Raw genomic sequence first — 125,967 nt, forward strand, 5'->3', positions numbered from 1 at the left:
CCTTTTGAAATATAATAAGGCCCAGTTAAGTTTATTTTCTTATCATCCTGGCATTTAACTCGTTATCTACCTGCGAAATCGGGAGCCATATCCAAAACCGCGATGCCATGGCCCACTTTCTGGAGCCCCTCTAGTCCTTTGGACATGAAGAGCAAAGCGGATGTCAGAGGGAGATTGCAACCGGATGGAACAATACACAATACGCAAACGGATGGAAGAATGCCACCTAATGCGAAAAACATGTGAATCATTGGAGATAAAATAATTACAAGAAGGTCATACCGAGAGTGTTGAATATTTTCCTCGTTTTGGTGGCTGTCAGCAAGCGACGTTTCAAAATAGAATCGACCACAATTCCAGAGATAATTGCGAAAGTGATATCCAATAACGATGGCACGGTAGAAAGAAAACCATTCTATGTCGTGAAATGAATGAATTATAATTAATTAAAATATTAAATAAATAACTAGTCAGTACCGTGATGATATCGAAACCCAATATATTGCCCACGAACGTTGGTATCTCAATCGATAGCATGACACTAGTGAAACCGTACAGGAGAGACGTCACCAAAACAGCCCAATACGGAACGGATTTCCATATCTTGGACCAAGGCACTGTGTTTATCTTAAGAACATTAATAATAAATTTACCATGATGAAATACGGATTTCTGACTTTACTATACTTTACTTTATTTTGCTTTTCTTTGCCCTGTACCTCGATAATGTAGTTCAATTCCTTCGTAGAAATCCAACGACTTTCATTCGGATACTCCGAGAAGACCACAATCCACATAATGAACCACACTACGCCGCTTAAACCTTATTGCAAACAAGTTCATATGAATAGTGTAAATCACGTAATTTTAAGCTCTCACCGGGAATGTAAAAGGAGGATGGCCATCCACCGAAGATAGTCGAGGTGCAAAGAACTCCAGAGAGCACTGTCCCGAGAACTGAGCCCAGAGGTATTCCGCTGTGAAGTATGGTGAACTGAAGTGAGCGCTCAGATTTCGGAAACCATTTTATCGTTATTATGGCGATGGAAACATACGCTAATCCCTGAAAATCAAACAGTCTAAAATAATACTCTCGGAATATTTGTGGTAATGAAATACTTCGAAGAACCCTTGCAGTACGCGCACCGCCACGAGAGCTTTGTAGCTCCAGCGAGCCGCCACGGGCGTCAATAACGACAGAACTGACGTCAATGCTACTCCAGCTCCGAGAGATATTTTGCAGCCCACAGAGTCAGTGAGACGCCCTGCAATGAGATTACCCGGAATGTAACCGTAGTAAAAGGAACCCAAAACGATTCCTTGTGTGTATTCGTCCCAATCGAATTCGCCATTCTGCAAGGAAAATACGCTTTTCAATTTGGTCAAATATAGACGTGACATGTAGCTCGGATAATCTCACCGCAAAATCATAGAAATCAGTTTCATTCCCCGTACTGGTAGCTTCTTTGCACGTGCCAATGACTTTCAAATTTTGGGCATGGTGATTCTTGGTCATGGACAGAATCGAAACACTGAGATTCGATCTTTGCATTAAAACCGTGACCAAACCTAGAGAGCCTAAAAGGCTCATGACATATCGTAAATACATGTTTGTCTGAAAAATTGCAAGACCTTCTGCCGACTGTGGCGTGTACAGAGCCGAAATGTATTTTGCAATAAGTTCAGTAGTAATAGTACAGGGACTTTGTCCGTACCACTGCGGCTACATAGCAGGTTGAAATATTCAAGTCCCACGTATTCAAGTAGTACGAAAACACCTGTTAGGTAAAAGAGTTACATACAGGATGTTTGAAATTGATTGATACAAGCACTTTTCGGAAAAACTATGTATTGCAGAAATACGAAATTTTCAGGGGGTTTTCTATGACTAGTAATCGTTTCAACTTTAATTTTCACGAAACTCGGGGCATTTTTCATGGGTTTGAAAAAATTCTTTTTCACCGGTAGGTGAAAGAGTAGACTCGAAAAGGTAGAATAAACTTGGTTTGTTCGAAATCCACCTTTTTTACTGAAATATGAGGTCATTAAAAAACGAAAGCGTCGTCACCTTCATCGAAATCCCTGACAGTCAGCCACAGATGGTGTTTTTAATTCTTTGTCACCTCAATTTTAATACTTTTAAAAAATCATAATATAATTTCGATAAGAAGTTGGGAAACATTGCTCGGGTTTTTGCGAGCTGCGATTGATTACAGGAGCCGCCCGACAGAAGTGGATCGATAAGATGTTCCAGCGGGCGCACTCTCTTTGGACTTACCCCTGCTCAGAAGAGATACCCGCTACGGAACTGGGATGGAGCCAGTAGCGGCTCCAGGAATTTTGGGGTGGTAGGCCAACCATTTGGAGCCCCCCCCCCCCCCCCCCCCACAATTTTTTCAAATCCGTCCACGTGGATTATTTAATTTATTTTAAGCAAGTGGTGCAATTTGTGGGTAAAATGGGTACGCGACGAACAAATTACAGGATTTTCGGATATTAAATAATTTGGAGGCCCATATATTAAATTTTGGAGGCCCCTTAAGACGACATTTGGAGGCCCATATATTAAATTTTGGAGGCCCCTTAAGACGACATTTGGAGGCCCCTACCAAAATTCCAAGTAGGCCCAGGCCTACCCCGGCCTGTTGCTGGCGCCGCTACTGATGGAGCTGAGGAGAGTCAATTCTTGGTGACGATTCATTGCTGGTCATTTAATCCGAAAAGAATAGCGAACATTATGATATCGAAAATTAGGCTGGAATTGCCGAATCTTCCGAGTTTGTAAAATTTGGTAGATGATTCATAATCGCGTACTTTTCAGTTTGAATAAATTTCCAAAATAGTTGAGCGGAGCGAGCGTAGCTCCCTTAGCAACGACTGCTATGGGGAAAAATGCTGGTCCTGTGATTGTCCGAAGCCGTCAAAATAACCTATGCGAAGCGCGCGTAAAAGGCGAGAGAGTATAAACCGCCCGAAGCCTGGTGCCCGGTGAACACCCGGTGAACCTGGAAGCGCGCGCAAAAGGGGACCGCGTGTATAAAGGGAGAGAGTAGGGAGAGAGAGAAGCCAGATAGCGCGCGTATAGAGGGAACCTGGCAGCGCAGCGCGCGTAAAAGGCGAGAGAGTAGAAACCGTCCGAAGCCTGGGTCTAATAGTATCGCTAGATAGCATGTGTGTAAGGCGACTTTCGATAGAGAACCTGGCAGTGCACGTAAAGTGTGTGTAAGAGGGGAGGGGATTGAAAGGCTTTTTTATGCATTGCGGGAGAGAGGGAGATGAGATGAATGAAAGGCGGTTTTTTAAGCATTTTTTATTTAATTCGGTCCAAAATGAAATTCATGGTTTCCACAACTTCAATTTCAATGACTCTACTGCCTAATTTGCCCAGACATTAAAGTAACTGGAATGAAATTGGCCATTTCGTGGAATTCATCGTCGCTGTCGAACGCTGGGTCCTCCATAAGGTTTCTCCTTTGGAAATAATGAATTATTTGTAGATCGTTACATTTGTAAATAAGTTATTTAATTATTTATTTTAGTTAGTTCTTCATATATTTTAATTAGGTATTTAATTAGTTCTTCATATATTTTAATTAGGTATTTAATTAGTTCTTCATATATTTTAATTAGGTATTTAATTAGTTCTTTATATATTTTAATTAGGTATTTAATTAGTTCTTTATATATTTTAATTAGGTATTTAATTAGTTCTTTATATATTTTAATTAGGTATTTAATTAGTTCTTTATATATTTTAATTAGGTATTTAATTAGTTCTTTATATATTTTAATTAGGTATTTAATTAGTTCTTTATATATTTTAATTAGGTATTTAATTAGTTCTTTATATATTTTAATTAGGTATTTAATTAGTTCTTTATATATTTTAATTAGGTATTTAATTAGTTCTTTATATATTTTAATTAGGTATTTAATTAGTTCTTTATATATTTTAATTAGGTATTTAATTAGTTCTTTATATATTTTAATTAGGTATTTAATTAGTTCTTTATATATTTTAATTAGGTATTTAATTAGTTCTTTATATATTTTAATTAGGTATTTAATTAGTTCTTTATATATTTTAATTAGGTATTTAATTAGTTCTTTATATATTTTAATTAGGTATTTAATTAGTTCTTTATATATTTTAATTAGGTATTTAATTAGTTCTTTATATATTTTAATTAGGTATTTAATTAGTTCTTTATATATTTTAATTAGGTATTTAATTAGTTCTTTATATATTTTAATTAGGTATTTAATTAGTTCTTTATATATTTTAATTAGGTATTTAATTAGTTCTTTATATATTTTAATTAGGTATTTAATTAGTTCTTTATATATTTTAATTAGGTATTTAATTAGTTCTTTATATATTTTAATTAGGTATTTAATTAGTTCTTTATATATTTTAATTAGGTATTTAATTAGTTCTTTATATATTTTAATTAGGTATTTAATTAGTTCTTTATATATTTTAATTAGGTATTTAATTAGTTCTTTATATATTTTAATTAGGTATTTAATTAGTTCTTTATATATTTTAATTAGGTATTTAATTAGTTCTTTATATATTTTAATTAGGTATTTAATTAGTTCTTTATATATTTTAATTAGGTATTTAATTAGTTCTTTATATATTTTAATTAGGTATTTAATTAGTTCTTTATATATTTTAATTAGGTATTTAATTAGTTCTTTATATATTTTAATTATTTATTTAATTAGTTCTTTATATATTTTAATTAGGTATTTAATTAGTTCTTTATATATTTTAATTAGGTATTTAATTAGTTCTTTATATATTTTAATTAGGTATTTAATTAGTTTTTAGGTAATTAACTACTAATTTTTTTGTTAGGGGTTGTTTGTGGCGATTGAGTAGCGAAGGTAGGATTTGTTTTGGCAGCAACGTTTTGGGGCGAGGCACGATTTGTTTTTGCTCCAACGGTTTTAACAGGCGTTGCTCCTACGGTTTTAACAGGCGTTACGTCTCACTCGCTCCGCTCAAGTCTGTGTCAAAAATACCCTTTGGGGTTTTGTGACGTCGTAGTACTCACTTTTTTCACTCGTTCTCTCTCATGGTAATCCGAAAGAAAGCACCACACAATCAACGTTGTTGAAAAACTAAGCGCCATCTTTTTTTACGTAGGTGTATATATATATATATATATCATGTTCCGCGTTAGTTATTATACCGAGGTGACGTGTACTTCCGAGGATCCCCGATGTACTGTATTTCATGGTACTTTTACCATTACGTAAATTCTGTTCAATATATTTGATGGCACTTATACTATTGGCGACATATGATGATACGTGTACTAGTGAATAAGGCTACTTGTATTATCTAAGACGCATGATGGTACTTGTACTGTTCAGGATAAGTGATTGTTGACGACTAGTAAAAAGAACAGACGTTTTTTGAATCGATTATTGTGACGTTCTTGTAAATGTTACGTTTCTAAATTAAATCAAGTGCTTCGATTGCAAGTGTTTCTAACTTAATTGTGCGAGTTTCGAGTGAGGAAGTGCTTTCTTTTATATTTGGTTTCTGTGCCCGCTATTGCAGTGCTGGAAATGGATTATTCACGGACCGAAACGTGTTTTCTTTCAAAGCTTTCGATTCTTCTGAAAAACGGGAGCTGTGCAATAAAAAATAATCTTTACGAAAAAGAACGATATGAGGAAAACTTACGAAATGGTCTTGTAACGTACGAAAGTCTCAAAAACGAACAGGCTAAAATAATACCAAGAGGAAGAGACGTTGAGATGGTGACCCAAATTTTGCAGGTTCGATTCCTGCCCGAGGTACGTGATTTTTCACCCTGAGATATGTCACGCATGCGCAGAGATTTCCTTGATTAAAAATAATTCTGATAAAATAATACTCTTGGAATATTTGTGGTAATGAAATACTTGCAGCACGCGAACCGCCACAAGAGCCTTGCAGCTCCAGCGAGTCGCCACGGGCGTCAATAACGCTAGAGCTGACGTCAATGCCAGCTCCGATGTAAATTTTGCAACATGCAGAGTCGGTGAGACGCCCAGCGATGATGTTGCCCTGTGTTGCGATTACGTAAACATAAAAAAAATAGAAAAACTCTAAAAAGGTTTTAATTTAAAAGAAATAAGCGTTAGTTAAAATTAATGTTTATTATCTTGATAAGATAAGGTCGAACTCAATACTTTTTTAATAAGCCGTATATAAACCCAGTTTCAATTGTAATATTCACTCATATTTTTCCATACAAAATGTTGTATCTTCAACGCAACTCAATGAAAGAGTTAAGAAAATAAATTTCGTTAAAAGTAATTGCCTGTCTAGTCATTTCCAACAGCTATGTCACCAGTCCACTTATGATCCAGCGAAAGACGTGACAAATTGGTGCCGAAACCCGGGAGGAACGTAACCAAGTACAAGTTCAATAGGAAGATTCACGTATTAAGATCCTTCAACGTATCCTTGCGGAGCCACTTAAGAAGAACGCAAAGTCTATTAGCTTGGACGGTGAAGATACAAGAACCAGACCATGGAGCGATTGGTGAAAGCAAGAGCAACTTTAAGGACAAGGACATACGCCATTATGAATAAGATCGATGACGAATGGAGTCAACAAGAACGGAACGAGGACCGACTACGGCAATTATTAAAGCAACTCTCAGAGAATAGGGACCAGTTGAGCTACAAAGACGAGCAACTAGAAACGCTGGTACCTGAAGACCTATTGGGGGAACGAAATCGACGAAGTAGAAAAATACAGAGAAGCGATCATTGAAAGGCAGACCACGCTAGAGAAATTCTTTCAAGACCTGGAAGAAGAGGAAGTATCCCGAAAAGAGAATATCAAGGAGAATTATGACGAAAACCAAGGTAAAATCATGGTCAACCTCCCTCGAGTAACGATACCGCAGTGTAATGGCGACCCTACGCAATGGCGAAGTTTTTGGGATCAGTTTTGCGCAGCTATTCACGGAAAAAATGGCATCGGAAACGTTACCAAGTTCGTCTACTTGAAATCCTATATGGAAGGAAAAGCTCTCAACACGATATCTGGACTTCCGCTTACAGAAGAAAACTACATCGTCGCTGTCGAACTACTGGAGAAACGATACGGACGAAAAGGAGTGGCCATCAGTAGTCATCTGGATAAAATAACCAGATTAGATCCGATCAGAAAATCCACGGACATTTCCGGGTTGAGGTCACTCTATGATACATGTGATGTCAAGGTCAAGTGTCTCGAAGCATTAGGAATTCCTCAAGCAAGTTACGGATATCTTTTTTGCCACATCGTAATTCAGCTTTTCCCTCACGATATGGCGCTGGAGTATTCAAGACAATTGGACGAGGCCGATGATGAATACGATGCAAGCGTTCTGATGGAGTACTTGAGAAAAGAAGTGGAGTGCCGAAAACGAGCTGCAGTGCTTAATAGGCCAATACGAGACCATAGTGACGACGCTAAGAAAGTAAGATTCCATTCAAGAGCTGATGTCGGGACCTCCAGATCGAGCGCATTTCCTATGAGAAGCAAAATACCCACAGCGTCGATCCTGAACGTAGCTGTAGCTGATGCAGATACCTGTTGTTATTGCAATAGCGATCACAAGCCGGAAGACTGCACGAGTGCAACGCTGGAACGGAAGATGGAGTTGCTGACCCATCAAGATAGATGTTTTCTATGTCTTAAACCGAGACATACCGCTCGATGCTGTAAATAAGAAAAAACAGATGTAAGAAATACCAAAGGCGACATCACGTATCAATATGCCGAGACATTCATGGAGAAAAACCAAGAACTTCGGAAAAAGAACTACAATCGTCTGAGAAAAATTGATATCTATGGCGGTGAGCTGTCCGATGCAAGTACTCCTTCAAACAATCGTTGTATATGCAGAAGGGATTAATGGGAAACAGCCGATACGATGTCTCTTGGATAACGGCGCTCAGAGGTCCTTCATAACTAAAGACGTAGTCGAAAGACTTCAATTGCCAATCATTGGAGAAGGTACCATCACCGTTGGAGGTTTCGGAACAGAGAAATCAACAGCATCGACCAGAAGGAAAGTCAAGGTCCTTCTACGGGGCCTGAATGATCCGACAAGTAGTATCGAGATGTCCGTATTCGAGAGCCCGAAGATCCTTGGAGCAGTTATCGGTATGCGAGATAACGATATCAGAGAAACAATGGCGAAGAGAGGTATCCAATTGGCAGACAAGTCCGAAGTAAATGGTCAACCTGTAAGAAGAGAGCTGTCTATGCTAATAGCAGGGGACTACTATTGGAAGATAGTCACCGGCGTGATTCACAGATTGACGGACTCTCTCGTCGCTTTGGAAAGTCGACTAGGATGGGCAGTTCAAGGGCCAACTCTGATGTCTTCGAACGTATTTGCTCAGGGTGTCGTCGTGATGAATTCGATAGTTGAAGAGGAAGAAGAAAAAGACGAGATGAGTCTAAAGGCGTTATGGAAGCTTGAGTCCTTAGGGATCCTGGATGAAGAATCTATATCAAGAACGGATGAAGAGTTAATCCTGAAGCATAATTCTAATATCAAGATTCAAGACGGACGATATAAAGTGAAATTACTATGGAAGGAAGATCAAGTTGAACAACTTGGAAGTAATTTCGCATTGGCCAGTCGACGCATGCAAGGCCTCGTGAAGAAATGTCAGCGAAACCCTACATTATACCAGCGCTATCAAGAAACGTTTGATGACTTCCAACAATAGGGTATCGTAGAGGAAGTCCCTCATGAGCTGATCCAGTCCGAAGAGCCGAAGTACTACATACCGCATTTTCCTGTAATACGAGAAGATAAAGAGACAACGAAGTTCCGTATCGTCTTTGACGCAGCGGCGCACGAAAAGGGATGTCCAACATTGAACTCTCTACTTAACCCTGGGCCGAACTTGAATCCCAACTTACTAGCGTTACTCATCCGTTTCCGAAAAAACAAAATAGCTCTCATGGCAGACATTGAGAAAGCGTTCTTGATGATAACGCTGGCTGTACCAGACCGAGAATTCACGAGATTTATTTGGATCAAGTCCCTACCAAAGGGAAGCGAACCCGTAAAATTCATTCACCTGCGCATGACCAGGGTCTTGTTCGGGGTCTGTTCAAGTCCATTTCACTTGGCCGCAGTATTGAAGTATCACTTCGACCGGTATAAGGACCAGTATCCTGAGACAGTAAAAGAACTCGAAAAAAGTATCTACGTGGACGATCTCATATCAGGAAAGCCGAATATTGAAGAAGCGAAGATCCAAGGACATTCTCTCACGAGCTGGAATGAATTTGAGAAAATGGACATCAAATTCTGAGGAGCTAGTAAAACACTGGAAAGACCAAGGAGTTCAAGAAGAGAAATCTTTGGTCCCGAATTTAGAAAAATCCCCGCTGCCCCTCAAGGTCCTCGGCATCTCCTGGAATTCTCAGGCAGATACTCTGGTCTTTGACGTATCAACTCTCCAAGAATTTCTGAAGACAAGAAAAAATACGAAGAGAAGTGTTTTGCAAGCGGCGGCTCGAGTCTTCGATCCCATTGGTTTCCTGTCTCCATTCTTGGTACGTGTCAAATGTCTCTTTCAAAAGCTATGGCTGGCTGGCTTGGACTGGGATTCTGAACTGCCAAGTTTTCTAACAGAGGAATGGAACTCGATGATTTACGTCATGTCTCGATCCCACGATGGTACTATCAAGATTGTGAAGAAAGAATCATCTCGAAAGAAATCCATCTATTCTGCGACACAAGTAAGCAAGCTTATGGAGCCGTGGCATACCTAAGATACGAGACAGTTACCGGAAAGATTGGAGTCAGTCTGCTTTCATCAAAAACCAGAGTCGCTCCATTAAAAGAATTAAAAATACCTCGTCTGGAGTTGATGGCAGCATTGGTTGGTTCTCGATTACTGAGTTATTTGTTGGGCGTTTTTAACGGCGAGATCACCACTTATTATTGTTGGACCGACTCCACCATCGTCGTTCAATGGATCCAAAGATTGGCTAGAGAGTGGAAACCTTTCGTAGCAAACAGGATTGCCGAAATTCACAAGTTAACAGAGCCGTCGTCTTGGGGTCACTGCGCTGGAAAGACCAATCCCGCGGATCTGCCGTCCCGAGGATGCTCCGTAAACGAACTCATGTCAAACAGAATCTGGTGGAATGGACCTCCGTGGCTTCTACAAGAAAAATGGACGTGGCCGAGAAATTCGAAGTTTTCCAACGATAATCAAGAAGTAGAAGAAGAGAGGCGAACTATTCAAATGCCCGGTCTCGTGCAAGAAAGTGAACCCGTCATGGATCTGCAAAAATACAGCTCAGTAACTCGAGTAACTTCCTGGATTCTTCGTTGGCGAAACAATACAAGGAACTAAAGAAGAACTGGTCCCCTAGCAACAGAAGAAATAGAAAATTCTCGTAAAAAATGGATACGTCAAGTCCAACAAGAGTCATTTCTAGAGGAAGTCGCGTGTTTGCTGAACAGTCAACCGTTATCAAAGAACTCAAAAATCATTGAATTTAATTCTACAAAATGGCATGCTTCGAGTCGGAGGACGTTTGCAGAACTCAAATCTCGAATATCAAGTCAAACCTTCTACCATCAAAACACAGGTTTTCCGAGCTCTTAGTAAAAGAGAGCCATTGCGCCATGATGCACGGAGGTCTAAATGCTACCTTGACGCAACTAAGGGAGAACTACTGGATACTTCAAGGTCGTCAGATGGTGAAGAGGATAATGGGAAGATGTACGGTTTGTCGGCGTTTCAGCGTCAAGGCTGGAGATCAAATTGCCGCCCCCCTGCCTTTCCAAAGAGTCAACGAGGCGCCTCCATTTGCGACAACCGGAATCGACTTCGCCGGTCCTTTAAAAACTGCAAGGCTGGAAGGTTCCAAGAAGGTCTACATCGCTCTCTTTACTTGTGGAGTAACCCGAGCCATTCACTTGGAGTTGGTGTCTGATATGAGCGCCGACAAGTTTATGATGGCTTTCCAAAGATTTGTGGCTCGAAGAGGAATTTGTTCAAACGTATATTCTGATAATGCAAAGTCCTTTAAGAAAACCGGCCGAGATCTTGAAAAACTTTACCGGAATATCGAAGAAAAGCCGTTTCAAAAACATCTGGGCCACAAGGGAATAGCATGGAGATATATCACGGAGTACGCTACCTGGTGGGGCGGTTTTTGGGAACGGCTTGTCCCCATTCGGAATAATGCAATGTCCTTCGAAGAACTAGCAACGAGTCTAACTGAAATTGAGGCAGTCGTCAAGACCGTTAACGTACAACGACACCGACCCAAACGAGCCATTCCCGTTGACTCCCTCACACTTTCTCATTGGTCAACGAGCCACTTCGTTTCCCGATCATTCCTTCAAGAGACCAGACGTCAACGCCAACGAGAGACGGCTGATTCAGCGACTTAAACATCGTCAAGCCGTTCTGAACCATTTCTGGCATCGCTGGCGCAACAACTACCTACTAGAACTTCGCTCGGCCCACACCAGCAAAGCAGTAACCAGCACCGTTCCTTTCAAGGTGAACGATGTCGTACTCTTGGGCGATGAAAAATTACCTCGACAAGTATGGCGTATCGGACGTATTACCGAAGTCTTTCCTGGACGTGATGGAAAGGTTCGAGCGTGCAGTCTAAAGGCCTTTTCACACGAGCCAACTTTTTGATCCAACTAGATGAGTCAACTTGAGTTGAGTCAACTAGTTGGCTCGTGTGAATAAAAGTTCGATGAGTTGATCCACCAAAAATGTGCGCGAGAAAAAAATGGATCACTGATCCATTTTTGCTGACTCAGCATTTTGATTTAAAAAGTTGGCTCGTGTGAAAAGGTCTTTAGGCTACCTGGTGGCGTCACAGCAAAAAGAGCCGATCAACACCTATACAACTTAGAAATCAGCGAAGTGTCATGAACAATCATTGTCCATCGGGCGGAGGATGTTGCGATTACGTAAACATAAAAAAATAGAAAAACTCTAAAAAGGTTTTAATTTAAAAGAAATAAGCGTTAGTTAAAATTAATGTTTATTATCTTGATAAGATAAGGTCGAACTCAATACTTTTTAATAAGCCGTATATAAACCCATTGAATTGGGAATAATACTGCTAGAATTACTATTACGATTTCGGTTGCCATGGTTACGCGGGACCTGTTCTGAGAAGACTGTATGAAATTCATCTTTATAATTAGGCGGTAGCGCCATCTATATTTTGTAAAGTTATATGATTCGCGCAAAAATTCAATTGCAATATAGTTGCCACCACTAGAGACAGATGCCGCCACGGTTGAACGATATAGTTGAAAACGTCTCCATATTGAACGAATTTGGTCCCGCGCCAGCCAGATTTAGTTGTACCTCTATTTATTCCCAACTCAATGTATAAACCCAGTTTCAATTGTAATATTAACTCATATTTTTCCATACAAAATATCGTATCTTCAACGCAACTCAATGAAAGAGTTAAGAAAATAAATTTCGTTAAAAGTAATTGCCTGTCTAGTCATTTCCAACAGCTATGCCACCAGTCCACTTATGATCCAGCGAAAGACGTAACCGTAGTTAAAGGAACCCAAAATGACTCCTTGCGTGTATTCGTCCCATTCTGCAAGGAAAATACGCTTTTCAATTTGGTCAAAGGTAGATGTGACATGTAGTGGATAAACTCACTGCAAAATCATAGAAATCTGTTTCATTCGCTGTACTGGTAGCTTCTTTGCACGTGCCAATGACGTTCAACTTTTGGGATTGCCGATTCTTGGTCATGGACAGAATTGAAACACAGATTCGTTGTTAGCATCATAGCAATAATTAAACGTAGAGAGCCTCATGACGTGTCATAAATATATGTTTCTCTGAGCGATTTTAAGACCTTAGACGGATTATGGCGCATAGTTTGCCAGTACAGTGGTACATGGAAACCTTTACAATAACTTTGTTTGCACCACTGCACCCATGTAACCGATACGTAGGAAAAAATATGCCATAAAACATTTTATGAAAGTACGGAAACATGCTACGCGAGTGGAAAAATATGCTAATGAAGCGAAGGTTCTTGAAAACAAATGATTTATTCGTGATTTTCAAAATCGCGTCATTATCAATTCAACGGACTTGAAAATTTCTGACATTTTAAATTGAATCAATTTCACTTAGTGTCGCTAAAATCCTTGCTTTCGTCCGCCATTCCCCAAGACTGCAATTGCGACGACCCGAAAATGCAAAACACCAGTACACCAGCAATGTTTAAAGCTGCGGCTATGGCGAAAATTATCGCCCACTGATCCATCGTTTGCTACAACGAAACAATGTGCCTTTAATGATTACATTCCAATCTGAACCTGTGCACCAAGTGCGAGTAATTTTGGTTGAAGCAATGATACGATGTTCGTAAATGACATTTAGATCACGCTGTTGATCAGCTCTAGTACACAGAATTATCCTATTACGAGTAATGTAATACTTACATTATTTTCGGTTAAGATCCCGACTACTAAGGGCGCAATTACACCTTGCATACAGAAAATGCAATTGTAGATTCCAGTTAAAGTCCCTTTAAGTATAAACGAAATATAACGGGATAATTTCGATACACAGAAGGCCTCTATTCACACTAACCAACACTTTCGCAAAACGCTGGCTCGGCCAACAAAAGCTTTTGTTCGACAAGTTTTGAAAAACGCCCGGCCGAGTCTTAATTAGCTAGAAATATTTAAATTAATTTTATGATGCATCATTTTAAGTACACAAAACAAATTAATATTAATCTCAGGCACCTTTGTTGGTGTAAATTTACATATTTTGAATGAATTGAGAGTAATTCTCTCATTGGTTAATGCGCGAAATCACGGAAATTTTGCGAGAAACGCGTGAACGAACAAACCAAGTTGCGCAAACATGATGGCTCCTGCGAATAGACCCAGAATCTATAAATATTTCAAATTACAAAAATAACCTACCCGCGAAATCAGGAGACATATCTAAAATAGCCAAACCAGGGCCCACAAACGAAATGCCGTCTAAGCCTTTGCCTAGAAAGAGCATGGCCGTCGTCAGGGGGAGATTACAGCCCGATGGAACTATGCACATTAGAAAAACTGCCGGAAGTATGCTACCTACATTTCAACGTTCGTTAGCAAGGTACGCATTGAACCTATTTAAAAGGCAACAACAGTGTAGTTTGAGCAGATTCTGCCACTTTTGTTGCCGTTTAAGATATCGATAGTCAGACCTACCGAGGGCGTAAAACACTTTCCTCGTTTTGTTGGATGTCAACAAGCTCCGTCTTATTAGAAAATCCGAAACGATTCCAGAGATAATCGTTACGATAGCTTCCAAAATTGAAGGTATGGTGGATAAATACCCATTCTGTTAAATAACTCAAATATAACACACTTCAAATTAGAACATTATATTATTCACAAAATTACAACCAGTTTTTTTTAACCTTACCGTTAATATGTCAAATCCCAATATGTTTCCTACAAACGTCGGTATGTCAACCATCAACATCATGGTACTGAAACCGCTGAAGAACGCGCTGATCAAGATGGCCCAAAAAGGTACTGATTTGAATATTTGAACCCAAGGAACGACGATGTTCTTTGATAAATAAATTACTTTTCAATACCTCAAATTTATAATATTCAATTCTATTAACCGTGCATCTACTAAACTAGATATGCCTTTGGCCAGGGGCGTAGGAACGTTCTAGAAGTTGGAGGGGGCAAAGAGAAACGAAAAAGGGTCTAAAGAATGGTTTTGAATTTTTAATTGAGTGTAGCTACTAGCCTACTCCAAGTGCATGTGTAATTGGTGGGAAAAGACTGAAAATTAAACACAGTTGTGGTTCTAAAAGCTTTATATGCGTTTAAAATGAGCATTTGAGCCTTTTTAAGATTTCAATAGACCAAAAGGTTGGAGGGGGCAATAACATTAGTTGCCCCTCCCAGCAAAATTCTAGGGAGGGGCATTGCCCCCCCTGCCCCCCCCCCCCCCTGGTTCCTACGCCCCTGCCTTTGGCACTAATCTGCAGGACACCATAAATCGTGTAAATTTGGTCTAAATAATTTAATTATTATAATAATAATAATAATAAACCGAATAAAAATGTAGAATTATTAAAATGTTATATATTCCGCGTCATAAACCGCCAAAATCACGCCATATTGCAAAAACCCACCAAAACTGCCACAATATTTTAAAAGCGCGGCAACGGTGCCCGAAAACCGTCCTAACCACCCAAAATTCCAGAACAAATCAACAAGGCAGCCAAAAAGTGCTCACAAAAAAAAACATCCGAAAATCAATTGGTGTTAAAGTAGATACTAAATTTAAGTTATACTCTGGTAGGTTTCTCTTCTCCTTGGCCGCTCAGTATGAAGTCCAATTCATTGGAAGAAATCCATCGATTTTCAGCGGGGAATTCCGAAACGAAGACAATCCAGAAAAATAACCACAAAAATCCGATTAAGCCTTCGGGTTCAGGACGATAATGTTGAAATCGAAGGAATATAAAGAAAATTAATTACATTCCAATTATTATTACGATGATGATCCATTATATTTCAAAGTCTGACCTGGTAGATAGAAAGCTGAAGGCCATCCACCGAATATGTCAGAAGCGCACAGAACTCCCGCTACCAGGGTACCCAAAACGGTGCCGACTGAAAGTCCAGAGTTTATCAGCGAAAACTGAGCAGACCGTTCGGACTTCGGGAACCATCTTGCACTAATAGTAGTCATGGCCGGATAAACTAAGCCCTAAAAAACAAGAAACAATCTGTAAAGGGGACGTGACACAAAAAGGGGTGAAAGTCTCTATTTGTTCCATGCCAAAAACGAGTATAACGATTTCAACCAATTTTGACTAAAAAAACCCATAAAATTTCCGTACTTTTTGGACGAATTAACATTAATAGATAATTGTAGTGTAAGTTCCACCAGTTTTTTTTCCTAATTTAAAATCCGCGGGTTTGAACTATAGATCGCAATCCTAGCGCCATCTATAGTTCAAACCAGGTAATCAGTGTAAGGTCAAAGAAAGCCCAACTACATCTCGGATGAGGTCCTCAAGGCGGTTCACGCGGGATTCGCCGAAGTGGTCGCTGCCACCTGCGTCATTCTTCGACGTGCCATTCGGATCTGAGAACTCGTTTCTGACATTCACTGTGCATTTTACAGCGAGTCAAGTGTGGCTCTGGTTTTGTTACAAAAGAACAAAATAATAAGTTAGGAACAAAAAGTAATTGTACCCATAGGTTAAGAAATGACTGGGCTTAACGTCAACCCCCAATCATATATAGTAGTTAATTTCTGTAATCTTTACTCTGAAGTCTAACTTCGCAATAAATTCTACGTTGCATTCAACCTGGATTCTGTTATTTTTCACTTAACTCCTACAATTCATACAGTACGGTTATCTCGAACATTATAAATTTCGATCATAACGGCGGACGAGTTCCAGTCTCGTTTAATTTATTGGCGCGGGTGTGGCGAATTTTAAGATTACTGTAGATCCCTTCTACCATTTCGGCTCGATTTTGCTTAAATTTCGCCCCAAAACCGAAACGTCGTTATACGAGACCTCCATTTTAAACAAAACATGACGGACAACAGCCGCAATACTGTATTATTGTAGTTTGTTTGTAATTCAGTATATTTAATTTGCACAACGGTCAAAAATACCTTATCGCATCATCTCGGTATTCATAACAATCTGTAATTTCTAATTTTACACTATTTTTTTTTTTAATAAACCAAAGTATAACAATTAAATATTAAATCCGAGGGGCATATTTTGGAATATTTCCATCATATTGGTTTCCTTGGTTAAAAACTAAAATTCAACCTAATCACTCAACAATTTAAGTGTCAAGCGAATGTATGATGGCGGGAGGATTATGTAGGTTTTCGAGATAATCTTTCTAAAATAAAAACCTTAGAATACTGGTGGCGATGACGGCACCTACTTTTTGGCGCGAAACCAAGTCTACTCCTATCGCCTTATGTAAAATTTCGAGGCGTTGGATTTCTCGTGGCCGTTCTTCCTAGCTCAGAAGCTCAAATATGTTTCTAATTAGTGCTATTCTAGAGAGTAGATTTCAACCAATTTTCAAAACATTTTATACTCTCTAAATATTTTAGGTACAGTACATTACTTCAGCAAAACCTTCCAGTACTCTCACGGCGATGAGAGCTTTGTAACTAAAACGAGCGGCAACGGGTGTCAACAAGGTCAACACCGCAGTAGCGGTTACTCCAAATCCGACGATGTTTTTAGAACCGATTCTTTCGGCAATGCGCCCTCCAATTAAGTTCGAGGGAACATAACCGTAGAAAAAACAGCCCAATATTACTCCTTGCGTGTACTCGTCCCAGTCAAATTCGCCTTTCTAACAAAATAAGAAATACTTTGACCACGTTTGGTTCTTGATAAACGTAAATCTTTACTTACGGCAACTTCCCGGAACATGGTGTCGTTGGACGTTCCTTTTACGCAAGTACCTACGTTTGGTGATGACGTATTTTCGGCTTTTGCTTTTTTAGCCATGGATACTATTGAAACGCTGAGATTCGCTCTTAGCATAAAAACAACGGTTAATGCCATACATCCCAAGAAACTAACAAGAAAGCGGAAATGCATAACTTTTAGACCGTAACTGGTGATTTATCTCATTACTCTATGACGATTAAACCGCAACATGTAAAGTGGTACGGTACGGGTGACAAACTACATCGCGCAATGCCACCTGGTAGAAACTCGAATTAGACGTATAGCAACAAAACAAAAGTACGCTCGCTACGGTGAAAAAAAATGTGCGTGTTCGTGTTTTTTATTCCTAAGAATGTACCTGACGCAAGTGATTTTATTCATTGCTTTCAAAATAGTTGATGTTATTTCAGTGGACTTGGAATATTTCAGTGGACTTGGAATATTTCAGTGGACTTAGAATATTTACTCGAAAATTTACTCGTTAATTTATCGGTAAACACTTAGTTTTCGTCAGACACACCCCCTAGGCGGACGAAAAATAAACATTTATTTACGCTCTATTTTAGGCCGTTGGTCGCTCTGTGTAAACTCAATGGTGTAAACGTACACTGATGAGAGTCACAGCCCTTCAATCGGATATTTGAAAGAATTTTTGTGCTTAGATTCTTCCCACTGAAAGGTTTTTTTAAACGTTTGTAATTTCCTAAATTTCGAAATTTCAGAGACAAAAAGTAAAAAATTAAAGGATTTGTACAGCGTGAAAACAGGTTTTTGCCTTAAAATAAACAAAATACCGTCAGATACGAAGCGAGTGTTTAAAATACTCAATTTTATCATTTACACTGTTAGAGATACAGTGTCCATGATTTTATGTTCAGATTCCATAATGAGTCTTTATTTCGACGAAGTTAGTTTTTGAAAACATTTAAATTTTTAAAACGATTTGGCTCAAAGGGAAAATTAGCTGGTGACGAAGATTTCTCGCTGTGGTAACATGTAAGTTAGAAACAGCGCTATGTTGGTTTTCCCCTTCTGTAAACTGCAACCTTGAACCTCTTCGTGGTGGAAGGGAGTAACAGGTGGGGAGGCAACTTCCCACGTTGCCCAATCAAGGCTCTGCTTCTTCCTTAGGCCAAGGTGCGAGTGATCGTGCTAAAGGCTGAGTGGTACCAGGGAAGCGAAAATACGGTATCGTTAACGATCCCCTCGGGGTACCAGGCGACACCCCGTTGTATTTTAGTCTTCCGCTCGGACAGAGGATTAAGGACAGTGATCTTCTACTTTCCTCTTTACTCGTGGGATCTTCATGTATTCCAATAAAAACCATCGGGCAAGGGTCTGTCTTTGAAAGCACCCGGCTCCAGCCAGGGGAAAGGTGTATCTAGATCAGGATACTACCCTCCCTTCAACAAGTTCAGGTCGTGGGTTAGTCTTGGAAGATACCGAGCCCATGTTGCTAGGGTCTGCCTCCAGCAGTACCCAGCATCAGTAGCAAGGGTCTACCAAAGACAACACTCAGACTGAGGAAAGCAAGATGAGCGCTTCCAATACTCGTACTCGCAAGAGGAAGTTGGCAGAAGACTCTGCAAAGGGTAACTCCTCTTCAAACAAGAGATCAAGGGAGTCAGACCACGACTCACCGAGCTCTCAACAACTGGCTGCCAAAAGGTCTAAATCACAGACCTTCAGTGAAGCTGTGGGTTCGATGTGGATGGCCATCACAAAAGATGGTTTTCCCTCGAATTGCTTAACCGAAGAAGAAATGGGAACCATCCAACGTGGAGTTCTGGAGAGGATAGATGGGATACCCTCGGGGAACCCTCTTCCTCGATTCTGGCAATTTCAGCTGAATGGGGGTGCCCTGGTTTACCTGTGCAAAGATCACGTTTGCTGTGGTGCCTGGTTGTGGATGAACTATTGGTGAAGCTAAACAGGGATGGGTGACGTTGCTTCGGCTATGCTGACGATATCGCCATCATCTTCATGGGAAAGTTCCCCAACACTATTAGCGATTTAGTGAGAAGGGCTCTTGCATCAGTGGAAAGCTGGTGCAGGGAAGTTGATCTTACGGTAAATTCTAATAAAACGGTTCTTGTTCCTTTTACTCGTATAAATGGATGCAAAACTCTTTTAATGATATCTCCTTATTTGGGACTATCTTGAGCGAACGCACCGAGGTGAAGTACCTTGGTGTTATTCTAGACAGCAAACTAACGTGGAAGCCTCACCCTGACTCTATAGTTAAGAAGGCTAAGATGTTACTTAGGTGCACCAGAAGTGCAGTTAGCAGGTCATGGGGGCTTAGCCCTAAAGTGGTTTACTGGCTGTACACCATGATCATCAGACCATTGCTCTCTTATGCTGCAGTGGTCTGGTGGCCTAGAGTTCGAATTAAGACTGTGCAGAGTGATCTGATCACCCTACAAAGGCTGGCTTGTGTAAGCATCACAGGAGCTATGAGAACAGCCCCATGTGTTTCTCTAGAAATTCTCCTGAACATTCTTCCTCTTCATCTTTTCATAGAGGAAGCTGCTGCTATGGGAGCCTTTAGGCTCAACCAGAATGGTTGGTGGAGGGCAAATATTTGGGATAATAGGCACACCAAGATTTACTGGTAAATTTCAAGTCAGTTACCTGTCTTCCTAATGGGTTCTGATATTATGGCTACTAAATTACATTTTAGTAAGCCTTTCAATACCTATTTTCCAAGCCGTAAGGAGTGATCTAATCACAAACCCTCGGGGCCAGAGGAGAAATCGTCTGGTTTACCGATGGGTCTAAGACCCACTCTGGCTCATGTTCGGGAATGTATTTTCTTACTAGCAATCTCGGCTTCTTTGAAAGCCTTGGTGTTTATGCTAGTGTTTTTCAGGCGTAAATTGCCACTATCTGCTTCTATGTTGACTTTTGTCTTAAAAAGAAGTTTCATGGCAAGGTTATCCAAATTTATTCGGATAGTCAAGCGGCCCTCAAGGCTATCAACCAGTTTCAGGTCTCTTCAAAACTGGTTTATAGCTGTTTGAATCTCCTCTCGGAGCTAGGCACCAACAATAAAGTTCAGTCAATGAGGTTTATAGCCCTTTACCAATCCAAATCAGACTTACCGAGTGTGTAAAACAATTTTATTTGGTGATAACCGACCCGGGAGCTTCCAAAAGATACGCTAGGTACACAACCGTTCTATGATGTAATAAAACTCTAACATTTACAATCAGCCTAGCTTTACAGTTAAATGTGATATGTATGAATATTGCGCCCCAAATTAGAAAAATGTCCGAAACACTGAGATTCGTTCTTTTCATAAATAACTAATTTGTTATATCGTAACTGGCGATTTCTTCCACATTGTCTGATTTTTAATGACATGCTAGTGCTTTTAAAGGCCATCTGTTTTCGTTTGATTTATTCACCGGAAAAAAGACCTTGGTAAAGCGCGGTTTGAAATTGGCGCTGTTTAGGGCCATATGATAGGTGGCGGGCATTACGGAATAGCAAAGGGACCCGGTTTTTTAGTGACTTTAGACTTTAGTCATAACTTCATAAGTAAATTTAATTCAACATGGCATCTGAAACAAAATCGGATGCTAATCCACCACCAAGTGAGACCCCTAAGAAAAAAAGTTGTTGCCACAAGAAGATCTTTAAAGCTACTGCGGTATAAATTTACCTTTATTTGTTAAATTTGGAAAAACAATTACTAATCAAAATCTTACAGCTACCACTTTATGATGCTCATAAAAAAGAACATCAAAATCAATATGAAGTTGTTAAGAGTGAACCCAGTTTACTAGAATCTTACATTTCTGTTGGAAGGAAGGGAATTGAACAATTTGCGGGCCCTGTTGAAGTATTTCTTTGTCTTTTTAACTCTGTATCAGCTGTTTAAATTGTGTTTTCATAGAATGCTAAGGAACGAGTTATTAATATATACGAAACTGGGGTTGCCCATACTAAATGTAATTATTGTAAAAGCATTAACTGAAAATACTGTAATACTAAATACTAAGTAACCATTTCAGCATCTTACGCTTATATTACTGATGATAAGAGTATGATTCCTAGAGTTGGAGCTATAACTGTGGGTGGTCTGACAGGTCTATTAATTGCAGCCAGAAGTATGTTTAATTATGTTCATTGAAAAGGAATCCTAAAAGTAACTCAATTTTTATTTTCTTCATATTTTTAAGAGGGCTTTATTAAGAAGACATTTTACGGAACAACGGGAGCTTTAATCGTAGCTGCAGTTTGCTATCCCAAAGAAGCCAAAGAAATTTCTTCAAATGTTTACGATAAAATTAGAACTGATGGTTTCAAAGTTGTTAAAGATCAAACTGGTAGGTAATTTTTCCATTTATATAAGTGATTCCCATTTCTATTAAAAATTTCATAATAGGATATGACTTAAATGAAGTATTTAAGTGGGATTTACCTAAAGTTCCAGAAATTCCCGATTTCTCATCCTTATTGGGCAAACTAGGCCAACAAACGGTAATTTTACACTCAAGTAACTTGGGTTTTAAATTAAATATCCTTAATCTTCTTTAAAGAAACCTAAAGTGGATGGCGATCATGGGCAAAGTAACCCTGCTGATAAAGATTTATACACAACCAGGGGAAAATGAAACCCAAATTATAATTGTATAGTATTATATGCTTAGACTTTTGATTAGATAATAAATTGTCTCAAAATTCTGTTTAAAGACTTGCTTTAATCCATATAAATCACAAAATTATAGAAAAAATTGACTAGTTGTTTTTTGTTTCCTCATAATTGTAAGTAATCACGTCACTTTAGTTACAAGATTTGATAAATTAAAGTCTTTAAGTAGAAAGTTCCCATTGTCAAATTTTCTTTCCATTAATGCACGTAAAATCGCATTCATCGCGGAGAATGCATGTATTCCCTATTTTCCATCCCGGAATTTAATTTTTCAAAACACCGTTAATATTTTTAAAACTGTGTTTTAAAAAATACCTTTTTAGAATTAGTAAACGTGTTAAAAAATTGACAATGGGTGCGTAATAGTAAAAAAAACTAATGATAAACTAATACTGGATGATTATAGTTTAATGATAAATTAATACTCTATGATAAAAGTTATAATGAAACGTAGTTGATGTAAACTGAATTATTTGGCTAAGTTCAAATGAAAATGAAATTAATAATCAGCCACCAATTTGATAGTGGACTATGTTGAAACGAAAGTTTTTTGTCGATGATGGGGAGATGATTTAAAGGGCTGTAAAGGTTTCCATTAGAGGGGTTCTCTGTCTCCTACCACGTATTTCTACGGAATTTTGAGGGGTACCTCCTCTATGCATGGGACTATTATAACGGTGAGGTTTATGGTAGAAATCCGATTCGCTGTGAGAATAGCTACGGTTTTCGCCTAACCCTTGCCCTAGTCTATCAAAAGTGGGGCTATCATATCGCCTTTCCGGATAAACTCTATAATTATCCGGAGGTAAATTCCCTCTCAAAGACATGGATCCCCTGTGAGAATTGTTGTCCATGCTACGGCTAGCTATGCGAATAATCCTCGTAGAACCATCAGTAGGCGGTCTGAATGGTACTACATTCTAGGGTAGGGAATGGGATAACGGAACAAACCCTTAAATTAATAGTAATTCCCATACAACGCAAATTTTTATCTGATCCATACACACCTGTTTCCTAGGTTTTCTTTTCATGGCATCTTCATATTCACGTTTCCTTTTTCTATCCTGAACATTCCAAAAGCAAAATAAATGCATTAAACAATGAATAATTATATTTAGTGGAGATTAAAGAACCCTTCCTTACCACAAAGCTGATGATACAGCTAATGGGAATCCACACAATAAGAGAAATACAAATCACAGTTCCGACGATATTGTCGTGAAGGAATTTCACTATAATTGTTTTATTTTTAGATCAAGTATAAAGATGTCACCGATATTAAAGTACACACTATCGCCCCATTGTATTAAATATATTTTAAATGTTAAATTTGAAAAAGATTCTATCATCTTGTTCATTAACTAAACAAATCTAAGAGGATATTTATTGAAAATAAATTTTTCGAGTTATCTGGTTTTAGAAATAAGGTAGCGAAACGCAAATGTTTTTTGGAATTAGATGGCGTCTTTATCAATTAGTACAAAATTAAAATATCACAATACTGTTGTAACAGATGGACTTTTCTCATCCTTAGTTAACAGCAGAGCTAAGCCTGAGGGAAGTGTGGTAACATGCTTTACCCACTTGACAACCTGCCACATCCTATTTTCCTACTTTATCCTAAATTATATTTGATATAACTGTAAATTACGCGGGCTATGAGGCTCCGAAAATTGGCTATAAATCTGACTTGAAAATTAAAATTCTTATTGCAAACAATAACGTAGTTCGGAAATGATCAGTACTAACTAAAAGTATAATTTTCAACCAAGCCGGTCTTAATTTATAAAAAGTATGTAGATTTCAAGTCGATTATCGCCTTATAGCACTAAAATTGGCAAATGATCAACTTATGGGATCTCCAAAATTCTTAACGGGCTACCGAGGGCATGATATTTCCATTCGATTGATATCACTGGCACTCTTAAGTCTAATTTTTGGAGAGTTATGTGGAATACGGCCCAGTACACACAAATCCCTTAGAATTGTGTAATAAACCAATAAAAAGTTCCGGAATGATACTTACTAACGCTATTTATGTTTATGTCCTCGATAATATCCCAGAACCTCTCCACAATATCTTGTACGGTTTTCTTGCATTCACCCTTACAAATTTTAAAATAAAAAAGGTTAAACGTAACAATTATCAATAAATCAAACTTACGAATACCTTTTCACAATAGCCATGAATGCAAGGGGTCCCGTCTCTTAATATTTCCACTGGCTCAATCGGACTGCATGTTGTGTTTGGAGAAGGTCTGCAACATCTTTTACACGCATCCTCCTCTGAATAGTAAAATATTTATTTCTTCACATGAAGTAATGAAGACATAAACAACAACGTACCTTTATCACACATACACGAGAAGAGACCTAAAGTTTCGCAAAATGGTACGCATTCTCCACCTTTGCATTTTCCCCTGTCTAAGCAAGGAGTCTGATCTGCCTGTGGTGGAGAAGGCGGACATTCTGCCATTTCTCCATTACAAAATGCCTCTCTTTTGCAAGTAGTTCTTTGGCCTTCACGACAGATTATTCCGGCACTCACTAACTGGCATCCCTTACAACAGGGTGAATTTCTGTCGCTGCAAATTGCTCCAACACGTAAATGACAAGAAACATTGCAGCAGGGATCGTGATCTTCGCTACCAATTAATCCCGCATCACACTGCTCTCCCTCTTCCACCAGGGAGTTACCGCAGAATGACTCTTCCGGTTCTAAGAGTACGAATAAATTTATATTGAATGTTCTTTAATCACAGGGTGCTTATGAATCTTACTGGAAAAGCAACGACTAGCCTTTGCCAACAAAACAGCTCTAATTGAACGAATACTACATGGGGAAAACCTCTGAAAAGGAAATAAATCAAAGTTATTAAATATTAAACTATCACGACTACTATAAACAGAAAATTTAAAGGTTTTACCTTGTTATTGGGATCATAACCACTAACGGAATAAGTGTACCTAAAAAATAGTGTTATAAGAAGTTCATAAGTACAACCTAGTTCAAATACAGATTACAAATTAAGACCACACCCAGGACAAACACCAAATTGCATACATTAAGTAGGAGCCTCCTCCTCTAGATTCAGGTGAACATTCTTCAATATCAGCATCATGCTCGCTTCCCCAATTATGCCCTGATCAAGTACTGCGTTAATTTATAAAAACTAAAAAATTCAAATATTGAAAAAGAACATGCTTACCAAATTCTGTATAATGGCAAAATACATGTTAAAAATGAGAGTTAAATGACAGAATACAGGTTTAAACTTTCTTAAATATATATATTACCATGAGCGGTAACTAAATCAGCTTCTCTTGTAATAACAGGCTGGCCATAATGGTTTCTCGAAGTGCTCAAGCCACTATTCAGATACAAGGTGTAACCATTTTTTACATATCCTAAAATAGAATGATAATTCAAAATCTCACAAATAGAAAAGGGAAAACAATTAAACGTTAATTTTGAGAGGGTTTAAGTGCAGTGCTAGCAAACTAGAAACCATGCTTATTTCAAAATAAAACAATGATAAGGAAATAAAATTAGGTAAGAACAACTTCAAAGACAATATGTTACAGGGAAATAAAGCGTTTTACATTTCAAAAATGATTAATGCCTAAAATAGGCTGAATAATTAAAATTTGAAACAAATATTTACGATATTAAAACACCTATTCAGCATTTGGGTAAAGAAAAGTACCTGGGCTGCAAATTCCACCCACAGAGTTACGTCTCGGAGAGCCAACGTAAGCCAAACCCAGGATGCCCCCTTCAAATTTTTGGTCAGTAAATAGGTGGGCTAGACAGAACCATCGGTGATTCGTGTTACGAGAAAACACCTGATGTAAAGGGTCAGGAAATAAAAAGAGAGAAACAGAAGTAGAGGAAGCCAATAAGCGTAAGGGCATATTTAGCACAAGATCACAATTTAGGCCTAGTTATTCTTACTATTCTTAAAATGTTTACTACTGATATCATAGTAGAGCCAAAAATTAAAGGTGAAAAACCTTCTTGGGATGTCTTGAAAATAAGGTTGGTTTACTGATGAAAAACCAATTCAGTAGTGTTTCGCAAGTACCAGGCAATAATTTGAGATGTTAAAAATTAAAAACCATACTCCCAAGATTGCTTTTCGCACATAATCAATAGCACCGAAAAACTTTACCCAATCAATTAGCTACAGCAGTCCTCCCCAGGGTAGAGAGGATTTTGGTGATCTCATTGGATCACAACATTGTTATTTGACTAGGTTAAAATTATTAACTATCATAAGCCCTAAGAGGCTACGACAAAGCTGCGAAGCAATACAGCTACTGACAATTATTTTATGTCAGTTAGGGTTTTTGTCAGTAAGGGACTTAATAGGGAATATCCATTACAAAAACAGTACCGACTGCACTGCATATGCCCCCAGGCCTTAGACGGTCTGTGGAGGCAATGTAACCCAATCCTAAAACACTGCTGTCTGACTCAAAACTTTGATGAGTAAACAGGTGACAAAGACAACGATAAGGATTGCAATTTCTTGAGAAGACCTGAAATCAGTGACAGTGATTTTAACTCCTTTAAAAAATGTGAAAAAAATTAAGTAATTTAGCCCAATTTAAGTCGTTGAGTGAGTCAGGAACTTAATCTTCTTAAAATGTAAATATACCATTTCAGAATTTAATTAACGAGTTCTTACTTCCAAAAGATCTCTCACATTCCAAGTAGCTCTGGCCATATTGTAATGAACTTCTCCATTTTCCACAGGTGTTGGTTCATTGTGGACATTTACTTCCTGAATAACAAATCCCATTCCACGAAAACCGCTCTGTTTATCACTTTCTCTCCACTCTGTTTCTAAGAATATTTTGTTAACTCTATCTACCAGGGAAATCTAAATTAATAAGGCAGTCAATATCTTTGAGGCAAAATGGTATAATAATAAAGAAAAGAAAATCATACCAAAAAATTTATAGTGCCTTTGGAATTTCTTCCACCCATATTCTCGTAAAATCTGTAATCCGCCACCAAGAGTAAGGAGCACCTTGTTTGAGTGGGTTCCCATAGATTATAGGACTCAACAGTTTGTCTACTTTGTCTGCTTTTATCCTCTGGTATTGAATCTGTGGTATTCGCATCTTCTTTTACAAACCCGCAAAAACTAGGTCTACAATTAATTAATAAATATTAGTCTCCTTCTAGGGACTGAAGCCAAAATGTTCAATCCTTATACTTTGGATGCTTGGTATTATGACTCCAGGTATTCTTGGCATCGGATCCTCTGTAGACTATCATGCTAGCATTACTATCTTCTGGCAAATGCCTCCAAGAAGGTTCTATGATATAAAGATCTTCGGGAGTTCTTATGGAAGCGGTCAAAACTCCTTCCTCAATGTGAGCGCTAACATCAGAATCTTTTTCCCCAAAAACTCTTCCCTCAAAAAATAACTCCTTGTCAACCCAAACAGGCCGCTTTTGACCAGATGCATCTACTGTGTAAGCTTTAAAATGAGATGACAATAGCCCCTTTGAGGGGTTTAAAATCAAACGAAATTGCCTAAAAAAAAGATTTTACATTGGATAAATAAATTGTATGGAAGGAAATAAGGAATAAGTTTTAATACCTTCCTAAAGCCCGAAATGAAACTTCCTTAATAGTATTGAATCTGTGAGTACTCTGTTGAATTCCTCTTTTAGTTACTGAATGACTAATGTCCTTTGCTTTTAAGGTTTCAAAATATTTAAGTCCAGGAATTATAGATGCTAAAAATATTTTTAAATTATGACATTTTATAGTTTCAATATTACGTTAATAATATTACCTTCAAACGTCAAAATTTGGGCTAAAAAAAATAAAAATAAAAAGGCAAGGCTTAGGCCTTGACCAAAATTATAAGTCTCCATAATTGAATTAAAGCATTTAAAAAGGGTAACTTAACAACTAACTAACTGCGTCATACTTAATTAAAAGTGTGTCTTCTAAAATTAATTCATAAAACTTTCAATACTAATTATTAAAAATATTTTTTTCACAACCGTAACTAACGGTGCTCTGGAAGCGTTCCTCATGACGAAATTCAAGCCTGTTGCCAAGTCAAAATTTCAATCTTCCGCCCAATCAAAACCTAAATGAGCCCAAAAATCCGCCCAAAATAAAAATCGCTTTTTTAAAGTAGCCCAAATTTGAGTCCTAAATTTATCGTATTTTATAGGTAAAAAAAAACCAAAATATCAAAAATTGTTTATTTATTTATTTATTTATTTATTTATTTATTTACAGAAAAATATCTACCAAGCCAGCAAGGCTTTTGTGTAGATTTCAAATACATATGCGTGAAACAGATACAATAGGATAAACTATACAGAAGGTGAGATCATAACGCGCGGTTAAAATGCTCATTTAAAAGTGCACTTTAACTTGAACTGCGCAAGTTATTTACAATAGTTTACGAAATCATTCGTAAATGGTTACATTTAAACGTTTAATGAGTTTTTCGGGTGGTATAAATTCAGATGGTTTTATCTGTAATCTCGATAAACCAAATCTTATGTACAAGATACTTTGTAACAGTTCTAGTCCCATCCTATTTCTATGCTTATTTTTAAGTAAGGTTACTTGGGAGAAAACCCTCTCGACGTGCGCGTTATGGCAAACATAAAATTTTTATTGCCACTTCGGCAATGTCCTTAGAGACATGTTCGCCGGATGCGTCAACGTATTTGTATACATTAATCCAAAACTCAACTGGTTCGTTTTTTTTTCTCCCAAGCCAATTGGTTCATATATCTTAGTTGCGTTTCCAGAGTGGTAACCGATCAAGAATAAAATATATTCGGGATAAATTTTGCACATTCTGCGCCATTTAAAAGGATATTTTCCGGTGAAATGCTTTCTAATTTATTTAGTACCGAAGACGCGTTAGGTAATCTACCTTGGAGCTCAGTAGAAACTGCGTTTAAACAAGTTGGCAAGCCAAAATATACCTCTCCTCGGAAGCATTGTCCCTAGTGGTATTAATTTCTCGAGATGACCCTCTAAGTTATATCTCCCCAATTCAGAGTTATTTACTAATAACGTAATCCCGGTTCAATCCCGCCCGGTATAAAATTTTAATTTGAATTAAAATAATTGAAACGAAACAACCGAGATTAATTTGTTCAGAATATTATAAATTAAGTAGTTACAACAGTGAGTTAGACGAACTAGAACAACGCACAATTGAATTTAACCCTATTTACAGAATAATTTTATCAGTTAAATGTAATACGAAGCAAACTTTAATTAAAGAAATATCTACAGAGGGTATTTGTATTTTTATCGCTTACGATATAACAACACAGAAAACCTTCTTTAAACCACTTCACACGAAAAAATGATAATTAAAGCCAACAACACCGCCCAAAAGCTCAACACAATCAAAATTAAAATACAACTAGCGGTATTAATTTCTCGAGATCACCCTCAAAGTTATATCTCCCCAATTCAGAGTTATTTACTAATAACGTAATCCCGGTTCAATCCCGCCCGGTATAAAATTTTAATTTGAATTAAAATAATTGAGACGAAACAACCGATATTAATTTATTCAGAATATTATAAATTAAGTAGTTACAACAGTGAGTTAGACGTACTAAAACAATGCACAATTGACTTTAACCCTATTTACAGAACAATTTTATCAGTTAAATATAATACGAAGCCAATTTTAATGAAAGAAATATCTACAGAGGGTATTTGTATTTTTCTCGCTTACGAAATACTTGCCGCATAGTTAACGCTCATTTTATTTCAACGTTCGCCCGATCAAGATACCGTAGATATCTGGTAGTGGACGACTCGTAGACTGTCGGAACCATCCTGTTGACGTTGTGACACATACCGCATGAAAAAGACCAAAACCGTCCAATTTCCAATATCATATAATGACTCGCACACCCAGGATATCAATGACTGCATTAGGAATCGTAGATATCCAAATATCCACACCACCAAAAAACTTATTAACAAGAAGCGAAAAACTTACCATTCACAAAGCACAGAAAGCCACTTGACTAAACGTATATCAATAAATGACCGTAGAGGGAATAGTTAGGGTTCTTTATAAATAAACACAAACGAACCCAATTGATGAACTGCATTAAACATCTTAATCAGCCGAGAAAACGTTTAAAATAAATTACGACCGAGTTGAAAACCAGACCAACTCGATATGTTGTTAATAAATGAATTATTAAGCTTGAAAACCAATACGCTAAACTTAATAGATAAGAATATACGACTGAAAAAACTAAATAAATTACAAAAAACTAACGGGTTCTACCCTTTATCTTATCTGCTGACTGCGCTAAAACAAGATTTGACCATTAAACTTTTTGAAAATGCGACGTATACACTTTGAAGGTTCCGTCAAAAATTATCCATTCCCAAACGTAAAGGTTCTCAAAACATTAATACACAAAAAATAAGTAAAAATGTTCCTCCAAAAAATGAACCATTTTGCGGAAGAAGTAAATAATTTTAAAAGAATAAAAGATAAAACAAATATACAACCGCAAAAATAAAACGTCAAATAATAGAAGAAAAAAATCTTTAACTCCATTCATTAAAAAAACCCTAAACAAAAGTACCAAATTGAAATAAAGCAACTTATTATATTAAACAAGATTAAGTCTTTATAATTTTTTCGTAAAAAAACCACATTAGGCCTTCACAATTTCATTCGTAAAAAAATTCAACACTTTGTTAACTATTATGCTTACAATGAGTGTCTTATTTGCAGTATAGCTTGAAGTTATCGTTGGTTCTGTGGTAGAGCGCTCGACTGCCTAACTGAACGGCCCGGGTTCGAAACCTGGGTGACGCATTTGTTTTTAATCAAATGAGAAATCGCTAAATTAGAATTTCTTCGATGCAATAATTTAAATCTTCCACGAAATCTTGCTCTATTTCAATTAAACCAAAATTTCATACTCTATTAAATACGCTTTCGATAAAGCTGAAGGTCTAATTTTCAATGAAACGTAATAAGTGTCGGTGGTTCTGTGGTAGAACGTCCGCCTGTCAAACAGGCGGTCTCGGGTTCGAAACCCGCCCGATGCGATCGCAAATTGATACTAAGACGAATACCGTGAACAATTGGTGGAAACCCTGCCATTGGATGTTGAGAGGCAGCATTACACTCAGCACTCGGTCCGTCCCAACAGTCAATAAGAAAGAGTTGGAGAGATACCACCCGTACATACACACCACAAACTCAACAACCACAAACGTCATAACAATAACACAACATTACCACTTAACATAAACATTACAATAGCGAAATATCCAAACCACTGAATTAAACCTGTCGTGACGGCGAGCGTTGACGAAATAAAACCACCAAACCAACCCCGACTGCAAATTAATCCGTTAACGCTCACCGTCCCACGGTGGTTTTACAAACACGGTTTTTCGACTTTGTTCCCTAATTACTAGCAACTGCGAACGCAGAGATCTCGAGAAACTGCGTACGCAGTGATTACACTTTGCACCGAAAATGCGAACGCGTTCGCAGGCCTGACAGACCCACAGACCCACAGACAGACCCACCCACAGACAGACACGGTCGTTGTATAACCCCTCCTAGGGGACTTTGTCCCCTCGGAGAGGTAAAAAGTGACACATTTGACATTTCTCTTTAATTATTAATTTGGTGTTACTATCTAACTTATTTTCCAGTCTATTACCATCAACTTGCGATTGTGACTGACTTTTCACATTTCAAAAAAAGAGATTCTTTTTAGCCAAACGAACATCGGTCCGATTTTTTAGACAAGAAAAGATAAGAATCGTGATATTTTTACGATTTTTTATCTAAGCGATCTAAACTCTAAAAAAATATATTATTCCATTACTATAATAATATTAGACGATCTCTCTTTTTAGTTTTTGTAAATATGTTTTCCTTTTTTTTAGTATAGATTACTGAATGAAAACAAAGATGAAAACTAGCCCAAAAAACCGCCTCCCGCCCAAGCCCTTTTTTACCGCATCGGACTGTTAAAAGGAGCCCAATTGGGCGTGAAAACCGACCACCTGGCAACTCTTAGCCTGGAGCAAATTGCAGAAAAGAGGGAGTTATTTCACAGCAACTGGATAGGTAATGATTAAAATTGACAAGGGGGATATCCAGTCGCTGGGGTATTTTTTTTTTATTCAAAGAAGGAAGAAATAAATTGAGTCTGAAAAGACCGCGAGCCCGGCGAAGATCTGATTGATCAGGGCGAGATATGTGTAACGGCCACGCCAACGGGGAGATACGTGGGGACAGGGGTGGCCCGGGTGGGGACACCCGTGGCCAAAGACTATATATACGCTTCGCTTACTAGACAGGAGTATCCATACAAAAAACCTGTTAACACTTTCGAAACACGGGAGAAGCCTTTGACCAGCCGTTAGAGGCGCCACTAGTAGCACTCTGAAGCGCTGGGAAAATTTTGACCAGCGTCTGCTATCGTATGCAAGTGGAGCCATTGAACACGCCAGTCTATTTAGCGAAGTGTATATATAGTCTTTGCCCGTGGCGGAAATTTTCCGACCACCCGTTGGGGGATTGGTGGTCGTCCTCACGCGGCCATTGTAATGCGAAATATCAAATTAATAAGAAATATACCATCCCCTTTCCCCCAAAATAATTGCTGGTCGAATATTTTGGTGATTGGGTGATTCGGTTGTTGGTGTTTTACCCCAGGTAAGGGAAGGGCCCGTCCTTTTACCGGGAGATCTTTGTTTTTGTGGGATAGCGAGGAGATCACAGCGCCCCTTTGACCCCTTATTGATATGCCGACGTGTCTAAGACCAGTTGTTTGATAGTCATTTATATTTCTTATACATTATATATATTATAAATTATTTATTGTGTTAAAATATGCTTACATGTATTATACATATTTTTACGTTTATATTTATTCTCAAAATTGAAGAGTTGGAAAATAATACGCGAGATAAATAACGCGAGTTTTTTTAATAACGCGCGCTCGGACGCGAGCTAAAAAAAGAACGGTTCGGTTTTTGATTTGAAAAGGACTCCATTTTATGATCGGAGCAAAATAATTGATATTTCAACTAATTTTGGACGTTAAAGTCGTGTTTTGTTTAACCTTCGAGCGGTAAACGTGTTGACTTCAAGATAAGGACAGGAACAATCTATATTGGCCAATTCGTTATGCCCAACCATCCAGCGGTTACATTCAACATATTGTACGAGATACCATCGCCACCAACATAAATTCTGTGTTCCGCTGTTCCGAAACGTCAACAACGTCGCTCAGATTCTTCCACGGCTCCAACCGGACTCTGCCACTTCGATAAAGTTTCCGCAGTTCAACTGAACATTTCGGGATGAACTTTGTTAAGTAATGGTTGCAACCTAGATTTTACATTTCGTTAATGCCGCGAGCACTGGCCAGTTGCTTAGTTTGATAATATTTCATTTAGTTTAATTATTGTTTAGGTAGTTTTAAGTTAGCTTAAATGTTTGGTTAGGATATTGAGTTTAAATTAAATCAATTAGTGTTTGGCAATCTAACAACTGGCTTGATACGTTTAATAACAAATTTCTCCTAGACACCAATTTAATACTGAGGACCCTCGCTAACCCCACCATATCACGTTACGCGAGTAGTCCTGGGCGTATTCAGTCATTATTATTAATTGTAGACGGGTACCTTAGGGGTTCGCTTAAGTCGATTGTCCCTAGGTTGAGATCTCCAACATTCGACACCCGCGCTACACTATCCACAAACTCTGCCTCCCAGACGCTTGAGATTACAGGAGTACGCCACTACTCCCGGCTCAGTCGCAGGGGTTACGCCATTAGAGGTCGATTTTAAATACACGATGTCTTACCAGGGAGCCTATTCTGTAAATATTCGAAATCGAATTTTCGATCGAAAACTAGATTTCGAACTTCGAGATCTCGACGAATGGTATTCGGTAAAGATTTCGAATAAGCATAAATAAATAAGCAAATTGTCGAAGTCGATCTCGACATTGTATAGGGTATCGAGATCGAATTCCCATTCGATTTTTTACAGAATCACCCCCCAGATGGCACTAACAACAAGTGTAGATAATTATGTTTGAATCAAAAAAATATTAATTTTTCGTGTTCGTTTTATTCCTAAACTTTCCTGACGTGAGAGTTTTTATCCAAAACATCGTTCGTTAGAGTTAGAAGTTTTTGTAACAAATCCTTAATTCCCACCAAAACGTTTAATCAGCGCCATATAGTAGTAGGAATAAAGCATTAAAATCGAGTCTCTAAGGCTTTGTTTTACCCGCTATATACACCAAAAACTTGTAAACCTTCATTTCGACCCCCCCCCCCCCCGGCTTTGTTCTAAATGTTTATTTCCCTGTAAGCAATTTGTGAATCAGCCTATTGCAAAAGCTTGTTCCAAATTCGTTGTTAACTACAATGTTAACTTGCCAATTTCACATGGTACTCGTCAGCGTTTACTGGGTTAAATTTTGTACGCGCCTCTATTTCTGCACTGGGCTTAACTTTAATGGACAGTCGGTAATCGGTGTACAGAGCCGTACCTTTGACTGTACTAATGGGATTACGCGTCATCTTTGAAGTCTCTGCCTTTGGCAGTGCTAATCTAAGCGTAATCCGGTGTACAGACTTTCTAAGAGTGGTTAGCCCCTCGAGGTGGTCTTCCACCAGTTTTAAGGGTAACATTTTTGCACTTTTTCTCGGAGTTAATGTTTTGCTTAAAGGGCAACGTAAGTGGCCATGCAGGGAGGGGGGGGGGGCGATTGATTTGGAACTATGTTTTCTTCTACAAGTAGTAAGTTGGTTTACCAAGGATGATTTTATACCACGCGAAAACATTATTATCCTTGGTGTAACCACGTGGTGCAATTTCGCTCTCATTCGAGAATTATTCATTTCCTTAGCTCACCCATGGCTCACCGAGAACAAACCCAGGATTTTAGGCTTAGCTTAAAATATTTATTATGGAGATTTTCTGCAAATGTAAAGGCAACTGTTTATCTAGCCATAGTCGGTCAGTTTGTTTATGTCGCGAAAATAATAATAAATGTGGACTAAAATATTGTTGCGGTCGTGGGCGAATCATAGGTTGCATGAATTCAAAAATTGGAAAAGCGTTTCTTGATTCTGATGATGAGCCATCAACTAAAATGAGGAAAAGAGAAAATGCCACAAGTAAATAGTGGGGTGGTTGAAGTCCATTTAAAATACGTCATTCGATCACCGTTCTTCGCATTTACAAATATACACTCTGATGACGTTTTTTGAATCGACTCACACCTTCCTTGAAAGTCCCTTAAAGGGAATTGAGCCACCAACACGTTCTTTATGGAAGACCCCATCAATTTCCTTTATTCCCTTCACAATCAGCGATTATCAGCGCCGCAGGTGTGAAAGGCCATGGCCGGCAGCGGACATTATTGGAACCCTCAGAGGGCGACAGAAATACCAGAGGTTATATTTCCTGTTTATTCACTTTATGTTGAAATTGCGTTGGTTTGTGACTATCTTGTAATAAATATAGCAAATATCCAGAAAAACTTTGGCGAGTTTTTTATAGAAAGTAAAATTAAATAAAACTAAAACTTGTATACGTTTCCAAATTTTATTACACTTCATCGCAATAGCCATCGCGATCATGTACATAAAACAAAATTTGTAAATTAAAAAATCAATAAATTAACCTCTCTTCGCGTTTTGGGTATAGTCTAGGCCTTAAATTTGTAATATTTTGATACAAAACCAGATCCTTTAAGACATAACAGCCTCATCAATTCTGTCCTCTTTTTAATTCTGGGCGAATATTTTGTTATTAGCTTTTTGCGTGGTTTTAAATATATTAGGGGGGGGGGGCGGATATTGCGTTCAAGGAGCGGATTGACTATATTGGCTCGGAACCGTAAATGTTAACATGTAAAAATATTCACTAGTATTAACTTCTAGTAAACGTACTTAAAATAATGACTAGTACTTGAAATAGTTTAAGGAATATTCTGAACAATCTAACGTAACAAAAATATCATGGATAGGCCTAACGTTTCAATTAATGAAGACCCCGTGAAACATTTTGTCCTCTCGTCTTTCTCTGCGATATACGTTCACAACAGTTAAAAACTGAGAATATTCAAAATAAATTTAGTTGATTGTTGTAAATTCACAGACTTTTTTCTAAATAATCTTTCACAGAGATTTTTTTTCTAGATAATCTTTCACAGAGATTTTTTTTCTAAATATTTTTTCCACTCACATTTAGAGAGAAAAGGTTCGAAATGAAAGACGAGGACACATTGTGTGCAATTTTGTATTTAAACCTAAAAATTGGTACACTTATAACATTGCGTACCGGTATATAAAATACCACCTTCTCTATTATTATTACTACTATCTCAATAACCATTTCTAATATTCATCACATTTTCTTTTCTATCGTATATCTAAACCGCAAGAACAAATCGAACATTCTATAAAACCAAAGCATTATGTAATAATAATGAAAGGGGCGCTCAAATTCTTACAAGTTGGGCGGACGCAGCCTTACAATCCGATTCCATCCTAGATGCACTACCGCCATCTCTGGGTTCGATGCTGAACGGCAATTAAACAGAGGACAGTTTCTAGATTCCAATAGTTTTGTTAATTATTAGTTCAGCGATGAATTTAGGGATGGCGCCACGTTTTCGGTTGGTGACAGGATGGGGTCGGCTTAATTGGTTATAAGATATATTATCAAAAGTGACACATATAATCCTAGCCTTCGAGTATGATTTTGGGCGTGTCCCTTTATAAAACTAAAATAAAAAAAAAACCTTAAAGTGGATAGGAAAACTTCCATATCTACATCCAAAAATAGCTCAATAATTTAAATAGGCTATATTTACAACCGAAATTGACTAGGAGAGATTGAATAACGAATTTGGATCAATATGAAATAGAAAGGTCCTTGAAAAACCTAAAGCAAGTGGCGCGTCTTATAAAGGAATATATTTCTGACTAAAGGAATACAAGAACCGTCTAATTTTCTTGGGTAGGAGTGGGAACTCTATCTTTGCCCGTCTTTCCGGGGAAGGTGACGCCAAGGTCATCGGTGGACGCGTGCTGCTTGCGCTCGTCTTCGCGCATACTGTCCCATTTTTCCAGGAAATTGGCCACTTCGGTGTGTTTAAAAGTTACGGCTTCGTCTATCGGCGTATGACCCCACCTATTAAATAAATCACCATAAGGACACTCACCTCAATAGAGTGAGATTAAAATTTACCTGTCTTTAGGTTTGTGTTCTACTCCGCAGACCTTGAGCAGAAACTCGACGACCTCTAAATGACCTTCGGACGCGGCTAAGTGAAGGGCGGTTCGGCCGTCATAATCACTTTGACCCATGTCCATCCCGGATAAATAATGCCTGTTTTATTAAAATAATGACCATTAACGTTGTCCAGCGTTCGACGGCCACTCACTAAGAACAACGAACCACCCACCTTCTCATGGCCGTGACGTCACCACTGGCGGCGCTAAAGAGCAAACTTACTATTTTCATCCCTTTGGTCTCGTATTTTTGTCGCCTGGGATCTTTCTTCTGAGCAGTGTGCCTCAGATTGTCGTAATGGTGAAAATTGAAGATTCGAATCAACTCCTGAAGGCGTAAGAGTAATTAAATTAAATTCGCGTTGAAAGTCAAACCAGGATCTTTTTATGAAGAGGTCGGCGTACACCCGAGTATTGTTTCTTCAGATTTAGACCGGGGAAAGATATATCTGTGCCGCTTTGCGCCATCTATAATGATGACACAAAACACACATAAGAAATTATATGAAATAAATTATTTTATGTTACAATTACAAATAAGGATATTGTCTTCTTAAGTTTTCATAATATCGTAATAAATAAACAGAAGTTATATAATATATTAAAATGTTAAGATTCAATATATGGCACAGTCTACTATAACTTTCGCTCTAAAAATAATATTATAACCATTAGCGGTCATTAGATGGCGCGACGGGTTCAAGGGATATTTCCTCCACCACGAACAAACTACGTTTGTTATGACAGGGTTGAAATACGCTATACGGTAGAGATAGAGAAATGCGCTGACCTCTCTATAGAAAGTTCTGGGTCTTATAAGAACGCACCTCGCAAAACTGGACTCCCCTGACCGAGTTACCGTAGGAATCGAGAGGGGGCGACCACAGCGCCAAGCCCATGACATTCGGCACCACTATCATCGTACAACCGGACACCCCAGATTTAGCTGGTAAGCCGACCTGCGGGAGTAGACGCGTAAATGAATGAAGGTCATTCCAAGGTTGAATACATTCTAATCTTGACTCGGATACTTACGTTAAAGGCGAACTGTCCGGAATAGTCGTACATTCCGCAGGAGTGCATGAGTGACAGCACGTCCCGGCCTGCGTGACTATCGATGACCTGTTGACCAGTGGTGGGACAAATGCCGCCGTTGGCCAGAGTGGAAGCGACGACGCTCATGGACTCGCAGTTGACCTCCAAGGAACACATCTTGGCAACGGAAAAAGTGGGTTAGCGCTTTAGATCAATACCAACGTCCTCGGAGCGTCTATAAGCATCAACTTTAATTCTTTTGGTGGACTATACCCCGGGGGAGATTAACGTATTGTCCGAATACGAAGGTGGTCTTTACACGCGCCTTCCCACCTGATAATTCGATCAATGTTAGATAGTAAGTCAATCCGTGTGGATCGAACCACCAGGTAACGAGACCGGAAACCTACTTGAAAGTAGAAGTCCATGACGTCTTTGAGATTGGCCTTCTCCGGGTAGCACTTGTTTTCTTTCATGTAAAAAGCTATGGCGTAGTTTCTATCCGCCGCTTCTCGTTCCGATAGGAATCTATCGTACAACACCATAAGTTAATAACTACATTTAGCATAAGTGTGTCAGTTCCCTATCTTCCGCGTCTTAAATGTTTACTGAGGGTCATTTCTAGAATGACCACCGAGGAGTCCGACATTCGTACAAATACCGTACACAAGAGAAAATCTGGAAATCAACTTGAAAATCCCGAAATCTGGGAGAAATTCAGTTCCCAAATCTCGAAATCAGCCTGAAAAACCAGAAATCAAATCGAAAATTGTGCTATAAAATCTCTCAAAATCAGTTTCTGATTTCTGAAATCACACTTAAATTCAAAATCCCGTACGCAAAATTTTCAAATGTCGGACAGCTCGATGACCACACATTTTTTTGGAACGTAATAATTTGTTTTATTTTAGATATCGTTTATGGTAATGACTCCACACGTGGGCAGGGCCGTAACCAGGGGGGGGGGGGGCGGTCGGGCCGTGCCCACCCTGGACCGTATGGTTGTATGTACAATTTTTTATTTTTTTTTTATTTGTTTCCATTGCGTGCCCACCCTGAAATCAAATCCTGGTTACGGTGCTGCACGTGGGTATCGGTAATTACTGACACACTTATGGAAAATCATCATAAGCTTATACACAAAATGTATATGTGTACTGAAAAGAGAGTCTCCGCCCTTTGCAATTCCATAACTCATCCCTCCTGTATTCGTATTAGGCTAACGGTGGGACACGATTGGGAATTGCGGATGAGGGAGGCATTACCTCTTTCCCAACAGCGAATATTAAATCTTATTTACGTAGCATTATTAAATCCTAGGTATTCTCCGCCTGCCATAGCCTTATAATAGTGTAGAATCTAAAAAAAAAACACACAATAATTCAGCGTCGTAAAGGTTTTGTAAGATTTAAATAGAGGTTAATGTAAATCAAAATACCCAATCGAATTTTTCGGATACCCTCATTTCGGGCTGTAAAAGATTGGAAAATAAAATCAATTGTCTTCTGTTCAAGTATACAAAAATAAATATTTGAATTAACGACCGTAGAGATAAACAAAAACAACAAAATTAATAGGCTTATTTCTTATAGCTAGTCAGTGTGTTTATCAACCGACCCCGTTTTTGTCTCAAGGATTTCTACGGTCGCCAATTCAGTCATGGAGGAAAGTAAGGAGTCGTATTGCCAAATGTACGTGGGATATCGAAAATGGTAGTCGACAACTGGCTTTTCTTACGCGTGATGACGTCAAGCCGACTTATTTTCCTAGCGGACACTCTCACCTCCTTTCTGGGAGACATTTTTGTCAGCTCCCACTTTCGGACTGGTATCCACGCGACGATTTGAAAACGTTTTACAGCATCACTCCTGGGGTTTTCTCCGTGGAGTCAGAAGCCGTACGTATGGCTAATGTCTCGAAAGAAGGATAAACCTACCTCGACTAAGTAAAGTAAAAGCGAGCAGACAACAATGGCGCCGGCGTTGACCATCGGATTATGAGGTTTCTCTGCATAGCGGATTTCATCCCAGACGAGGAAAACACCACGAAAAAAAACGGAATAAATGATTAGAACAGTGGAACTACATTGAAAAGGTCATGTTTCCCCTAATCCTATTTAACACGCTGACACCACGCGTTATAGTTTTCAAGGTATTAAGCTCATTATATATAATCGTTTCTATTGTTCTCTGTCTAAAAATAAAATACAAAACCATTAAAGCGAGCTGGATTAACGATTAGATAAAATTATCGTGGAAAAAAGCATTAAAGTCCCCAAATAAGAATAATTCTATCGCGTTATCGTACGAAATGAAACACCCCAGATTTCTTCATCGTTCTTTCAGATATTTTTCTTTCTTTGCGGATGACATTTACATAACATGATCTTCCCAGATGCGGGAATCGCCCCGGGATTTGGCGAAACTGCTGATACACCTACGCGTTCGTCTTCACCGACACGCGCGCTTGTATGATGGCCCTATGTTATAGGAGAAAACCTTGCAGGGGTAAAAGCTATCGACAGCGCCACTTCAGAAATAAGATGTGCGCGCGGGAAGTGACTTACGCGCCATCTACCAACGGAAAAGATAAGGCTTAATAGGTAATTTCCTTTTCTCGCTCTTCTACAAAACGTAAATAGTGTCTGCATCCCGAAAACTGCCGTGGATGTCACCATGATGAACACGGAAGTGGCGTTATTAAACCACTTCCGTTAATACCAGACTTGAAAATAGCGGGAGTCCTGGGGCCAATGGCTCTTAAAAAAATCAGGGGGTCCTTAAAATAAATCATTTAATAAAAATGTCTATAAAAAAATTTCCGGGAAATATTTTTTTTAGCCGTCTCAGAAACGTTGTTTGCCTACCGTAGTCAAGAGCGAAATCTAGCGTTAAAGTTAACGTTTTAAAGTCAATAAATGTTTGCTTAAGTAACGTAACCAATTTCAATTCTCGTATTTTCCCTCCCTATTTTTAAAATTTTCCCCCATTTCAACAGGGTTGCCACAATATTCTCAGATTCAAATTCCCTGACTATTCCCTGTTTTCCCTGACCATTTTAAGTTATTTTCTCTGACTTTTTAAGGCCAAAATTGGACTGTTTTTAACTTTTACATTTATCAGAAGTTAATAAATTTCATCAACTTATATTTCAGTACAAAAGTTATTTGAACTTTAAAAAACCTTTCAAGGATCTAAATAATAATAACAGAATTTGCCATAGATCAAAAATAAAATTACCTTAAAAAAGTGTCAAGATTAAACTGAATTCCCTAACTTTTTACAAATTCTCTAAATTGCCTGACTTTTTCGGCCCATTTTTAAATTCCCTGACATTTCCCTGGCGTATGGCAACCCTGTTTAAAGAAAAGAGTGATAAACGTAGATCGCTCACTGTTGTAGTCGAGAACGAGCTCGTTGAACATTCTGCCGCTGGGTTCTTGCCCGATAAATTGGTGGACGATGTCCGCTCCCAGTTCGCTCAGCGCGATGGCGTAATTGATCGGTTTTCCCGAAGACTGGATCGTGAAGGGCACCTCTGTGTCGCCAATTGAAAATCTGACAAGGAGAACGCCATCAAGACACCGCGGACGTGGATCGAACGGTGATAGTTACCTTTGGCCATCAACGGTACAAAGACTAATCCCCCAATAGTCGGGGTTGTACTTGGACAACTGAGGAATGTACGAGGCAACCTACGGTACAAAAATTAAATCATTACGAGGGTCTTATTTGCAGAGTCGTACCGATAGAGGGCGCTTCAGGAGGGGCGCCAAAAGGTCCAAAACTATTCCAGCTATACAGGGTGTTTGAAAAGGTTATGCAAAAATTTGAAGGAGTTGTAGGGGGTGAGTTGAGAAGTATGCCTGTTTTACCCCATTTCCCTACGATGAGTGAAAAGAGCGCCAGAGAGCTTCAATGTGTGGCCTACTAGCCCCTAGAAGTAGGCTGCAACAAGCGCAAAACCAAGCAGCTGGGAAACGCGAACATTAAGGTTGGGGTTCGTGTGATAGGTAAAAAAGGACTTTGTAAACAAATCGAGGTAACCAGCGTAAAAAAGTAAACTTAAACAGTATTCAAAGTCGTGAAGGACCACGAGTTATAATCTCTTTCGAACTGCAACAATGGAGTTTACTTCGGAAGAACTGGCGGTAATTCATCTCGTGTATGGACTAGCAGATGGCAATGCCTTGGCTGCACAACGTCTTTACCAGGAAAGGTACCCGAACCGGGATACATACATATTTATTTTCCTTTTGATTTTACAAACCCCTTTTGAAACATAGGGGAAACCTTTTAAATATGGATAATCCCATGCTTGTTGCAGCCTACTTCCAGGGGCTAGTAGGCCACACTTTGAAGCTCTCTGGCACTCTTTTAACTCATCGTAGGAAAATGGGGGGAAAAACAGGCATACTTCTCAACTCACCCCCTACAACTCCTTAAGATTTTTGCAGAACCTTTTGAAATAACCAGTATACGTCGCTTATATTCAAATGTTGCTAAAGGTCATTTAGACGCGTTTAACGTTTCGAATTAATGCGCGCGTAGAATTTAGTTTTTAACGTCCTTAATGACAGAACACTGTCGAAGGATGATTTCATCTGGATTTCGCTGCGAATTTAATCAGTTTATAATTATCAGCAGAACAGAATTAACGACGTAATTTGTAAGGGATAAATGAATATGTATTCCTAATTTATTTTATTAATGACATACATCGCCGGGGGCGCCACAACCACTCGGTACGCCCCTGCTTATTCGTCGGGACATTTAGGAAATGGCGCCTTTGGAAAAGGATTATGCTAACGTACCTTTCCGCCGGAATTGACTTTGCATTTCCAGTACAAGTCTTCGATGTACTTGACAAAGTCTTGGAAATCTGGGATCACGAAATGATGTCGGAATGCTCGACTGATTAGCACGATATTTTCACGTATCACGCTATGAAAAACAAAAGATGCGCGTAGGTATAAGTTAGTATAGAGTAGTAGCATTCCGTAGCTTTGGTCATGGCTGCCATTGTGGGCGTAAATTTTTTATGAATAGGAAAAAGCATGGGTGACGTCGTGTGACGTAGCACTGCCATTACTCTATTACCATCCCATTTGGGGGTCAATAATTTCGTCCCAAAAGTGCGTCAGATAATAATAATAAAAATAACATAAGTAACATTAATACACATAACCGAACCTTTTTTGGACACTGACATTCTCGTCCAGCTGCGACTTGGACTCGCACTCGAACTGAATAGCGTGTTATCGTCCTTAGTACTAGTATATTTCGCTATAGGCATATTTAGACACTAGGGGGCTCTGTGCAGAGAACTACACCTAGATTGCGCAATAGCTCTGAAAATCATATAATTTTTCCTAATTGGCATAATTATTGTTATTATAATACTTATAATAATAATAATAATAATAACAGAAACGTGTGGAGTGACATAAAATTGACGTCACACCCAAAAAATATAAGCGCATCTAGTGATAAAATTACAACACTTAAAAACAAAACGTCAATTCCGGAAGTCAGTGGGATAAAATTACCTTCCCCCTATCTTATGAAGACCGAAGTTCACCAAGTCATGGAAGAAATAACTCAAAGTAAAAATTGAACACGCGGAAGATAGGCAACTGAAGCACTTATTCGAAACTTAATTATTAACTTATGTCCATATCATAAGTCTATAATATTGTTCCATTAGTTTGTCAGTTTGGGGAATATTTTACTGAGAGTTAGTAACGGAATGACGTCATCACAAAAAGAAAATATCCCCCTAGCGAGGCGCTGCTAAAGGCTACGTGTGACGCGTTAGCAAACGGACGCAAAACGGCAACGAATAACTCTCAGTAAAACTTTTGCATGTGAAGGATAAGAAATGTCTCAGTTATGTAACAATATTATACACTTATGCCATAATAATGGAAGCAGTTTAGGGTAATACTTTTTGAACGTTTCCCGATCCAGGTAGAGAGATTCCGGAGAGCCCGAATCCTGCTTGGCCTTGTGCACTATCCGCAAATTATTCATCATTTCTTTCAAGCGAGGGTCGCTCTTTTTCAGTCCAGTCGACGATAAGGCCTACGTAGAAATTAACGCTGACTAAATTATCTACGGACGTTTTGGCCTATTTTTGACCTACTCTAGAAAGACGAGTGTTAAACAAATACGTACTGACAAAAATTTCCCAACAGGTAGAGTTTCTTTTTCCGTCTTGAACATATCAAATAGTACATCTTCGACATTTTTTTCCTTGATTTCGCTGCGTGAAAAGAAATATACAAACGTGAAACGTTCTAGTTTTTGTAACGCGCGCGTCGGGTTACTCGGTACGTCGCGGACCCGGGGTCATAAACCTTTTTCAATTTTGATCACGGTAATTTATTTCATTATTATAAGCGGATTTAATGCCTCTCTGTACGGTAAGATGAAAAGAAAACCCTTTTTTACAAAAAAAAATAGCTTGGGCGATATTATAGAACTTAAACACGTGGCCTCGAGTATTTTAAAAATAGCTCCGAGTGTATCAAATTTTCTAATTATCATAGTGGCTACACGCTAACATTTTTTTTAAAGTGTAGAAGAGAGGTTTCAAATAGAAAAGAGATTATAGACATCGCTTAGAAGCGGGACTGCGGGCTAAGGCGTTTTCGCGCTATTTTTTCTACAGGGATAACCTTCCTATTTGGATTACAGACGCGCCGGATGGAGGTTATACCAACGTAATTAGCTCGATGGCGCTAGACTGCCTGGGACCAAACCAATTTTTTGGTTATGGAGAAGTAGAAAAAACGCAACGTCTTTTCATCTCTCTATTTCTAACCCCGAGGGTTTGAATCGTCAACGTACCAGATATAAAAATAAAGATTGAAATTTAGTGGAAGGGGTTTGGTGTACCCCGTAAACCCACCTGATTCCCGCGGCTGCCGAATCAGTGAGTTTTTCTTTCGCACGGATGAACTCTTCGGCCGGCATAAAAACTTGTTTAGCGTGAGAGTTGGTGGCAAGAGCGACGGAGATGTGGAAAGCCCGTTTAGAACTCCAAGAAAACGCGTTGTTAGCGGCGTAGACGTTTTCGGGCGTACGCCGCGAAAATAAAGAAGGTTCAATTCGTCGGTACGCATTCCCGTCTACGACCGCTCTATTATTTCTCCCGACACTGAAATTGCGACTTTCGGTTCTAGCCGCTTCTTCCACGACCCTTTTCGATAGGAATTTTCGGGTACATTTGACTAGGTTTTTGGGCGTACGTCCGACGAAACGATTCGTACCGCCGGTAAACATTTAATCGCGAAAATAACGTTACTTTCGGCCCTTTTTCTCAAATATTAAACGGATTCAATAGGGCTGCGTAGCGGCCTTATCACGATTTGTACTCGCCTGCGTTATTCGCGATCGGTTTTTCTCGGGCCAAGGCTTAAATATCTGCCGATTTCGCCGGCGTTGCCAAGAAGGGAAAACTGGGGCCTCCGATTTGATTTTGCGTCTATTTTTGTAACCAAAACGTCGCGCGCTGCTGGTGGATGGAGTTGGAAGAGAATATACCTATAGCAACGCGAAAGAGAAAGCTTAATTTTCACTAAAGGCGGTAAACGGGGCGTAGCTTTCGATCTCACTCCGTCGTGAATAAGCGATGACTAGACTAGAATCTGATAGTAAGTAGTACAACGGCGATGTTAAGTTTGCTATCGGGGAATTTAGTACGGCAGAAAACGCGGCTGTTCCCGTTGAAAACGCTACTTCCGATTAAGGGTTAAAATAATATATCAGTCTCGTAGGCACAAACGCACGCGATAAATTAAATAACAGATCTAACCTAACGGCGCGTAGCGGCGTAGACACACTAACGCGCGCTCAGTATATAGATTGAGAAATGGCGCGCGAAAGGTTCGTTAGTAACGACATCTACATTTTCTTATCAACGTTGAAACAATACATTTAAATTTTGAATTATCTGATAAATGTGACTTTGAATTTAGTTAAATTTATATATCAGTCGAATGCTGCTTAAAATTACCTCCTTTTACTTTAGTTTATTTTTGGTCACCTCAGTGGCGCCAAAATGACAAATCTTTTTGGCGCCATATTTAATTAGAGAAATACATCATATACTAACTTTCTAAAACTATTACAGACTAAAACATAGTTTCATGTGTATATATATTTTTTAAATTTTATATAGTTGGTAAATTTTGAGCGGAGATATGGTCTACGCATCATACGCATGCTCGATGATTTGGAGGGAATTTCGCGCTCAGAGAAAAGTGCCTCTAGCTTAGGAAGGTAGATTGTTTAATATTTTTGTATGAGATGTATTATATACTTCTGGAAAAATAAAAACTCGATATTTTAATTGAGACCTCTTTCTTTTTCTGAATGAAAGACGAAGAGGGTCGTGTAATCTCGTGTTTGTATGTTTTTATTTTTCATCAGAGCGCTTCTTCAATGAGTTTTCCTCGAGTTAACCATCCGGTTTTTTTCCGAATCTATTGATAATAAGGGCGGCTCGATCAAAAGAACGCTTTGAAATTAAAGGGTTTCTGTACATTATTCAAATATCCGGAAGGCAGGAGAGCGCAGCCCTCGAAACTCGATAAAAACGGACCAGGAAGTCAAGGTCGGCTCCACTTCAAACACAAAGCCACTTTTGCTACTAGACAGGTTAAGAACGTGCTAGAAAACGCTTGGAGGGCGGAGACCTTGCAGGGAAAACAGTCTGCGTGCAATAAATCTACGTCAATTCTACTATACGTTCGACCTACGCGTTTTCTAACGCGGGCTTAACCTATCTATTATATCATTTCCTCGTATTAGTAGAAATTATGTTTAATTCAGAGAAAACGGCATGGTATTAGAAGATAAAACTTATTTTATACAAGACGTTTCGAGCCGAGGCTCTTCAGTCGTTCAGTAACGAACGACTGAAGAAGAGCCTCGGCTCGAAACGTCTTGTATAAAATAAGTTTTATCTTCTAATACCATGCCGTTTTCTCTGAATTAAACATAATTTCTACTAATATTCACCATGGTAAATAATAAGTTTAATATTTCCTCGTATATTCTACACACGCCGTTTAAAATAAAAGAATAATTAGAAAGTCAATTACGTAAGCTAGGTCGATTTAAATGATTCTAAAGTAATGAATATTGGGTGAATGTACCATTATTCCGATGATTTTTACTATCATCAAATGTATTAATATATAGGATCCTTGGTAATACCAGAAATAAATAATTAATCGTGTCCCTATTAAAAATTTTAAAAAAATGCCATCTACATTTACAAAATCAAACTAGTGGCACTTAAATTCGTCTGCTTGACTATATTATTGTCTCTTTTAAAGGGGATGGAAATTAACAGGCGCAACGATTGGTTTAACGTAACTAGCGACCATCTAGCGTAAATCGATATGTGTTTCAGTGTAATAATTAGGCTAGTAACTTATATTCAAAAAAAGGAATATCTTTTTAATATTTTCCGTTTTTAAACTAATGTTTGTCACTAATTGGCCAAATTATTACAAAGTGAGAGTTTGCATCATAAAATAAAAAAACAATGTAAAAGTGATTCAGTAATTTCCAAAGAAGTATTAATACGTCTTGAACTAATTAGTTGTTGGGACGTTGCGGTGCGACTAAATTTTCCGAGTAAGCGCGCAAACGCTTATTGCCATCACCCTGTTGGGGAAAGTAGGAATTATCGCGTCTGCACATGTGCGAAGGTATCACAATGAGTGACTATATTAAACAAAAAAAAAACAGATGTCCCGGACATTTAAGTACACAGAATCCCCCCAATGTATTAACTATATTTTAAATTAAATTATTATTTTTAAATCAACGGTATTTATTGTCCCCCTGAAGATGACCTAAACAAGCCGAAACTATAGTCGGGTTTTGAATTTTAATTACTGTGCACAATAAATACCGTTGATTTTTAAAAAATATTTAGTTTCTTTACGCACAAATTTAAATTTGAACAAATTTCCAATCATCTTGTACATTAACTTAACAAACCCAAGAGGAATTTTATAGAAAAACAATTTTTCAAATAACCTGTTTTTGGAAATAAGGAAGCGAAACGCGAACACATGAATTTAAATGAATTTTATCGAAAAATGAAATTTTAGAGTTACCTGGTTTTGGAAATGAGGTAGCGACACGCGAACGAATTTTTTGGGAGTTAGATGGCACCGGTATCAATTGGTACGAAATTCAAATACCACAATAGCGCGTACGCGTGTTTTTTTGGGTCCCGCGAATTGGCCAGAAATCTCACTTAAAATTAAAATTTGTTAACGTATTTTTTATTAATAATCAGTACTAACTAAAACATAATTTACAACAAAGTTTATCTTAATTTAAAAACGATCTCGCAAATGTTAGCAATGCCGGCGAGGACATGAATTTTCAATAGATTGACGTCTATAATATTATACGATAAGTTTGTCACTTTGGGGAATATTTTACTGAGAGCTATAGTAACGCAGTCATCATAAGAATAAAATATCTGCCTAGTCAAAGGCTACGTGTGACGCGTTAGCAAGCGGACGCAAAATGGCGACGAAGCCCGTAATGCAGTCTGTCTTTTGCATGTGAAGAATAGGAAGTGTCAAACTTATGTAACAATATTATACACTTATGGTGAAATTAATACACACAAATCCTTTGGGATTGTGTGTAGAAACCAAACCAGAGACGCACATGCGCAAGTGATGATGCATTTTTAGGGTAGCCGAACTGCCCCTACAGTTAATTGGTCCAAGAAGACACCGAGCCTTACGTGCAAGTTACTCTTTATATGGTCCTTGTCGCTAGTAAAAAACCTAAAAAACTACTAATAAAAAATGATTTGATTTGATTAGTTAAAATTATGGTTTATAAATAAATGTTATAAATGTCATTTTTACATTTCAAAATTCAAATCGTAATACATGCGATATATTTTCAGCCGCGATGTCATGTACAGCGTCCATTATAACCCACTTCGAGCCTGCGATGGTACACGTTCCAATTTTATTCCCAACATGGATACTTCTCTAGCAAGATTTATTTTATACTTCTGTTATTATAAAGATGAACTTAAAAAGCCGTTTTCGGTTTCAGTGACGCCCCAAATAATAATTCAATGGAAAAGATTTGGAAAATTTCCATTGAAAAAAGGATCAAGTTTAATGCCCTTTACGCAATTAATAAGAGGTTCTTCCGACTAATTAAAAATACAGGCCGTATCGTAGAAACCTTCAATCTGTTGGTGTTCAAGGACAAAGGCGCACCATCTCCGCGAAACACATCACGGTTGGGTCTGCCATGGAGAAAAGCTAAGGAGTCTTGTTGCAACACATTTTTAAAGATTATCTACCCACAACGCGTTTTTTACGTTAGTATCGTTAGACCCCTACAATTTTAAATATTACCTATACGCAACAAACCACCAAATAATAATAATCAGCTAAGCTAATACCCAAAGAACCATACAGGCATAAGTCAACTAGTGACGCCAATTACCGGTGGCCGGGTTAAATTGCGTAGAAGGGTGGTGGCAAGCCGTTCCTGCCACGCGAGCCAATAGCTCCGTACACTTGCTATTAGCGTTAATTTCAGCAAGTTTTTATGGAAAGGGGAAACCGAAGAGCTCGGGGGAAAGAGCAGTGAGATAACTTACAAACTCAAAATGGAAAGAGTGGTTCCGAGTTTTCACTCAGTGCCACCTAGGAGCAACAAACACAAGGAGAACGCAGCTAGCCTTTAAACACGCTAAGGCAGTGTTGTGTACAAACTTCGTTGGACGAACCATTACGCTGAACGTTTTACGGGCGGGGAGTAGAAAATTTCTGAATTTTCCCCTTCCGACGGCAGCAGGCGCTAAATCGTCTAACCAATGAAAACTGTACACAACAAAATGCACGACTTTTGACGGCTTGCGTTCTCCTTGTGTGGGGTGCTGTGTTTGTTGCTCGTAAGTGCCACAAGCTGGGATCGAACTCGGCTTATCTATAACACCAGCGGAAGAATGGTGGTCGACACCGTGTCTGTTTTGCGAGTGAAACGGCTTGATGACGTCTTAGAGAGACGCTACTTCACCAACGGAAAAATACCCGTGTCTACCCCCTTTTCGTCAGCCCCCATTCTTCCGCTGGTATACATAAAATTGCTTTACAGCACGATTCCTTATATTTTCTCCATCGCTAATCTAGCGTTCTACTGCCAATACCCCGGTGTTCAGGGAGAAGCCTACTTCCGCAAATTATTAGTTCAAGTAAACTTTTTTAGCTAATTTTAACCCTTTTAACTATTTTTACGAGGTTTATTCACAGATGATCCAATCAATTTAAAATGAAAACGATGACTTTATAACGAAAAACTTGTTAGCTAAAGAAGGAGCTAGCCTTAGGAGGGTCTTCTCTCTCGCGATTGCCCCCCTTATCGTCCCTTTGTGGGTGTTGACGGTGGGTGTTCCCCAAAAATCCTACAGTGGTCTTCGCCGCGTTCGCCAGCCGAATTTCAAAGACGAGCGCGCCACCGAACGATTCGTACGCGAAAACCGAAACCGGTCCTGATTAACTTTTTTTTTCTTTTCTTTTTTACCGGAAGGAAAATAAGGAAAAAAATTCTATAATATTACGCGAAGAGTGTACGTGCGCCTCTTTTTAAACCGAAACCCTCAAAGAACGAGAGAGACTTCGCATCCGCAGTTACAACATCGCCACCGTACAAGTGAGAGTTACCGAACGCTTCTTGGCGTTTTAACACTTTAAACTTTTTGGGCTTAGTTTCACGTTTCTATTGGTGATGGTACTATGTTTTAACAGTCGTCACTATATAACTTTACGTGTGCTAAACGTATCAGTTACTAGAGAAGTATCTATATTTAAAGAGTAAGTTGCAAATTATTCGTTAGCGCCTTAATTTTGTTATTAAACGAAGCGTTTACGTTTAAAATACCCAAATATCAAGTTTCGTTGCTTTCCGTTTCGTAGTTAATTAGAAGTAATAGGTGTTTCTATAAAATAAAACAATAAAAATTAGAAGTATAAAATGTTTTATCTGCGTCACGAGCGCCAGTTATTTATGCGCTTTACTTGCACGCGAGTTTTGCACCCGGGTTTCAGATTCCGAAGGGTCTCGCGACTGCAGCGCGTGCTATCTTCAAGAGCTACAGCTAACAAGGAGAGTACCCGAGGTGTTTATTGCCGATTTTGTTCAAAGTCGGGCGTAATGTAGACCTATATGAGATATGAAATTTCCCAAAAGGAGACGTTGCACTACCCATTCGTTTTGCTATAGCAACCGAAAATGTTTTTGATCACTTAAAACAATAAAATCTCCATTTAAAAAAGCATGGGATTTTCTCGGTTTCACAGGGTCCGAAAATTTTGAAAATTTTTGAAAATCACGAAATGTGTAATTTGGACCACATTTAGGTAAATTTCATCAAGTTTGGGTAAATTGAAACATTTTTAGGGTAAATTTGTAACAAATTTTGGGTAAAATAAGGGAAAAATCTTATTTTGGTTGTAAGTGGTCAAAAACATTTTCGGTTGCCATGGCAAATCTAATGGGTAGTGCAACGTTTCCTTTTGGGAAATTTCATATCTCATATAGGTCCACATTACGGCCGACTTTGAACTAAATCGGCAATAAACACCTCGGGTACTCTCCTTGTAAGTGACGTGGACAAAACATTGTCACGTGACTTCCCGTATTTTATAGAAGCACCTATTAGTAGAACGCCAAAACAATTGGCTACACGTTATTTCTCATTGGCCGCTATCCCCAACATAAAGTTTAGGCTTTGATACAAAATGTAGATGCTACTGATTCCGTGGTCAAATCCGAAACATTTCCCATAGAATTATGGGATTCTACAACTAATTTTTGTACGTTTGTGCTTACATAGTTTTAAAAATATTAAGTAGTTAAGTTTCTATTCCGAAAATCTATTTGCAACTTACTCTTTAAATGAAACACGTAACCTTCGCTTGTTCTAAGAAGTTTCCAATGGGCGCTATTTTTCTCGCCAAACCGTGTGTATTAGTACGCTTAATATGTGAAAAATTACACTGCGTACATCACGTTTATCGATGTTTTAGAAACTGAATATGTGAGGTATATTCACATTATTTCAACCTATGGAAAAAGCCGCGTGAGACTGCGAAGATACATGTTTCAAGCGTATGGCGTTAGAAGTATAGATAAGTGGATACTTCACTCGTAAGATATGTTTTATTTACTTCAGGAAGTATTTGGTGTTATTAATACTGTTTTAAGAGGCAAAGTTACTGAAAACTGTAAGATTTCTATTTTCAGCGTCTGATAAGAATTTTAACCGTATTCGTACGGTTTCTAGATTTAAAAACTTCGCGAAAAATCCGTTTCTATAAAAGTCAGAAGTCAGGGCTATTTAGTTTCAGAGTCGAAAAAAAGGTCTTTAAAATCAGAAGTATATGATATTTCGCTTAAAGATAAGGATGCATATATAATGAAAATGCTTTTCTATTGTACCTTCGCAGGCTCCCGCTGATTTTTTCCAAATAAGTTTCGGAAGATAAAATAGGGTTAGAAAATAACATCACTGGCCTTCGAAAACGGTAACATCGGGGAAAATATGCTTTTTAAATCAGTAAATATCTCTACGGAGTTTAATATCTTACATCGTCAAACTGAATAATAACCGCGATATGTGATACGGTGTATTCTTCCGCGGTGTGACACGAAATAGCGCCCCTCTGAATACATTTTGAGACTACGAATTATTTTTATTGCCTAAATGGATAACTAAGACAGATTTTATTTACTTCTGGTACAGTGTCAGAGTTTGACCGACTTGTTGCCAGAAAATCAAACATACCCGAAAGGTTAATTTGGAAAAGAGGTCAGCTATAGCACTTCAAGCCGAGTTACGTTTCATCATTATTATAGTTTAAGAGGTCGTACTATATTGGAAAATTTAACCCGCCGAGGGTGATCGGAATTCAATCTCTTTAAAGAGTTGGCTGCTCGCAAAACGAAGACATTTGTACAGGGAAAAGATGTTTGAACTTGAAGGCAGGAAAACTAAACGCGCACGAGGAAGATTTCGGGAAGATACGTTTATTTCTCGGAGTGGGAAGTGACCAAACAGTCACGCTCTAGATACGTTTCATTGAAAACAGACAGCCCGCGGTTCATCAAAATCGGCCCTGAAATAAACTTAATCATTTACGGCGTTCTATCTCTCGTCTCAAACTTTATTTTTTTCAAGATTTTGGAGAAAAAACTATGTCTGGAAGGCTGTAACATATAGTTAAAAAAATGTAGTTTAATAACCCCTTCGCCTATAAATACTTTTTAAATTAAAATGAAGTCTAGAAACCGAAATTCTTCTTAAAGGAAAGTCTGACGTTGAAAAACACACTTTTCGCCATTACATATACCTTGGAAAAAATAATAAATTTAATTTAAATTTTGTTACTATATCAAGAGAAAATGAGTTATATATTATCTTTTACGAGATAATTATCGATATAGGTCGTAAAATTGAAACACGTACCTTCGCAGGCTACAGACAGTTTGCACTTGTCAATGTAAAATGTAAAATTTAAAATGTCTTAGAATATTCAATTATTTATATTTCAATGGAATAATTGAAGAAAATCACTCTAATAACGAATTCCCGCTCTATAAAACCACGAGAATCAGCGAATATAGATATTTCAAGCGAATAACATTAACAGTATAGACAGATTTAATACTTCTAATTTGTAAGAGATATATTATACGCTTCTGGCTATAATCATTTACATTTTCTATAAATTTGAAGCAACTCAGGGCTCAGCCGTCAACTTTGGAAACCAAATTTCAATTGTACTTATTTTCCAAGGTCTTTCTAATGGCGAAAACGTTTTTCTCAGTCTGAACCTTTTGTTAAAATATTGCTTCGGAATCATTTCCAAGGCCCATAAACACATTTTTCTAGGAACATTCTAACCTCGATTCAACTTTCGTGTAAAAAAGGGGTTAACTACAAGTGGGTGGAATTCTTACTTTTACCTTTTTAAACTTTGTGTCGAATTTTTTCATAGGCATGACGTTACGTGGTTTTGCATAGACCGTTTTCCCGACACAAATTTACGTCATTTATGAACGGCCCCTTACATATTTTGTGTTAAAATGTTCACTATACCTTAATTTAGGATATTTTTATATATTTTATTTATATATTATACTAATGACATTCTTATATACTTATCTCTTTATTAATTAATGACAATATAAAAATTATTTATTTCTCGAACAATTGAAGACATCTTGCTTATTAAAGTAAGACAAAGTCATGAGGAATGTATGTCTGTTTTTGTGGTGCCTCCTAATTTACCGGCAAGCTAATGCGTCAGGTAAATCCTAGCTTTTTTAGTACACTGCCTGTAAATAACGCGTTAAATGTTCACGCTATTTTTCCACAGATAAATCAGAAGACTCATTATATCTCGGCGTAACGCCGGAAGTACTTAGTAGCCACTCCAAATACGGAGAATTTGAAAGTACGAAGTTCGCCTTACCAGAAACGGCTAGCATCTTAAATACCGCGCCGCCGTCCCTGGCTATAAGTATCCAGGCCACCAAATCCTCGTCCGCAAGTACCACGGGTAAGGTCAAACCCCCTTCCTAAGTACCGCCGTGACGAAAAGGCTAAGACTGAAAATGGGAACCATTCCTCAACAGAATACCCACAGACGTCCAAGGTCGTTCCTTCGCAGAGGCCAACTTCCAGACCAATTCTTCGTTCCGAAAACGATGTTTCCACACTAACGGAAGTTGTTGGAGAAAGTACCGTAGTAACTGAGAGCGTAACAGTCCCAAGACGTCAGGTAAACAATCATAAATCGCTTTTCGATCTTAGTTGGTTTCGATCAAGAGTTTCGTCTATGACGCGCGATCTATCGGCTATAATCTTTAAATTTATAAAAAGATAATGAAACGAATACTCGTGACTAATTTGAAAGTTTCATCGGCCCATGCTTAAAGATAAACGTGCCTACACTCAACCGAGGGAAAAAGCGCTTCATCCACTATATTTTTTCTTATCATTTCTTAGCCTTGGTTTCCACTAACGCGCGAAACGGCACGTCACTCAACGTTTTGACGCGCGTAAAGAAAAATGCATTATGACGCGCGCTAATGGAAACCAAGCATTAGAGGGACAAAAGCGTTTATATACGCAAACATACAACAGTCATGTTTTAGATTCAGTGATGGGCACTCGAGCTCGGTCGTAAGATATCCGCTCACAAAATTTTGGGCCGCGAAATTTTCGTTCTTTTTTTTGAGTGTAAAAGTTTTTGCTCGTTCGTCTCTTTTCGCTCTTTTTTGAGTGGCCAAATTTTCCCTCGTCTCTTTTCGCTCTTTTTTGAGTGGCCAAATTTTCCCTCGTCTCTTTTCGCTCTTTTTTGAGTGGCCAAATTTTCGCTCGTCTCTTTTCGCTCTTTTTTGAGTGGCCAAATTTTCGCTCGTCTCTTTTCGCTCTTTTTTTGAGTGGTCAAATTTTCGCTCGTCTCTTTTCGCTCTTTTTTGAGTGGCCAAATTTTCGCTCGTCTCTTTTCGCTCTATTTTGAGTGGCCAAATTTTCCCTCGTCTCTTTTCGCTCTTTTTTGAGTGGTAAAATTTTTGCTCGTTTCTTTTCGCTTTTTTTTGAGTGGCCAAATTTTTGCACTTATCTTTTCCGTTTTGCGCTCTTTTAAAAAGATATTTTATCACTCAAAGTCGCCCAATTGACAAAAGCCGCTCAAAATGAGAGGAGCGCGCCCATCACTGCCTATAGATGAAACCTATTATTGGCCTATGGTCTTATCACGTTTCCCGCTCGGACGATTTTTATCATTGCCATCCCTCTACCGGCGAAAAAATGCTTACGCACTCTGCCCATGTACCGAGGTGTCCTGTTGGCAGTAATATAAAACACCCTAGTTTTCGCGTCTGTTCGTTGAAATCGAAATAGTAAGGTGGTGGTCAATGGCGTAGCCAGGGGGGGCACAGGGGCAAACGTATGGTCGTACGTACAAATATTTTTATTTTTACTTTTTTTTCAATGGTGTGCCCCCCCCCCCCCCCGAAACAAAATCCTGGCTACGCTACTGGTGGCGTTGCGATACCTTCGCAAGCGTGCAATCCATGTAATGCCTATTTTCCCTTTTAGAGGGATGGAAATATACGTTGGCCCGCTTCCTAGAAAATTTCAGTGGCACCGAAACGTTCCTGTACAAAATCAAACCGATTAATCAAAATTGCCAAAGTTTATCAGCATTTTCTTATAATATTTCGTATAAATTTCTGTAGAAAGGGGTAAAAAGTGGCTCTAGGCCTATTTAAACGGTAATTTGGCTTTCATTAAAATTTCATTGCCGATTTTAGAAAAAGGCCGCAACCCGCAGTTTCCAAGAACTGAAATTAAATTTCAAACCCGAGGCGACTGAGTTACCTTTAACAAACCTTTTAAACGATGTGATCTCGTTATAAGGGCGAAAAAACTGAAGAAGTCAGGACGGAAGCGACAGTTTCGAGTCTTCCGGAGGCCATTACCACCTCTTCCGTACCGTTTAACCAACAGAAGTCGCCACCGGCGGAGGCGGATGCCATCCGTGCCGCAGACAGTCCGAGGGTAGCCAAACAGGATAACATACCTCTCGGTAAAAATCGACTTGGAAATTCGGAGGAGATAATTGTTTGTTTCAAATAGTAATAATCAAAAGGTACCGTCGTTTATAGGTCAGTGTAGGGACACTCGTTTGACCATCTGTAAAAGAGTGGTGCCCTATAGGAAGACCACGCTGCCCAACATGGTGGGCGACACGACCTACAACGCGGTCAATCGTTCTTTACCCTTTTTCCAATTGGTCCTCAAGTCCCAGTGCAATAGGCGCATGCTCCAATTGGTGTGCGCCATCTTGGAGCCTAAATGCGTCAATTTCCGACCTTTACCACCCTGTAGAAAGTTTTGCAGAGGTAACGATACCTAACCTCTATTCCTAAAACAAAAAATCTAACGAGAAACCTATAATTTCAGTCGCTACTTACGGTTGCGGTGAATACATACCGGCCACGTTGCCCATTTCCAACGTATTTTCTTGCGAGAGATATCCGGACTCGAACGACCCCAGCGTTTGCGTTAACTTAGCGAAGAGCGAAGGTAAACATCGGGCTCCTTCGAAAAAAGATGGTTATATAAATTCAAATGTCAATACCAATTTCAGAATGCATGGAAGATGAATTCCAATGCCCGGACAAGTCTTGTATTCCCAAAGAATGGCACTGCGACGGTGTTCGAGATTGCGTCTTCGCCGTAGACGAGTCCAACTGCAGTAGTGAGTCCACGGTTATAAACAATGACTTTTGTTTCAAAAATATTTAAAGTACGATACTATGTCAGCGTCCAATACAGCCTGCACCAAGGAGGAATTTCAGTGCGACCGGAAGTGCGTCCCCGGAAGGTGGAGATGTGACGGTGAGAAAGACTGTCAAGACGGAACCGACGAAGTAGGGTGCGCTCAGCCGGAGGTGTGCGGAAACAGTCGATTCAATTGCGCCGACGGATCGGGCTGTATTCCCAGGAGATGGGTTTGCGACGGAAAAGCCGAGTGCCGGGACCGAAGTGACGAACTCGACTGCTCGCAAAAAGGTTCTAATCTTTCAAATGAATAAACATAAATTAAATAATTAAATAATTTAAAAACAAAGTTCTGCTACTTCATGGTATACTTTTATTTATAATTTTACCAATTTGTAAAATTATAAATAAAAGTATACCATGAAGTAGCAGAACTTTGTTTTTAAATTATTTAATTATTATATTTTAGCCATGGTCAAAAAAGAGAATATACACGAAACATAAATTATTCACCAAGACTGAATAGACGCTTCGATACAGCAATTAATTAATCCAGCCAGGACGAGCAAGCTACTCTTTATATGATCCCTAATGCTTGACCTTTAAGCGGTGCCAGAAATAAGGACTGGTTTTCAAAAAAGCAAGAACGCTGAGACCGCGATCGTCTGTTAATGCTAAAAATATAAAGCATAGCTTCCACTAACGCGCGTATCAATGTATTTATCTTTGCGTGGTTAAACACATTTGTGCGTACAAAAGCTAAGTGATGGCTCGTTACACGCGCTAGTGGGAACTAAGCTACCAGGTCTAAAAAATGTTCTTCCTTCGACTATCGTCGTGGCGTTATTTTCCTTTTCAAAAACCAATACCAGTCTCATGGAACCTAGATCCCACTTTGGTTACGCAGAGACTAGAGGGGGAAGTCAAAAAATAATGTTTTATTGAAGCGTGTCTATGAATATGGGACTGCATCAGGGGCGTACCAAAGGGGTCGTACTTGGGGTGCGGGGTGAACAGTTGATTTCCTAACTTTATCCGAGATTTTCCCGTCTTGCACGCGGACGATTCCCAGCTACGTTTATGTTTTGTGATTAATAAAGCGGACGAACTTACTCAACGAAGTATACCAGGGTGGTACCTGATGCTAAAGCTATATTCCCACATTCTTGGTATTCCAATGCATTATTGTATTTACTATGGGCTTTTTACACCTCAGAGTGCGCTAAAGGCGACTTCAGGTGCAAGAATGACATTTGTATCCCGAGTATTTGGCGTTGCGATGGTCAGGATGACTGCAAGGATAACAGCGACGAAGTCGGTTGCGGAGTTCAACACGGAAACTGTACGTCCTACGTCTTTGAATACAACCTAATGTAATAGTAATAATGATATATTTCTTACAGTTCAGCATTTGAATCCTTCAGCCGGCGATTCGTACAATTAGGAACCAAATGGACTAATGTCTTTTTTACTATATCCATCGTTATTTATTTGATTTTTCATCATCTTTCGGTAGACACATTATTTCGTTTAATTTATACACGCGTAAACGGTGATTTTTTAATTTTATAATATTTAACACGTGTTTTTATAATAAATGTTTTTGTTCATGATGTTTTGGCTGTTAACACTTTATTTCGGGAGCCCAATCAAGATCTTTTATACCAAGAGGTCAGTGTACTCTTGGTTTTTGCGTCACGCGTTCGTTCGTTTAAAGCTTGGAAAGATTTTCACTGTGCGGTTTTGTGCAATCTATAATTGTATCCCATATAATTCTACGCTGGTACCACAAACTACATGTGCGAAAATATTACAAAAAATACCATAAAATAATTGGTTTTATATAATAACTATAATAAAATTATGAGATTCAATGGACGGCGTATTGTAAAGAAACAGACGAACGTTATCTGTCTAACTGTGAAGAATCCGACTTTCATTCCTCAATTACATTCGCACTCCTGAAATCTGCTTTAGACTGCTTGGACATGAGGCACCGTCTCTAGTGGTTCGGAAGATTTAAGGAGGAAAGCGTTTGGGTTAAGTCGCTGACGATAACTGCCCCCCATTTAATCCTTCTATTTATACAATTGATAAGGAGCAACATCGAGTACGAACGCAACAGGGGGCCAAGGTGTAGGCATACAATTTATTTAAAAACAAATAGTTTATTTACCAAATATTAAAACACAAAGTATTCTTTTTATCTCAAGATTTCCCTCTCTTTAAGAAAAAGCGACTCGATTTTTGCATTAATATAACACTCACGGTATTAATATAACACTCACGGTATTAATATAACACTCACGGTTCCCTCTCTTTAAGAAACAAAAATAAAAAGTCTCGATTTTAATTATTTATTGATTATTTTTTTAAATAATTTTGCAAAAGGAAATAATTAACATTCGATATCACCATCATGTAAAAGTTCTAAATCGTGGCTTCATAATCCTGTACTGAAAGATAGACACATCATTTCGATTAACTTCTAAGTCGTAAACAGTGCTTTTAATTTTTTAATATTCCGATAACTTAATCTTCGTCGGACGATTCTTCCGCCTGAGGGGTATCCATGCCAACGATGTTTAACACAAAACCTTCGGGATTTATTTCCATTCGTTCCATGATTTGGAACGATTTCATGTTCATACCCATATATTTATTTATTATCTCCCCTTTGGACTTGATGAAACGCAGATTGTCGGGAGTTACTAAGCAATTAATCAGAGATGCTCCGAAGGCGGTGCCCATTCCAATCCTCCAATATTTAAAAAGATAACTCGATTGCAGACACCTGATCAGTTCAAAGCCGAATTTTCCCGATGAGAGCGTTTCCTGATCGCAAGTGCACAATTCAGATTGGCATCTTAAGAAATCTTTGCAGAAGGTCTTGATCCAATTGGAATCTTCGCGGGTCAGCTCAACGAAGATCGCCTTTAGACTTAAGTTCCTGAAGTGAAAATGCTCGTTGGTTCGTTGGAAATTTTTACCAATGGTACTAAAATAAAGAAATACGTCAAAAAGTTTAAATTTCTCGGGCGGCAACCGACGGTAGCAAAACAGTCGGCCCTTCCAAATGACCCTGCCGTTTTCGAAGCCATGGCCCGTAGCAACGATCAAATCACCCTTGGTTTGACGTAGGTACTCGTGGTAGAAGAAAACAGGAAACTGTTCCATGGTCATATTTTCCGCGAGAAAAGACATGGCTTGATAACCAGGCATTTCGGGAGGATAAAACTCGTGAGCGTATTTAAAGCCCCCAGATAAGCCCTGGTTTTCCAGTACCATGATGACAGAGGGGAACTGGTAAGTGAAGACGTCTCGGCTATCATCGGACATTTCGATGGACCCCAGCGATTCCCATTCATCGTCAGTGTGGAACGGGTTGACGTTCCATCTGAAGACGATCCCGTCACTGACTGAAGACCGAAATAGCAATGCTGTTTTGTCGGTATCCATGTCCACGACGCTCAAATGAAAATCTTTGACGCGAGCAAACTGTTTCAGGAAGTGAAGTTTTTCTTGCCTCGTGGTTAAGTTTTCGTATTTGACTTTCAAATATTTGGTGGTGAAGAAGGTGAAAAGTAAACTGTGCAACGTCTCATATTCCGTAATGCCATCTTGAACGTCACCTCGGACCCATTTGACTCTCTCGCGGACGAAGCTCGTGGCTTTCAAAAGGTCGAAGTTGTCCGCTCCCAACTCTTCCGCCAATTCGTCGGCTGTAAAATAAGATCTGTTTTCCTTAAGAAGTTGGTAAAATACTTTCCCGGTTTTGAACAGAATAGACTGAACGTCAATTGGTGGTAACCATTGGGATTGTTTCTTTAAATGCAAGGTGAGCAGAGCTTCGAAAATATCGAAGACGGACTTCATCTTCGGCAGTCTGTTTTCGGAATGGAGATGACAGATAATCCCCAACAAAAACGGAGAAATTCCCGATAAGAAAAAACCCGTTTTGTTTTCCAGTTTAAAGATCAACGGAGCTATTTTATCTCGTTGGTCTTTGAAGTAAGTTTCGATGAACTCGCGGCATTTACCCATATTCAATCCCAAGGCTTCAATTCGTCCAACGCGGTCGTAGTTGTCGGTACTTTGACCATCGAGGTCACGAGTGGTCACTATCATCGTTGATTGGCTAAAAACGGCCCTAGAACCTCTGGAAGCCACGAGATTGTCCACCAACTTTCTCCCTTCGACGGGAGCGTCGTCATATCCGTCTAAAACGAGCAGAATATGTTCGGAGAAATGCTTCAGCGTCTTCCGGGTCAAACTGGGTTCCCCTTCGACGTTGGACAAACTATGGCAAAAACGAATCAGTTCGTTTTCCAAAGATTCCGTGCCGGATGTAAGGTCTTTGATGTTGTATCGAATGGTCAAATCAAAGGAATTGACGAAACCGGGTCGACCAGTTGCCCATTGACGAGTGATCGCCGTGCACAGTGTAGACTTTCCAAAACCAGGAGGGGCTCGGAGTAGAAGACGTTTCGAAATGTCCTGGCCATCTTTAAGAATAACGACCTGTTTCTTTATTATAAGCTATACTATCGCCAAAACACCACGAAAGGTCACTTACCAATTTTTAAAAAGTCCTTAACGTTAACAACGTCTGTACTAGTAGGCCTTCCAGACCAGTCGTGTCCCCATTCCATACGTATGTCCACTATCAAATTGTCGTAGTCGAGGATTGTCTCTGGAATCCAAGTTTCACGAGTGTAATTGTTACCATCGGTGGGCTCGTACAAATCCAGGAAGCGTTCCCGAATCGACGAAAATACTGAAAACGTAAACGGGTGAGTGACAACAATTTCAAACGTCGTACTGCTATCCCTGGGTTCATGTCTTACTTGATTCGAACTTCTCCGTGGATTTGTTCGTACCAGAAAGTTCGTGAACATGAGTGACGTACTGCATCCCTATTAGGGTATTGTTCTACGAAATGAGAAGGTAGGCGAAAGTCTATTAAGAGAAACGAATGTATATGCATTTGATTTAATACCATTGTTATGGAATTAAATCGACTCAATTAAATGACAAAATGTTTGTCAACCTCGTAGGTGTAGTAAAAGTTAACAAAGTTTAATAAAATTTTAAACGTAATTATTTATGCTGAGTCCAAAGTTTAAGAAGGAAGAGCACCTGTTAAATTTCTTGTTAGTGTAGATGAAGAATAGTAGAGTTAGTAGGGGGAAATTTAAGAGAGTCTCCATTTGATATTGTACGTTTATAACATGACCCAATGAAAAACATTTAAGGTCGTAAATCAGAATGTACAGATATATTCCACGAAAGCTGATTGATTTACTTAATTTTTAATACCAGTGGCAGCATTTGATTTCTAGTCGTTCTATTCAGTTTCAGGTGGCTAAAGACAGAAAAAACTATTTACCTTTCCACCACGGTTTTTCATTTTTTGATTTGAGTCAAAGTTGGCTATTCCTTGGTAATCCGTTGCGGTGAAATTTACGGAGTCAATTGCCACTTCGGCCATTTTTGACGGCGCTGGCTAAATTGAAATAAAGTGTCCTTAAGTGCGTTTTGTTCATTGAAATGGCTTATATAGCTTTAAATGCCGTGCCTAGATGCTTTTGCATTTGGGACCAATGTTTGAAGCTAGACTAGATTGTCGTGTCTCCACAAAGTAATATCCCCATACGCAGATCTTAGGGCATGCAGCGCCATTTGGGGTTTGCAAAATTAGGATATTTTTGTTATTTAATAACCAAGGTTGAAATTCCCCAACTGCCGAGACTAGTGGCGTAGTCCTGTACAGTGTTTCTTTCAGAAAAATTTCTTCGGGGGGGTTTCCCAGACATCCGGGGGTGCCGGTATCAAGTGGCGAGCGTAGCACTCCCTGTACGCATGGCAGTGGCGTCGGAAAAAGGGGAAGCTCCGGGGGGGGGGGGGGGGCGGTAGACTTTGAGATGCCTGAAAGAAACACTGGTCCTGTAATCCCAAGCGTCTGGGAGGCAGAGAATGTGAATGGCCGTGTGATTACGACCACTAATCACTTCCGCCACGGATGTCCCGTCCCTATCCCAAAATATTCCCTTGTTGGCGTGTCCTTTACACATATCTCACGCTTCTCACCGCTGATTAATCTGATGGACGAGTGGACTGTATTGTCCCACACTTCACAATAACTCATAAAAAAATTTACTAACTTCCGCGTAAACATGTTTTAAGGAGCAGTTTAATAACGTATTATATGTACTGTAAAACGTTCATTAATACATTTATATGCCTCAAATATTTTTAAGCGAAACTAAAGCTTTCAATAACAAAAATTTTTAAAAATAGAAAACTAAAGTTGAACACATAAAAAGTATTTAATGTGCTGGAATAAAATTATAAACATTTTGTAGTAAACTTAATAAGTTTAAAAAATTGTTATTAGACTGTTTATCCAGGTGATTAATGAAAATAAAATTATAGTATGGAAACCCGTAAAAAACATAGTCCCGCATGGCCTTAGATCAAGGTACTCAGGGACTTAAATATGTTCTTTGTTAATGTTCCAGGTTTTTTCGGGCTACGAACACTCATCCGTGTTACTATGTATAGTTATAGCATATGTAACATAAGTACGACCCATAAGTATGACAAAGGATTTTCCTTCGAAACATATGTATACTTGGTACTGGTGACGAAATTATCGTCATCAACGTTTTAGATGGAACGCGGAAGTTAGGGAAGTGCCGCATCATAACCGAGTTTGAAAGCGAGCGAAATTTGACACTTTTGACGAGCTCATTTATCTCGTGCCTCCCAATCGCGAGTTTCCGTTAACCTTTAACCTATTGTATTCTCTTTTTGATGGGTTACGTAGACTGCTATACGTTTGCAAATGTACAAGCAATATAAGCGTATTAGTCTTTTCAGTCGATGTCTATTAATCATGCTTACAAATGATTATGTCACAAAGTTAACCTTTTTGAATGGAATTTTCAGCGAAGACAGATCTGAAAAAGTGCCGTACCCTGGATGGTATATCCGTTATTAAGGCTTAGTTATTTGTGGTAAGTCCAATATGCTAATGATAATTATTAAGAAGGTAAACTTAGTTATATTTGCATATTTAATTAAAATAACTGTAAATATCATTGATTTTAATTAAATATGCCAATATAACGAAGTTCACCTTTTTTAATAATCATATTCGTTATTAAAGTTTATATCATGCCAGTTTCAGAGGACCTACGACAGCGTCAATCAACAACCAAGTCTATCCGTAGCGTGGAACGCATACGTCATTTTCAAGAGACTTGATGTTAATATTCCTCGTGTGTTGATTGCTTTACTTGATTTTTAACAAAGTAGGTGCACGACGTGAAATATTTGTCGCGTCTTTAGATACAACCTTTCCACCGCAGTTTTACTTAATTTGACCTCCACATCACGCCTGGAAATTACTCCGCTTAACGACGGAAAATGTTAAAATTAACTCGTTTATAAAGCATGTTTGCACTGTGTAATAGTTTAAGAAAATCGTTCTATGATTTATTTCGTCCGCCATGTCTTCCGCCAAGTATTTTAAGAAATCAGAGGGAGCCTGCGAACTTGGATTAATAATATGTCTAAGGTACACGTTTCGAGCGTATAACATTTCCCCCGGAACAAGTAGAGTAACAGTGATATTATGCATTTCCGCTGAAGGGTATTATAAAATGGCACCTCCTAGTTGCTATATCCTCAACTAAGTATTTCCCAAAATTATTTCGCTTATAATTTAAAATTAACGCTTACTTTAGCAAAATAATTATGAATTACTGAATCGCCACGTAAAATTGGTAGATATAAACCAATGGTGAGATTATTTATGCATATATTTACATATAATGTATATTTCTAGCGCAGGAATTAATACAATTATAGTAAACCAAGGATTACTTCTGCGCAAGTTTCCATACTAGAGTGATTGAGAAAAATCATATCACCTCGGGATAAAATGTAACCCGTCCAACAATCGAACCCAATCGAGTCATTCATAAATTGGATGTCCGAGGCATATTTATTCGCGGGCTCGGTAGTCCAATGGTAGGTTGAATGTTCGAGTCTTGCCCGAGGTGATATGATGCTTCTCAGCCACTGTGATATGGAAACTTGCGCAGAAACATTCCTTGGTTAGAGAAACTTCTATAATGAACATTTGGTAACGGTGCTGATGCTAGTTATAGTTTTAAATTTAAGTTAAGTAAGGGGAAACTAGGAAACATAAATTTTTAAAACAAAGATTCCTGTCATAATGTGGTACAATTAATTTCTTTTGTCATAAACAGTGCCGTTGACATTGGGCTCTTTTATCAGTATTTAATTTAGGGATGATAAGCTTGTGATCTCACTCACCGTACAATAATTATTTGGACTGTTTGGTTCAGGATCATTTGAAACCAAAGGTACACCAATCTTGTGAATCTCTTCCGCATTGCCATTGTCGGAAGTAGCTATTATAAAAAGAGCAATATAATATTTGAATATCAATTGAAATAACTAAAAAATTATACTACCGCCATTATTTTTTTTTAAATACTGACTTTTAGACGAGTTATCAGAATGAGATTCAGAACTGTCGTATTTTAAAGTATTTTTATGTGTATTCCTCCTTTTGAAAGAATTTCGAAAAGTTTTGGTTTTACTTTGAGGACTTCCCATTTTAGACTAATGGAAAAATATCGCGCTGCTTGTTCCGAACGCGGAACAGCAACGACTAACAGAGGTTTAAACGTCTCTTTTCGAAACCTCGAAGGAAAAACTGGGACTAAACAATTGCGTCATGATTTGCAACCAGCCATAGACGGTGACGCGCGTACGGGTGGTTCTAGCACTTACTCAGAAGTGATGTAGGAATAAAATGGTCCTTAGTCCGAACTTAGACCAACAGTGACGCCTCTAGGATTTTTGGAGGGGGTTTATTAATTTGGTCAAACATTTTCATAATAAACATGTAATTTTGACAGTATTAAAGTGATTATGAAACTGATTACAGAATTTTAGAAAGTGGTTGGACCCTCGGGAAAGAGCCAAAAAATGCCTAACGATTTTTATCATCGGGAAACATTGGTTTTGGAATTTTTTCACCAAATAAAAAATGAAAAGTCTGTAAAACGTGTATCGGTCGACGCTGCGATTTTAATCTGGCCATTTTAGAAAATCACATATATCACTCCAAACCAGCCAATGAGAAGCCGTTATCGCGTTAAATAGCCATTAATTTTATTTTATTTTCCATATGTCGATTTGAATCATAAGTATTTATATTAAAATTGCTCCTTTGACCGATAAATGTTTCTTATTTAACGAATTAATAGTAATTTGTATAATGAACAGGATAAGTTAGCTAGGTTATGACGTATGTAATATAATATACAGAAGTATGAAGCGAAAACACAAATAAAAATTCTTAATTTAAAGGACTAAATGTACTTGACTATTTAGAATTTTAATACTGATTCAGTTTTATAAAACCTTAAATTAAAAACTGGTTGACTAATCCTACGCATTAAAGCATTATTGAAAATAAACAACCACTATTGCGTAGTAACAGTACTGTGCAATAGTGGTTGTTTATTTTCAATAATTATAAAACATTAGTTACCTTCATGTACGCTAATGAGAAATTTGACAAAGGGGGAGTCCGATGTCGTTAAAGACGATGAAATAAATGAATCGCGTGAAAATCGTTTCCGTCAAAAGGGATAGTTGTAGAGATCAGTCGGGTCTCCGATTTGGTCGGGCTTTCTACGGGTCTGGCTCTGTTAAAAAGTGTACTAAATATTAACTAAAATTTCTTAAAATTAAAATAAAGGTAAAATTCAAACATTTAATAATTAAATCTTTTTTTAGAAGAAAAAGATATTACTTCTTTAAAATTGTATAAAATGTAGGTATAACAAAATGAGAAGAACCCCCAACTTGTCCAAATGATAAATTGGTCGTAAAACTATTGACAGGTGCTTGGCGAAATTGAAGAAAGGGTTTCGGGAATATCGGGAGAGGCTTCGCGACTTCTCGGGCCGTCCGGGCATGGTACTATTGTATTAAGTCAAAGTGGCGTACCTTTCGCGGGACGATTGATACACCGCGCGTTGGTTATCTCGCTTGGATAATGGTTTCGGAGAAAGTCATCTCTCCTTTTACGACCGAAAGCTTTTTGCTTCAGGCATGTCATAGTTTAAGGAGTTTAGGAAAGGCAGTTGGGAATAGACAAAAAGTTCCGTTGAGATTTGAAATTTGTATTCTTGAGGACAGAGAAAAAAGAACTCCATCCTCACTTCGCATTTGGAGCTCTTTCAGAGCAGAACATTTTTTCGTAAAAATAAAATAGTTTTTTGTTACGAAGTCAAATTATTACATTAAAATTTAAGTTAGCCCACAAATTGGGAACATTAATTAAATCCCGCTTATTATTAGTATTTAAAATTAGTTTACTCGCAAACTTAATCTCCCAGCATTAAATTAATTATAAAGGAATTGAATCCAGACGTTTGGACTTTTCTTTATGGTGCCGAAACCCGGGACTGGTTGAGTTGTGAATGAACAGACAGCGGTAGTATTACAAGAAAAAAGATATCGAATATTAATATTAAGAAGATGGAGGCGGAAACAGATGTAGCCAGAGCCATAGCTGATGCCACAGCGAAGGCCGCGGAAAACGCCAAAGGAAAAAATGAAAGATATCTAAGAGCTAAAGCTATAAGGAAAACCATGAGAACGACAATTACAAATTATTTGAAGGTAGTTGCGGATTATTTAAGCGATGATTTGATAGACATCGAGACATTAGAAGATGCGCTATCTATATTAATTAAAAAGGAAGAGGATCATCGCCTATCGGAAAGGGATGCTGAGGCATTGACGGACGACGAGAAAACATTGGAAACCGAGACGTTGAATAAAGAGCGTTACAAGGAGGAAATATTCGCGAGCAAATTAAAGATCGGTAGAAGAATTAAAGCCGCGCGAGGAGGATCGTCCAGCGTAACGGACATATTATCGGAAGCGTCGGGAGCTAGTATTCACGGGCATATTAACAATAATAACTCTGCGGGTAGTGTTTCGAGGAAATCTCATACCAAACTGCCTAAGCTTGCTATACAGAAGTTTGATGGAGATATCACCAAATTTCATAGTTTTTGGAACCAATTCACCGTCGCTGTGGACTCGCAGGACCTGGACAAGGTAGACAAATTTAGTTATTTGGAAATGTATTTAGAGGGGGAGGCAAAATCAGTAATTTCTGGCATATACGCTTCGGATGACACTTACGACGAAGTTGTATCAATATTAAAAAATCGATTCGGTCGTAGGGATTTAGTCATTCACACCCACATGAATAAGCTTTTAAGCATAGAGCCCGTTCGAAAGTCTAGCGATCTCAAGGCCTTGCGAAAATTATTCGACACAGTCGAACTTAATATAAGAAGTTTAAAATCATTAGGACAAAACATTCACTCCAATGGTAGTTTTTTATGCCCTGCCCTGCTGCGAAGTTTACCCGAAGATATTCGCCTAGAATTTAGTAAAGAACGCGATACCGACCAAGATTGGGACGTCCATAATTTAATCGAGTTCCTGAGGAAGGATTTGCAAAGTCGAGAAAGATCAAAATTATTAAGCGCACCCACGGAAAACGATAAACGAGAAGGAGCCTCTTCCCAAGATAGGTCAAAGCGGTTTCCTAGAAAAATAGATAAAAATAAAACTTATACTCCCTCGGCTTACTCCCTAGCTACTAATGTAGAAAGGGCCACGGCCAGTAAAATATACTGTATATTCTGCGATAATACCGTACACGCTACTTTTCATTGCGTAAAATTAACATTAGAGCAAAAAAGAAAATTCATTAGAGAAAATCGAAGATGTTTTAAATGTTTGAGATTAGGGCACGATAGCAAAAGCTGCCATGCAAGAATAATGGCATGCCGAGCATGTGGAGTGAAACATAACTTTGCTATATGCGAATTAAACGAAGCGAACAAAACGAAAAAAGAATCTGATGAAACGGCCCCCAAGGAAAAGGTAGACGTAAACTCGACATCCACCGGGCAAGGCCTGATCAGCGCGCGGAAAACTCTACTTCAAACCGCTATGATTAAGATTGAAAACCCCGTAACTTCAGAAGTATTGGAAGAAGAAGTAAGATGTCTTTTCGACGCGGGTAGTGAAGTTAGCTTCGTAAAAGAAGAATACTCTAGAAGAATGAATTTGCCCGTAGTTGAAGAATTAGGATTGACAGTAAATAACTTTGGCAACGAATTTCCGAAGGAAATGCGTAGGCGCGTAGTTAGAGTAACCCTTCAGAACAAACGTTATCCAGGATTAAAAATTGAAATTATAGCTATGGAAGTACCTTTCTTGTGTAATTTAACGACTACCAAACATTGCGGAAAAATGGAAGAAATTATGAAAGAGAAGGGCCGAGAAATGGCAGACGAACCAAGTTTAGCCAATAAAAATATTTCCAGTATTAGCGTATTAGTTGGAGGAGATTACTATTGGAACGTAGTAAAAGGTATAGAAAGGTACGGAAGATTTGTAGCTCTGGATACCTTGTTTGGATGGGTGATTCAGGGTCCACAAAGGGGTAAAAACTCAAGTGCGCAAAATTTTAGCGTCACGGCAATGATTACTGGAGTAAAAGAAGGAGAGATTAATAAAATTATGAAAAGTTTCTGGGAATTGGAATCATTAGGGATTAAAAGCGAGGAACAAAATTTAGCGCCAACCCACGAAGAAGTAATCAAAAAATTCAATGAAGAAATCGAATTCAGGGAGGGAAGGTATTACGTAAAATTCCCATGGAACGTGGATAAAACTGTTCTGCCTAACAATCTAACCCTCGCCTTAAAAAGATTCAAACCTCTTCTGAAGAAATTCCATAAAGATCCTAAATATTTCTCGGAGTACAAAAAGATAATTGACGATCAATTAGCTCTTGGTATCGTGGAAGTTGTCCCGAGAGAAAAGGAAGATACACCTGGAGCGTTCTATTTACCGCACCAAGGTGTGAAGAGAGAAATTAGCGCAACTACAAAATTACGCGTAGTAATGGACGGATCAGCGAGTCAATACGGATCTCCGTCGCTTAACAACTGTATGAGTTCTGGCCCCAATCTAAACCCAGACTTATTGCTTTTATTACTAAGATTCCGAAACCACCAAGTAGCCATTATGGCAGATATTGAAAAGGCTTTCTTACAAGTCGGTCTAGTGGAAGAAGAACGGGACTCGGTGAAATTTCTTTGGGTAAAGGAGGATTTAAATGGAAAAATTAAAGAGGAGGATTACCAAATATTGCGAATGGCAAGAGTTCCTTTCGGAGTTACAGCGAGCCCCTATTTATTAGCAGCCACGATCAAATATCACATAAAGCAATACGAGGGAAGCCACAGTTCAGCGGTAAGCGCTCTAAATAGAGATCTATATTATGACGATTTGGTGAGCGGAGCCAGCGACGTAAAAAAGCGTTTGAACTCTCCGCTGGAGTTACCGAAATCATGAATAAAGCCAGCATGAGATTCCGAAAGTGGGAAACCAACTCGGACGAATTGAGAAAAATTTGGGGAAATAAAAGACAAGAAGCGGGTGAAATTACATTATTTGAAAGCGGTACCAACCGCGAAAATTTAAAGGTACTGGGCTTGAGATGGAACGCGAAAGCGGATCTGTTTTCTTTCGATCTATCAAATTTGATCGCGATGATGTCGGAAATGAAAAATACTAAAAGGCAAGTTTTAAGTGTAGTAGCGCAGATTTTCGATCCGATGGGAATGCTATCTCCGATTACAATTAGAGCTAAAATTATATTTCAAATGTTATGGGAACGTGGGTTAAAATGGGACGACGAACTTCCTCCAGACGTGGGAGAGTTATTTACCAAATGGAGAAGAGAACTACCCCAAATTAGAAGAATTAAATTGCCGCGTTGCATTTTCCATTGCCCAGAAGACGAAATTAGCGAATTTGAATTACACAGTTTCTCCGATGCGAGCACTAAGGCATACGCATCCATTGTTTACGTTCGTTACGTAACAAAATCTGGAATTATTGGAGTATCTTTCGTGGTTTCCAAGGCAAAGGTGGCTCCCATCAAACCAATTACATTGCCAAGGCTGGAGCTGTTAGGATGCTTGCTAGGAGCGAGACTCATTAATTACGTAAGGGACAATTTCTATAAAACCGGCATCGCCGCCTTTTTATGGACCGATTCATCAATTGCTATGCATTGGATAAAGGGCTCATCTAAAGAATGGAAGCCTTTCGTTTCCAATCGAACCGCCGAAATTCAAAAGATAACCGACCCTCAAAATTGGAGCCACTGCTCGGGAGCCGAAAATCCAGCAGATTTGCCCTCAAGGGGAACAAGCGCCGAAGAACTCTCAGCGTGTAAGCTATTTTGGGAGGGGCCCGTTTGGCTAAAAAAGCCGAAATCGCAGTGGCCCGAGAAAAGATTCGAAGAAAGGAGAGTACCCGTCGAAGTCGGGGTGGAGAGAAAAAAGGTAGTCCTGGTAGTAGGATGCGAAACTAAAATCAGTATAGTCAACATTCTAGATTTGAACAGATATTATTCATTAGACAAGGCGATTAGAATCACGGTATACGTATTGCGAGCTTTCGGTAAAAATAAGGAAGTAGTAACCGATGGACAAAACGCCAATATTTTACACACAAAATGGGGTCATAAAATTATGCCACCGACAGCTGCGGAATTAAATAAAGCTGAGACTATTTGGATTAAAGCAACACAATTAGAAGATTTTAAAAGAGAAATTAGTGATTTACAATTAAAAAAGACAATTTTAGCTACATCAAAGATTGCAACTTTGCACCCTCAGCTCGACGAAGAAGGAGTATTAAGAGTAGGAGGCCGTTTGACAGAATCAGAGCTAACTTATGGCGAAAAGCATCCTATAATTATGGCAAAAACCAATCGCTTCTCCGAATTAATCTTAATGAGAAGCCACCTGAAAACACTGCACGGAGGAGTGCAAGAAACTATTACGCAAACCAGAGAAAAATTCTGGATTGTTTCTGGTAGGCAATTAGCAAAAAACGTAATTAGCAGTTGCATAAAGTGCAGAAAAATAAAAGCAAAGCCTTGCGTAGCACCAGTAGCTCCTCTTCCTGCGGATCGAATGAGAGAATCGAAACCGTTTGAAATTATTGGAATAGATTTCGCGGGACCATTATTCATACGCAAAACTAATGGCCCGCCAGAAAAAGCCTACATTTGCCTCGTGACATGCGCAGTCACTAGGGCTATTCATTTAGAATTAGTATCATCGTTAAGAACGGAAGAGTTTCTCTTGGCATTCCGTAGAGTAGTAGCGAGAAGGGGCATTCCATCGGTAGTCTATACCGACAATGCAAAAACATTTCACAAAGCGAACAAGGACTTAAAATTAATTTGGAAATGCTTAGATAGCGCAGAACTAAAACAACATTTTGGAGTGAATGGTATTACGTGGAAATTTATAGCCGAACGTGCAGCTTGGTGGGGGGGTTGGTGGGAGCGATTAGTACGCTCTACCAAAACCACTTTAAAAAAAGTATTAAGTAGAGCCTCATTAACATACGAGGAAATGGAGACGACACTAGCCGAAACTGAGGCAGTGATCAACTCCAGACCCTTAACCTACGTCTATAACGATATAAACGAACCCATCCCTCTCACACCTGCTGAATTCTTGATTGGGAAAAGAATTACCTGCCTCCCTTCTCAGAAATTTCCAAATGACAAATTACCAGCTACTCGTGTCGAATTAACTAAACGTTTAAAATACCGACAACAATTAATTCAAAACCTTTGGAAACGATTTCGACACGAGTACTTGATGGAGCTAAGATCGGCCCATCACGCCGCGACCGTAAAAGAAAATAGATTAATTGAAATTGGTGATGTCATGCTTGTTCATGAGGATAAACTACCTAAACAGGTATGGAAACTCGGTGTAGTCACTAAAATCTTTTACGGCCGCGACAAAAAGGTGCGGAAATGTCAATTAAGAATGGCGAACCGTAGCGAGATAATCAGGCCAGTACAATTGCTCTACGCGCTTGAAATCAAAAATGATAAAAACAATTAAATAGCGCAACTGAACTATTGAAATACTTTTGCAGTATTTCGGGGGGAGTGTTAAAAAGTGTACTAAATATTAACTAAAATTTCTTAAAATTAAAATAAAGGTAAAATTCAAACATTTAATAATTAAATCTTTTTTTAGAAGAAAAAGATATTACTTCTTTAAAATTGTATAAAATGTAGGTATAACAAAATGAGAAGAACCCCCAACTTGTCCAAATGATAAATTGGTCGTAAAACTATTGACAGGTGCTTGGCGAAATTGAAGAAAGGGTTTCGGGAATATCGGGAGAGGCTTCGCGACTTCTCGGGCCGTCCGGGCATGGTACTATTGTATTAAGTCAAAGTGGCGTACCTTTCGCGGGACGATTGATACACCGCGCGTTGGTTATCTCGCTTGGATAATGGTTTCGGAGAAAGTCATCTCTCCTTTTACGACCGAAAGCTTTTTGCTTCAGGCATGTCATAGTTTAAGGAGTTTAGGAAAGGCAGTTGGGAATAGACAAAAAGTTCCGTTGAGATTTGAAATTTGTATTCTTGAGGACAGAGAAAAAAGAACTCCATCCTCACTTCGCATTTGGAGCTCTTTCAGAGCAGAACATTTTTTCGTAAAAATAAAATAGTTTTTTGTTACGAAGTCAAATTATTACATTAAAATTTAAGTTAGCCCACAAATTGGGAACATTAATTAAATCCCGCTTATTATTAGTATTTAAAATTAGTTTACTCGCAAACTTAATCTCCCAGCATTAAATTAATTATAAAGGAATTGAATCCAGACGTTTGGACTTTTCTTTAGGCTCATTTTGAATCAAGTTGAAAATGGAAAGCTAAAAAAATTCGATATTTTACATGAATGTTTTTACATAAGCTTGCTTCAAGGACGTCGGTTACCATGACTCACATTTATCTTCCTTTATAGTTCTACTTTCAGTATCCCAGGTCTGATCTGGGTAGTTTGTTACTTTTCGGAGGAGATTGGCGAGTTGAACTTCTTGGTTTTGGAATAATTACGGATAAGCATTTTTATTACACGTTAGCTCGTCATGATTGTGACGGAACAGAATATTTAAAGTATCGATAGTGAACAGAAAGATTTGAGAGACATATTAAAAGTATCCACAAATGGTAACTGTAGAGAGCAAAACCGTTTGTTCCTTTGGAATTTGCATTTAGCAGTTGTTGTCGGGTACCACCGTACCTGCCGGATTTTCGGGTCGGTTCTTGTTGGGCAAATTTGATTTCATTTTTGGTCGGGTCGGGCCCAAAACAAAGTCAGCCGGACTCGTCTCTAGATGGTTGTCTAAATTCAAGATGCGTGTCACTTCTCGGTCGGACACTAGATTTATAAATTCCTAAAAACGAAAGACTAGGACTTGAATAGGAACTTTAAATCGATGCCGAATACCCGTTGAAAATATACGGCAATTACTTATTACCTGTATGTAAGCTTTGAAAATCTCAACCAATCGGAGTATAGGACGTAGTACCAAAAGTGGATATAAAACAGAAAGTCTGGGAGGAAAAGGGTTCGTTAGCTTTCTCAGTGGTTTCCTTCAAAAATGAGGAGCTGTTTCCCCTATACAATGATTGAGCCAATCAGGAACGACTCTGTTACGTTTGGCCTATGTCTCATGACGTCACGGTCAGAGGAAATAGTTCAGATGGGCGATGCTAGCTAACCTAGCGGTAAAACCAAGAAGCATATCCTCCTTGGTAAAACTCCCGAAGACGTTGTCACGTTGGTTAATTTATTCCTTTTTCAAAAATTTTGCCTCTGTTAAGTTCAAGCGTGGCTCAAGATCGTAAGAAATATACACCAGAAGAGTTAGCTTTAAAGCCGAAAAGTAAATTTAGTCAGTGTAATTTATTTATAAAAGATTTGTATTCAATTGGTACTATACAAACCAGTGAAGATTTAAACCAAGGCTTAGCTAAAATTCCAGTAGATAGGGATGTACAGACAAATTTTAGTATAGTAACATGGATTAAATAACCTTATAAGGTTAAAAGAGTTATAAAAACATTTACGAATTATTGCGTAAGTTAAAATATTTTCCTTTATTACATATTTAAAAACATTTAATGGAGGTCGACTAGTTTCGGCGGTATTAATGCCATTGTCAAGGTTATTTAATCAATGATAGTAATAACCAAGGTAATAATGCAGAATCGCAAACTGAGATTTTGGGTTCAATTGTATCTCAAAAAAGGGGGATGAAATTAATTGTTTTACAACTAATTAACTTAAATGTGCTAAACGTAAATGTGAGCCAAATGAAGCTGCTAAAGAGACAAATTGTGATGAAGATTTTACACTGTTGAAGAAATCAAAAGTGGATAACTGCACCCCGATTAAATTACTAACTTCAGTTGATAATGTCCCATGTAGCCTGTCGTGTATAATATTTTGTATTGAAACTTTTCTCAATCACCGCTGGGACTTTTCGAATTATATAGTTAAAAAATGTTTCTTTAAATTTTAATCATTTTTCACAACTGAAGTAGGTTCTTAAATGGTTTTCCCTGGATTATTTCTACTAGATGAGGCGAAACTGATCCGATAACCATTTTTGTAACTGTTGACACATACGGCATTAGGGAATAATGTGCAATAAATAAACCCCCGTTGTTAATTGCCTTCAAAACTACAGGGATTTTATTGAGGTTTTTGCATTATTACGTATTGCAAGACTAATAAGGTACATTATATGAGCGTGGTCTCTTTGCTTCTGTGATAAAGGCTTTTTCCCTTTATTTACCTTCTACATAATTTGAATCCGTTTCTTACTAAGGCTCCAAATCTCTCCTATGACACCACCTATCTGTATATAAATGACGCTGCTTAAATTTCTTGGCTTTGTTTTGAGAAATATATAGTTCGTATGGGCCGAGGGGCTGATCACTCCCCGTAATCGGTGTACAGGCCTGTAGCTTTGACTGCACTAAAATGATTACGTAAATGAGTACAGATTTAGCACTACCAAAAGCTGTACTCATTTTCATATTTATGTAATCGGTGTACATATTATCAGAGAGTGGTTAGCCCCTCGGTATGGCCCCTTTTCTTTGAGGTGGCTTCATCATTTTTTTATTTTCATTCAGAACTTGGGACCACTTATCCATGGCTTTACTATCCCATACTTGCCAAGCTATCCAATGTACTACATTGGAGAGTTCATTTGCATATATTGGGTCACAAATTATAACTGGGTCAATTCCTTCTTCATTAAGTACTAAATTGTATACCCAATTGTTCCATGCGTACAGAAAGCCACTATCCTACTCTTTCTTCAGAATAATGCGAATGTAACAACTCGTGTTGAGAGCACATATCTTCTCGTAGTTCTTTTAAAGTTCCATTGTTTTTAAATTCGTTAAACACTTTAAGCCGCACACCCCATTCATCCAAAACAAAAACGTTTTTATCAATTATCTACCTAAGCCTTGCCAAACATGTGAATTTTCACAAATAGCAGAGGCACCAAATCCAGCCCAAAGACTATATAATCAGGTGGATAAGGAGCTGAAGAAGAACTATAATATATCAGCCGATTTACGCAGGTACATGCGAGTAAAGCGCCATTTGTAATGCTCCGCCAAAGGGGGTAGGCACAAACTAGGGGCATGCTTGGGGGATCCTCATTTTTGATGGAACAGGGCCACCGGGTCCTCCCAGACTTTCTGTTTTATATCCACTTTTGGTAGTACACTAGGTTAGACGCGAGTGTATTTTTCTGCTCGGGCCTTGGGTTAGACGCACAGCCGAAAACGACATCTATGGTATAATCCAGGTACTACATTAGAGGGGCAACTTGCTTAAAAACAATATACATGTAACCTCCTTAGGCGTTTTTCATTTCTTTAAATGCGAACTTTGATTCCCCCTGTGCCTCCGCCCAGGTTTCTAAATGCACAGACGATCCCCAGATATGCGAGGGTGGAGCCCGACGATAAGGCTATACGCCCAAATTCTTGGTACAGCATCCCGAGTATTTAACGTTGCGATGGTCAAGATGGCTACAAGCATAAACGTTACGGAGCTCAACACGGAAACTGTGCGTCAAACATTTTTGAATATAGCCTTATGAAATAGTAATAACAAGAACCCAAGTACATCGATGAGTTCTTAGTAATAATGATATATTTCTTACAGTTCAGCATTTGAATCCTTCAGCCGGCGATTCGTACCATTAGGAACCAAATGGACTAACGTATTTTTTACTATATCCATCATTATTTATTTAATTTTTCATCATCTTTCGGTAGACACATTATTTCGTTTAATGTATACACGCGTAAACGGTGATTTTTTAATTTTATAATATTTAACACGTGTTTTTATAATAAATGTTTTTGTTCATGATGTTTTGGCTGTTGACACTCTATTTCGGTAGCCCAATCAAAATCTTTTAACTATACTGGTACCCCACAGATGAGAATTCTACGCTGGTAACCTAAACGAAATGTATGAAATTAAATAAAACAAATTATTTTAATTTACTCATTGTATTGTCATAATAACGTAATATTTAAACAAAAGTTATATTAAAATTATGAGATTCATTATCATACAAAAAATAAATACACTAAATATCATATCAGTTCCAAGAGCGGTCGTTAAATGCAATGTGATATTTTACTTTTAATTTTTTTAATATTTAACACGTGATTTTGTACACTATACCGATAGCTTAATCTTCATCGGACGATTCGTCCGCCTGAAGCGTATCCATGCCAACGATGTTTAACACAAAACCTTCGAATTTCATTTCCATTCGTTCCATGATTTGGAATGGTTTCATGTTCATCCCCATATATTTATTTATTATCTCCCCTTTGGACTTGATGAAACGCAGATAGTCGGGAGTTACTAAGCAATTAACCATAGATGGTTCGGAGGTGGTGCCCATTTCAATCCTCCAATATTTAAAAAGGTGACTCGATTTCAGACTTCTGGTAAGTTCAAAGCCGAAATCTCCGGATGACAACGTCTCCTGATCGCAAGTGCACAATTCAGAGTGGCATCTTAAGAAATCTTTGCAGAAGGACTTGATCCAATTGGAATCTTCCCGGGTAAGATCTTCAAAAGTGGCCTTGAAACTTAAGTTCCTGAAGCGAAAATGCTCCTTGGTTCGTTTGAATTTTCTACCGATTGTAAAAAAATAAAGAAATATGTCAAAAACGGTAAACTTCTCCGGCGGTAAGCGACGGTAGCAAATCAGTTGGCCCTTCCAAATGACCCTGCCGTTTTCGACGCAATCGCCGGTTGCCACGATCAAATCACCCTTGGTTTGGCGCGGGTACTCGTGGTAGAAGAAAACGGGAAACTGTTCCATGGGCAGATTTTCCGCCAAAAAAGACATGGCTCGATAGCCAGGCATTTTTGGGGGGAAAAAATCGTGGGCGTATTTGAAGACGCCGTGCGAACTCGTATTTTCCAATTCCATCCCTACAGAGGGGAACTTGTAAGAGAAGACGTCTAGGCAGTCAGCGGACATTTCGATCGACCCTAACGATTCCCATTCATCGTCCGTGTGGTACGGGTTGACGTTCCATCTGAAGTAGATCCCGTCACTGACCGAAGACCGGAATAGCAAAGCTGTTTTATCGGTCTCCAACGCCACGACGCTTAAACGAAAATCTTTGACGCGAGCAAATTGCTTCAGAAAGTGAAGTTTATCTTCGCTGGTGGTTACGTTTTCGTACTTGACCTTTAAGTACTTGGTGGTGAAGAAGGTGATAAATAAACGGTGTAACGTCTCGTATTCTGTAATGCCATCTTGAAAGTCACCTCGGACCCATTTGACTCTCTCGCGGATGAAGCCGGTGGCTTCCAAAAGGTCGAAGTTGTCCGTTCCCAACTCTTCCGCCAATTCGTCGGCGGTAAAATAAGATCTGTTTTCCTTAAGAAGTTGGTAAAATACTTTTCCGGTTTTGAACATAATAGCTGGAACGTCGATTGGTGGTAAACCTTCGGATTGTTTCTCTAAACGCAAAGTGAGCAAAGCTTCGAAAATATCGAAGACGGACTTCATCTTTGGCAGTCTGTTTTCGGAATGGAGATGACAGATAATCCCCAACAAAAACGGAGAAAGTCCCGATAGGAAAATAGCTGATTTCTTATCAAGTTTAGAGATCAACGGAGCTATTTTATCTCGTTGGTCTTCGAAGTAGGTTTCGATGAACTCGCGGCATTTTCTCGAGTTCGATCCCAAGGCTTCAATTCGTCCAACGCGGTCGTAATTGTCGGTACTTTGACCACCGAGGTCACGAGTGGTCACTATCATGGTAGATTGGTTAAAAACGGCCCTGGAACCTCTGGAAGCCACGAGATTGTCCACCAACTTTCTCCCTTCGACGGGAGCCTCGTCATATCCGTCTAAAACGACCAGAATCTGTTCGGAGAAATGCTTCAGCGTCTTCCGGGTCAAAGTGGGTTCCCCATCAACGTTGGATAAACTATGGCAAAAACGAATCAATTCGGTTTCCAACGATTCCGTCCCAGATGGAAGGTCTTTGATGTTGTATCGAATTGTCAAATCAAAGGAATTTCCGAACCCGGGGCGGCCAGTCGCCCATTGTCGGGTGATTACCGTGCACAGTGTAGACTTTCCAAAACCAGGAGGGGCTCGGAGTAGAAGACGTTTCGAAATGTCCGGGCCATCTTTAAGAATAACGAATTTTTTCTTTACTCCATCCCACATTATCGCGATAATAAAATTTGAAAAAATATGTGGACAACACTTACTAATTTTCAACAAGTCCTTAACGTCAACAACATTTGTACCAGACGAGTCGTGTTCCGATTCCATACGTATGTCCACTATCAAATTGTCGTAGTCAAGGAGTGTCACTGGAATCCAAGTTTCACCAATGGTATGGTTATCGTCGGTGGACTCGTACAAATCCAGAAAGCGTTCTCGAATCGAAGAAAATACTTAAAAAGTAAAAACAATTTCAAATGTGGTCCTGTTATCCCCGAGTTCATATCTTACTTAATTCGAACCTCTCGGTGGATTTGTTCGTACCAGAAGGTTCGTGAATATGAGTGACGTACTGCATCCCTATTAGGGTATTGTTCTACAAAATTAAAAGGGAGGCGAATGTCTATTTGTTTCGTATTTGTTTTATCTTTCTGAAGTAAATTAACAATGTGCAAGTTTATACAAAAATAACATCATGCTTAATTTTTTTTTTTTTACATACAAAAGACTAATGGATTTTAGGGACTAGAGTGTTAATACTTTAAGGCGGAAGATTAGATTTGAAAAGGAAAGGCGGGAGCTATGAAAATCTGAATATGAAACATACTATCGTGAATAAAATATATACTTGCTTGAAACCTGTATTCGAAAAATTTACCTTTCCACCGCGGTTTTTCATTTTCTGATTTGAGTCAAAGTTGGCTATTCCTTGATAATCTGTTGCGGTGAAATTTACGGAGTCAATTGCTGCTTCGGCCATTTTCGACGACACAGGCTAGATTGAAATAAAGTGTCCTGAAGTGCGTTTCATTCAATAGAAATCGCCATGGCTTATGTATCTGGAATTGGCGTAGGTAAAGACAGCCAATGCGGTGCATTTGGACCCACGATATGCCGGGGGAGGGTCACGGCTTAAAACTATTTTAATTAATGGTTTGTTTTTAGGCTCTCCCATAAAGAAAGCTAAGGATTATTTATTCCCTTTAAAATATCAAAGCCGTAGGGGGAAGAGGCTAAAAAACTCTTTGGTAGAGACAGAAATAAATTATAAATTTTCAAAATGAGCAGAAATGCATGTATTTCTGGTTGCAAAAACTAGTATACTTTTGTTATTGAATGAACCATGTTCCTCCAGTTTATATTATTTATTTATCACATTTATTTTCAGTATTAAAATTTCACTGCGTTTAACTAACTGAAATCGAATCTAAGCCCGGTTTTATAGGTCTCGTTTGGAAAAGGTATTACATGTTTTAAAAGTTTTCATTAGATAAAATAAAATACTCAAAAAAATTAATTAAAAACTATTTTATGAAAAAATAGTTACGTTTCTGAAGGCTAGAGTAAAATTTTCAAATTTGAGACCTAAACGCGTTTTGTGTGGCATTTATCGGCCTCTACCTAACTTGGTTGTTCTGCCAAGTAGATTATACTTTGAAATGGAATTTTTTTAAATGAAGATGGCGTTATTATCCATTTAAATACGCGCATGGATATTGGACAGTGCTGATAACATTAACATGTCGCCCTTCGCCAGACCTAGCTTTAATTGGGGGACATATAATAGACTTATGATATCACTCACAGTACAACCATTTTTTGGGCTGTTTGGTTCTGTATCATTCAAAACCAAGGGAAGACCAATCTGGTCAATCTCTTCTGCATTGTCGCTGTCGGAAGTAACTATTTAAAAAAAACACACAATATAACATTTGAAGATCAATTGAAATAACCGAAAAACATACTACAATCATTATTCTTTGAAAATGTAGACGAATTATCAGAGTGAGATTTAAAACTGTCGTTATTTGGTTTATTTTTAAGTTTATCCTTGGTTTTACTTTGAAGATTTCCCATTTTTGACTAACGTAAAAATATCGCACAGCATGCTACGAAAGCTGTCGAGCAACGACTACTAAGGTTTGAAACCTCTCTCTATTCGAAACTCCAAAACTAAACAATTGCGTCATATTTTGCAACCATTGGCGCGCGCGCACGGGCTGTCCCGGATGGGACCTTAGAACACAACCAAGTAGTAGCTTGATAAGATAAACCTAAACAAACTATTAAAATAAAAAATATATGTATGAAGACACCATGAAGAATTATACTAGTAACATAACAATATTTTACTTTATTTATGATAGTAGGTTTTACAGATAATTTTTATCTAATGAAATAATGTTAATTTGTATAATAAATGAGAGATGTTAGATAGGTTATGGTTATATTTAGGTTTTCGCGCCGAATTTACCCGAGAGGTTCCAGCTGTAACATATCTACGCGAGCAGTGGAGAGAACCGGTGACTGACGTCAGCAAAATGGCTGCTGCCACGAAAAGTGTTTTAAATGTAAATTATTGTCACGAATTTCATTAATTTATTCACGGTTTAAATGAAAGATTTTGATATAAATAAAGCGACAAAATCATCAAATCAATATGGAGTTTTCCTCATCACACGCCATATATCCCGATTCTAAGTAAGAAAATAAAAAAACGTTATAACATTAGCACATGGCATGTGCCATTACTAATTTCTAATTCAATAATTAGATCGACGGGGTATATTACTTTTTTAATAATATGCAAAGGTCTTCTTTCATCGACGTACTACGTTAGTTATAAACTTTTGAAAACAGTTCATGTTGTTCATTTTTTGTTCATTGCTAAAGCATTGTAAGGTTATCAAAAAGTTAAAAAACTAAATGTCAAATTCTAACTTAAATAAATTCAATTTTAGCTCATCCATAGCTCTTATTTTAATCCAAAAACCACTATCATCAGGCAAAAGACTGTCTAAAAGTCAAGTTAGTTTTAATCTTTAAACATTTTAAAGATCATGTGAAAAATTATAATAATAATTTTTTTTCAGTGGTTTAGAATAGTTCGACATGCACTTATAAATTCCATTCTGTCTCTTCTAATGTTATTTGGTTTAACCCAATGTGGACCACTCAGATCAATTTTACTACTGGAAAATAGTGATGTTGTTATATTGGCCGCCATTTCAGCAGTATTTTTGGGAACGGGGGGAAATTCAAAGGTTCGAAAGATTTACAAAAAAATGCATTTCTTTTTTTATTTAAACTATAAAAAATATTTAATAGTTCAGAGGAGGAATATGTTTAATTCTTGGAATACTTTCTTTACTATTCTTGGATCATGATGAACCAGAAATTGCACCAACGGAACATCGTAATAACACCTTAAAATGGTTAATTCATTTCCTTCTGAAAATAATTTTAATTATAGCTGAAGGCCAACAACATCACGGTGTCAGTCATCTTTTCTACTACACTATATCACGGCTGGGTCTAGTCGATCATAAAGCTGGCGTTTTACTCTTGGTTTTGTTACTATGCCTGAGAACGGGCTTCAACAGCGCTTCAAGGATGTTAGCAGTTGATATAGGTGGCGGAAAACGCCTCAACGCTCTGTCAACTTTAGTTTCCGTTGCGCTATTGGCACCGTTATCTTTCCTATTGAGAATTATGCAGAATGCAAGTTTATTTAATTGAAACTTTCAGTTTGATTTTTTGTTAATTTTAACTTTGTTTTTCTTAGGAAATTGTGCCATCATGGTCGAGTTTCATAATGCCTTTTATATTTATATCCGTAATATGGCTAGTTATTGATTTTTACATTGATGCTATCTGCCAAACTAAATTAGAATCCTCATTGGCTGCCCGAATCGCCTCTCTATCTTGTTTCGTAATTTCCCTAGTCATGGGTCCTTATATATCATCTTATTTGACATTAGAAATTAACCTAAGAAATTCTGTTGAAGAGCATTTTGTTTCTGGAGGGGTGTTGTTTGGGTGGATTATGTTTGTTATAGGTAGGCTAAATGTTTTAGACCTTTTCAAAAAGGCTATACTTATTAAAAACTGATTTTTAATGTTACAGCAACTATAGTTTTGACTTCACCGCAGTCTCAAAGTGCCAAAGGAAAATTGGTGGGCTATTCCGCGAGTGGGTTGCCACTTTACACATTCTCGGGTGAAGCTATACAAAAGACTTCCAGCTCCGCAGCTCTTGTCATTAAAAATGGGTTGAAACAAATTCTCAAAGAATCAGATTCACGAAAGATTTTCTACTTTTTATGCTTAAATTTGGTAGGTTGTTCTCTTAAGCCATAACGATACACTATGTAGGAACTTATACTAAATTGGTTTTTTAAAATTTAAAGGCGTTTACTTTTGTTGAGATGTTATATGGCATCTGGACAAACAGTCTTGGACTTTTATCAGACAGTTTTCACATGCTCTTTGATTGCTCTGCTCTGGTTCTAGGCCTCTGCGCTTCAGTTTTAGCCAAGAAGAATCCATCCAGAACGTTTCCTTTTGGGTAGTCACATGTTTCTACTAGTTATGTATGCCCAAAATGATTAAATATAATTTTAATTGCTATTAGCTTCGGACGAGTCGAGATCCTTTCGGGGTTCATAAATGGCCTATTTCTGGTTGTGGTTTCCTTCATGATATTTAAAGAAGCTGTACAGAGATTAGTTGACCCTCCAGAAATAATCACGTCCAAATTACTGGTATGCTTGCAAAAAAAAAGTAACATATTACCTTCCCAAAACCAAATTCATTTATATTTTAGGTGGTTTCCGTGATTGGTCTGATTATAAACTTATTTGGTATAATGGTATTCCATCACGCTCACAGCCACAGTCATCATCAGCAAGGCTCTTCTCACAGTCACCATCACCAGCATTCGCATAATGCCAATTTACAAGGTAGAGATTAGATTGCTCAGTTCTTTTGACAAAAGAGACAGACAAATGTTTAATAACCTTTTCCCACAGGAGTTTTTCTTCACATTTTGGCTGACACTTTGGGAAGTGTGGGTGTAATAGTTTCTTCCATCCTTATAGAACAATTTGGATGGAACAGGGCTGACCCAATATGCTCCCTTTTCATATCAATACTGATATTTATCAGTGTCTTGCCATTACTGAAACATTCTTCCATGATTCTTCTGTTGAGGGTTCCTCAGGGTATGGAGAAGTCTGTTGCAGTCGCCCTGAATAAAGTAAAAAAATTGCACTTCACTCTTGTAGAAAGAGCTACAATTCCAACACGCTTCTTATTTAGGTAATGAAAGTAGACGGAGTACTGTCCTACAGAAATCAACACTTTTGGGTACATTCTTCAAAAGTCCTCGTTGGCAGTATACACGTCCAAGTGATGCCCAACTCCAGCGAACAAAAAATAGTTAATCAGGTACTTCCAGTTGAAGGTAATGAAACGGTAAATTGGTACTAATTAGGTTTTTGAGAAGGTTTCAGCGATTTTTAAAGAAGTAGGCTTCAATCATTTCACTGTTCAAGTTGAGAAAGAAGCATTTTTTCATCACATGTCAGGACTGGGCAATGATCTCCAGAATCTTTTGAGATCTTCCGCGTTGCATTCCATATCGAACAGTTCAACGCCTTTATTAATAAAAACCATTTAGGGCGTAGTAGAGTATAGAGATTATAATCTCCACCTGTAATTATGTCTATAAAATAATTTGTGAATAAATATTTATTTTCCCTGTTTGAAAAGTTTCCTTCCATTTTTAGATTTTTTTCCAAACTTACAAATACTCAATTTATAGTATTGTTAAATAAAGTAACTTTAAAAATTGGGCAAACTGGTTTTATTAAAAACTCAACAAGCCTTCAGTCACGAAATACTTTTCAGTTGTATACCACTTATGATGAAATGTTTTATTCCTTCCAAAATGTATCAAAATTTGAACAGGGAAAGGCTTTGAAAATTTTACAGTAAAAATGATAATTATAGGAAAATATTGGAAAAATAAGGTAATTATTGCATATCAGTTTACTTTGACTCAAATCACCTAAAAAATTGAACACTGCTTTCTGCAGTATTGGATTTACAAAGCCCATACACTTTAAAGATTTTGTTCGAAAGTGGCAGTGTTGTCACTAGATGTTCTATGTTCATTTTCAAAAGAGCATGAAGTTATAGCAAAATAGGTGAAAATAAAGGAATTTATAGGTAGGCATTAAAAATATAGTGAGTTTTAACTTGAAAAAGTACGCATAATTACTACATTTAATTTAATAATGTTCGCGCACTTGGAATTTATGGCATGTTTAAAGAAAATAATTTTATTGAAAAAATCTCATAGCTTTATTTTAAACTTCTTTGGCATTTCCATTTTTTATAATTAAATGCATCAACAATCCAAAAAAACCAACTATTTAGGCCTAATTCAAGAGTTCATTTTGTCTGATTATAGCTTATTTTTCCAACCTCCACACTTCTTTAAACACAATATTTCCGAACTACAAATATAAATTTGAAAAGCAGCCTACGTCATAGTTGTTCTATGTTTCTGACATTTGACTTTCAGTGTTTAAATTGTTGGGAATGTAGAAAATTCAGCTAGACTTTTCCTTTTCCAAATAGAAATTACAAGGGAAATTAAAATAATCTTGGAAAAATAAGAATTACAACTTAAAGAGCGAGAAGAAAAGGATATTTTATAGAAATGAAAAATATTAAAATGTAAAGTGAGAAACTACAGTTATGAATAGAGAGTCAATTATTTATCACAAAAATGGGGAACTATAAATTTTGGTTGCACTTATCAACATTTATACATTTATGTACAATTCGCAAAGTTTTGGTTAATATTTGAGAAAACACTGCAGTCTACGCAACCCCCCCTAAACTTACACAATATATACTAAACGATTGCATTTCACTAAATACTCTAAGAAAGTCTATTTAAAATAAAAATAAAATTTGTCTAGTGTTTATCGCGGTAATGGTTTCCAACTGATACTAAATATCATCTCAAGTGATAAAAAGCTAAAAAAATCCTAATAACTTATTCGATTTATTATAAGAGTTCTTTTTAATAAATTTGAAATTTGTCAGATAATACTGAATCCTTACTATCCGACAAAATATATTGCATAACGGAATGGGAACCCCTGTTCTTTTAAGAAAAATGAAAAACTAAAGATTAGTTTATCATTTCCGTTGCCTGACATCGTGTCCCTCTTTTTGATCTTGAATGTTTTTCCTAAACACAAAAAAAAACCATTAATAAACGAAGTAATAATAAATAAATTATCTTAACTTACTTATCAGCAGTGTGGTCTGTATCCGCATCGTCAAATTCAGGTTTTGCTCGTTTCTTCTCATAAACAAAGATAATCGTACAAAGAATAGCTACTTCGGCAACAATTCCTAGGAATGGCCACAGAGCCGCTAAACGATCTATATAAATAAAAATTAAATTAACAAAAAACCAGAAGAATCTAACTAAAGTATATACAAACACCAATTACCTTTTACTCTGACTAGAATGGTAGTATTAGCAACATCATCCCTCATGCTAACTTGGCAAGTGTATTCTGCCCGATCCGGGTAATCCAAGTTCTCAATTTTCAAAGTTGATATTTTAGTTTCTTTATCAGTGTGAATGCTGACTCGAGTATCAGTTGTGTTAATATCCAATCCATCTGGAGATGAAAATATTATTAACAATGTAAAAAACTTAAGATCTCAATGATAACGTACCTTTCAACCATTTAATCTCTGGGGTTGGAATACCTCCATACTTGCAGTTCAATGTCAGTCTATCTCCCTGAACCAAATTTAAGGACTTATGGAATGGTTCTACGGTTGGTCGAGCTGTATATAAAAATACAAACAAAAATTAAATCTAAGGTTCATTAAAAGGAATATGCAACCTTTGTAAATAGGGGAAACCACGAGGGATAGAAAGTTATAAACATTAACAAACCACTTGAACTTTGTAATTATTGATCTTACTAACAAGTTTAAGTGGTACTGAGCAATTGGGGTAATATTCCACGTTGGCCAATAAGAGTCAGTGGTGTAGCCAGAGGGGGCACAAGTGGGACGTGCTACCCCTATCAAAACGTACAGTTGCATGTACAATGTCAATTTTTTCCATTGATGAGCCCCCCCCCCCCCCCTGAATAAAATTCACTAAGCCACTTGGTTACATACCCCTTAATTCCAAAATTCACAAGTTTTTACATACTCGAGACTTCAATAGTAGCATTGGCATAAGCTTCCCGGCCAGCTTCCGCAAAGATGCACATGTATGTGCCAGTGTGGTTGTTCTCATTAGGCTGGTTAATAACCAAAGAATGATTACTATCCACATATTTGGTGAATTCATTGTTCTGAACAATAACATTGTCTTTTTTCCTATAAAATACACCAGTTATTCAAGTAGTTTGAGCATTACAAAACTGCCTTACACTGTACCATTTTAATTCCAACACATTATCAACATTTGGATCAGTTATGTTGCATTGAAGTACTAAAGGCTTATTAGGCTCTAAAATGATCCCAGAACCCAGATCCTTTTCATTTGTTTGTATCATATTATCTAACGTTGAAATAGACAAAAAGGGAGAAAGCAATGTGTACTGTAGATACAATTTACATGATAAATTCATAGAAATTAAACATCAGGTTTCATAAACACATTGCAACAACTGGTATAAAAACTAAGTTAAACCGATTTTCACTGGTTCAAAAAATATACCAGGTTTAATTTCTAATTCAATCTCAACAAATAGACCAAGTATCACCATCAATATTGATATTTTGGGCCCTCAATCCCGTAATTGTAAAAAGTAAGATTCTTTAGATGATTAGCTTAATTATTTGGGTACACATTTACTAATACAAATTAACCTTTACTTAACATAATACAGCCAAAAATAATTTGAAATAAATTTTCAACACTTGCATAATAAAATAAAACTGCTTTTACAGTTTTATTTCAATGTCATGAAAAAAAAGCGGTATCCAAAAGTTTTGCTTTTTTGGATTACCAGTTTAAACCACTAACTTGGTAAAAAATTAATTTTTTTTAACCAAATAGGGGTGGGGGTAAACAACGAACGTTTTGGTTTTACTTTTTGTATAACTGAAAATAAATCATGCAATATGTAAAAGTGACACATTGGAACCAAAATAATAATACCACCTAAAAATCAACAGAATGATAAAGACTTTAAAGGCAATATGCAACAATTACCTCCACCTTCATTTTTTTTGTCAGTGAGCTCTGAGTATGTTAAGATATATTTCTAGCCTGAACTTTTAAGCTGTATTGATAAAATTTTTAAAGATAATTATAAAACTCTTGCATGCTTCGATACAATAACCAAATACCTTACATTTTAATTCTTTAAAAATTATCTTAAGTCATTTAGGTAAGTGTGAAAAAATGTCAGTGTTGGAACTACCCAACTTAAAATTACATACACTAGAAACGATTTCAATTTTGCAAAGAACTTACACGTGTACAAAACTTCAACGTGCAACCAATAATGAATTATTTTTTAAAAAGCTGCATATCATACACATGCAAGTTCAAAAACTAACTAGGAAAAACCCAAATTTATCCCATTTAAAACCTTTATTGCAGTTTAACGACAAATTTCTAAAATGCATCGCAATATTATTTCATGTTTTAAACATCTCATTTGATAATTTTTTTATACGTTAGTAAAAGAAGCTTACACCAGATTGACATTTAGGTTACTACAAAATCATTTACCCTTTCAAAATAATAGCCATTTATTGGACATCTTAGTTTTCTAACACCAGAAGAAAAATCAATATTCCAAAAATCCCTCCTCCAAACAGAAAGATTTGGGTCAAGCAGTTGCTAAACTATTGATTAGTGAGAGAGCTGTACCAAAACTCTTCAGAAATACTAACATGCACACATAACCCATTTGAAAACTAACAAGCAAATAACCCAAACTTCAAATTTGTTTTGATATTATGTTCCAAAAATTAATAGCCCTTATCACACGGATATTTTGTTTTAAAAATATATTTATAAAAGAGACACTTTAGGCTTGTTGGCCACAGAGTCCTATTTTGGAATAGTTTAAAATATTGAATATATACTTTTTGATCTATAAAGTTTAGGCCTAGATGATTGCAGAATACCTAATAGTGAAGATAAGGTGGAGATTTAAGTTACACAATATTTCTGGGCGCAAAACAATTAACCTGACGAAGACCCAACAAAATAATTTTACAATTTCCTTAGACTAATAGCCTACCAGTAACAAAAGTAAGAGTAAAAACGTATTTCACCAATATAAGAAAAGCTTATGTCAACGTGCCAAGGTTAACTAAACAATATTAATCAAAGCATTTATCTAAGAAGTAAGATTTAAACTACTGTACCAAATCATGCAAGATAAAAATAAAACTCAAACAAAGAATTCAATTTGCATATAACAAATTTCTACTAAGAATTTAGCAAAATAAAAATGTAAATGTGTAAAAAAAACTGGAAATAAAAATAAATAGCAGGACTACAGAGCTCACAGTTTTTGACAAATGCGCCTAAGCGGTGTTCCTTCTAATTAGATGATGGTGCTTTCCAGATTTGATATTGGTCTTTCCATAAAAAGACTTTGAGGATTAAACATAGCAAATGAACAAAGGGCTTTAACTTAAGCCCCATCATCTAAAAGTGATTTTGGGTAGAGGCCAGTTGTTGTCTGTGATTGCCTTACCAGTCAGTACCACTATGCGGCGAAAATGCGGACTGAAACTGCTGCACTTGTATTCTCCCGAGTGCATGGGTTCAGCTTTCTCCACAGAAAGCTGCATAACTATGTAATGTTCTTCAGTCGTTGCAACATAAATATCAGCAACTGAGCTATTGCCGCGCCTGGGCGGCCCTTGCTCCAACAGATATTGATTCTGGGAGTTGGGCATTATGGGAACACCATCCTTAAACCACAGGTGTACACCACTCAGTGGCACATGACACGTCAGTTTAAACTTACCACCAGCTTGCACCAACGTGGGTTTAGCAGAATCGCTTCTCACTAAAGCTGGAAAATATAAACAATATTAGAGAAGAGCAAGGATTGATAATATTACTAAACCATGGACTAATTAATGACAGGATTTTTCAGCTCTACTAAAAGTAAAAACCCAGGAGTCTTGTACATTCTTTCTGAGGAAATTCAATAGTAGCAGAGCATTCCGATACACAGTACATTAAATAGTCCAATATTAAAACACTTAACATTGTAGCCTAAAACCAATTTATAAAACTGCAGCCTACTCTCAGAATTCAATTGTGATTAATTATGTGCTGTACTTTCCATAAATTTTACCCCTTTTAATAAAAACATGAGCGATTCCTGCCAGACCAGTTACAAGTAATTTTAATTTTAAAATTTCCATTTGACATGGATTAAAACAATACTAAGCTTTGGTAACGGTGGTTCCCATCTTTAAAGAACCCGTTCAATATTTCCAAGGATTTCGATATACATTTTATGATTTTTGTCAAGGTTCAGACCAAGGCCTGCGTGTTCGCTGTTTTGCATAGGCTTATGAAATATACTTATTCTTAAAGTACGAAACTATCTTACCTATTAAAAATCCTATAAGGAAGATCTGTAGCGCGGATTTACGATACATTTTTAGTACCGATGATTAGTCCAAATCACAGTTTATTTATTTCGTTTCGAAATCTGTAATCCAATATAGAAACACCGTAATAAACAGTGATACTACACGCACCAAGGCCGATTGCAGACTGAAAAATAGAACGCAGAAAAAGAACAGAGAAGATCGCGGGAGAATATTTTCGTCGAGTTGATGTTGAGAAATTCTTATCATATGAAAAAGCTATCTCAGAAAATAATCCTTCGGGAGATAGCAGAAAGCATTCCTCGCTTTAAAAGTCTATTTCTTTACGTAAAAATACTGCAAAACAGCAAAAAAACTAATCGAACTACTTTACAAAAGCGGATGATACACTGTCAAGCGGCTAAAATATACCGGTACATAAACGCATACATGTATAAAAATTAATATATGTTGCCAAGCGGGTTTTCTAAGGGTGTTTTCCCAACCCTTTCTTGCTCTAAGTGCTGACAATTGAAAAATAATAAAAACTTTTTAGCGGCTTAGAAACGGATGAGACTATTTAGATATTTCTGGGGAAAACCTAATAAACGATATCGTAGGTCAATAACACCAGGTGGTAACGCATGGTTTGCCTACTGCAATATTTACTAAAATAAATGTATTTAGGTAATTATTAATAGCATAAGTCAATAATAATATTCCTAAGCTATCCAAAAAGTCTTATCTTGACGTTACATAAGTGTAGCAGAGAGTCAAACTACTTATTATGTTACTTATGCTGATTGCTATGTGTTGACGTCATATCCAAATAGATAAGCGCCTCTAGCATGGAAAACACGAAAACCAATTATCGCGGCTGCCTGCGGGGACTCACTTTCATTATGACGACGAGTTAAGAGCATAACGAATTAGTCATTAGTAATTAGAAACGTATAGTAATTCTCTCTCTGGAAACTATTCGTCTGCTCTTTGCAATCTCTGCTAATTTCGATCGTTACTTTCTCTGTACAGTCTATGAAAAAACTTATCAGTGGTGTTAGCCGCTAACAGATTGGAGCAAGAGAATAGTTTTCACCTACTGAGAACTATCTACGTCATCAGTGAAGAATAGGAAGTTACATACTTATGGAAAAATATCATAGACTTATTTCAGTAGCGGATACAGAAAAAACTTAAGGGGTGGGGGGGGGGGGGGCGCTAAAAGACATCTTGAGCTATGGATGTAATAGCAAATCATCAAGTCACATGGCGGGGGCATGCCCTCCCCTTGCCGTGAACCGCGGTTGGTGCTGGGCCACGCACGTCAGGGGGGGGGGCACGCCCCTCGCACCCCCCATATGTAAAACTCGTTCCCTAGATTCGAAATAACTGCCTCACGCGTCATGTATTTCTGGCGTAGTCAATAGCGTTTACTCACTTCCACCCGGAACTCCGGACAAATTAGCTTCATATTTACCATGGTAATCAACTATAGATAAGAACACGGTCAACTTTGGTGAGGCACTGTTCGCGCAACAGCGTTTCATCAAAGTTGGCCGTGATATGATTATGGCAGCGACCGATGGAGGTCACGTGCCGGAAGTGGGTAAACGCTTCGTTCCATAACCGCCAGTCAGAAAGCTCTCAGAACTCGATTCTATATGGTACGGAGTGCTATATTATCTTTGATAGTGAGAAGTTCACATGTTCCGCGAATTTGGCACAGCTCCTAGGGCACAGATAGTGTAAACCTTGGCGGTAAAAATTCCTCTATCTCCCAGTGACGTAGAGAGAGGAGTCAAAGCTACAAAACCTGGGCCCAAACGGAGCCGACTGAAATCCCCCTTGTCAACGCCACTGTTTGAAAATGTGTAAAACATTGTCACGCACTATTTCAATGGACACGTACTAGGGTACATTTCAATGGACACGTACTAGGGTACAGGATTCATATGGATTTTCAAACAAAAAGTTTCAATTTGGGTTCTGATGATACTTGGTACTTCAAACTAGTTCAAACGACAATGGAAAAGATCAACTCACCCGTTACGGTAACGAAAACGGAAGCTTCGTCAATTTTGAGGGAATTTTGAGCCTTGCAGGTGTACAGACCTTGCTGATTGGCGGCTATATTTGGCAGATAGAGAATGGCGTTAGGCAAACCATTCTCGTTCTCCAACAACTCGAGGTTCTCGTACCCTGGCATCAGGTTTCCGAGAATTTCAGGGTCGATATTTCCTATGAATAAAAATAAAGTTAAAATCTCAATGTTCAGTCCTACAACAAAAGTAAATAGAGTTAGAAAGTCTTGGACTGAAGATATATTCTAGTTTCCACCTAGGAGCAACAAACAGAAGGAGAACGCAGCTAGCATTTAAACACGCTAACGAAGGGTTGTGTACGAATTTCATTGGACGAGCGTCACGAGCCTTTACGCTGAACGTTTTACGGGCGGGGGGAAGACAATTTCTGAATTTTCCCCTTCCGACAGCAGCAGGCGCTAAAGCGTCTAGCCAATGAAAAATGTACACAAGAAAATCGACGACTTTTGACGGGTTGCGTTCTCCTTGTGTGGGGTGTTGTGTTTGTTGCTCCTAGTTTCGACCGTGATTGAGATGTTTTTAAAGGGGCTCGAGAACACGTGACTCAAAGAGCTTATAAAATTCCTGCAATTCGCGCTATTTTCTTTACTAGTATTGGATGCTAATTACCTCGCCAAGGGACTATGTCCCCTAGGAGGGGTTTTACAATTACCGTGTCTGTCTGTCTGGGCTGCGAACGCGTACGCATTTTCGGGGCAAAGTGTAATCACTGCGTTCACAGTTTCTTGGAATTAGGGAAAAGCTTTTTCCAAAAGAGCCCTCTTTTCGTCATTGGGTGTAGTACAAACATAGAAATCTCATAGGTAACTAGAATGCTGCCGTGTAACTGGCAAATGGCCCAAACGCCGTGGCAGACGACGCCAGATCTCAGCCAGTCAGAGCTCAAAGAGCGGTTCTGCCAAGAATTTAATGTCACCGGAGAGAATGACGTCCCCTATCTCCCGCTATAGTAACGGAACCAAGGAGGATTATTATCCTCCTTGGCGGAACCACTCTACGGCCTCTCATTGGCTGAAGGTTCAAGGCGAACTGGCGTCAAGCTCGGCCGTAGGCGGCAGCATTCTAGTTACCTATGAGATTTCTATGAGTACAAATTTCTTTCAGTTTGCGTTAGTATCGGGCGGTATTCAAACCCGAGCCCTCCTGCACGACAGGTGAGCGTTCTACCACAGAACCACGCAGTGGCGTAGACAAGGGGGGTGTTTCCGGGTTCAGACCCCCCCTTGGGACTACCTTTGACCGTGCAAATTTGCACCCCCTTCTCGACCCCCTCTTAACATTCAAATACTTCGACCCCCCCCCCCCCCCCTCGACGAATTTCTGGCTATGCCACTGGAACCACGGATACATGTAACGCTTCACTGGAAATTAGAAACTCTTCCAAGGAGAGATATATTTTGGCTTGCCAACTTGTTTTATTATAACAAATATGCAATTTTTGTACTTTGAAAATGCGTTATTCGTGAGTTCGCCCGAATTCCTACTAGGGTCGCTGGTGTCCATAAAACGTGTTGGGGCGTAGACGTAGCTTTATCGTGTACCATCTACTGTCTTCTGCGTAAAATATTGTAAAACGCAATTGCGTAAACACTTCCAAATTTAAAGAGTACTTATTTAAAATGCAAAAAAGTTGTTAATATTTAACATACTAACTTACTTGCCTTATTAAATAACAAGGGAATTACTTTTTAACGCGGCGGAGTATACCTTTAGATAAAACCCTGTAAACGGATATGGGGGATGGAAACGAAATCACGAAAAATAGTTTGTCTCTGAAATAGCTCATCGCGCTAGAGGATCCAAGTCCAAAAACTTCATCCCTTAATTATGTCTGACGATAGTGGTGATGGAATTTACCAATCAGCCATTTCACTCGTGGAATGGGCGAACCGTGGACCTTGCACTCCAGAATCAAGTCATCGCCCTCTTTCAAACGCTTTTCGGGTAAAGGCTCCACTTCTGCTGGGTCTACGGACATAAAGTAACAAGGAATAAAGCAATCGCCATAATGGCATAAACTTATAATTATACTCCATAAGTGTGTCAGTCGAAATACGTAGAATTGATATCATACACAAAAAAAGATACGCAATTTAAAAACAATTTATCAATCGCGGGTCCTACGCAGCGTGTGACACGCTCATGGCGACGTGGCAAAGAGCGCTTATTAGGTTTGGCTTAGTCTAAAGTTCACCGAAAATGTGCGGTCATTCTAAAAATGTCTCTTAGTAAAAATCTAACACGCTGAAGATAGGGAACTGACACACTTATGTGAAAGAGATTTATATACGTATGGTAATTAAGAATATTAACATTTGACTGTCGTAATATGACCGATGACGTCATTCGGACTAGAGACGGCTGGCCTGGATAAGGTGTTCACGTCGGTACTGGTACACATGTATTCGCCAGCATCTAATATACTGGATTTCTTGATGGTCAAAAATCGATCTTTGATGACCAGGTTGGGGTTTTTGCCGGGCAAGAGACGATAATTGTCTTTGAACCTAAAATAAATTCATATATAGTATCAGAAGTTCATCAGAAAAGGAACCATCTTCCTATACTGCTTATATTATTCGCTTGAAACATGTAACATCGCAGGTTCCCGTTGATTTTCTAAAACTCAATCATAAGAAATATAGTTCAACCCTAAATCCCACCTATCCCTAATATGCAAGTTTTTCATTTTACATCGTTAGACGGACTTGATAGAGTGGTAAATTTACACGTGATGCTCTTTATGCTTCCGCCAAGAATGTATTTATTTATACTTAAGGAGAATTACCAGTACCGGATTTACTGAAGGTGGGGCCCTAGGCAGATTTTGGTTGGGGCCTATGTAAGGAAAGCATAAAACGCAAAACTCGCGGGTCCCGAAGAAAAATCCATTGATTTCATCATTGGTGGGGGCCCATAGGCCGGTACGTAGTAGGCCTAGTCCTTAATCCGGCACTGATAATTGCTATGTTGAGACGTGGCCATCGAGATCTAATTTAGTACAGGCGTCACCGGCGTGGGTTTCAATCGGAAGACGTCAGTTTTGGAGATCCAATGAGATACCAGGGTTGATTTGATGTTTTAGTGGGAAGGGGCCTGAGCTAAATATCGTCTCATACACAACCTGGAGCAATTGAATTTGACTTTCAACAGTTCTTATATTTGTCGGCGCTTTAAGGGAGCGGCCAATATTGCAACCCTTGGGGTGGGGGTGTGACAGGAATACTAGAACTCGAGGGTCATTAAGGCGCTTCATACCATAAAACTGGGAATGTTTCATCCTTGGGTAGATCGCAATAGACTTTCACAGTTTGGTTAACTTTTAAAATCACGCTAGATTTAGAGTCAGATTCTTCTTCGTCCGATAAATCGTCGTCTTCATCGGGATCAAAAACTGGGTATAATATTTACAAATGTTTAATTAGAATATTAATGAACACGTTTGTGTGGTTTGAAAAACCTTCTTACGTCGTTGTTCGTTTATACTTACAAAGGATAGATATTTTGTGGGCTTCCCTGCTGAAGCTGTTACATCTGTAGTACCCAGAGTGTTCTTCCTTGGTTTCATTGACGTGCAACGTTAGGATCACGTGACTCTTCCCGTCGGCCCTTTGGGAAAGGTGGAAGCCATTGCCGGGGACGATCTCGTAGCCATCCTTGGTCCATTTAGGATAGTCAAAGACGGAAATTTGACACTCGATCGTGAATGGTTTGCCAAGCTGTACCACTGTCTTCCCTTTGTAGCGAACGTCAGCCCCTTCGGCTATTTAATTTTCAAAGCCGTCAACAAATACCACAGATTGAATACTTATCAATAAGTATTTAAACGTACGTTAATTATTATAAGTAACAAAATATCGGTAGTATGACGGGTTAAATTTTCATAATTATGCTAATTTTCTTATGCTTATTCGTGAAAGAAACGAAACGAGTGTCGCGTGCTCGCGTCAATACTTATTTATCTTCTGCTACGGTGCCATTCCTTTTGAATGGTCTTTATCGTTTCAACAGCTAATACGCCACTTTTCGACGGCGGGTTTTTTCAATGCGGCAAAGGCTTAATATAAATCCTAGTGATTCTCCTAACCTAGAGATATAAAATTCTAACTTTTCCGTAGGGAATGACGAGTATCACGTTCAGAATCTTCCGATCACGATATCGCTTTGTGACAAAACTTTTATTCTAAATTGAAAAATCTTTCGGTCACACAATCTACTAATTGTTTTTAACGTAATTAGCGCCAGTTACCCTAGGTTTGATAAACCTGGTGGCGAAAATGTTAAATTAGGTGACCTACCAAAATATTTAACTTTATACTGCTTTTCAACAATATCAATAAATGTCACACTTATGTATAAATTAGGGATGCAACGATATATCGGCCTATTTTTCTAAAATCGGTATCGGCCAATATCGGCTTAAACGTATTACGTAAAATGAAAAGAAACATATTCGGATATGCTCTTGCAAACTTTTTTAATGAAAAATTATAAAAAAAAATGGTATGACAGTGTACTTTACCGATTTTTACAATGATTTTATCATATACACTACTGTTACGATAGACAACTTTGTTATATTATCGGCTGTACCCATATCGGTGCATCCCTAGTATAAATGTTACTTAATATAATATTTTAGTATTAATTTGACTACGAAAACATCTCCCCCATATATGCTACCATAGAAATCCGGAAATGACGTATATGCCTTTGTTAAATACTTGAGCAAAATTTCCTATTGCTCATTAAAATGTTAAAGTTGCGGAGATACGAATAACGAAGCGCTCCCAAATTAAAGTAAATTTTGCGTTGTCACGCCTAAATTACTCAGAGACGGGAAAGACGCAAAATTGCGCGATTGCGCAAACGGTACTTTTGAAGAAAAAAAAGTTTTTCTAAATGGGTTTCGATTACGGCGTAGGAACTAGCTCCTTATTTTTCAATAGATTTATCGCGACCCTAAAAACTGTGAAGAGAAAAATTACGTTTCAAAAGGGCCTTGTACTAGTTCATTCCCGAAGCTGCTTAAAAGAATATTCCAAATAAGCAAAGTTAAGGCTTATAGGCCAGACTTTAAACTGGGTCACGACCCAACACGTCAAAATGTAATTCAAATTTTATCTGGGCGGTACAACAGAAATGATAAATAAATACTGAATTAGTGCGATTATCACTACGAGCTCAATTATTTTAACCGATTTGTTATCTTAGTCAAACTTCCCCCCCCCCCCCCCGGTCCTTAAAAGTGAAATATGATACTGCAGCCTCGTCTTGGATAAAACTTTCACTATTTCAATAAAATTCACTTAGTTTATCTACAGTTATTTTTTATCGGCGTACGAAGATAGAGGTACTGTTTATATGAAGCGGATTTTCGGTTACCACTACCTAATTATCAATGAGCAATCAACTACCTAATTATCAATGAGCAACCAACTACCTAATTACCGATGAGCAATCAACTACCTAATTATCAATGAGTAATCAACTACCTAATTATCAATGAGCAATCAACTACCTAATTATCAATGAGTAATCAACTACCTAATTATCAATGAGCAATCAACTAACTAATTATCAATGAGTAATCAACTACCTAATTATCAATGAGCAATCAACTACCTAATTACCAATGAGCAATCAACTACCTAATTACCAATGAGCAATCAACTACCTAATTACCAATGAGCAATCAACTACCTAATTATCAATGAGTAATCAACTACCTAATTATCAATGAGCAATCAACTACCTAATTATCAATGAGCAATAAACTACCTAATTATCAAAAAGTAATCAACTACCTAATTATCAAAAAGTAATCAACTACCTAATTATCAATGAGCAATCAACTACCTAATTATCAAAAAGTAATCAACTACCTAATTATCAATGAGCAATCAACTACCTAATTATCAATGGTTCACTATATACCTTTTTATTAATGGATCACAAATTAATTATTAATGGGCCACTACATAATTATCAATGGATTACTAACTATCAATAGATCAATACTAGTTTAAAGAAATTAGTGTAATATAAAAGTTAACTTACAAGTCAAGGCGATGGAGACTAGATGAACCACAACGAACCAAAGAAACTCGACGTTGAATTTCCACCTAATCATTTTCTTTTCCCAAGGCGAGTTTTTGATTCGATGGCACCAAATTACAACCAAATTTGTGGCGTTTTGTATTACCAAAGTTTGAAGTAAAGTTACCAAGTTTTCAATGACCGTTTTTCCACAGTTTATTCGGACTAGTAGTTGTTTTAAGGGCGATTCTAGTTCGTGGCAAGATTATTATCCGATTTCATAAATTAGCCTAGAAAATATTGGTGCTTCTTTTCGCGAACGATGTCGGTGGAAGATCCCAAAAATAGAGTCAGCCAGTGATCGGCCGGTCTCTTCCGCGGAAGAATCTATTTATAGAGCTTCTCGACATCCGTTCCTCTTTTCCACAGGCTTTCCCTGCTGATGCCGCTACCGCTGGTGGTCTCTCTCGCCTAAATCCTTTGCCAGATAAATAATACAACCACCCTACACTATATACACAGAGAAGTACTAGAAAAAAGGTTCATTCAATGGTGGAGAAAACCTCATCTCCGATCCTTTGCCTCAACTTCCCATCTTCATCTTTACCTTTATGCACTCAACTTTCAATGACAGTTTTACGGCCGCATCCACACTGTCTAGCTACCGTGAACCGTTTGCGAGTGTCCGTTTGGTTGCTTTGATTGCGAAACTTTCTCTAGAATCGCCAATTAGGTCTAATTTGCCACCATTAATTCGGGAAACAGAGCAAGGCGTATAAAATTGAGAATTTCTTAATGATGGTACGTACAGAAAAAGCTCCGACCTTTCATACTCCAGTGATTTTTATACGGAGTAAATCAATCTAACAAAGTTCGCGGGGTGTAACAAACAAAAACGCGGTGGTCTGTCTGTCCTTGACAGTACCTTTAGTCCTCCTATCCACCGTGACCCCCTAGACAAAGACCCTTAGTATACGCTCTTAGCACACAAAAAATTGTGAGGGAGAAATAAATAATTATAACAAGAATGCATTTCAGGTATACCTAAGAATTTGGAGCAATAGTATCAGGCTCTAGTACTCATAATTCGTAGGAAAGTTCGCTTACTTTTAATTATAAAACCTAAACAAAGATGGCGATCGTCTGTGTGAAAGAGCGCCGCGAAAAATCTTAAGCAGACGAACTTTCGCTATGAAGTATGCCAAAGTGGGGTTTAGAATCTCTACAGTTGTATACTCTTAGGTGCCTGAACAGGCTTGGAAATAAGGTTTATTTCTAAACTGGTCTATTTGGCCAGTGACTCCCAACTCTTGAATTATTTAAGTGGTCACGTAGACCAGTTGGTTAATAATACGGTAGATAGTTTTGAATTAATAAACTGGACACTGGACCAGTGAACCCCTAGCTTTTGAATAAAAAAACTGGTCCGAGCAATTAATAAACTGGTCTTTGACCCAGTGACCACCGCTTATTTCCAAGCCTGGCCTGAATGCATTCTTGGTTATGATAACTTTCTAAAGTCAATCTTTGGGGAAACTATGATTTATAAACAGGGTTGGCTTGTTTAAACCAAGGTTTAATCCATGGTTTAAATCAAGTGATTTTTTTAATCCTTAGGTTTTTTTAACTTTACAAAAAATTACAACTATTCACTCTAACTTATTGGCAATTATTTGTACATTCTCTTACCAAAACACTATGAAGCTAAAACAAAAATGTCTTCTTGGCCAAAATATTGGTACATAATCGAAATTTAAACTAAAACTTCATTTCTGGCGAGACTTTTGTAATATTGAAAATCGAAGCTAAATCTACAAAAACACATAATAATCGACTAGGCACAGAGTATCTATACTTGTGTGTTAGTTTAAACTCTTTAACAAAGATGTTAAAGAGAGTCAAAGAAGTGTTATCCCTTTAAGTATGGTCCCAGAAAATAAAAAAGTTAATTTTTTAATCTGGGCGTATAATTGGGAATATATAATTTTAGTTAATTAAGAACAGTATGTACAGTTTAAAAGAATTAACACAAACGAAATAACAGTTTAAAAGTAATATAAAACAGGGTTTTAAAAAAACACTGGTTAAAATAAAAAAAACCTGATTTAAACAAAACAAAAACTGTTATTTTGGTGATTATAAATAAGTAATTATAGAGCGTAGCCTCGTTTTGATTTGGGTCGGCGGCGGTGTTTGGCGAAATTCACCCGGTGGTGGCGCGGTGCACCGATATTTCAAAAATCGTCGATGGCGGCGCGAAGGGGCTAAAAATTATGCCCCTTTTGAAAATTTGGAGAAACAAAATTCCAAAATGTTTTAAAGTTACGAAGAAAAACTCAAAAAGTTTTCGGCGGTGGGATCCAAACTTATCGGCGGAATTAGGCTCTAAGTAAATATCCCTCCACAGAGTATTTTTTACGTCGTACGTCGTCAAGAGGAGTAATACATACAGCTGTATTACGGTGCGTGTTTTCGCGCCCATTATAACCTGTGACTCTAGCCTTCTAAGGAAAATATTTTTAATTTTTATAGCCTAAATGGATACTTCTCTCTTAAAAGAACATTATATACTTTTGATAAGAACTGCTATAGTCAAGAGAACCTAACTTATTTCGGACAATCTATTATTTTTATTATTTCCACGACAAACGCACAACACTTAACGACATTCCGTTCATAGCAATAGTGTCACATTCGATGTGAAACTAAAAACGTACTTTTCAAAAATAAACGTGGGTCACGTGGGTGCAAAGGTTGCATGACGCCGAAAAGTAAATGACTCAGCGGCGCGGCGTTAGGCTCTAAGTAAATATCCCTCCAGCGCAGCGTTGCCAACCGTACTATAATTATAGTACATTGCGATAATTTCTCCTTTCAATTTTTTACGTACTATAATTTCAATCGCGTACTATATAGTACGCTTTTTGCGATAATTTAACTATATTTCCGATATTTGTGCGATAATTTCAGAAATTTAAAGTTGAAATGTACAAATTTAAAAATATTGGCGAAAATGTTGACAATTGCGAAGTTATGCTAGGTGATGTGTAAAAAAAAGCTTCAATCTTTAAAGTGGTAAAATAATCAAATGTGATATTTACAAAAATATGTAATGTACCTGAAAATATGAGTAAATAAATATTCCAAAAGATAAAAACTTATTTTACTAACTAGTAACTTGGTAATAGTTCTAAAAAACAAAAAACATGAATGTGGCCTATAATATGGCAATATATAAATATAAAATTTGCGCCAAAATAACGGCCAACTATGAACAATTGCTAACACGCTATAACCTGTAATCGAAGTTGGCCGTACTTATGTACTATAATGTTCTAGAAAGTACGATAATTTTTGGGCTTCGATACTATAATTTCAATTTTGGGAGTTGGCAACGCTGCTCCACCGAGTATTTTTTACATCGTACGTCGTCAAGCGGAGTAATACAGCCGTATTACGGTTATTACGGTGCGTATTTTCGATGTTGGATAACCTGCGAGGCTGCGACTAGCCTACCAAGGAAAATATTTTTAATTTTTATAGCCTAAATGGATACTTCTCTCTTAAAAGTACATTATTATACTTTTGATAAGAACCTAACTTCTTTCAGACAATCTATTACCGAATAAAGTACGCTTATAATTTTTGATATAATCAATTAAAAGTCCTATAACTTACGTAGTCAATAAACTTCAATGTTTATATTAAAGTAGATACGTTTTCTTATCTATAATTGCCCCATATCAAATTAAAGCTTGAGCTAAATATTTGACTATTCCTAGATTAAAGTATCCACGATATATTTTTATATAATAAAAAGTAAAAAACTTACGCGATCAAATACTGGAGAAGGGGTAGAATATTCTTGCACGACTAACAAAGATGATCCCAAACAAGAAACTGGATACAAAGAATTGAAAAGGGGCCAGTAACGCCAGCGCACCCAGATAGTTACCGAGAAGCCAATTTAAGTTTTAAATAGGCCCCATCAATCTAAATTAATTTAAACGAAGCGAAGAATCCAACCCCTTTGATTTTCTTATAACAGAGAAAACTCGCTGATTATAGCCAAAGTAAATAGAGAGAGGAATAGAAATTTCATCTGGGGCTACTCATTTCCGATAATATTAAAATATTATTAATTCCGAAAAATAAATTGACCCATCTCAAAATTAAGCTTTTCCGCGGGACACTACCGGTACCAAAAGTGACGTAATTATGTCACTTTTGCCGGTACGTATTTAAGTGGAACGAGCTTCAATTCCTCTTCTAAATGTTCTTTGTTATAATTCTTTGTCGAATTATGACCAAGGTCAAAAAAGAATAGCGAATATCAAATATGTAGTAAAAATTTATTCACATTTCCCCCTATGTAGAAGGGGAAAAACAATGTCTGCAATCGTGAAAATAAAATTAAATGTAACTTTGATTCGGTGTTGGAATAAATACAATGTTTGAAAATGTCGTTGTTTTTCTCATTTTTTTCGTAGAAAAGATATATTTCTTTGGGTTTTTTTCGTGAAAGTTAATTTGCCGTTTTGCCGACAGTAATCTGCCGTATTGGTCGGCGAATTGGTTTCTTCCTATTCTTTTTGTCGTAAGCGATAATGATAAAGAGAACCATAAACTCCAGAAAAATTCCGATAGCCGGCCACAGAGGCGCCAAAGTCGCTATCAAAGGAAAAATTCAAACAGAGGTTTAGCCTCGGGCTTAGCTTTGTCAAAACTATTTTGGTTCATTTACAGAGACGCTATCGCCATCTACTCGCGGGATTGTAAAACTAACTCTCGCTATAAAGATATCCTTACCTCTAACCCTTATTAGTAAATGGACTTCGTCGGAACCCAACCAATTTTGGGCTTTACACGTATATACGGCTCTGTCGAGAGGGACAACTTCTTCGACGATTAACCTGGCATCGGCGAAGGTACCATCCCCCAAAAGGATAAAATGGTTGTCCTCTTCTTTCAAATCTTGTAACAAGACTCCGTCTTTCATAAAAAGCGAGAAGAAAACTATTCTAAGGCGAAAACACTCTCGAAAAAGTTAAAATAAAACACTACCTTTATACCAAGTTATCACAGGAGTTGGCAGTCCCGTCTTAATCACGCAGTGAATATTTAACATGTCGCCCTCCTGCAAGTCCCAAGAACGCTCGTCGAAGCGCTTTATCCTTGGCTTATCTGTTTAGAAAACCAACATTGTGGAGACCGGTTGACAAAAAAACTTACTCGAGTTCAATTACTTCTGACGTGGATGGTGGCGTTGATTAAAATGTCAACCTTCGTCGCTTTGACTACGCACCTATAGTACGAGAGATAAATTTTAACTTAAAGTCTATAATAACGACCTTCAGGAGGGTAGGAGTATTAAAGCTTGAACAAATCGAGTAACTGAGAAAAATGATTTTATAAATCTTGAAATAAGCTTAAAAATCCTGAAATCTGAGTGAAAGTTCGTTCCAAAATCTCAAAATCAGCCTAAAAAACCAGAAATCAACACGAAAATTGCGATCTGAATTCTAAAAATCATTTTCTGATTTCTGAAATCACTTTGAGATTCTAAATCCCATACGCAAAATTTGCCGAATTATGTCGGACCCCCGGCAGGCCCATAGCATAGACTAAGAAAGGTAGGCTTAAGAAACAGCTGTGAGGATTTCGCAACTTCCATACAACTACCAACCACATGTTTATATTTTAGTCCTTCAATTTATATGGTCTCTGTTCGGTCAGTTCTAAGTTCATGCTTTAGTTTTTGGTTTGCCCCAGTATTTTGAGATAGTAGCTCCATCTAGCGGTGAGACTTTTCACGAATTCAATTTTACCCGCGAGATGTCCTTGTGAAACCTTTCTTAGTCTATGCCCATAGCCAGGGGATCTCTTTCGGCCGACCTAGCCTTTTCTGCAACTCAACTCCGACGCCCCCTTTTGCGACAATTCGCCCCTCCTAAAATATGGTTCACCCGCTCTATATCGATGTCCTGGCTACGGCCCTGACCCGCGGTGGTACTATATAACTACTGATTTTGTAAGCATTGCCATCTTGAGCGATGGTCTATTCGCGTTTGTCCATTGGAAGTCGCTGTTCAAATCCCTGCTCTAGCTGACGAGACTGTACCATTTTCGTGTTTGAAAGTTCTTTAGAACGGGAACGGTCAAGCTTTAACCAGTTAGATAGCCCTATAGTCCGTTAAAAACCAACATTTATGGCGAAAACCGCATCAAAAAATATTGAGTGGTTAATTTTTAATAAAATAAAGAAATTTCGGGAAATTGAAAAGGGCGCGTCCGCCGCGACACCTGGTGAGAAGTCGGTGAGACGGAAAAACAACGTAAAAGCGCGCGCTGCTGAAGACTCAAAAAATTGGTTTTTCACGCGCGGCGCGTTCCAGTTATAAGAGAACTAAACCTAATTTGCGCGATTTTAAAAGTTAGGATAGTTCGCAAATCGCTCATACGGGGTTAGGGGCGCTGGCGGCAGCCCCTAAGATGGCGGCGAAATTTAAAACCCAAACACTCTGTGTTATTTTTCGTTTCAACTTTTTAGGCCAAAAGCTATTTTTTCAAGGCAAAAAAAAGGTACGTGTTAGTATATTGAACGTCTTGTTAATCTTTTGATACGGAAATAAGGGCATATTTGGAAAAGCTTGGCCGTTCCCCTTTAAAACTGGATTTTAAAGTTTGAAGTTTACAATTTTCTTCTTCGACGCGAGGATTTGAGCCTGCACCATTTCGTTGGACAAAAGGTTACGCTACTACGCGATTTTTAACTAGGCGGTTATTGTAGCTTTCAGACTTCGCTCCGAAGGAGATTATTATCGTTTTTTGACACGTTTCATCGAGTGTTATTCCCGCGGAAATGAACTACGTACATATATTCCCCCGGGTCTTCGTCTTTCGGATGGGCGATAATCAGGCTGTTGTTGTAGTCGTTGATGGCCACGTGATGATCGTTGGTCTGAAGCGCGTAATCCTTGTACCAGACGACTTCCCAGTCGAACTTGGCGTTGGTGGCGTTGCATTGCAGGATGAGGGGCTCTTCGTGGACCATTTCGACAATTCCTCCATTCTCTTCCCCGGAAGGAATTAATTTCTTCGCTGAAAAAGACCATCCGTATTAGGCCTTTGTTTCCGCTTTGTAGGGACGGAATTGTAAATTACATCTGGCGTAAATGGTGGCGCTGATTAGCTTCCTGGTTCGATGTCCCGGTATCACGCACATGTATTCGCCGGCGTCGATCGAATCCCTGGCATCGTTGATGACCAAAGTGTTGTTGCTCTCGAATATGTAAATCTTCGGAGGGTCGGCTTGCACTTGGACGTCATCCTTAAACCTAGAATGGGTGCAAGGATAAGAACCTCGTGAAAATGACGTATACACGAACGTTATTTTCGGGTGAAGTACTACGTAGTATATTTCGCTTTAGGCATATTTAGACACTAGGGAGGCTCTGCGCGCAATAGCTCTGAAATCTGTTCGGTGATAATATTTACTAATTGAAATATTTATGGTTATTACGTTACTTATGGCAGCGGTTCCCAATTTTTGTTTCTCTATGGAACCCTAAATTATCCCCCTAATTCTGGCGAAACCACCAACTCATTTTTCTTACTTATCTTAAAAGACTCTTGACACAAACAAAGATGGCAGCACTGCGAATTCTCTCAACAACCGTGACCCTTCCGCGGAACCCCAGGGTTCAGCGGAACACCTTTTAGGAACCGCTGACTTATGATATAGGATATATCTGAATTAATCTTTAGGGAAAAATTAACAAGCTTAGCTATAATTTATTTAAAATTTAGGCTTAAATTTCCCTTTAAATACTTCTCCGATAAACGTAGCGTTACTCATTGGGAAATCGCTCTCGCACGCGCAATGACGGTACGCGTAAGTTGAGAGCAGTTTCGGAACGGGCCAAAGAAAAACCCCATAAATAACGTCCGGCAAATCTCAAACTGCGAGAGATATTTACCAGATGACGTTCCAGCTTGGGTTGTCGGTAACGTTGCAATGCAGGACTAACGGATGGCCGATCTTGAAGAGTAATTCTCTGGTATATTTATCGGCGTTCGTCACGATGTTTGTCTCTAAAAATTCGGAATTGTAATTAGATTGGGGTTTAATTGGCCCAGGCCCGTACATGGGGGGGCGCCAGGGGATGCTCAGCGCCCCCAAATGAGTACTTGAGCATCCCCAATTTACTAATTTCATAGGTGGGGAGATAAAAATGACTCAAGGCATTGGCACCCCCAAAAAGAATTTGAGCGCCCCCGAGTTTTGGCGGCTGTGTACGGGCCTGAATTGGCCTTTCTATAAAGTAACATTGGCCTTCTTGTTTAGATGTATCGGGCGCGTCACTCGTGACGTAGGAGTGACGTTTCACTATGATAGCCAATAGACGCTAGCAGCTAGGAGCAACAAACACAGCACCCCACACAAGGAGAACGCAACCCGTCAAAAGTCGGGGATTTTCTTGTGTACGTTTTTCATTGGCTAGACGCTTTAGCGCCTGCTGCCGTCGGAAGGGGATAATTCGGAAATTGTCTTCCCCCCGCCCGTGAAACGTTCAGCGTAAAGGCTCGTGACGCTCGTCCAATGAAATTCGTACGCAACCCTTCGTTAGCGTGTTTAAAGGCTAGCTGCGTTCTCCTTGTGTTTGTTGCTCCTAGCTAGCATTAACTCTATTTATGTCTTATTGAATTTGTTTAAAGTTCCACGCGCGTCTTGATATTTTAGGGTAAATGGGCTCGAGCGATTTCGCGCGTGCTCCCTGAAATAAAAAAACGCGCGAGCGTTTTACGCTAAAATATGAAAGAGCGCGTGGAACATTTTAACAAGTTGAACAAGACCAAAGAATATAAAGCCCCAGGAATGGAAGGATTGATATTATTGGCCGCGTGTTTTGGCTGAGCTAGAAACTTCCGTCAAAGCAAATCAGAGTAACCGGAAACGGTGACGCAACCCGGCCTCTCTTTAAAAACGAGAGGTGCAAAAGTTCCACTAGACGGAGCTACACCTTCCATTCCTGGGGCTTTATATTCTTTGACAAGACACGAATTAAAATTCAACGAGTCGCCCTTTTTATAAATATCTAACCTCCAAAACTGAACTCCTACGTATCTCGTGACGAAAGCCGTACATTAAAACAAGTTCGGCAAGCGTAATGACTTTATCGAAAGGCTTATTGGCGATTCGCGTTGTCGACGAACCTATTACTCTGAGAACCGTCGACGTTTCGTCGCTCCCTAGGGTGTTCTCGGCCCGGCAAGTATACAGATTGGCGTCCGAAAAAGAGACGTCCGCGATGGACAGAATGTCGTCGGAGCCGGCGTTTTTCTTGGAAGTCAACTTGATGGGTCGGTTAACGAGACGGCGACTGGTCGTCACTTCCAAGTTACCTCAACGAAGGTTTTTAAAAAGCCTATTCTATTATTCTTCGAGTTTCGAACTCAAATGTAAATGCGAACTAAGCGATTTTGATAGGGCTGTACGAGTCCTCGAACATCATCGAGTACTCGGCCTTTTTTGAGGTCGAGTACTCGAACTCGACCTCGAATAAGTAATTGGAGAATACTCGTCGATTACCGAGTACCAAAAAAATTGCATATTCGGGTACCCGATTACTCTCTTAACTCGTCGAGTATTTGTTTTTTCTATCCTCGTTGCTTCAAAGTTCAAAGTGTGGTTTTTACAACTTTTTGGAGGGCAATAAAGGTATACCTACAAAGTTGTGGAAACTGTGGTTCATTTAAATTAAAGGAATATTTTTCAGCATTGAAAGTTACTTTATAATTAAATTTAATTTCACAAGTACTTGAATAAAACCAGCTCCTAATCAAGTACTCGATAACCCGACTCGTTAAAAATATTACTCGAGGTTTTTTTTAGTTACTCAACTCGAATAAGAGAAAGTTTCCCCTTAATCAAGTACTCGATTACTCGACTCGAATACTCGATGAAAAAAATTGATGCTCGATAATCGACTCGATTGCCTAAAACCACTAATCGCACAGCCATAGATTTTGAGATTGAGCGAGAGATTATTGGCTGTTCTTTACAGTAAAGGCGCTTGTACAGTCCGCTACACGAATGAAAAGATCCATTCACAGGGGTAACGACGTTAGAGGTTGATTTTTAAATACGCCAAATCTTATTAGATGTCACCAACGATCTCAAACGTTAATTTTTTTAATTATCTAAAAAAGCGCGAAAATATATTTTTTCCTTGTTGTTTATTGTTTTTACATAAAACTTTGGTTGAAATAGTGTTTAAAGTTGTTTTCATTAACAAATTACTCGATATTTATGCGCTTCCCTCCAATAAAGTATAAATTGGCGATATCTAGTATACATAAAAATATTAAAATCGATCTAACGCGAGTGGCAGATCAGGATGATACAGGTTGTCCTAATAATCCGGATTTCAAAAATTGTAATCATGATTAAATCATTTTTAATCTTTCCACTGTCCACAGATTTAATTTTAAACCCGATATAATCTTGATTTAATCATACGAGGGTATAGTTTGCATCCCTACGTCATCAATGACGCAGTTCCAAGTATAAATATATGCACCAAGAATAAATATGTAATTTGAGCAAGAATGAACCGTTCAATGCCGCCATTTTGCTGGTGTAGATTTCATAGAAAAACGCGAGGGTTAACAGTTTCAATCGTCGGTTTACGGTTTTTAATTATTTGCAAATGATTAAGAATTTAGTTACGCGTTAAAAATGGTTAACTGCTTTTTTAAAATTTGTTCGAGCAGTTTAATTAGAAATGGAGACCGAAAATTGTAATTTTATTCGATACCGAAGGTAAATTGTCAAAGGCCTAATTTGATAAACTTTGCCAACTTCTTTTCGTAGATATTCCTGTCGTCATTTGCTATTTTATTTAAATAACCCGGACTTAAAATCTTATCTTGGTTTATTTAAGGCCCTTCACGATATTAATTTAAAAATCTGAAATCATAAATTTAATTTTCGTACAGGCACGTGATTTTAGGATTTTCGAGGAGGGGCAGAACTTGAGCTCTGGAAAACTGTTTTTTAAAAGGGTAAAAATGCGTCAAATTTAATATTTTTAGTTATCGCATAATTGCTAGTGATTTTTAGGATATTTCTTGTACTTCATCCGATTCTGAGTTGGTATTAGAAAATTTTGTAGCTCATAGAAATTATAGGGGAGGTAAATCCCCCCACCCAAATGACGGCGCCATTTAGTCGCTTCGATGAGATGACCAACAAAATGGTTACCTATTTCGTATCTACGCGCGAAATAGCTTGAATTTTTGATCTCCCCTCCCGGTTTCCATGGAGACCATAGTTGCAAACTATGTATAAGGGCTAATTATAATAATAATCAGCTAGGCTAATACCCAGGGCACCGAATTAGGCCTAAGTCATCAATCGACTTTTAAAGCCATTAATTCAGGTGGCCGGGTTACAATGCGTAGGAGGGTGGTGGCGAGCCCTTCCTGCCACGCGAGCCAACAGCTCCCTACACTCACTATTACCGTAACCTCAACAAATTTTTATGGAAGGGGAAACCGAAGAGCTCGGGGAAAGCCCCTTACATCAGTGGGTAGAGAACTTGCAAACTCAATGCAGAGTTTTCAGGCAGAGCTACAAGCTGGGAAGGATAGAACCCGTCTCCTCTTGTTGCGAGGCGAAAGTGCTAACCACTACGACACCCCACACCATACTCAATTCATACCAAGCAAACTAATTGCGACATTAGACGTTGCAGCAACTCATGAAAATGACGTATACACGAACGTTATTTTCGGATGAAGTACTACGTATCGGCATAAGTAGCGGAAGAACAATAAGTATGTCACTTGCTCTTGTTTTAATGCTATTTTCCGAACCGAATCTTTTTGCTCTAAATGTTTGTTTCCCTGTAAGCAATTAGTGAATCGGTCTGTTGGGTAGGGTTTGGGCTATTTTAGATCTACGCAATTTTTATGAAATAAATTTCAGATGGTATAATCAATCTCGCTCTCTCTCTTTTTGACGGCGTCAGCTCTTTTGAACGCAAAAATATCACCTCAAATATAGTTATACCTATGAACCAAGTTATTTTTGGTGCGGGGTATCCGTAAACGATGCATTCCAGAGTGTAGTTGTCCCCCAACGACAGTTCCAACGACTCGGCGAACGGCAACACCACGGCTTTGTCTAGGAAAAACAGACGGAAATAGAAATTACGTCTGTTACGGAGAACCGAAAACATATTTCCAAAAATACAAACATTGGACGTAAATAATGTGTCCCGTTTCCATCAGGTTACGTAAGGACACCACGGTGCACATGTACAGTCCGGCGTCGGACGGAGAAGCGTTCAGTATGGTTAGCTCTTTGTTCTTGGTTATTACGTTCGTCTTGGGTACAACCTGATGACCATTTTTGAACCTTTGCAACGAAATATCTTACGAAAATTAGATTAAGCGAAAAGCGCAATATCACGCGATAACAAATTATTAATGAAACCAGAAGTTTATGATACAGAGCTTACTAAATAAGTATCTATTAAAGTGAAACATGTACCTTCGTAAGCTCAACGCCAAAAGGCACTCTATCATTATTTAGATAACGCCGAAACGCCGCCGCCGAAACATTTTCATTTCGCCGCCGAATTAATTTCCATTATTAAAGTATAATAATTACGTTTTGAGATCTAAACTACATAGATTTTTCTTTTGGTAGTGCTACGATTCCTAGGCTGTTGGGTGCACCGTACTGGCGTTATAAAATTAAAAATAATTATTAATTTCCAAAAGATCTGGCACCACTGCACCGCGCGCACCAAGATTTTCTGCAGCAGATAGCTGGGATAGGAGAGAGAGAAACGAAAACGGCTTTGGAGTTGCCTCGCCTCGTATTTTGTAATAAGTACAGAAACGTATCAGCTTCATTGGCTGCATTCAGCAATAACTATTCTATTACATTTTAAAAATTCCTTTGATACAAAGATAAAATAATGTGTGATAATAGACTTAAATGCGCGGGGAAAAACCGGATTTGGGGGATGATATTTATGCGGTAGAGGGCTGGCTCGTTGGTTGTCTGTACGATAATGGCGGCGCCCAGCAAAAGTTTCGAAAAAGAGTATATAACCGGGAGTAGTGGCTCACTCCTGTAATCCCAGGCGTCCGGGAGGCAGAGTTTGTGGATGGCCGTGTGAGGATGACCACCAATCCCCTAACGGGTGGTTGTCATACTTCCGCCACGGGTGTCCCAACCCTATCCCCAAGTATTCCCCCGTTGGCGTGGCCGTAACACATATCTCGCACCTGATTAATCAAATGGACGAGCGGACTGAATTGTCCCACCCGTTACAATCGCTCATAACGAGCTTCTAAAAAAAAAAGTGTATAGATAATAATACTAGTGAAATGGTAGTAAATTAGTACAGTATTGTTATTACTAGCGTAAATGTTTTAGTTTAATAGTATCATATGTGACATAGTTACTCATAAGTGTGCCTCTGTTTAACATATCTGTATTAAAAATTTAAATGAGACCTTGTTTCACAGCCACCAAAGACTATATAAAGCTACGCGTAACTTTATATAGTCTTTGACAGCCACCAAAGAAAATACAGCACTAACGTCGCGTAAAAGTGGTTTTAACTTCCTTCCCCCCTACGGCAGAACTAGTTTTGATGTCGATAAAACGGTCATCGACTGGGAAGTGACGTCAATAACGTCATATCCTTGCAACAAGGTATCATTATGAAAAAATACTTTCAGGCACACTTATGATTAAATAAGTTACATCTGATAGTATGTAACCAAAGTTACCTCTTCTTTGTTTTGGAAACAAGTGGTTCCTATTTTAATAAAAAACATTCTATTAAACATGTATTTTTTTAAATGTGTTTAACAATTTAAGTTCTAGCGGTCTATTAAAAGGCTGGCGCTATTTCTGAAGGGGGGGGCATTTTTTCCCCTTAGGCGCCGCCGCCGCCGATTTTTTTCAACGGCGAGCCACGCCGCCGCCGACCTAATTATCGTTCCCGCCGCCGCCGTTGAAAATTGGTTCGGCGCTATGCTCTAATCACGACTCAAAATTTACCTCAAAATAGTTAAAGACCGTATTTTTAATAAAAAATAAAACGCGGAACTTACATTACTTACCGTTGGTGACTTCAAGGGCGTATTTAAGGGGGTTAGGGGTTTAAACCATCCGATTCAGGGCCGGATTAACACTATTTAGGCCCTGTGCCAAGTAGAATTTGGTTTTTGCAGCTCAAAAAAAAATACAAAATGGCTTTTCAAAATGCAAAATGTTTTGGCAAATGCACAGTTAGTTTGAAATTATTAAAAATTGATTAGTAATTAATAATAATTACGTAGAGATTTCAAAACCATCCTCGCAGCCAGCACTGTACGAATGTTCGTCTGCTTCTGAGTAAGTGACTAACTGAGTGTCGCCATCTATAATTTCTTGGGAGTAAATAGCAGACGAACTTTCTCTACAAGAGCCGCGATGATGGTACCACAGTAAAAACATTTTGAAAAATAATTTTGAAAACCCACAAAATGCCAAATAGTTTCCTAGAAACTCAAAATGTAAAATGTAAAATGCCCAATACTTTTTCTAACTCAAAATGCATTTTGAAAAATCGTGTCTAAAAAGGGGAAGCGACGCTTAAGCTCCACCTGAAATAAAACTCTGGTTACGCCCATGGATGGCTTCATTACTTTCAAAATTTACCTAACGAGGTAAAAGATGAAAATTACACCGCGTATGTACATGTACTTATTTTTGTAAGTTAATTGTTTTTTATAAAACGTATTACCCTGTACTATTTTTTTATTTTCTGAAACTTCTTTTGAAATATCAACGGAAGCTTGCCAAGGTACATGTTTCACGCGAATTACATTCACAATAAAGAGCGATCTACTTCTGATGAGACGTAAAAACGAGTTAAATTCTTAAAATATATTTATAAATACATAAATGTAAATATCCCCGAAGAAGAAACAAGAGTTGCTCCCGAGGGGCAGCTCACTCCAATGATTATTAGGACACCCTCGTGTGATTAAATCGTGATTAGATTAGATTAAAATTAAATCTGTAGCGTTGGCTGTACAAAGATTAAAAATGATTAGATCACGATTAAATTTTTAATCATGATTATTAGGACACCCTGTAACAAAGTGATCTGCCCCTCGGTTGCTCCGAAAACTTTGTAATGAATATCAGTAGCGGCGCTAAGGTTTTTTCACAGGTGGGCTAATTATTTTGTGGCCCCTAAGAATTTTGTGGCTCTTACAACTTTAGTGAGCCCTTATAAATTTACCAGGAAGCGAGAAGAGCAAGGTCGTTTTATTGTTGCGGCTCTCGTCGCGTTTACTGGACCCACTACTGACCTTGTATCCAACCTGGAGGGGACACGTGCATGCCTGGGGTACTTCCCTAAATTCCCTTAAGCCCCTTTCTTTTCTTTCTATTGTCCATTCAACTTTCTCTCAATTTTTGCTCCCTTCCCCCAGTGGCGTAACGACAACGTTTGGGCCCCCCGCAGGATATCAAAAGGGCCCTTTATAAAAAAAACTTTTTTATGGGTTATCAAGCATTAGTACAATTTTCGTAGCAAAAAATTAATTCTTAAGATGAAAGGGCCCCTATTTTGTGAAAATGTCATGGGGCCCCCGCGGTCGCGAGCTCTGCGGGTCCCTAGTTACGCCACTGCCTCCCCCCCCGAAGCTATCTGTTTATGGTCTACTATCTTCTTGAGTAAACGAATTGATTTTCAAAGATTTTTTTCCAGAAAAACGTTTCTTAGCAAAATAAAACAAATTTCTAGAGATAATGAAAATTCATAAATTAAAATATGTGGCCTCTTAATTATGAATATGTGGCCCTTTTAATAGAAATATGTGGCCCCTCTCAGAAATGCAGGGGGCTAAAGCCCAATTCAGCTTACCCTTAGCGCCGCTACTGATGAATATATGGAAATCCAAATTGAAGACCTACCAACTGACTGGAACCGATTCGTCGGTTAAGACGGGGCAAATAATGGTATTCGATTCTCCAAGTACCAAGATTTGATTGTATGACGTTCCATTTTTCACCCGATCAACTTTGACGTTCGCATCTGTATTTACCATAATAATTAAATTAAATGGGTCAAACATATTCTAAAGGAAATATAACTTCCAATAATTATATAATTAGCAAACCACTAACAAGGTGACATACCGAAGTGTAACCCACCGATTTGGTTCAAACTCGGGGGATTGGTAGACGTTCATATTAAATTTTCCCATTGAAAATAACATGGGATTCTGACCGATTCCGAGCCCCCCCCCCCCCTCCTGTGAAGAATGTGAACAAATTTCACAAACATCAGAATTGATCAACTTTTGATCAATTTGAGGTAAAAATCCCATGTTATTTTCAATGGGAAAATTTAATATTTTGTATTGTCAAAAACATTTTTCGTTGCCATGGCAAAACGGTTGCCCATTGAATAAATTCCCTTTAGGGTTTTTCATGATACATGAACATCGGTGGGTTACACTTCGGGATGTCTCCTTGTAAGTATAGCGCCGAAAATTAAATAATAATAATATGAGTTTTTGTAGAAGTAATACAAAGAGAAACAATAAAATTTGAAAGAACTGCCTTTAAATTTAGATAAATAATCAAATTTAAGGAATTGACATTTAAATTTCCAAATGATGGTATTTAAATTTCAGAATGATTGCATTTAAATTTCAGAATGACTGAATTTAAATTTCAAGAAAGATTGCATTTAAATTTCAGAATGATTGAATTTAAATTTCAGAATGATTAAATTTCAATTTCTGAATGATTGAATTTAAATTTCAGAATGATTGCATTTAAATTCCAGAATGATTGCATTTAAATTTCAGAATGATTAAATTTCAATTTCTGAATGATTGAATTTAAATTTCAGAATGATTGCATTTAAATTCCAGAATGATTGCATTTAAATTTCAGAATGATTAAATTTAAATTTCAGAATGATTAAATTTCGATTTCTGAATGACTGAATTTAAATTTCAAGAAAGATTGCATTTAAATTTCAGAATGATTGCATTTAAATTCCAGAATGATTGCATTTAAATTTCAGAATGATTAAATTTCAATTTCTGAATGATTGAATTTAAATTTCTGAATGATTGAATTTAAATTTCAGAATGATTGCATTTAAATTCCAGAATGATTGCATTTAAATTTCAGAATGATTAAATTTCAATTTCTGAATGATTGAATTTAAATTTCAGAATGATTGCATTTAAATTCCAGAATGATTGCATTTAAATTTCAGAATGATTAAATTTCAATTTCTGAATGACTGAATTTAAATTTCAAGAAAGATTGCATTTAAATTTCAGAATGATTGAATTTAAATTTCAGAATGACTGAATTTAAATTTCAAGAAAGATTGCATTTAAATTTCAGAATGATTGAATTTAAATTTCAGAATGATTAAATTTCAATTTCTGAATGATTGAATTTAAATTTCAGAATGATTGCATTTAAATTCCAGAATGATTGCATTTAAATTTCAGAATGATTAAATTTCAATTTCTGAATGACTGAATTTAAATTTCAAGAAAGATTGCATTTAAATTCCAGAATGATTGAATTTAAATTTCAGAATGATTAAATTTCAATTTCTGAATGACTGAATTTAAATTTCAAGAAAGATTGCATTTAAATTTCAGAATGATTGAATTTAAATTTCAGAATGATTAAATTTCAATTTCTGAATGATTGAATTTAAATTTCAGAATGATTGCATTTAAATTCCAGAATGATTGCATTTAAATTTCTTAATGATTTAATTTAAACTTCAGAACGATTGAATTTAAACTTCAGAACGATTGAATTTAAACTTCAGAACGATTGAATTTCAATTTCAACATGTGAGAAACCTTAAGCAATTGAATTTGACTTTCAACAGTTCTTATATTTGTCGGCGCTTTAAGGGAGCGGCCATTATTGCAACCCTTGGGGTGGGGGTGTATTAGGAATACTAGAAGTTATATTCCCTTTAAAGGTACGAAAAAAACGATACCAGGTCGAACGGTGACTCTGTGGTACTCTCTCGAGAAGCGATTGCACCGATAGTCGCCGGACCATTCGTGGCCGGCTTCGTGAATGGTAAGCCTGAGTTCCCTCTGGTTATCCTGCGTTTTCAGCTGCCGATAGTACAGTCTGTCGTCTTCGAGGGGTATCGGAATGCCATTTAGGGTCCACAAATAATTATCGAAGGCCGACATTTTGCAGTTGACCGTAATGGGTTGACCCGGATTGACCACAACGTCGCCCCAATACTGGACATTATCGGAATACCATACGTCTAAAAAAGAACGAATATTTCAGACGTCGTCGACAATCGCCTAAAGCTGAATAAACAAAATATTCACGACTGTTATCGTCGCTACCATTAGCGCGCGGCTGTATTTAACATTTAGAACTCGATGCGAACCTACCACGAGGAATTGGCGGCTTTGAGGAAATAGTTATAAGCGGTTATAATTACGATAACAAACAAGCCCTAGAGGATAATAACCGACAATAATTAATTGTAATTACAATTATTAACGATACGCCATTATATCTCTTAAGTTGGGACCCTGAGATAATACTGACTCTATAATGCGTGCCAGATAGTGTAGGTGTATTGTTACAATGAGCCAATTTATTTCGGGATTTGGGGATGTAATCGAAAGTTAATACCCTATTGTTTTCAATCCTAAATTAACGTTAGCTAAAACTTTACGGGAAAACGTGTTGAATTAATTTAAAACAATGCTTACGTGACAATATTAATTATGAAATACCAACAATTCCTACTCACTATTAGGTCGAGGTGAACTTGCCAAAACGAACAAACTGAAGAATGAAATTAGCACAGCGAAAAATTGTTTCATATTTCGAGAAAAAGGTTCCGCTAATAATTTACGGGAACGCTCCTTTTTTTAAAAAAAATCTTTAAAATTTAGCGTCCAGTCGGAATATTGTCGACTTGTGGCCGTATCTTTAACCAACAAAAAACTTTTACCACACTGTTACATATTAACAAATCGTTCGCCGATCAAAGCTATCCTAAATATTTACGGACAAGCTTTTCAAAAGTGTCGAAAAATTGGGTGGCAATGTTCGTTAGGGCCAAAAAAATATATATTATATATCCTTAACGAGACTAGAGCGAATGTTTCGCTATGGTTCTTTCGGGAGGAAAAGAAAATATGGGAAGAGCGAGAGCAGGCCGGGATGGGGGATCCTCAGAGGGGAGAGCGGAGGGAAGGAAATGGATGGGGAGACACAGTACGGAGAAAAGGTAAGGAATCGCTCTGTAAAACCATTTTAAAGCGACACAGTGATACCAGCTGGAGAATGGGGGGGCGGAAATATTAACAGGGGGGTAGACACCGCTTCCTATATTTCGCGCGCGATAACGTCAATTCCACTATTTACCCAGCTGGAATCCTCACGCGGCCTACTAGACGCGGTGTTTACCCCCTTCTTGCGTCGGTAACCATTATTCCGGTGGCATCACAACGGCGCGTTGGAATCGTTTCGCAGCACGACTCCTTTCTTTTACTCCGCGGAGAGAGAGACAAGAAACCAAAATAGAAAAGAACGCTTTCTAGGAGGCCACGAATGCGACATTTAACAAGATTCTTTACCAAAATTGCCGGTGGGCTAGTTTAAGAAAAAATAATTTTGGCCATGTACCCTTAATAAACAATAGTGCCATTTCTCTATTTAGGTATTCAACCTAGATCACGCGCAGCCGGCTTACTTTAAAAAGAGCGTACAGTTCGTAATTTGCGATAAACGTATATCAAAAGTCTACGATTATTTTCCATACGCGTGTTAGTTCGTAGAAATAATAACTGACAACCATGTGTGGAGCGACGTAGAATTGACGTCATATCCAAATCTATCGAAGAAAAAGCAGCTTGTAAACAAATTACCACGTGCCAGTATTACGCCTAGGCTTCCCGCGTACCCTCACTGTGACGTCCAAAACCGCGTATTAGGCTTAAGTATTAGTCTGAAGTCCAATAGAAATGTGTGGTCAGTCTAGAAACGATTCTTAAGTAAATATTTAACACTCGGAAGATGGGGAACTTATGTGAAATGATATAACCTTCTGCTAAACAAAGACTTTATTTTAAAATTTCGAGCGTTAAATTTATTTATTTAATAGCGCGTTAAGTCAGCTTCGATTTTCACATCGATTATCGATACGTAAATAAATAAGATCACAGAAAGTAAGTAAAAAATTATGCAGTGAATGTCGTTACAGTAAATTCGTCACCATTAGAGAGGTTAAGCCACCCCTTGAAAACGTGTAAGGAAAACTTGCCGGAGTGTGTAACTGTGTACGTAGCTTTAATCACTACACGTGGCGGGTGTGCTGATAATCACATGACCACCGTGGGCGTCTTAATGTCATGGCCGACTTAAACTCGTCACCTTGGCAACGGCAACGGGCCACACCCAAGAGCAAGCTACGAATTAAGAGCTTGATGTTAACAGTATGAAGCTTAGTTCACATTACACAATTTTCGTGGGCCAATTTGTTTACCCATTTTAATTCACCTAACTAATTGCACAGTGTGAAAACGGAAGTCTAGCTAAATTTTGTTGCCGCAACATGAGTTTTCATTTTCATATTATGCACTTACAATTGTTAGTTGGAAGCGGTGCCTCCGAAATAGATAAAGACCTCTGCACGCTTTTTTACCAGAAATTTTATCTGAAATTTTAGTTCGCCGCGAGGCTATCGCTAGAGGCGCTGCTTTCTGGATTTTGATTTTGAAATCGGCAGTTTTCCGCCAAGATTTTATTCAATTTTGATTTATTTTCTCTCGATTCGACCAGTTCTGTACTCCCTGATTCGACGATCGGCTGGCCTTCCCTGATATGCTTTCTTAAAGTTTTATTAATTTAGACATAACTTTTAATAATGGGTTAATAATAATTAAGAATTAATGCATAAAATATGATATAAAATTATTTATAGTTTAAACATTTTCATATTTTATAGGCTTAGAACCGTGGGTGACTCACTATAATTCTCGGATTTTTTTACCTTTTCAAATTAGTTTTTGGTTTGCGTCCAATGCCGTGTTCTGCACAGACCTATTACCATAATATGATATCTACCCACTCATCAATTGAAAATATTTCTTTCCAGAATAAAGCCTTGCGCCTCCTTTACACAATGGACCACCCATCCGATACCATCTGAAGAAACTGTCTCTGCAACAGATAAAACCTTTGGCAAACAGTGGCGTGGCCAGAAATCCTTCCAAGGAGGGGTTCAAACTATGTAAAATACCCGAGAGGGGGTCGAGAAGGGGGTTACATTTTAGTACAGCCAAAGCTACACCCAAGGGGGGGGGGTTGGACACGGAAACCCTCCCCTTGTCTACGCCACTGCCGCCAAATAAAAACGCTGCGATGTGGTTGGTTGGATTAGTTGGAAAACAGTGCGACAGGTGAGTCCTCTTTGAAAACTGCCCTCTTTCTAAACCAAACTGTTTTGAAAAAATTACAAAAGACACTGCTTTCGTATGCAAAATCTGTTCAATTGCTAATAAAAAACTGCAGATATGACAAGATCTATATGTTTCCTAATGAAGGCGTGACAGACGATGACGGGTTGATTTAAAAAAAGACGACTATTTTACAGACATAATCAAGTTTATTTAAAATATTATTGATGAGCTATGTACATCGTAGTTTGAGAATGAAAGAACTAACCGCTGGAACGGGTTACACGGTATCAGAAATATTCCTCTAACGCTAGAGCCAAATTCTCTGTTTCCCCCTTCTTAAACGCAGTATGTCATCCCGCGCTCCTCAAAAAACGAGAATCTCCGTCTCCGGGGTGAGCGTTTCAATACGCCACCTGGTGTTGCTAAGGTAAACTTTTGAGTTAACACAAACTAAAAAGGTGCTTCGCGTGCATCATTTTTAGTCTGTGTAAAAATTTAAAACCACGATAATTTTATCTTTATAAATTGTTAAAATTTAATACGAAAACCTTCAACTTGTCGAGTATAGATGCTTTTACACAGTGCTTTTTTCCTACAAAACAAGCCGAAGTTAAGAGATAAATCGGTACTTTGCAATATAATTAAACGACTAGAAATGCCAACGGCATTGAGTATACTTCAGATATTTTAATATTTACATACATTTTCAGACTTTAACAATACAAAAATAACTCTCTTCTTTCCAAAAGAAACGGACGCGTAAATTTTCCCAAATAACGAATTAATTTTCGTACGTTTAGCTTACATACACTAAGCCTCGGTTGACAGATGACGTTTCGCGTAGTTTTTTCTAAGAAAAACGATACATTTTACCTCACTAGATGGCGAACTAGTTACCCGTGGTGCACTCGGATATATTCCCCGCGGTCGGGCGGGACGAAATAAACGAAGCAAAATTTTCTACCCTCCCCCTGGCGTACAAAGAAAACGTATCCCCCGAAAAAAGCGCTCGCTGATAATTTCGGTTCATGTATTTCTGACGGTATTTTATACTTAATTTAAAAAGGTATATGACGTTACAAAAAATATATACAATAATAGAGTAATTTCCCGAATTAAAAAACGTAGTGGGACGAATCTTAAAAAACAAGTCTAAACACCTATAGAGTAATGGCAGTGTGACGTCACGTCACGACACCCATGCTTTTTCCTATAGATAAAAAATCGCGACCAAAATGGCGACCATGGTCAAAGCTACGGAGTGCCACTACTCTATATCACAATCAAAAGGCCCTCATCATATCTGTCGCAATCTCCAACTATCGCCGAACAGATTGGGAATCCAAACTCTCGATATTGTGGATTACACTTTCCTCAAGGCACACTTAGCGTCGATAGCTTGACCCTCACTGTTTCAAGGCAAACCCATCACTATGGAATGTTTGATCATTTTTAAAACCATCCTACTAGAATCTGCCGGTACCCACCTTCCACTTCGAAACCAATAGGTAGCGAATACCCAATTAGGGCTCCGAGGAAGATTGTACTTGGCGGATATTTCGAAAGCACCGCAGCCTTCACTCCCATGATCTCTCCTACTATCACTCCCAATTTACAAAGTGCCTAGGAAGCACTTCACACACCTCGAAAGAGCTTCACGCCCAAAACACGAAAAAATTATCACTGCCAATATTTGCAACAGCTCAAAGTGCTTTTTCTCCCGTTTCAACTGCTATGGTAAATCTAAGCATGGCGTCCAATGCCTGAGAGTCAATAACAAAACTACAACGGATGACCAAGACATAGCTACCGCACTCAACACCTACTTCTCGTCAGTGGCGTAGCTAGCATGAGTGACACCCGGGGCGGATATCATGATGTGCTACTTACTAGTCTCTAGTTTGTGTAAGTTTTTATCTTTTTCACGGTCGGGTATCACCCCCAAATCATGCCAAAACGGGTGGCACCCGGGGCGGACCGCCTCCCCTAGGTACGCCACTGATACTCGTCTGTCTTCAAGGGCGGTTTCCAGCTGAATCGTACAGCTCGCATGGACATTCACTGCTCCGTAACTCCACTATTCTTCGCGGACGATATCGCAGGGGCTGCGAGTTCAGCGGCTATATTGCAAGAAATTTTAAACACCTGTGGCGACTACGCGACGGACTATGGTTTGACATTTAGCCCGTCTAAATGCTGCGTTCTAGTCATGAACCCGAACATACCATTTACCTATCTAGACCTGGTCATTCAGGGCTCCAAGATCGAGTATCAAGACAGCGCCACCTACCTAGGGATCAATTTCTCTACCGGCTCTCAATATCTCAAGTTTCATGAACATTCGCTCCCGACGAAAACGAACAAGTTATCAAGAGTAGTGCGTCACATGGGATATCACTCGTATAATATTTATACCAGCCCTGACATATGGGAATGAAGTTATCAAGATTGACCCCGAGGTCCAAAAACACCTTGACCGGACCCAACATCGAGTTGGTCTAACTAGCTGCCGTTGGTGGTAACTTTATAACACCGAAGGCTTGCGTAAAAGGAGAATTGTCCTGGTCCTCGTTTCAGGAACGTGAGGCAAAGAGTAAATTGAATTATTTGGGCCGCCTTCGTTACATGTCGCAAGATCGACTGGCAAAACAAGTCTTCGACTACATTCGCCTCACCGGCACCCACACCAAATGGCTAAAGAGACTGACGTATCTTGATCAGTTATACGTACAGGGCACTAACAGAGGAGAGGCGATGAATGAGAGAGAGTGGTGCGCCAAAGTTGGCAAGGGTGTACTGGAGAAGGCCCAAGCGGACTGGGCGTCCGATTTAAAGAAACACCCCAGCCTAGCCCTGTATCCCTGCAAAGAATCTCCGGCCACTGAAGCCTAGGAGGTCGTCTGTTTTTCCAGGCCCGCTGTGGAGCCCTCACCAATGGCCGACGATTTCAGGAAATATTGCCTTCTTTGTGGGGCGCCAAATGATGACCTCCTCCACATTATCCGAGATTGTCCAGAATTGGATCGCGTCAGAGTGGAAGACCATCGACGGTTATCACTTAAATATCTCCTCGCGTTTGATAATGAGCCCGATATCCGGCTGATTGAAGATACTAAAACGCTTCTGAAGCTTTGGTGGACCGTCCGCGGTGAAAAACGAAAAGCTACGCCATAGTGTTTGCCCCCTCTGACCGTGATATACGTAACATTTTACCATTTTGTATATATTTGTATATAGCACTTGTTCATTTAACTGAAGTTTTTCTTGTTTTTTGTTATCCCCTTTTTTATATTAACTCGAAACTTATTATATCAACGTTTCTTATTGTTGTTTCTGTAATACCATTTTGTACCTGCGAGCCTTTGCTCCTCCCTGATTTAAAAGGGATCTTATGGGTAAATAAAATTAATTCAATTCATTCATTCATTCGGTCCTCGGCCCAAGCCACACGTCCTTCCACCTTCCTTACCTCAAACCATCTTAGGCAGGGGCGTAGGAACGTTCTAGAAGTTGGAGGGGGCAAAGATAAACGAAAAGGGGTTTGGAGAATGGTTTTTAAATTTAATGGAGTGTAGCTTCTCCGAATGCATGTGTACTTGTTATTGGCGGGAAAAGACTGAAATTTAAACACATTTGAGGTTATTTAAACTGTATATGCTTTTAAAATGATAATTTGAGCCTTTTGAAGATTTCAACTGACCAAAGGTTGGAGGGGGCAATAACATTAGTTGCCCCTCCCAGCAAAATTCTAGGGAGGGGCATTGCCCCCCCTGCCCCTCCCGGTTCCTACGCCCCTGATCTAAGGTCCAGGGCCTGATAAACTACATCTCAACCTACTTCGCAATGTAGGGTATGTCCCTAATGGTTGGCGGCAAGCCAATTTCGTCCCAGTTCCTAAAAAAAGGGACCCTTCTCTCCCAGAAAACTACCGACCCATCAGTCTCCCAAGTCATATTGTCAAGATACTTGAATCACTGATTAGCGACCGCCTATAATAGACTTCCTTCTCAAAACCAAGTACTTCCGTCCCTTCCAAAACGGCTTCCTCAGTCCTCACAGCTCGGTCCTACACCAAAAACCTTCTACAAGCCTCCAACGCATGGATCAAAAGTGTGGACAAACGCCATTCTGTAGACATCTATTTAGACATAAGCCCAGCTTTTGACACCGTCTCCCACCAAATTCTTTTAGAGCGACTTGAAACTGCAGGAAT

At 38.2% G+C, this 125,967-nt stretch overlaps 18 protein-coding genes and 3 long non-coding RNA genes across 21 annotated transcripts in view; 10 read left to right on the forward strand and 11 right to left on the reverse strand.

Moving 5' to 3' along the window:
* The window catches only part of LOC149942611 (uncharacterized), a 407-nt gene extending 65 nt beyond the window's left edge, over positions 1-342 (reverse strand). The window contains exons 1-3 of the long non-coding RNA XR_016481320.1: positions 283-342; positions 71-226; position 1 (exon numbers count right to left, since the gene is read on the reverse strand). The exon at position 1 is cut by the window's left edge and continues 65 nt beyond it. This is a non-coding gene — a long non-coding RNA (uncharacterized LOC149942611). The remainder of the gene's footprint in view (positions 2-70; positions 227-282) is intronic.
* A 281-nt stretch (positions 343-623) lies between these two features.
* LOC149942612 (sialin-like) lies at positions 624-1,609 on the reverse strand. Its single transcript, XM_090179487.1, has 5 exons — positions 1,421-1,609; positions 1,120-1,353; positions 880-1,063; positions 688-823; positions 624-627 (listed from the first exon to the last, which is right to left on the reverse strand). Exons 1-5 carry the CDS (start codon positions 1,607-1,609, stop codon positions 624-626), a joined length of 747 nt encoding a protein of 248 aa, XP_090035613.1.
* A 4,927-nt stretch (positions 1,610-6,536) lies between these two features.
* On the forward strand, positions 6,537-7,728 carry LOC149942613 (uncharacterized). The gene is made up of 2 exons (XM_090179488.1): positions 6,537-6,716; positions 6,790-7,728. The coding sequence occupies exons 1-2, from the start codon at positions 6,537-6,539 to the stop codon at positions 7,726-7,728; spliced, it is 1,119 nt and encodes a 372-aa protein (XP_090035614.1).
* A 121-nt stretch (positions 7,729-7,849) lies between these two features.
* LOC149942614 (uncharacterized) lies at positions 7,850-8,740 on the forward strand. The gene has a single exon (XM_090179490.1). The coding sequence runs from the start codon at positions 7,850-7,852 to the stop codon at positions 8,738-8,740; it is 891 nt and encodes a 296-aa protein (XP_090035616.1).
* Positions 8,741-8,977: 237 nt separating this feature from the next.
* Positions 8,978-10,387, forward strand: LOC149942615 (uncharacterized). Its single transcript, XM_090179491.1, has 3 exons — positions 8,978-9,202; positions 9,249-9,764; positions 9,821-10,387. Exons 1-3 carry the CDS (start codon positions 8,978-8,980, stop codon positions 10,385-10,387), a joined length of 1,308 nt encoding a protein of 435 aa, XP_090035617.1.
* Positions 10,388-10,545: 158 nt separating this feature from the next.
* Positions 10,546-11,436, forward strand: LOC149942616 (uncharacterized). Its single transcript, XM_090179492.1, has one exon. It carries the CDS (start codon positions 10,546-10,548, stop codon positions 11,434-11,436), a length of 891 nt encoding a protein of 296 aa, XP_090035618.1.
* Positions 11,437-13,140: 1,704 nt separating this feature from the next.
* On the reverse strand, positions 13,141-14,334 carry LOC149942617 (sialin-like). The gene is made up of 4 exons (XM_090177310.1): positions 14,253-14,334; positions 13,981-14,132; positions 13,489-13,574; positions 13,141-13,316 (listed from the first exon to the last, which is right to left on the reverse strand). Exons 2-4 carry the CDS (start codon positions 14,108-14,110, stop codon positions 13,170-13,172), a joined length of 363 nt encoding a protein of 120 aa, XP_090033436.1. The 5' UTR covers positions 14,111-14,132; positions 14,253-14,334; the 3' UTR covers positions 13,141-13,169.
* A 9-nt stretch (positions 14,335-14,343) lies between these two features.
* Positions 14,344-17,573, reverse strand: LOC149942618 (sialin-like). Its single transcript, XM_090179493.1, has 6 exons — positions 17,478-17,573; positions 17,182-17,415; positions 15,601-15,784; positions 15,366-15,496; positions 14,474-14,623; positions 14,344-14,415 (listed from the first exon to the last, which is right to left on the reverse strand). Exons 1-6 carry the CDS (start codon positions 17,571-17,573, stop codon positions 14,344-14,346), a joined length of 867 nt encoding a protein of 288 aa, XP_090035619.1.
* A 3,417-nt stretch (positions 17,574-20,990) lies between these two features.
* On the forward strand, positions 20,991-22,216 carry Mic26-27 (MICOS complex subunit 26/27). Its single transcript, XM_090177589.1, has 7 exons — positions 20,991-21,171; positions 21,232-21,363; positions 21,418-21,472; positions 21,536-21,631; positions 21,704-21,850; positions 21,910-22,004; positions 22,064-22,216. The coding sequence occupies exons 1-7, from the start codon at positions 21,076-21,078 to the stop codon at positions 22,136-22,138; spliced, it is 696 nt and encodes a 231-aa protein (XP_090033715.1). The 5' UTR covers positions 20,991-21,075; the 3' UTR covers positions 22,139-22,216.
* Positions 22,217-22,243: 27 nt separating this feature from the next.
* Tace (ADAM 17-like protease Tace) lies at positions 22,244-28,237 on the reverse strand. Its single transcript, XM_090177590.1, is given in 16 exon segments — positions 22,244-23,096; positions 23,184-23,240; positions 23,320-23,408; positions 24,203-24,281; positions 24,347-24,462; positions 24,523-24,894; positions 24,957-25,026; positions 25,104-25,143; positions 25,241-25,319; positions 25,386-25,391; positions 25,474-25,584; positions 26,574-26,718; positions 26,868-27,062; positions 27,131-27,725; positions 27,793-27,931; positions 27,991-28,237. Coding segments are annotated over 16 exon segments (2,523 nt in total). The 5' UTR covers positions 28,073-28,237; the 3' UTR covers positions 22,244-22,748.
* A 7,573-nt stretch (positions 28,238-35,810) lies between these two features.
* GLS (glutaminase) lies at positions 35,811-46,313 on the reverse strand. Its single transcript, XM_090177192.1, has 15 exons — positions 45,454-46,313; positions 44,718-44,805; positions 44,488-44,624; positions 43,355-43,484; positions 42,156-42,235; positions 41,935-42,098; positions 40,478-40,548; positions 39,980-40,012; positions 39,842-39,900; positions 38,952-39,069; positions 38,542-38,718; positions 38,334-38,465; positions 37,680-37,834; positions 37,463-37,603; positions 35,811-37,405 (listed from the first exon to the last, which is right to left on the reverse strand). Exons 1-15 carry the CDS (start codon positions 45,825-45,827, stop codon positions 37,219-37,221), a joined length of 2,046 nt encoding a protein of 681 aa, XP_090033318.1. The 5' UTR covers positions 45,828-46,313; the 3' UTR covers positions 35,811-37,218.
* Positions 46,314-54,817: 8,504 nt separating this feature from the next.
* Positions 54,818-55,246, forward strand: LOC149942622 (uncharacterized). The gene is made up of 2 exons (XR_016481206.1): positions 54,818-54,919; positions 54,989-55,246. It is a non-coding gene; the product is annotated as an uncharacterized LOC149942622 (long non-coding RNA).
* LOC149942623 (uncharacterized) lies at positions 55,202-59,519 on the forward strand (the record flags this gene model as incomplete). The annotated part of the gene is made up of 8 exons (XM_090179494.1): positions 55,202-55,393; positions 57,040-57,208; positions 57,288-57,524; positions 57,586-57,708; positions 57,773-57,883; positions 57,949-58,197; positions 59,123-59,248; positions 59,310-59,519. Coding segments are annotated over 8 exons (1,248 nt in total), but the record flags the coding sequence as incomplete, so codon positions are not given.
* Positions 59,520-60,278: 759 nt separating this feature from the next.
* Positions 60,279-66,558, reverse strand: LOC149942624 (uncharacterized). Its single transcript, XM_090179495.1, has 6 exons — positions 66,441-66,558; positions 66,253-66,350; positions 63,296-63,412; positions 62,754-62,838; positions 62,483-62,683; positions 60,279-62,411 (listed from the first exon to the last, which is right to left on the reverse strand). Exons 1-6 carry the CDS (start codon positions 66,556-66,558, stop codon positions 60,439-60,441), a joined length of 2,592 nt encoding a protein of 863 aa, XP_090035621.1. The 3' UTR covers positions 60,279-60,438.
* Positions 66,559-68,496: 1,938 nt separating this feature from the next.
* Positions 68,497-71,406, forward strand: LOC149942625 (uncharacterized). Its single transcript, XM_090179497.1, has one exon. It carries the CDS (start codon positions 68,497-68,499, stop codon positions 71,404-71,406), a length of 2,910 nt encoding a protein of 969 aa, XP_090035623.1.
* LOC149942626 (uncharacterized) lies at positions 71,403-73,991 on the forward strand. The gene has a single exon (XM_090179498.1). It carries the CDS (start codon positions 71,403-71,405, stop codon positions 73,989-73,991), a length of 2,589 nt encoding a protein of 862 aa, XP_090035624.1.
* A 4,231-nt stretch (positions 73,992-78,222) lies between these two features.
* Positions 78,223-82,996, reverse strand: LOC149942627 (uncharacterized). Its single transcript, XM_090180198.1, has 7 exons — positions 82,828-82,996; positions 82,440-82,757; positions 82,280-82,377; positions 81,353-81,469; positions 80,986-81,070; positions 80,739-80,927; positions 78,223-80,654 (listed from the first exon to the last, which is right to left on the reverse strand). The coding sequence occupies exons 2-7, from the start codon at positions 82,549-82,551 to the stop codon at positions 78,682-78,684; spliced, it is 2,574 nt and encodes an 857-aa protein (XP_090036324.1). The 5' UTR covers positions 82,552-82,757; positions 82,828-82,996; the 3' UTR covers positions 78,223-78,681.
* On the forward strand, positions 82,813-86,229 carry LOC149942628 (proton-coupled zinc antiporter SLC30A5-like). The gene is made up of 15 exons (XM_090180199.1): positions 82,813-83,045; positions 83,114-83,175; positions 83,249-83,371; positions 83,436-83,502; positions 83,568-83,738; positions 83,803-83,890; positions 83,948-84,195; positions 84,260-84,533; positions 84,602-84,810; positions 84,885-85,042; positions 85,109-85,238; positions 85,301-85,436; positions 85,506-85,732; positions 85,795-85,923; positions 85,982-86,229. The coding sequence occupies exons 1-15, from the start codon at positions 82,902-82,904 to the stop codon at positions 86,153-86,155; spliced, it is 2,340 nt and encodes a 779-aa protein (XP_090036325.1). The 5' UTR covers positions 82,813-82,901; the 3' UTR covers positions 86,156-86,229.
* Positions 86,230-87,286: 1,057 nt separating this feature from the next.
* Positions 87,287-100,599, reverse strand: Bsg (immunoglobulin domain-containing protein Bsg). The gene is made up of 12 exons (XM_090177453.1): positions 100,263-100,599; positions 97,693-97,965; positions 97,461-97,596; positions 96,516-96,709; positions 96,060-96,170; positions 94,144-94,338; positions 88,963-89,086; positions 88,733-88,902; positions 88,243-88,356; positions 88,011-88,184; positions 87,804-87,939; positions 87,287-87,742 (listed from the first exon to the last, which is right to left on the reverse strand). The coding sequence occupies exons 1-12, from the start codon at positions 100,333-100,335 to the stop codon at positions 87,691-87,693; spliced, it is 1,752 nt and encodes a 583-aa protein (XP_090033579.1). The 5' UTR covers positions 100,336-100,599; the 3' UTR covers positions 87,287-87,690.
* On the reverse strand, positions 90,166-91,517 carry LOC149942630 (uncharacterized). Its single transcript, XR_016481155.1, has 2 exons — positions 91,248-91,517; positions 90,166-91,143 (listed from the first exon to the last, which is right to left on the reverse strand). It is a non-coding gene; the product is annotated as an uncharacterized LOC149942630 (long non-coding RNA).
* A 3,975-nt stretch (positions 100,600-104,574) lies between the features above and the next one.
* LOC149942631 (matrix-remodeling-associated protein 5-like) lies at positions 104,575-119,515 on the reverse strand. Its single transcript, XM_090177824.1, has 13 exons — positions 119,099-119,515; positions 118,313-118,597; positions 116,239-116,359; positions 112,505-112,665; positions 112,318-112,431; positions 109,458-109,646; positions 108,221-108,335; positions 107,406-107,578; positions 107,117-107,342; positions 105,488-105,546; positions 105,306-105,425; positions 105,051-105,233; positions 104,575-104,912 (listed from the first exon to the last, which is right to left on the reverse strand). The coding sequence occupies exons 1-13, from the start codon at positions 119,169-119,171 to the stop codon at positions 104,767-104,769; spliced, it is 1,965 nt and encodes a 654-aa protein (XP_090033950.1). The 5' UTR covers positions 119,172-119,515; the 3' UTR covers positions 104,575-104,766.
* Between the last annotated feature and the right edge of the window lie 6,452 nt (positions 119,516-125,967).

This window comes from Leiobunum rupestre, chromosome 6, assembly GCF_980474605.1.
Source record: "Leiobunum rupestre chromosome 6, qqLeiRupe1.1.hap1, whole genome shotgun sequence".
Lineage (NCBI taxonomy): Eukaryota > Metazoa > Arthropoda > Arachnida > Opiliones > Sclerosomatidae > Leiobunum > Leiobunum rupestre.

Bases quoted from the DNA above. Each gene is read 5' to 3' on its own strand.
- LOC149942631 (XM_090177824.1), bottom strand. From the start codon at position 119,171: ATGAAACAATTTTTCGCTGTGCTAATTTCATTCTTCAGTTTGTTCGTT. The intron at 109,647-112,317 runs GTATAACTATAT...ACCTTCGTTGAG, and splicing joins AAAAATAACTTGGTTCATAG to GTAACTTGGAAGTGACGACC. The intron at 108,336-109,457 runs GTTCGTCGACAA...CCGAATTTTTAG, and splicing joins GACGGTTCTCAGAGTAATAG to AGACAAACATCGTGACGAAC.
- LOC149942625 (XM_090179497.1), top strand. From the start codon at position 68,497: ATGGAGGCGGAAACAGATGTAGCCAGAGCCATAGCTGATGCCACAGCG.
- Bsg (XM_090177453.1), bottom strand. From the start codon at position 100,335: ATGATTAGGTGGAAATTCAACGTCGAGTTTCTTTGGTTCGTTGTGGTT. The intron at 97,597-97,692 runs GTAAGTATAAAC...TATTATACCCAG, and splicing joins CCACAAAATATCTATCCTTT to TTTTTGATCCCGATGAAGAC. The intron at 94,339-96,059 runs GTAAATTCCATC...TTTTATTCATAG, and splicing joins ACGAGTGAAATGGCTGATTG to GAAATATCGACCCTGAAATT.
- LOC149942628 (XM_090180199.1), top strand. From the start codon at position 82,902: ATGTTAGATAGGTTATGGTTATATTTAGGTTTTCGCGCCGAATTTACC. The intron at 84,534-84,601 runs GTAGGCTAAATG...TTAATGTTACAG, and splicing joins GTGGATTATGTTTGTTATAG to CAACTATAGTTTTGACTTCA. The intron at 85,924-85,981 runs GTACTTCCAGTT...GTTTTTGAGAAG, and splicing joins AACAAAAAATAGTTAATCAG to GTTTCAGCGATTTTTAAAGA.
- Mic26-27 (XM_090177589.1), top strand. From the start codon at position 21,076: ATGGCATCTGAAACAAAATCGGATGCTAATCCACCACCAAGTGAGACC. The intron at 21,172-21,231 runs GTATAAATTTAC...AAAATCTTACAG, and splicing joins AGATCTTTAAAGCTACTGCG to CTACCACTTTATGATGCTCA. The intron at 21,632-21,703 runs GTATGTTTAATT...CATATTTTTAAG, and splicing joins TCTATTAATTGCAGCCAGAA to AGGGCTTTATTAAGAAGACA.
- GLS (XM_090177192.1), bottom strand. From the start codon at position 45,827: ATGTTTACCGGCGGTACGAATCGTTTCGTCGGACGTACGCCCAAAAAC. The intron at 40,013-40,477 runs GTAGGTTTATCC...AATCTTTTACAG, and splicing joins TTTTACTTTACTTAGTCGAG to CCCGAAATGAGGGTATCCGA. The intron at 38,719-38,951 runs GTAGGTTTCCGG...TCCGTTGCCAAG, and splicing joins TCATGGACTTCTACTTTCAA to ATGTGTTCCTTGGAGGTCAA.
- LOC149942614 (XM_090179490.1), top strand. From the start codon at position 7,850: ATGGCGGTGAGCTGTCCGATGCAAGTACTCCTTCAAACAATCGTTGTA.
- LOC149942624 (XM_090179495.1), bottom strand. From the start codon at position 66,558: ATGGGAAGTCCTCAAAGTAAAACCAAAACTTTTCGAAATTCTTTCAAA. The intron at 63,413-66,252 runs GTGAGTGAGATC...ATTTCAATTTAG, and splicing joins GTCCAAATAATTATTGTACG to CCAGCGCCGTCAAAAATGGC. The intron at 62,839-63,295 runs GTAAATAGTTTT...CTCATTTCGTAG, and splicing joins TGAAAAACCGTGGTGGAAAG to AACAATACCCTAATAGGGAT.
- LOC149942627 (XM_090180198.1), bottom strand. From the start codon at position 82,551: ATGGGAAATCTTCAAAGTAAAACCAAGGATAAACTTAAAAATAAACCA. The intron at 80,928-80,985 runs GTAAGATATGAA...TTACTTTTTAAG, and splicing joins CACCGAGAGGTTCGAATTAA to TATTTTCTTCGATTCGAGAA. The intron at 80,655-80,738 runs GTAAGTGTTGTC...TTATTCTTAAAG, and splicing joins TAAGGACTTGTTGAAAATTA to ATGGCCCGGACATTTCGAAA.
- LOC149942612 (XM_090179487.1), bottom strand. From the start codon at position 1,609: ATGTATTTACGATATGTCATGAGCCTTTTAGGCTCTCTAGGTTTGGTC. The intron at 1,354-1,420 runs GTGAGATTATCC...TTTTCCTTGCAG, and splicing joins CTGATTTCTATGATTTTGCG to AATGGCGAATTCGATTGGGA. The intron at 824-879 runs GTGAGAGCTTAA...GTTTGCAATAAG, and splicing joins ATCCTCCTTTTACATTCCCG to GTTTAAGCGGCGTAGTGTGG.
- LOC149942617 (XM_090177310.1), bottom strand. From the start codon at position 14,110: ATGTGCATAGTTCCATCGGGCTGTAATCTCCCCCTGACGACGGCCATG. The intron at 13,575-13,980 runs GTAGGTTATTTT...TTATACTTAAAG, and splicing joins TATGTCTCCTGATTTCGCGG to GGACTTTAACTGGAATCTAC. The intron at 13,317-13,488 runs GTAAGTATTACA...GTTTCGTTGTAG, and splicing joins GGATCTTAACCGAAAATAAT to CAAACGATGGATCAGTGGGC.
- LOC149942615 (XM_090179491.1), top strand. From the start codon at position 8,978: ATGGCAGACATTGAGAAAGCGTTCTTGATGATAACGCTGGCTGTACCA. The intron at 9,203-9,248 runs GTAAAAGAACTC...ATCTCATATCAG, and splicing joins AGGACCAGTATCCTGAGACA to GAAAGCCGAATATTGAAGAA. The intron at 9,765-9,820 runs GTAAGCAAGCTT...GTTACCGGAAAG, and splicing joins CCATCTATTCTGCGACACAA to ATTGGAGTCAGTCTGCTTTC.
- LOC149942616 (XM_090179492.1), top strand. From the start codon at position 10,546: ATGGCATGCTTCGAGTCGGAGGACGTTTGCAGAACTCAAATCTCGAAT.
- LOC149942613 (XM_090179488.1), top strand. From the start codon at position 6,537: ATGGAGCGATTGGTGAAAGCAAGAGCAACTTTAAGGACAAGGACATAC. The intron at 6,717-6,789 runs GTACCTGAAGAC...ATTGAAAGGCAG, and splicing joins ACGAGCAACTAGAAACGCTG to ACCACGCTAGAGAAATTCTT.
- LOC149942626 (XM_090179498.1), top strand. From the start codon at position 71,403: ATGAATAAAGCCAGCATGAGATTCCGAAAGTGGGAAACCAACTCGGAC.
- LOC149942618 (XM_090179493.1), bottom strand. From the start codon at position 17,573: ATGGCTAAAAAAGCAAAAGCCGAAAATACGTCATCACCAAACGTAGGT. The intron at 15,785-17,181 runs GTAATGTACTGT...CTTGTTTTTTAG, and splicing joins TACTGGAAGGTTTTGCTGAA to GGCTTAGTTTATCCGGCCAT. The intron at 14,416-14,473 runs GTAAGGTTAAAA...TCTAATTTGAAG, and splicing joins TGGGATTTGACATATTAACG to TGTGTTATATTTGAGTTATT.